This window comes from Echiichthys vipera, assembly GCF_963691815.1.
Source record: "Echiichthys vipera genome assembly, chromosome: 6".
Taxonomy (NCBI): domain Eukaryota; kingdom Metazoa; phylum Chordata; class Actinopteri; order Perciformes; family Trachinidae; genus Echiichthys; species Echiichthys vipera.
The window spans coordinates 29,141,076-29,285,254 of NC_139831.1; positions in this window are offsets into that span (position 1 = coordinate 29,141,076).

Genomic DNA, 144,179 nt, shown 5'->3' on the forward strand with positions numbered 1-144,179 from the left:
AAGCACTTCTATGTAGCACTCTATAGATCGGCTTATTTGAAACTACTGCACTTACTTAATAACTTGCTATTCTGGTTTGACCCTGATTGTTAAATGTACTTATTGGAAGTCACTTTGGAAAAAAGAGTCAGCAAAATGTAATGTAATAATAACCATGTCTGGCTGTTAGTGACTCTACTGGATTTCTTAATTAATAGTTCATACACAATAAAAATGTTTCTATGGCTTCCGATGTGTGCAAGTGTCAAAAAAGACCATGGGATGATTTTACACCGGAATTTCACTTTTAATGATGTGTAAAACACATAATTTGCTCCAAAAGAAAGAGACCTTGTGTGATCTGAACTTCTTTAACAGTGATTTGCCCTGCGCTCTAGCTACTCTTTTGTCTGTGACTCCACCGTGTCTTCTGACCAGTGGTGGTCAGTGCTTGTTTTCTGGCCAGGGACCAGTGGTGATTGCTCTAAGACTGCAAGGGAAGCTCAGCTTCCCCTAAATTGTCACCACAAAAAAAAGAGTGGTGAAATATGTACTGCTGTGTGTACATTTCATTGACTAAATATGCACTAGAAAGCCTTCATCTTTTGTTCAGAATCAGCTACTTATAGGCCAGGCAAGGCAACTTTATTTGTATAGCACTTTTCATACACAAGGCAGACTCAAAGTGCTTCACAGCACAACATGTCATGAATTAAAATGCATTACAGAAAGACAAAGAGAATAAAAACATAGACAATAATAAAAACAGTGCAGACGTTAAAAGTGCAAAGATTTAGCAGAAAGCTAAGGTGAACATAAAAATTTTCAGTCTAGTTTTAAAAGTGGTCAGAGTGGGTGAAAGTCTTACATCTTCAGGAAGTTTATTCCAGCTGTTTGTTGCATAATGACTGAAAGATGCTTTCCCTTGATTTGAGTTTACTCTGCGAACCACTAACAGATTGGCCTCAGAGGATCTTAGTGATCTAGAAGGCTTATGTATTGGGAGCATATCAGTGATATACTTCGGCCCTAGACCATGTAGTGATTTATATGTGAGCAGGAGGATTTTGAATTCAATTCTCTGACGTACAGGAAGCCAGTGTAATGATTTAAGAATTGGTGTAATATGCTCATATTTTTGGTCTTTGTTAGAACTCTAGCAGCAGCGTTCTAAACAAGCTGTAGCTGCCTGACAGTTTTTTTGGGAAGACCGGCAAGGAGACCATTACAGTAGTCTAGCCTACTGGTAATAAAGGCATGGACAAGTTTTTCTAAGTCTTGAGCTGACATGAGTCCTCTAAGTCTTGTTACATTTTTAAGGTGATTGTAGGCCGATTTTGTTACTGATTTGATGTGACTGTCGAAATGTAAATCAGAATCCATAATAACCCCAAGATTTCTGGCTTTATTTGAGGTTTTCAGGGACAGTGATTGAAGGTGTTGGATGACTTTAAACCTTTCTTTCTTAGCACCAAAAACAATTATCTCAGTTTTATCCTCATTTAGTTGAAGGAAATTTTGGCACATCCAGTGTTTGACACTTTCCCCCTTGACCCCATCCCCTCTCACCTTCTCCAATCTATTGCACCTGACCTTCTTTTCTAACCTGTCCAAAAGTATTGAGTGGTTGACAGTGTCAAATGCAGCACTGAGGTCCAATAGCATTAATACTGAAGTTTTGCCAGAGTCTGTGTTAAGACGGATGTCATTTATAACTTTAATAAGGGCCGTCTCAGTGCTATGAAAAGGTTGAAATCCTGACTGGAGGTTGTTGTGGCAGCCAGTAGAAGCCAAGAAGTGATTTAGTTGTTGGAGTACAACTTTCTCAATTATTTTACTTATGAATGGTAGATTTGAAATTGGTCTGTAGTTGTTGATAATGGAGGCATCTAGGCTCCGCTTTTTTAGAAGAGGTTTAATGACTGCAGTTTTGAAGGCCTTTGGGAAATTGCCAGATTGAATTGAAGTTATTAACTATTTGCAATACGTCTGTTGATAGGCAGTCAAAAACATTCTTAAAGAAGTTGGTAGGTAAAGCATCAAGACAGCAGGTGGATGGCTTTAGATCTGTCACTGTTTCCACTAGAGTTTTAGAGTCTATGGCATTAAAGCTTGCCATCATTGCTGTGTTATTTTGGCCTAAACGGGGTGGTGATCCAACTTTTTGGTTTGAGATATTGATGGCACGTCTGATGCCTTCAATTTTATCAGTATAAAATAATGCAAACTCATTGCATTTCTGTGTGGAATGGAGTTCGGCTGGTATTTGTGTTGGGGGGTTGGTCAGTCTGTCGACAGTTGCAAATAGGGTTTTGGCCTTATTCGTGTTGCTGTTTATGATATTGGAGAAGAATGTTTCTCTCACACGTTTTAAGACTAAATTGTAGGCCTGGAGCCTCTCTTTATAGATGTCATGCTGAATATGAAGTTTTGTATTTCGCCAGATTCGTTCAGCCATCCTGCACTCTCTTCTCTGGGCAGTCACAACAGCAGCTTTTCTCCAGGGTGCCTTTTGCTTACCAGAAATCGTTTTAGCTGTAACAGGTGCAATGACATCTATGATATTCACAATTTTGGAATTAAAGTTGTTTACAAGATCATCAGCATGGCATGGGTTAGAGGTGGTAGCGAGGAGATGGCATTTTAAAGAGTACATTATCATGTTCATTGATGTAGCGCTTTTTGACATTCTTTGATTCTGTTTGTGTCTCCGGAATTAAAGAAATATTAAAGAAAACACAGAAGTGATCAGACAATGAAAGATCAGCAGCAAGAACATCAGAAACATTGACACCTTTTGTGATAATCAGGTCCAGGGTGTGTCCTTTACAATGAGTAGCCTCTTTCATATGTTGAGACAGTTCAAATGTATCTAAAATAGTAAAAAGTTCCTTTGCACCCTTGTCATCAAATCGTCAACATGAAAACTAAAGTCACCAGTTATAACTAGGCAGTCAAAGTCAGTGGAGATGCTAGACAATAATTCGGTAAAATCATCGAAAACATTTGCTGAGTATTTAGGTGGCCTGTAAATAATTAACAGGATCATTTTGGGAGAGCATTTCAACACAGCACACAGGTATTCGAATGATGTAAAATCCCCAAGGGACATCTGTTTCACCTGAAATATGTTTTTAAATATAGCAGCAACCCCTTCCCCCTTTTCCCAGATCTGCATAAATCAATAAAATTATAGTTGGGGGGGGGGTGCTGTCTCAATCAGAATGCTTGCACTGTTATTTTGCTCCAGCCATGTTTCAGTTAAAAAAATAAAATCAAGTTTGGAAGTGGTAATAAAATCATTAACTAAAAATGATTTGTTATTCAGAGACCTAACATTGAGCAGACCTATCCCGATGGTGTTATTGACAGGCTTCGATGTTGACTTTGATTTGGAGAGAATAGGAATGAGATTGTTTAGGTTAGCAGGGTGTCTACGTTTCCCCATGTTCACTCTCTTGGTAGTCACAACAGGAATGTAGAAGGTGCCAAGCTTTGACGTAGGCAGCCTTGGGCCCAGCTGATAATGTGGTCTACTGCTGAACCCTTTTTCTGTATCAGTAATATTCAGGACTGCTGTCAGGGCGGGGCGGGGGTGGCCATGAGGGGAAGGAGGAGTGAGCAGCGTCAGAGCTGGAACGAACTACTGAAGGTGGACGTTGAGGGCGTAGAGGGGGTTGACGTGAGAGGAGCGAAGTAGGGCTGAGGGTTTGTGAAGCATGTCTTCGTGGATGGGGGGGAGGTGAGAAGGGTTTATCACAGGTAACCGCCGCAACTTCCTTCTCATTCATCCCTACAGCACCACAGCTCTTTACACAGTCGGACGCTCAGCTTCTATTGACTTAAATGGGAAAGCGTAGAGCGGGTTGTTCCACTGCAGCCAAACTAGACAGTCCTTGGATAAATGCTGGGCTTTGTCCTGCCCATCGGAAGCAGAGCATCTCTGGGGGTCTATGAGGCAGTGGGCTGGCCTGGACGCTCGGCTTCTGCATGATGATTGGATGAGCTGTCTGAGGCGGAATCCTTTTTGATTGACAGCTAAATGAACGAATCAGCGATTTTGAAGAATAAACATACAGCGGAGCATTTTCCAAGTTTATCATTCCGTTGTCCTGAACTGAACCGGAGACTTTACCGATCCCCAGTGACTTTGTCATTGTTAAAAACGACTAGCGTTGTGTTGTCACTCTGCGGTTTCTTTCTCTAAAGAGCAGTGGCAGCCGCGGAGCTTCTCCTCCGTCACTCACACTCACACTCACACTCACACTCACACTCACAGGTGGACACACTTCACAGTAGCCTGGCGCAGCAGCTCCAAGGCCATTTAAGTAGCCTAGCTCTGCTGGCCAGTGAGAGGTCAAGTCCCTGGAAAAGATGCCTAGATTTTAGGACAAGGTCACAGATCATTTTCATACATACATTTGTCCCAACCAACAAGTTGAGCCACCTTTCTCACAAAATCTATAAACTGTAAAATAAAATCCAGAGCTTTTACTCAAGTCAAATGTGGTCAACATTTCTCTCCATGTACGAGGCAGGAAATGTTAAAGAATGGAAGGCAGAAGAAGAAGAAGAAGACTGTGAGGAAGAGGGGAAGTGAGGACGAGTGAGAGAGGAAAAGATGTGGTTAACAGGAATGCCAGAGAAACAACATTATTTTAAATCATAGTCGTCTGTTCTTCAAGTAGATGGAGTGCGTCTCCATAAGCCCCGAGCGCTGCTCAAAAGCACAAGGATGCCTAGAAAGCCTGCTTTGAGTGTGCCTCAGAGAAACGGAAAGCGTAATCTACTTTCCCTCACTCTCCCTCCCCCTGAAGCCTAACAAAGAGCCTGGGAAAAGTGTTTGTGATGCTAATTCTGCAGGAATAAATATGCAACACAATTTTCAGACACTTTAAGAGAGAGGGAAAGACGAAGAAGAGTGGAGATGGAAAAAGAAACTGTGCTTTAGGTGGCTGCCAGAAGGGAGTAGACTAATCCTTTAACATGGCACTCATATCCAGTGTACGGAGGAAACAGTAAATTAGAACATGTTGCTGATGAAATGGGAGAAAAGTTTGAATAGAATGAAGAGCAGCTTATCTCAGGTGTTTAATGCTGGTGACCGGGCAGCCGCTTAGGTCCGCTGACCCTGTGTGAGATGGATGACTCTTGTTTCACTGGAAATGTAAAAATCAACATGATGTTTCTTACGCTCGGAAACACTGCTGCAGTCATCAGTCACCGTGTAACAAGGAAAAGCCATAATGGTAAAGCGCCAAGTTCCTAACATGCCCAGTTGTCTCTGAATAAAACTTGCTATCTATAAATCCTTGGGTGACCCTTTCCTTTATCCTCTTTCCTGCTTTATACTCATCCTTAACCCAAACCCCCAGTACTAGCTACTCTGTAAGCTCATTTGAGGGAAATGTTATTGGAGATTTTATTTAACCGACATTGCAAAATTTGTTAATTCAACTATATTTGTGATTGTTGTAGTATTAAACAAAATATGTTTTTTTTATGTATCAAAGGTTGAATATGTAGAATCTTAATTAAAAGCTATATTTTCTTAAAAAGAATACACCCACTGGGCGTTTTGAGGGGTATATAATGAAAGTATTGCTTTTCCATAAAAAAAAAAAAAAGTCTGTATTATTATTTAAATGTAACGGGTTTGACAGTGACTTTTTTTCACACTCTGTACCAGCCAATAGTGGCCGGGTTGCCAGGGTCGTCTGTTGTTTGGTGCAGCTACTTTAGGCTGGCACTAGGCGAAGCGAAGGGGTCGTTATTTTTCCCAGCAACTGAGTGACCTGAGACGGGCAGAAACCAGAGTCAGTGTAGGCCAAGCATTCACTCGATGGACTGAGATAAAGGAGTTGGAAATGACTACATTTCTCCTTAATCTTTAAGCTTACTTTCATGTTTACTTAGCTGTAACGGCTAACGACAATACTTGTTTTGTTTTTTAAACATAATTGTTTGGGCCGTTTTCAAGCCTTTTACTAGATAGAACAGACAGGAAATGGGGTGAGAGAGAGAAGGGGAGACATGCAGCAAAGACCCGCAGGTCGGAGTTGAACCAACGGCTGCTGCCTTGAGGACCTCCAGCCTCTTTACATGGGGCAACAAACCTAGCAACCCGACTGCTGTAATTATTTTTTGTTGACTACGAACTTGAGACACTAGATGGCGGTGTTCGGCTCATTCTTCATATTCAACCTTTAATGCATGCTGTTGAGGTGCTCCCACTGTTGGCATGGTTTCTTTTCAAAATGTAGGCTATTAATTTGGTATGTATCAAAATTCCACACTAGCAGTATAGCAATTTCCGTAATATTGTTACCTTTTCATAGTTCTAAGATCCCTACTTTTTAATCTGCACTGCAAGAATTGGTGGCTACAATGGTATTGCTGAGAATTCCATTATGAGTGACTTTTTTAGCTACTACACCTGAGAAGGTAGTCTCCCAGCACAAGTGGAACGACTAGCCAGTTGTCTGATAGTTAGCTAGCTCACCAACTAGCCTGCTAGCCTACTAATTCCAACTTATTTTCATGCTACACTGGTTACAGAAAATTAGCCAAACAGCGGACTGTCAGCCAGCGGCAGCACTGCATCGTAACTGTACCACTGACTCGCTCCCTGATGCTAAGTAGACGGCAGCTGGCTAGCTAGCTAACTAGCCACCATCAGAGAAAGACAGGTTGGAAAAAAAGCCCTCGATGTATTATTCTTGGAGGAGCTCCCCATTTCCTCTCAGTGAGTCCCCAGACCAAAAACACCTAATGCTTTATATTGGACTAATGACCCTAATGATGACAGACTTCACACCCCAGAGTCCAGAGTTTTTAAGGTCAAATCTAAAACAATGTGATAATGTAATTGAAAGTTAAAGTGGGAGCTTCTGACAACTCTGTTCACCAGCTGTCTGTCACTTACACTAGATATACCATATATTACCTACCTCTCTGAAATAGAGAGCCAAAAGTCGTGACAATATGTCCTGGCTAGCCTCCGCTAGCTTCTGTAATTTAATACTACGCATTAAATTGAAATATTCATGATATTAAGAAAGAAAAATGACAAATATTGTTTCAGCATACTAAAAACTAACTTTAACTTCCCTGTCCATAATATCCACCTTTTACCCCTGACTTATTCGGCCCTCCACTCATCCATTGATTTGGCTTTTCTGTCAAGCTGGTAACATTTAACCTGCACAGGTCCAGGTCTTATGGGAAATGGTGTTCATTTCAGGCCACTAAATACAGAAAAACTGAATAAACAACCCTAGATTGATAGATTAGATTGTTTCTTTCTCGACCTATGGATGAAAAAGGTTATGTTCCAATCCTATATTTTTTTTTTTCATTGTTACAAATGCCTATATAATACGTATATACACATGCAAATTTGGAGCGATCCCGATTTGGAAGAAAACTATTATAACATTATCAAGACATGTTGGTGTGACTCCGGCTTCTTGCTCTCCGAGGAAAGAAAGGGAAAGGAAAAATAACAAATGGTCTGAACTGGAACCAGCTTCCAGGGATGAGGAAAAAAATTGGATTCAAACCTAATTTGAATTACCCAGATCTAAGATGATGTATACAGCGGAGCGTAGAGAGGTGGTAGACCAATCCGTCAATCCAGGGGGGTGGGGCGGTTAAAGAGGAGGGAATAGGGCAAAAACATGAAAGGAGGAGGGAGAGGGGATAAGGATGAGAGGGGAGGAGAGGCTGTAGAGGTGAGCGGAGAGGATTGTGACGGAAGATGAGAGGAGAGGGATGTGGGTGAAGGAGATAGCGGCTCCACCGGCAAGAAGATTAAAGCCACTTCCGTACTGTGTTGGCCCCATTAATGTTTAACAAAACGCCTGAGCACAGAAAGATCATCTCCCCCTCCTGTGATCCCTTTCAACCCCTCTAAGGCCCACACAAGGCAACGTGGCAAGAAGACACCGCGGATGAAATATTTACAAAAGGCAATCATTTGTTTATATCCCTGACACGAATAATTGTGATTAATGTTTTATTCATGCCGTATTGTTTACAGCCTCCAATCTGAGGAGAATAGGCCGCCTTTCAAATGTCAGCTGAGACAGCCAATTATGGAAGTGTGATCCTTTTGTGCTACAGTATGTTTGAGAGTGAACCTTTTGTGGTTTGTCTTTTCAAAGAAACAAGGAGACCTCATTTCTTCTGCCAGAGGCGGGGTAGCGTCACCGTCTCTCCTAATTGGCTGACGCTGAGTTTTCATGATAGGTAGGGAGAGCTGAGGAAGAGGAGTCGGAAAAGAAGAAAAGGAAGGCATGGAAGCACGGTAGAAAAGCCTAAAGGTATACAGAGAGGTGGTAAAGAGTGTATAATGCATGTTTACTGAGCTGTGGCGAATACAAGTGACATTCAGTTTAACCGCGTTGACATGCAAAAACCCTATACGGCAAGCATGCACACTGACGGAGTCACAGAGTACTAGTTCAGCGGAGTTCTAGCTGAGGCAAACTGCATTTGAAAGATTTGGAGATTCCAAAATCAGCAGTTGAGCTATGTGACAATTAGATACAGATCACCAAATTATCCGTTTAAATGAAACATTGGTTCCTGAACCAACCAAAGTTCTTAAAAATTCACCCAAGTCGAGGAAAAACGACTCCAAAGTTATTATTGTCTATTTTCACTATGTTAAAAAAAAAAAGTGAATTACCAAAAGCTGACCAGATTAGAATGTTCCATGATGCTGACATGAAGTATAGAAAGTATCACAGAGATAAACATAGCTGAAGTACCTTTAACCTGCATTCTTTCTAATGTCCAGCAGAAAACTTAGTAAAACACACAATAATGCAGGGGGTGTATTGGGGCGTGGCTACCTTGTGACAGACAGGTTACTTTGCTAGCAACAGGATAGAGGTTTAATAATACATATCTATGGAACTGTGGACATTAAGATAACTGGGAAATTGTGAGACTTCACCCTCTAACATCCATCCAACTTCAACAGCTTGTCCCTAATGGGGTCGCGGGGGGCTGGACCTGATCCCAGCTGAGATTGGCCGTGATGCAGGGGCACACCCTGGACAGGACGCCAGTCTATCACAAGGCACATAGAGACAAACAGAGACAGACAGTCATTCAAATTCACATCACACAGAGAAGAAGAAGTCAGAGAACCCATAAACTTAGAAGGGCCCCAGCCTAGATTTGAACCAGGAACTCTCTTGCTGTGGGGCAATGGTGCTAACCACTACACCACCATACAAACCAAAGTATTTCATTCAGTGTTCATTATACCCTGCAGACAGAGCTCATACTAACTAGCCAGTGCTAGTATGAGGCACTTAAGCATTTTACTACTGGTTATACCTGTGTAATTGATTATGTGACCAATAAACTTGAATTGAATTGAAATGACTGACTATAAATTTAGTGTGACATGAACACTGTTTAGTTGCAGTGGTGAAAGAGGTTTTCTGCTAATTGGGCTGATTAGACCTCTGGGTCATCACCTGTGTGGGTTTACCAAGGGTGTGCAGGGCCCACGCTATAACAAATACGTGATTACAAATAAAAGTCTTGCACTCAACATTTTACAGAAGTAAAAGATCAGAAGTATTAGAAGCAACCAAATATATCAAATGTAAAAACTTACATATCATGTGAAATATCTGAAAACCACGTGATATATGCATATTTGAAATAATCACATGACAAATTGACATATTGCTGGAAGTGAAATGTCAAGTGTGCTTACTTTCGGTTTGTCATATAAATATAGATAACATAGCTATTCAGGGGGTTTGTTTAAAACTGCTCAGCTTGCGTTGGTTCTTTGCATTCACAGAATACAGGAATCCGCTTGTAATATATTATCATAACTGTTGGCCAAAACAGTGTAAATAAGACCTATGTTCAATGTATTTTTCCCTTAAAAGGACATGCAGAGTGGATGTCTGCTTTGCTTTTTATTATACTAATAAATCCCACCAGATCAAACTTGGATTCATGTACTGCAGGCTCAGACACGGATGCCAGCTGACACCAGTGCACATTTGAATAAGCTTTGATTCACACAGGTACCTCTTCATTCACTTAATAATAAATCTGAAAGCCTTTGAGCATACCTACTGTGCATCATACATATAACATGGTCTTAGAGCTTGTTTGAAGTGAGAACAGCTGCAGAGGCTGCCTCACAACATTAGCACTGGTGACTCTATTAGACTCGAAGGCTTTAAGATGTAGGGAGGAAGTTGCACTTTACTAAAAGCCTTTCCGTTTTTAACTTAAGGGATGATAATGAGAAGATTGTTCCAGTGAAGATTCCAGTGCAGTATATCCTAAACTATGGAATCCTATTTCTGACAACAACAAAACAAAAGAGACATGACAAGATAGCAATGATAAATTGAAAAAAAAAAAATAATAATAATTTTGGAGCGGCCGATGGAACAGTGGTTAGAGCCGTGGGTTCGACTCTGACCTGCGGCCCTTTGCTACATGCCCCCCCCCTCTCGCACCCCATTTCCTGTCTGGCCTAACTGATAAAGGCTTGAAAAACTGCCAAAAACTGGCTCACTTATGTCAATCGTTTGAGATATTATTATAGATACAAAGCAGAGATGCTAGATAATAACATTGTGTGGTACTAGATTTTCAGTTGCTAAGTTAAAAACTATGAGATACTTAAATATGAGACACTAATGGCCTTTTTACACCTAAAAGTCTATTTCTTTATGTTTTTGTAACATTTGATTCCATTAGTTTTGGTTTCACATTTATGCGAGCACACTAAAGGACATGACAAATCTGCGTCCTGTCGTTGTCACCCATTTGAGCTGCGTCTCCTGATAACTGACATTGGTTTGTACAACCCCAAATCCAATGAAGTTGGGACGTTGTGTAAACAGAAAATAAAAACAAAATACAACGGTTTGCAAATCCTTTTCAACCTATATTCAATTGAATACACTACAAAGACAAGATATTTAATGTTCAAATTGATAAACTTTATTGTTTTTTCCTCCAAATATTCATTCATTTTGAATTTGATGCCTGCAACATGTTCCAAAAAAGGTGGGGCAGGGGCATGTTTACCACTGTATTACATCACCTTTCCTTTTAACAACACTCAAGAGTTTGGGAACTGAGGAACCCAAGATCCAATCAAGCAAGATAGAAATATAAGGAGGCAGTGCAATATGATGCAGTGCCTTCTGAGGGATCGAAGATCATTCAATGTCGGTTTTCAGTGTTATCACTTATGTGCAGAGATTTCACCAGATTCTCTGAATCTTTTGTTGATATTTTGGACTGTAGATGATGAAATCCCTAAATTCCTTACAATTGTACATTGACGAAAACATTGTTCTTGAACCTAAACGGATGGACTATTTGCTCACACAGTTGCATCACCATCCTTGCTTGTGAACGACTGAGGCTTTCAGGGATGCTCCTTTTATACCCAATCATGACACTCACCTGTTTTCAATGAACCTGTTCATCTGTGGAAGGTTCCAAAAGGTTTTTTGAGCATTCCTCAACTTTCCCAGTCTTTTGACATTGATACTATCTCATAATTTTGACTTTATCACATAATTTATAACGTTTTTTTTTACCTGGCAGAGATAGACTTCCATACGAAGTTGCTGCCCAGCAGTATACATATCAACTTTTGTCCCATCATTAGCAGGCAGTACTGATTCACTCCTACATTACACCTGACCGCAGTCATTTCAGATTTGCTTTATGACCCTTCATTTGTTCTGTCTCCCGCCTGGTTGGCCTTAATGGCTCTAAAGTTGATTAAGGTCAGTACCTAGGTAATTGTCTACAATGGCCTTACTGTAAGTAAGCCTGATGGTCAAGACTCTTGCTCTGGCTACCTCTTTCCTCAGCTTGAAGCGCTGATGTGCTTAGTATTGATTCCACTTGCAGTAAGTACAGAGGGCATCTGTAAATCAAGCCTTGTATTGCACTGTTAACCAAGTGCTGGCAAATCATGTTTGACACAGTAACACCCTTGTGGGCTGATCATATACACTGATATGTGATTATAAAGCATCAGGCAGACAGTATCTAAGCACATGACAAATGAGCCACTCTGTTGCACCTTTTGGGTCTGCAGGAATCAATCATTTCTGCATGTCTGTCTGAGTCACAAGGTAAGGAGGATGCTTAATATCCAGGCTAAAGCAAAAATGCAATTCAAATTGGCATTTTGGGGTCAGAGGCTCATATAGCACAAGCTGATGACAGTGGTGTGATATCCATCATGTGGCCTTAATCGCCAAAATGAAGATTTTCAGCTATAAGCTGGGCTCATCCGCTTGAAGAGGCTCATTTAGGAGAGAAGATGGCTGCTTTAGAATGAGAGCAAGGGAAATTAAGAGAGGAAAAATTGTGCGCGACAACCTGGGGTTAGCTTTAATCTTAATCCACCATGGAAAGGAATCTGCCATTTTAATCCCAACACAGTGAGGGGAAGTGGGTGTATGATGAACCCACATGATAACAGGACACTAAATTGGAAAAGATATGCAGTGTTGGCACACAGAACGACTCCACATTGCCTCCAACCCAAAAATAAAAAATACTAAAGAGGCTGATCAAAGTAGATTAATTGAAAATAAAATTCACGTCTTCCTGCATCTCTCTTCAAGTCACCACTACCTCCAGATGAATCTTCCCTGGCACTGCAAGATGATAGAGATGTTATATATAGATGTAGAGCAACAGCCTGTTGAAAATGAATGCTTGTATGAAAATGCTCTAAAAAATAATCTCCAAATCATGTTGTTAGCGTGAATAGCTGAATCTTTGAGCATAATGAAAAGATCTTTCTAACCCCTCAGTGACACAACAGGCTGCACATTCTGACACTGACACAGTGACACAATGCTACCGTCAAAAGTCACAAGAAAGATTTGTCTCTACCAATCTTTGTCTTGTAGATTATTGCTTTATTTAATCTTTAGTAATAATATAGGTGCTTACTGTAGGTGCAGTTCAACATTTTCTCCTGCAGATTTCTAACAGAACGTGTGCTCCCAGGAAATGTTATGCTTCAAATGTCCACATCCAAATAAAGCCACTGAGGAGGCATCCTCACCAGGTGCTGAAATTCTAACTTTTCTATATCAAATGTGATACCTCAAAGGTCCAACTGAATGACCAGTAACACATTTTAATTTTAACCAGTGTAGTGTTTTTACTCAAGAAAAACCAGAGTACTTCTTAAGATTTAAGAAATGTATTATATAAACAGCATATGATTTTCTGCTTGGCCAAGGGGTCTCTCTGTAGTCAGAAATCACAGTCATCCTGGGTTTCAGCCAAGCTGTTGCTGCAACCAACTAGCCAGAAAGAATGCAGAGCCCTCCCTTCACAAAGAATTTATACAGCAATAAAGTTAATTGGGTTGTTGTGATTCATTCAGAATGTTGCTGATGCAACCTCTGGTTCAGGCAACATCCTTTAATTATGCCATCTGTGTTAAATTGATAATAATGTGAAAAACATGCTTAATCATTTTTTTATTTAACTTCTATACATGCACAGTGAGTAATAACAAGACTTCAGTTATATTGTGACAAAAATAAACACTTCTTTTTTAAAAAATCCCTCACAGAAGAGTATTTATTTACCTGGATGCAATATGCACCATTTGTTCATGAGGATACCTGCTGTAGTTTGATGTCAAATGGTCAAGCACACATGAAATAGTTGGTTGCAAAATGTGTTGTTTGCTCATGAAGAAAGCTAAAGCAGCTATGCTAAATATGCTGTTTGTTCATCATACTTGCACCAAGTCCCTGGACCCTAGTTTAATCATCCCCACACCAGAATTGTATGCCTCTGAGCTTATCAATTTCTTTCATCAATGCCTGCATGTTTGCATTCATTCTGTTGGAAACTTCCAACAAAAAGGAGTAATGGCTGACGAAAGTAATGGCCCAAAGGCATGCTTAGCAGATTTTTTCTTTTAAAGCCCCCAAAAACCTACATAAAAAAGAAATCTGCAAAAATGATCACACATTTCCTCTACACTGCGTTCAAAAAATTAAAATATTTAATTAAAAAATCTGTGTACACACCACACCAGCAATAGAAAGGACTCAATAAGGGAATCAATAAAGAATCAGACGGATTAGCAGAATCAATAAAGGCATTGATATATATAATGTCTTTAAATCCCCATCACTACTATCATATTCACAGGCACATTGTAAACATGTGTCAAATGTGACTTTTTGTGAGTAAATGTTGATGACCAGCAGCAGAAGATAGATACTTAAGTAATATTTCAATCGTAGGATGTAAACACTACTCCATTACAAGGGAAGTTCTACAGTCAAAATGCACTTAAAGCTGCATTCATCGATTACTTGTGGTCACTTAGAAGCCGTGGAACAAGCTGTAAACACAATGGTGATATATTGTAACATTATAAATATGTTATGGCCAGTGTGCAAACTGTTGCAAATTAACACATCCAGCACAAAGAGAGCAACATTAGCATTCAGTTGGAGTCATATTTTTGGTCTCCAACAAATCCTGAGAAAAAAATAACTTGCTCTTTAGCTGGGTAAGGCTCCCTTATGTTCACCAGCCAATCTCTAACTCTGTCTTTCTGCTGTTTAGTTCTGTTGGTTGCTAATGTACAGTGGGTGTATAGAGCTTTCCACTCAAAACATCTGCTGCTGCTGTAAGACTGAACCAAAACAGTAAAGTTGTGGGCCGTTAAACCAAAACAATTAGCTAAAATAGGCAACAACTCTTCGTAGAGCTAAGTTGAACTGCAGAGTTGGTGACAATTCTCTGTGTTCATCACAGCAAACGACTCCTTTTACATGATAGATAGTCATTAGTTTCATTGTTGATATAAAAATATCTATATGTGCAGCTTTAAAAATTAAAGCAGCATATTCTGAGTAATGCATTCACTGAGGAATAAAGTTCTGCCCAAAAAGACTAGTTCAAAGTATTTTCTAATTTACTTAAAACATTTTGGAGGAGTCCTAGGCTCCAGTAGCTCATATTGCAGAGCAGCTGCCCTAAATACTGAGTCCTCGCCGAAACGGACTGAATGTGACTCCAACCTACAGCCCTTTGCTACATGTCATCCATTTTTTCCCTCCCACATATTCTGTCGATCTTCAAGCTGTACTAAGAAATAAAAGCAAAGACCTGCAGTTATTGGTGAAATTGGCAAACATCAATCCAGTTGACATGGACTTTTGCTGCAGCTGTTAATCTGAATGTACAGTAGTGACACACCCTGATTCTCTGAAGTTAAACGCAAACTCTATTGCTATCACTATCACTATCGTTAGCTAGCTAAACTTTAAACCAAAATGAAGTGAAAACACAGCGTGAGAGCATCAAAGTTCTAAAACAAAAACACGGACAACACCCAAAAACATTTTTGCAGCTCTTTTCATATCCACAGAGGCATGAATATGTGCACTGCAGATCCAAATTAGAGAACTTGATTGATACTGAAATACTGTTTTTTTTTATTGTTCAAATCCTATGTCCGGATTTACAGGACACTGTGTAGCCCGGCCCTGAAGCATGCCCTGCTTTATCATTTATTTTATTCTCAATGGAAACATAATTTACAAGAAGCCTGGAAGACTTGAAACTGGTGATTCCTGGTAAGTCCATAAACCCATGAGGACAATGTTTACTGAGGTAATAAATCAAGTGAGAACTAGGCTCTTTTTCTCATAGACTTCTATACAAACTGAAATTAGAAAGAATGCAGCTTTAAAGCACTTTACCATTGTCTTCACTTTTCAGAACCCTAAAGCTACGTACATTATTTGTTTACAATCTATGAGGTAATCATATAACTGTTGCATTGCCTTTTTTTAAGGTGGTCAAAATAGACAGTCTTTCCCACAATGTGCCTTGGAAAGATAATGGAAATCGATGGTGTGATGTAAAGCCAGAGTGATGCTGGGTTATGGTGAACCCAGTGAAAAAGTCCCCCACAGTCTTCATTTGGTTTAATAAAAGGAGATAGTAAGGGCGGCTGACTTGACAAACTAACATTGTTGTGGTTTTATAATAGCCACAGCCATACCTGCTCCTGTGCTAGATTGCCTCGAACACATATAGTAGACATACACGTGCATGTTCAGACACACACACGCAAATGCTCATGAATGATTCATTAGGAGAGGAATTACCGCTCGACTCTTCTTCTGTTTCTCCATAACCGACCACTCCCTCATGCTCTCTAATACCGTGCCACACACACACACACACACACCCACACACACACACCCACGCACACGCACACACACACACACACACACACACACACACACACACTATTCACTCCTCAAAGCCAACTCTCACAGTTCATTTAATTCCTAGATAGTTAGACAGTGTTGCTTAGTATGTGTGCTGTGTCACCGTGCACGTTACTCCAACACACACTTGTGCTTTTGAATGTTTACCTCCCCTCTTTCCACAACTTGCGACAGCAGGCTGCAGCTGAAAGAGAGCAGAGTTCAGCAGCTCCTCACTTTCCCTTGTTTTACAGCGTTGCATCAGCTCCCTATTATAACACACGCGTCGTGACAACATGACGAAATCTGAGGATGTTAAAGTTCTTTAATAAGGACACTGATCGGCTTTTATTGCGTTAGAGTCGAACACAGATATAACCTCCTCTGCATACTGTATATTTGTCATATGTTGTGCATTATAGGCAAGTTTATGGAGCTGAGCTGCTAATGTGGAAGAAATGATGGGATTGTGGAGGAATCAGTGATGGAGAAAAAATTATGCACCACTGAACTTGATTGTTTGGCTTTTTTGAAGTGGGGTTGTATGAGGAACGTATCCAAAGTCAGTGTATTTCCTACAGTAAATGACAGCATGCTGCCAGTTTGGAGGAGCACACATGTGCCATTTCCTGTGGCATTGCATTTTCTCAACCTAGTCCTTTTCCTAACAGAGGCACAACTGCGCCGTGCACTGTATTATACCGCAGAACAGCTGTTTGAGTCAGACTTTCTGTGTTTTTTTAAATAAACAAATACAATCCAGTCCCAGCCTGGTCAGATGCGTACATGAACTGATGAAGCCTCTTGGATGAGAGGTGAAACGTCTTCCTAGACAAATAACCAAGTCCAGTTGCTTTTGACTGAAAATGCTTTGGGGATAACGATGACCTGGAGAAATGGGAATATTCACAGGCCAATCTTGTCTTTTTCTTCTTATATTTTATCTTGGAGGTAAATGATGGAGGGCAGGGCAGTAAGGGAACAGCTAAGCCTCACATATACAATAACTGAAAAACTAACTGGTGAATAGGAGAAAGAAAAAGCAGTTGAGTTCACAAAAAACATAAACTTTGACATGGTTGAGAAACTGTTATGTAATGTAGCAAGCATGTTAGTAGATGAAATAACGAAAGGGTGTTCGAGATTTTATGATCAATCAATTTTATGCAATGACTGCATTCCCAAAAAAAGAAAGCAGTAAAAATAAAATCTTGTAAAAAAAAAGAAGCATGGTTTTAACATGAATGTAGAGGAAAAAAAGACAAGAATATAGAAATGTTAAAAGTCAAAGAATGCTTAAGAAGAAGAGAAGTGTGGCTAATGCTGTTGTGTTTAAGGGGGGAAAGTCAAGAGTATAGGAGAGTGTTGGATGTAAAGTGGATCACCTCCCAACTAGATTTTAATTTTAAAGGTAGGATCATGGACTCTTTGACTATGGAGTCACAGCTGGTGATTATAGAAGAAGAAGAAGAAGAATTCCTTTATTTGGCGAAATTCAATTTTCACTCTATTTTTTAATTTTACACACACACAGGCCCGAAATACACACACATGCACAGACAGGACCTATATACATGCAACTAATGGAGAGATGTTAGAGCGAGGGGGCTGCCAGTGTCCGGCGCCCCGAGCAGCACCTTGGCAGAGCCCAGGAGATGAACTGGCACCTCTCCAGCCACCAGTCCACGCTCCATTCATGGTCCACACAGGGACTCGAACCGCGACCCTCCGGTTCCCAGCCAAGTCACCTATGGACTGAGCTACTGCCGCCCCATTATAATGTAATGATGTGATTTGACAAACTGTTTTAACTGTTTTTATGTTTGTTTTGTTGTTGTTTTCAAGTGTGTACTTTATGTGGACCTACTGTGCTGCTCTCTTGACCAGGATCCCCTTGCAAAAGAAATTCTGAGTGGTTTATCCCTGGTAAAATAAAAGTAAATATGATTTACCCTGGGTCTTACAGGTAAAGCAATTGCTCAATGATTGTGGATTGTCTTACATCTGGATCACACAAAAGTGCAACAATATTAACTGGTTGAAACTAACTTTTTAAAGAGGTTGAAAAATAAATGAATCCAGAAGTGGCAGAGCGAGCTCACAAACATGACTTGTTGTGACACTTGTGTAGAATTTGAACAAGAGTTTGAATTAGACAAGTATCTGCTGTATGAAAACAAAAAGTACAAACAGGCTTAATAACACATAACAGCTAATTCCTAAGGTCATTGAAAGATATACAAGACTGGGTAAAAGTCAGAGAAAATGTAACCTTTGAGATGACACTTGTTTTGGCAATGAGTATCATGTTCTGTTTGAGTGAAATAATTTAAACGTAAGGTTTTATAGAAAGAAGTACCTGCTGAAATATTATCTTAAAGGTTGAACATGAAGATTCTTTATAAAATGCTATATTTAAAAAAAAAAATGCACCCACAGGGCGTTTTCAGGGGCACAGAATGAAAGCATTGCTTTTATATAAAAAATATATTTAGACTGAATTAATATTTTAAAAGATTTTTTTGGGAGGAGTTTTCCAAGCCTTTTATTACATAAGACAGACAGGAAATGGGGTAAGAGAGAGGGGGAGACATACAGCAAAGGGCCGAAGGTCGGAGTTGAAACCTGCGGCCGCTCCCTCGAGGACCTTCAGCCTCTTTACATGGGGCGACTGCTCTAACCATTCAGCCACCGGCCGCCCCTCAATTAATATTTTAAATTTGACAATGACTTTCTGTCCCGTTCTGTTTCCATTGTAGCAGCCAATAGCGTTGGCTGTTGCTGGTTGCCGGGGTTGTCTGTTGTTGGGTGCAGCTACTGTAGGCTGGCACTGGGTGAAATGGAGTTTACCAATCCTGCAGCTGTTTATTTGTCCCAGCAGCTGAGTGAGCGGAGACGGGCAAAAACCAGAGTCAATATAGGCCAAGCATTCACTCCATGGACTGATATTCAACCTTTAACTTTTCATCTTGTTTAAATTGATAGACCCAAAGTTATTGGTAAAACAGGTGCCTTTCTGAAAAATGTACCATTGTTTAAGTAGTGTTTTTGTTTTGCCCAATGCCGTATACCATTGTTTTGTTCTGTTATTTTTTGAATGTTTTGTGCTCTATACTATGATACTATGGTCAAGAGCAGTAAATGAATGAATGAAAGAAAGAAATGCAGCTGTAGCAAGTATCCCACTACCTCTGTCTGCATTTATATTTTATGATGCTACAAATTACTGTATATCCAGCTTTAAAAAAAAAAAGCCAGAAAAGTCAAAGGTTAGAACAGAAGTACAGAGATGCGTTGCTATGGAGATGATACACCGTCTCCTCTCGTCTTACAGGTGTGAACTGGCAGGTATCAGAATGTTGCAGAACTGCACGTTGCAAGTAGTTGCAAATTTCAACTCATTGTGAATCTTTGGTCTGAACTGGGCTTTAGAGTTGTTTCCGCAGAGCAGACACACTAAAGATGCTTCTTGATGGTTGAACTAATGGAAGAGCCAGCAGAGAAGCAGGGAGGAAGGATTGGACATTTTTTTACATGATAATGATAGAGAACAACAGAATTTTGCCCACAGACCATGAGGAGCTAAGCACCCACTGCACAAGAAACTAACACACAGACAGACACATAGTACACACACACACACACACACACATGAGCTGAACAAACACATAAGCACCCTGGCACGCCCCGCCTCCTTGAGGCTGTTGTCAACAAGGCAAAGAAAGGTCGCTAATGAGACCTGGCTCCCAGCATCCTTTGCACAATGAAACCAACACATTTAGATGCTAGTTGATGACGCTCTCTCTCTCTGTTTGTGTGTGTGTTTATTCTCCTAAACACCCCTGAGGTTTAATGTTGCTCCTGACATTTGGACGGCGCGTAGGCTCCGCTGAGCGGGCGCACAGTTCCAGACACATTCAGACATTTTCCTCCCCTGAGCCACACCATCGACACGCATGCTGCATCTACATCATTATACTCTATGTCGTGACAAACTTGTGTTAGACATACATCACATTCTAATTTTTATAACATGTAAGTGGTAATATGGGGACAATATTAATATAGATGCACACTTTGTCTCAGTGTGTGACCTTTAGAGAACAAATGCAACCTAAAGTTCCTGTGTGTATAATTACACTGGCAATATAGTATATATCATAATCATAATTTACTTTCTGGTAGTTCATTTAGATGATTAAAGCATTTGTTTAGATAATTAACATACAGGCTACACACCCAACAACATTGACAACAAATCCTCAACTAAACGATCAGGTAGGCTCATATATGACCCATATGAGCCTTTTGCTGATCTGGTCTGGGGATGGTCGTGAGTAACAGTTACTCGCCGTTATGAGAGAACTTGAGGGGTTAATGAGGAAAAGACGTAGAGGCGCATTTTTTTTTCTAAAACCGGTTGATTTACGGTGTTGTATGTACGGGAGCATAGTGATCAGTGAATATGATCAAACAAGTTTTTACGACTGTAACTTTAAGAGCACTAACATACAGGGCTGGATGGATTTAACTGTTGTTGGTCAAGAAATTCCAAAATATAACAAACCCCTTAAATCACAAATTGACATTTCATTTTTTTTCTTTTTTTTGGACAGAGCCAGGCTGGCTGTGTCCTCCTGCTTCCAGTCTTCATGTTGAGCCGTCCCTTTCATTTGAAAGGAAGGGCCAGCAGAAACACTGTTAACATGGTTGTGACACTGAAAACATGGACCCACTTTTACAGCAGTATTCGTGATAGTTTATAGTTCTCCACAATACTGCTCATCATTAAGTCTGTTATGGAGTCAGTTCACCCTGCAGCAAGAGGGAGGAGATGTTATGATAAACTGATCTCAGACGTGGAGATCAAACAGGAAGTGTTGCCTTGTTGTGGTGAGCCTGGAGGTGTGCCGGGCCACTCCAAGACTGCTTTCGTTATAAAGCCCGAAGTGAAAATGTGAAGCAGGACACATGAAAAACAACACACATCCATACCCACAAATGTGTGTATCTTTGTGTGTGTGTGTGTGTGTGTGTGTGTGTGTGTGTGTACCAAAGCAGTGGTAACAAACCACTGCGCCCCAGCACTGTGCACACATGTACAGGGATATGTGAGGCCCGTTCCTCCTGTGAAAAATCCTCCTCATTATTGCAACACGGGATGACTCCATTTTTACATAATTTTGCAAATATTATTTCACAACACAAGAGGTGTGCTTTTTCTAATGTATTTTCCACGTTCACACCGCTTAATCAGGGAATGACTTCTGCCAGATTTCTCCTCATTCTTGCACTGACGCACATTAGTTTACAATGGAACAGACAGATAAAGCAGCCAGAAACTTGGCTTTTACCAGATGACTTTCTATTGAATTAAGCCACGTGTGTGTGTGTGTGTGTGTGCGTGCGTGTGTGTGTGTGTGTGTGTGTGTGTGTGTGTGTGTGTGTGTGTGTGTGTGTGTGTGTGTGTGTATGTGCAGGCGAGCCCAGAGCGGTGATGGAAACACATTAGTGTATAAGTGAACAGCATGGATAGAAGTATTTCCACAGTCTGAAAATGGGAAACAGATGAGGTCTTGTCAGAAGTGAATATTTCGAAGGGGAGCTCATTGGCAGTCAATCACTGGACGCACATGATTCGATTTTCCTCTCTTGCAACATGATGACTGTGTGTCTGTGTGTTAGTGTGTGTGCGTGTGTTTGGGGAGATGGTGATGAGTATTCACTTTTTTCTCCGTTTTCATTCCTAATAATTTTGACCAGATCCTCTAATGTTGGTCAAGGCTGAGTTGCAGGGAGTAGAGAAGGCAGGAGGAACAAAGGCCTTTTCTATTAATATGTTTCCATTATTGAAACAGTAATTGCAGAGCAGCTTTACGCACATACTGAGTCTACTACAGGGACAAATACAGTGCTGAGGGCCCTGTTTAATGGTGCTTGGAAGTCAATTCAGAAAATCTCAGATGTACGCTCTGCATATGCATCTTCTGTATGTTTGCCTTTAGATGTACAGGGCTCTCTTCATTTCTTCGTCTTTCTATTTCCTAAATTTAAATGTAGCTTAGGGAAAGTTCAGACAGGAAGACTGTTCCCCCTCATCCTATCTCTCTACCCCTTTAACATGATGTCTCAAAGGAGTCTAATCGCCAAAGACTCTCATTCAATCATATTATTGTCATGCATTGTTAAATAAATTCTTACTTTCACATCTAAAATGGAATCATGATGTCATCCTGATTGAAAAAAAAGTAGGCTACGGGGTTCCAACACATTTTCATGGACAAAATGTCAGTGTTGTTCCAATACCAATCAGATATGCCTGTATATAACGGCAAGTATGAGAGTTTCCAATGCCACATAATTTAATTTAACTAGATTATAAAATAAAGTTCTCAATACACAACCATAGCACGAAGTGTCTGTAGCAAGAAATTTGAATGTTCAGTCTGACGTAACATCGTTTCAAAATACCATGTCCGGGTCCAAACACTCCGTTGAAACAAACAGAAACAGCAGCCGAACGTGTGAACAATTAGGATCACCTCTTTCGTCAGTTAGACACCTTTTTCATCGATAAGAAAGAGGTAAAATGACAGTTATGTTTTTTTTTTAAAACTCAGATCTGTTCAAACTATGGGGAACATTGCACTGCTGCGTTGTAGAAATACAAGGCTCGGAACTTCTTGGACCCGGAAATCATATTTTAAAAAGGGTGTTACGTCACGTCTTGACAGCCGGATAGGCCCTCCTGGCTGACGGGTGCTATGGTACGGTCTATCTTGATGTAATTTAGCCTGTTACTGCTCTGTTAGCTTAACCAAGCATAGATTAGCATTAGCGTAGCTTGTAAACATTGTGAAGTTTCTCAAACTAAATAAACACCACACATATAAACACTTAACTGCTTGCTAGCTATCGTTTTGTAACTAAGATATCTGCTGAAAAAACATTTTTTCTATGGACAGATTTAAGCAACAGAGACCATTTCTACTGCCCATTGATTTCATTGAGAAGTATTTGTACAGCCTGTACGTCAAGTGTGTGTCATACATGATGGGATTGGTTGATTTGGCCTGTATGTTGGTGAGAGACAGATGGTTTATCCAATCAGCTACCAGTATTTTCGCCCCTTTCCAAAAGATCTCTAAACAAAGGTTCCAAGATGGATATGCTGAGCAAATAAGAATTGTGCGAATCAATCCATCTAGGGGAATCACGTTAGCTGCCCAGTAAATTGACATATGATTCCAATGAGTTCCAAAATGGTTGTATGTAATGAGTGGGATTGAGGGGGAGTTTTGTGTTTCTACAAGGTAAGTTAAATGTTATCCTAACAAGGGTTGGGGTTAAAGTATTTAATATCTTAGTAAAAATAGATATGGCTTTCAACATTGCCAGGCTGTGTTGATATAAAACTTATTTATATTGGTCTTATCATATTGGCTGAGAAGGCAGGAAATCTCTGAAATCCTTTACGGTGTTCCCAGCCAGGAGCAAAAGTTTATTCAAGTCACATAAGCATAGGCAATTGCACATTTAATTTGCTTTTTTTAAAAGGACTCAGAACTCAACCTTAATTATAATCAACGGTAAAAAAAAAATAATTCATGACAGTTCTATAATTTGCCGTACTTTTCTATGGGTCACCAACACCTCAATTAAATTTGGCCAAAGAGGGTGAATCATGCATCACGGTAACTGACAGTAATATTCTCCTGTGTTGCAGCCATACGTTCAGATGGTAGCGTCCTGGTTTTCTGATACGGCAGGAAGAGATGAAGGCTGCTGATTAACTAGGACAGTGTGTGAGGTCAGTAGATTTAAAAGTAAGGAAAAAGCAAGGACACTGGAAAATAAAGATAGAAAGGATGAGAGCTGCAGCAGCATAATGTGAAAGAGAACAAAATGTGAAAAGCTGTCTGCAAAGGAAACTGGGACAGCTGAGCATGGAAGGAGTTCAGGGATGGTGGATGTGATATTTTCTTTTCACAAAGCCAGAGAAAGAGATAGAGGGAGGGGGTGAAAAGAAGGGAAAAGGCTATTTCTGTGGAGATTGCAGCTCACTGTGACACTCACTGACCAGAGCGAGGAAGATGGAGAGAGCGAGGGAGGGCAAAGTTTGCAAAATCCTTCACTCCGGGGACTGAAAAGACGGAGAGAGAGGTATGGAGGAGAAGGAAAGCAGAGGACAGAGATTAGTGGCAAGGGCTAACCCAGGGGACAACGGAGTGGCCTGCCAGTGGAAATGCATCATGGGTATTATATTGTGGTTGTGTGTTTTGGCTTGGAAAGTGAGAGACCATTTATAATTCAGGGTGACTAGTACCACCCGAGGCAGACACTCTCAATCTGGCTTAACTCTCTTTCTCTTTCTTCTATTCTTCCGCCTCTTCTCCCTCCTCCTCCTCCTCCTCCTCCTCCTCTTGTTTTTCCTCATTTTTTCTCCCCCAGAAGCGTCTCACTGTCGCTCTATGTCTCATTGTCGCTCTCTGTCTCATTGTTATCTTGTGTTTGTTTCCCTTTTTTTCTCCAGAGCCATTTCTCTAACACTAACTCTGTCCCTTCCCTCTAGTTTTTAGCTGTGTGCAACAAAACAAGGCAAGCAGGGAGATGGGTTAGTTTTTTGGTCACAGTAAAAATATAATGGCTGATAAAACCATCTTAGAACAGAGGAAACAGGACATAATCAAGGTGTAAAATGTAGCTCAATGAGCACCAGTGGGTCCAGAGCTTCGTCATCACTCTTTGGCCTCATGGGCTCAGGTCTCACAAAGAAAATTTCAGTGACTTCTACATTAAAAAAATAACATCATAAATAAATGATAAGCCTTTATCGTTATCTAACTCAACAGAACATTGAAAAAATAACACACTCCTTGCCTGAGACGTCATTTTGGGTGCTGTTATGTGATGTACTTTTCTGCTGCTGCTGCTGATGATGAAGAGGGAACATCAATGAAAAGATGACATTTCAGTATTATAATAAGTGCAAATAATGAAGATATGATTGCAAAAGGGCTCAATGCAGCTTTATTTGTTTGTACCCTTGATCATTTCACTCAACATTTATTGCCAACAGGTTGTTACGTCACTTAAAAATTGCGACCTTCACCGACTTTCTCTGTTGACTGTAACAGCCATAGACTGTATAAAAAAATGGACGTAGCATAGCCGTAGGGGTCCGTTCTCTCGACTTGATCCAATCGCACTCGCCTAAGGGAGTAGCCATCTTGTCAGACTTTGGGCATTGATGGGAGATACGTCCATCTGGATGATGTTTACCTCCGAGGAGAAGTGAGGGCCAGAGGCTAGCTGTCACTCAAGAGGCCACACCCCTAATGCTTGCTAATAAGCGCTCATTAAAACCTAGGCTGTCTGTGGCTGTGTAGCATGTTGCTTTGTGGTGCTGGCTGATGGAGTGATTTGCTATCAGCAAGCTAGTGTTATTGTAAATATGATTATAATTAATTTTTCAGCATTATACCAACATGATGCCGGTCATTTATGTTCAGTCTAATTGTTTTGGCCGGTAGTCACTCGAGTCTATGGAGGGCACTAGTCCTCAAGCAACAGGATACTGACTGTAGTTCAATAACTGCTAGTAGTGTCATTAAAAACAAGGTTTTTCTGAAAGTTTCACAGAGAACCTTTAAGAACATTTTTGAACTCATAAGAAAGCTGATTCATAGTTTTATTCATGGAGGATTTTTACTTTTATCCAAGAGGAAGCGACCGTGTGTTCGATTCCGGCCTGCGGCCTTTTGCTGCATGTCTCACCCTCTCTCACCCTATTTCCTGTCTGTCTTATCTAATAAAGGCTGGAAAAACTGCCAAAAAAGTCCATCCATCCATCTTCAACTGCTTGTTGGGTCACGGGGGGCTGGATCCGATCCCAGCTGACATCGGGCGTGAGGCAGGGTAAGCCCTGGACAGGACGCCAGTCTATTGCAGGGCACATAGAGACACCAGATACAGGGAACCATTCACACTTATATTCACACCTACGGGCAATTTAGATTCATCAATAAACCTAGCACACCAAAATAATTCTTTAAAAAAAGCCCAAAACACTGGACGTTAAGTTACGCAACTATTTTAACCCCATCCACAATCTTTACCTATCCCTAACCACATCGTTTTGCTGCCTAAACCTCACCACGTAGTTAAGCTTGCATTAACAACATTAACCACGTTCCCTTTGTTTAAATCAGTGGCTGTAGTGGAGCGTACGTTCACATACATGTCTGACCAGTGCATTGACAAGTGATGCAAAACGGTCATGACAAAATGGTTTTGTGACAAGCTGAGTGAAACAGTTATTAACATCCATGGCTCTTGGTACTTTAGCCTTTCCGAATAAAGGGGCAAGCAGTATGTTGTCAATGTGACAACGCTGTCATGAGCTGCATGTCATTAACTCAACAGCAACCTGATGTTCATTCAGTGACGCATAAGTGGCTGAAAGCAACAATACCTACTAAACTTAGAAGCCATTTGACACCCGTCCTCGCTTCAGTAACAGCTGATTCACCTCATGCTACTGTGTGGTACAGTATGTTGTGTAAATTCCTCGAAAGCTAAGCAATAATGAAAAAGTCAGCGGAAATTAATATATGTGCTCAGTCGCCTGTGAGACTACATTATTTATAGCTCCCGTACAGAGCTTACAGCATCTTATATAAGGCCACAGGCATGTGTTAGTGGATTCAATGCTAATGTATGCCCGGAGTGGAAAAATTACCTTTAGGCACAGAAAAATAATCTCGGGTTTAGAAGTGATGATTCTAATTATAAGATCTATGAAGAAGGGAGGTGTTGTCTTTAAGGACACATCACAGGGGAAATAAAAGAACAAATGATAAGCAGGTGTGACGGCTTTCCATGATCACCACTGAGATATTGGATATTTCTTAAGTAAATAAAACATTTCCTTTTGTTTCCCAATCTTTTTAGCCAGGATTACATTGGAGGGAGTCAAATGGGCTTTTCTTGAGGGTCACTGTTCTATCCAATGGGACAAATAAACAACACTGTGAAATCTGTACACCCAGAGATATCTTCCACTGGGATACTTAATATTACTTAATAATTTCTCAAAAATAACAATTAAGAATGGGTAGGGGGACTTGCCTTGGCATGCCAATTGGCTGCACACCACATGGGACTGGTGATCGGAAGATAAATCCTCTCCGGTGCGTCAGGGGCTTTTGTGGGATGGAGTGTTTATTTTTGTTACAACTCATTGTGTACATATAGAGGTTTAATAAAAATGATTTAGCATGCTTTTACAGTATTATCAATATAACATAGATGGAAGAATGTTACAGATAAGTTCCAGGTTAAAACTAGGTGCAGTAACATGAGTGGGGGCTCAGTTGATCATTGAAGGAACCGTGTGACCAGGGAGCGGAGGATTCAACTCCTGAACGAATGAGAGCCAGTCTGGGAGTGATGGACATTCCAAAGCCTGAACCAGGAACTGCCTCAGCAACATTCTGAACCAATCACAACAACCCAATGAACTTTATTGCTGTATAAATTATTTGTGAAGGGAGGGCTCATGCTCTTTCTGGCTCAGTGGTTGCAGGATGACTATGATTTCTGACCCCAGGGAGACCCCTTGGCCAAGCAGAATATGCATTTCCAGGCTCATATAGATGGAAATTATTTCTGATGCGGAACTAAAACAGTTGTTGATCATTTTTGTTTTGAAATGCTGTTTTAGAATGGAAAGGTAGTAATGTGGATATAGCCTGAGATGGATCGTACCACCATCTCGTCAGTTCTCCTTTTTTCCCTCCCTCTTGCTTCAAATGCCCTTTTCTTTGTAGCTCAAAGAAATAGGCCCCTTCCCTTCTATTCTGTGCACAAGCACACATTTTGCCATTGCTGCAGTTGCGCCCACAGACATACACAACGCACCATATTTCTCTTTAAAAATTAACTCTACATTCACTTTTTTGAGATTATATGTGAAATCCCTTTATTAGACCATGAACTGATCTGGGTCTCAGTCTGTAGTGTTCGTTGTGTTATAAGTTATTTGCCTTTTCTCAAACAAAATCCAGTAATTCTGTCTTCAAGACTAAAAAATAGAATTGTGAAAAGTATACAACATTGCATTGTACTCCACATCTCCAAAGTATAAAGCAATGCACATAACTAACACATAAAAAATGCTCAAACACTTGACGCTTTGTAAGTAAACACATTGAAGGATTGAGAAAATGTATTGGACATGTTTGTTCAACCTCAAGAATACACAGCCAGTGCTGGAAAGAAACGCTGCATTTAAACAGAAAGTTGCTTGTTTATAAGAAAATAGCAATGTTTGGAGTTCATAAATGATGCTGTGTACATCATCCCTTTAATGGTTTACATCAAGTCAGGTCCCAGTCTGTCTTTTAGACTACAAGAATGTGACCTGCAACATTTTCTACAGTGCTTATTTTGTAAATCAGGAGGTTTCTGAGGGACAGGGGAGGAATAAGTCACAGATTACATGGAAACAACACACTGAGCTGCTGCTGTGCTGAAACAAACAAGAATGACCCAACCAACAATACTATGTGCAGATCACCATCATATTGTTGCATCTTCTACATGATAATGAAGCCTAGTGGACACAATGTGAATTATATATATATATATATATACACACACACACACACACTACATGTAAGGTTCACAGTAATATGCCCAAATATTGGTTTGAAGAAATTCAACAAATTCGATTTTTACCAGTTTCCTTTTTGTTGCTGAAGGTATCCTAATTCAAATCACAGTGAGGTTCACTCACATGCACAACACTCACACACTTAAGGCGTGATTGATGTCTCTTTCTTTAAAAAAAAATAAATAAATAAAAAGATCTGACTTAAAGTCAATTTACAAGTCACTTCAATGGGAAATAAAAGAATGACAGAACAGAAAGCATTTAATATTACACAAAATGTATTTGATTTTTACAATAACAATCTGGGAGGTGTGACAGATGGTGTTCCGGCAGAATTGGGCACAAATTAAGCCTTGATCGTCTTGTTCTTACAAAAGAGTAGGCACATTTTTTGTGTTTTCATACATTTTAAACAGATAAATAAAAACAGATCTCTCGCCTGGGTTCTGTTTCATTCTTCAGACTGTCACAGATGGAAATTCAGGAAATACAGCACTTTGGCCAGGAGTTTTTTTTTTTAATGCAACTTGTAAATAAACTTGATTTGATTTGATGAAGTAATGTTATAGTCTGTACTTGGATAGGTTATTAGTAGTCATTAATATATTACAAACTCTATGGCACAGTGGAATAAATACAGGAGTATTTGGGACCAGTGCTTGTCAGGTTGGGGTGATGATGGGTTTTCATTAATGATGGCCCATTTGCAACAGCGCCACCCATGGAGGATTGCCTAACCAAAAACAACCACACACACGCACACACACACACACACACACACACACACACACACACAGACACACACACACACACACACACACACACACACACACACACTTTCCTGCCTTAACATCTTCAAACACTACTCCCCTGGTGCTGCTTGTGCCAGTCCCACCCCACACACCCAATACCCCAACCCCCCAATACATCCAAGTGTGTCAGAGCAAATTCACTTTCAATGGGCCCATTGTTTGATTACATAGCTCTACAGCCGGGACCAAACAAAAGGCCAAGTTGTCCAAAACCCCTGTCTGCGAATGGGACAAAGGGCCTCCAATGGCACATGCTTAATGTGTTGACAAATGTGTAGGAGGCCGTGTGTCTGTGTCTTTTGTGCCGGGAATCAGTGGTAATATGGTTGAGATAATGCAGCTGGGTGGCAGGCGTGTCAGAGCAGTCGGGTAACAGGCTGGCACAATAAGAAGCCAAATGGGTCTAAAATGATCCTATCAGTAAGCTGATACTGTAACTATTGGAGCAACACATGCTGAAAACAAATCCAACAAATTGTGACCTACTTCTGCTGGGTCTTTAAATATGGGTTGACACAATATAATCGGACATATAATACTTTTTTTTTTAGAACTAATCGATACCACCCTGTATTTATATGTAAATTAGTGGATATAAAAAGTTTAAACACCAGCGGACAGCCACCAAAGATGAAGAAACATATATAAAACATTAATATCAGCCTTCTAAAACCCAAATTGCAGTATCCAAACCATTGTGTTGATGAAAAATGTGTTGTGATTAGCCTGGGCTTCAGGATGACACATTTTGTTAACCCTGGAACAGGCAGCAGCTGCAGCACCCTAACCACTGCTGATGGATGTACCATAGGTGAGAGCTGAGCTGTGTGTTGCGTTGCATTCATTTGCACATTAAAAGATTTAAAAAAAAATGGATGAATATGGAAAAACACAAATGCGGCACAATAATATCCTCATTAGCATATTTCTGCAAGTGGGCCTTTCCCTCAGGATACTGTGACCAAAGAGGAAAGAACAACTTGTAACTGAAGTGAGGAAAGTGTCATTACAGGGAGGAGAGGCAAGTATTTCTGCAGCATCCGTGGGGTAACAGCAGAGAGCACGTCCTGTAGGTGAAGAGCTGCAGGTTTAATCTAGGCCATTTCACACATTTATTCACTCACATCAACATATAAAATGGCCTTGGTTTCTTCAGTAAATCCAAGAACTCATGTCGATTAAACAAGCAGTGTTTCTAACACTCTTTTCCTTATAAATAGCAGCTTATGTGTGGGAAAAGGCATCAGCAATACTCATTTTTGTGCGCACACATGGTTTGTGCACGTGGCCCGTGGAGGAATAAAGTTTTTAAAAAAGAGCTTTATCCTCTTTATGTTGCTAAAGTATCTCTCACTGCCACACTTTAATCCTTCGGACTTTGCAATAGAAACAGTCCTCCAGTGCCTACTAGTGACATCATTTATTGGAGTATCTTCAAATGCTTCATATCCCTCAAATCTGCACAACCTAACCTAAAATATTATGTTAATTAATAATTAACTAAAACTAAACTAAAACCATTTAAATTGTCTCATGAATAAAAATTCCTGGAAATCAGACATGTTTTTTTAATCAAGAACATAACAAACATATTTCTTGTTATTTGAAGTATAATATTTTTTTGTTTTTGAGATGTAAATCTATAAATGTCTTTTGATAGCTTCATCTGCAATTGAAACTGAGGTTTTAATGAGCTTACAATGTCAATCACGAGAGTGACAGAAGCCTTCACTTTCTGCAGTAGAAAGAATGTTCTAACTATTATTCAAGATTCAAGATTCAAGAAGCTTTATTTATCCCGAGGGAAATTATAGTGCAACAGTAGATGGGAAAGGATCAGAGTAACAATAAGCTAACATAAATCAAATCAAAAGAAAGCTAACATAAAATAAATCAAACAATAACTAAGTGTGACAGAGTGCAACAGACATTGAGGTTAAACGTAGGTATATACAATATACAACAATACGCACTGTGCAGTTTAGCAGCATATTGAAATAAAATAAGTACCATCTAAATAAGTGATAACAAGTGTAGCAGCATTTCTTACTGAACTAAGTTACAGTAAAGTACAGTAAAGTGTAGCAGCATTTCTTACTGAAATAAGTTACAGTACAACTAAATAAAGTGATGTAGTGATGATATAAATTGACAAAGTGACATTTTCTCAGGACACAGTGTCTCCACTGTTCCTTACCTGACCGGGGGGAGATGAATTGTAGAGTTTTATGGCCACCTGAAGAAAAGACTTCCTCCGGCGTTCAGTGTTACACCGGGAGGGAATGAGTCTGTGGCTGAAGGTGCTTCTGCTCAAGGTCAGCAGCTGGTGAAGAGGGTGAGTGTTGTTGTCCAGGATGCTGTGCAGTTTAGACAGCATCCTCTTCCAGACACCACCACCAAAGAGTCCATTTGGACCCCCAGGACGGAGCCAGCCTTCCTGATGATCTTACTGATCCTCTTGGTGTCTATTGCCCCAGCACACAACAGCAAAGAAGATGGCACTGGCTACCACCGACTGGTAGAACATCCTCAGCATGGTGTTACATATATTGAATGACCGGAGCCTCCTCAGGAAATAGAGACAACTCTGGCCCTCCTTGTAAACAGCCTCAGTGTACTTGGACCAGTCCAGTTTGTTATCCAGGTATACTCCAAGGTATTTGTAATCCTGCACAACATTAACAGTTACACCGTTGATGGAGATGGGTGTGAGGGCAGATTTACTCCTGCAGAAATCCACCACTAGCTCCTTAGTCTTGGTGGGGTTTAGAATCAGGTGATTAGCTGCACACAAGAGTCCACAACGCCCCTGTACTCCTCCTCCTTCCCCTCACTGACACAGCCAACAATTGCAGAGTCGTCAGCAAACTTCTGCAGGTGGCATGACTCAGAGAGGAGCTGAAAGTCTGAGGTGTACAGACTGAACAGAAAGGGGGAAAGAACAGTTCCCTTTGGAGCCCCAGTGCTGCTGACCACAGTGTGAGACACTCCGTACTGCAGTCTGACATACTGTGGTCGACCCGTCAAGTAATCCATAATCCAGAAAACCAGGGGAGGGTCCACCTGCATCGCCATCAGCTTACTTCCCAGCAGAGCAGGCCGGATGGTATTGAACGCACTGGAGAAGTCCATGAACAAGATTCTCACAGTGGTTCCCGGTCTGTCCAGGTGGCGATAGCATCCTCCACACCTAGTCTCGGCTGGTAGGCAAACTGTAGAGGGTCCAGTGATGAGCTGACCAGGGGCCGAAGAAGTGACAGGACCAGCCTCTCCAGGGACTTCATCAGGTGCGACATCAGCGCCACCGGTCTATAGTCTTCGGAGGTGCTGGGACGCATCTTCTTCGGTACTGGTACCAGGCAGGATGTCTTCCACAGCACAGGGACCTTCTCAAGACTCAGGCTGAGGTTGAAGATGTACTGCAGGACTCCACTCAGCTGGGTCGCACATGCCTTGGGGACCCTTGGGCTGACGCTCCACACGTCCTTCAAGTTGTTCTGCTGGAGTTTGTGCTCCAGCTTCCTGCTGTAGCTGTCTTTGCCCTGTTGAATCCTCTCCTTAAGCTCCCTCTGGACCTGCCTCATCTGCTCTCTGCCCCCATCTCTAAAGGCCCTCTTCTTCTCATTCAACAGGACCTTGATGTCTCTGGTGACCCACGGCTTGTTATTGGGGTAACAGCGTACAGTCACTGTAGGAACAACGCTGTCCACACAGAAATTGATGTACCCTGTTATGCAGTTAGTGAGATCATCAAGGTCCTCTCCATGTGAATCACAGAGGAAATCCCAGTCTGTAAGTTCGAAGCAGCCCTGTAAAGCTTCATCGGTCTCCTGTGACCATCTCCTCACAATCCTGGTGGTCACAGCAAGCCGCTGGACTTGGGGCTTACACAGGGGCTGCAGGTGGATGAGATTGTGGTCCGATCTTCCAAGAGGAGGAAGAGCAGTGGAGCTGTAAGCCTCCTTAACATTGGCATACAGCAGGTCCAGTGTCTTGTTTTCCCTGGCGGGACAGTCCACAAACTGCTTTAAAGTGGGCAGTGTTGCAGCCAGAGTGATGTGGTTGAAGTCCCCAGATATTGCAATGAATGCGTCTGGGTGCCATGTCTGAAGACCGGGGAAGACGGTGTGGATGACGTCACTTGCGCTCGCCGCGTTTGCAGTCGGAGGAATGTAAACAACCAGGACGATAACGTGTGAAAACTCCCTCGGCAGATAGTATGGCCGCAGACTCACGGCAAGCAGCTGCACACACGCTCCTTAACAGTAACGTGACCAGGATGACACCACTTGCTGTTAATAGAAGAATAGCAAGTCCCCCACCTTTCCTCTTGCCACTCTCACGGTGACTCCTGTCCGCCCAAACAGTCTGAAAGCTGCCACCGTTACGTTAGAGTCCGGGATGTCCTCGTGGAGCCACGTCTCCGTGAAATACAGCACACTGCTCACACGATACATCCACTGAGTCCTCACCAGGCCCGCCAGCTCGTCTACCTTATTAGCCAGCGACCTTACGTTCCCCATGGTGATGGAAGGGAGAGATGGTTTATATCTCCTCTTCTTTTCCCGTTGTTTACGTCCAGCCTTACATCCCCATTATACTTTTAATGTTAAGGAACGACAGAGTTGGTCCCAAATGCTGGACACGGTAAAAACTTTTATTACAGAAAAGGGTTCGGTACAAGGTAATCAGTCCAGAAAGGCAACAAATCCAATAAGGGTTAGGCAGAGGCACAGTCGGCTACACTAGGACACAAGGAAATAAACACTGGAACGATAGACGAGACTAAACAAACTAGCACAAAAGGTGAAGGGAACAGACGATTTAAGCACACAGGGGGATGAGACAATGAGACACAGGTGGTACGCATCAGGGCGGGGCAGGTAATCACACAGGAAGGAAGGACACATGAACGGGAGGTGACGGACCAAGAACAGAAACACATTGGGCCTCATTTATCAAACTTGCGTGGAAACGGGTGCAGATCTGAGCGCATAAATGGTCGTAGGAAAGGACCCACGTGTGATGTATGAAACATTCGTATCGGACCAATCTCAGCGTATGAATGAGCAGGCCTTGATAAATGCGGCGGCTGAATTTGATCGTCATCAACATGTTACGCCCCTAAATATTCCTGGTTTCGGAGGCCTCGCCCACTGAGGTCGAACATGGAGAGGAAGAACGCTGGTTAGAAAAGAAACTTTTCGACACACAGATCGGCATCCTGACATCCGAGATGGAGCAAAATAAGGACGTGCTTTTTGGCAGTCTTAAGAGTGGAATAAAAGGGGCCCATAAAAACGCTGTATGGAAAAAAATAATGGAGGGACCCGAGTGCACGTGTGCGCACTGTTGGACAGGTGTGCCGTATTCAGCACCCTTGCCGTGAATTGCACCCCCTCGCATTATAGCTGATATTCAAAAGATCCATTTAATTCATTTTATAATTATGGCTGCAGTTTATTTCCACAGAACATACAAAAAGGTGTTGTTTTGTGTTCGCTATTATCCAAGTTTGTGATTTTAAACTATTTAAAATAGTTTAAAGACTGTAAGTAACCAATGTTCTGACCGTTGTGGGTTACCTGTATATAAACTACTGCCATAGGTGGAAACAACAGCCTTCTGATCCAAAATATCACCTATAATGCGAGGGGTGCATTTCACGGCAGGGTAGCGCCGGTGTTACGATAACACCAGCGCTACCGTTGGGTCATTAGGTATTCCGTAAGAGGATACCTTTGTCATCTAGAAGAACCATACCAAGATGTTAATCATCTGATACCTTGTTTGATTTAATGCAATTTACCGAGGGTAGCCACGAACCGAGGAGATGAATTTGGCTCTGCAGTGCGTCTTGCTGCAGCCGCGCAACAACACATCCATTCATTATTTCATTGTCGGGGTCGGGCGGGCTGGAGCCGAGCTGTTTTGATATTTAAAAGAATTGCGTGTGAGTGCCCCCCGGCTCCGTGGCCACCACGTTTAAAAGCGATAGCTGAGCATCGTACATCACCTGTACATTTATCGAGTGGTAGTTTTTGCGATTGATGAATGCGTAATCATTCACAGATGGTGCCTTCAGACGCACATGAGTACAATAAAACGCTCCAACCACAATTTTTATATTTTTTTTTATCCGTTTTAAGAATCCGTTTTGATCTGTTCTTAATATTTGACTGCTTATGCTTAATGACAGCTGAGGTTTATTAATTATTTTCAGCCAGATTTTGCTGTGCTGCACCGCAAATCCACAGGCTGAAATTTGCGTACACGACCTCAGACCAGACGTGAGATTTGATCGTAGCTCACGCTCACGTCCAAATTGATAAATGCCGACGTTCGCCAGGAAATGGTCGTACGCACGTTTTTCTGCTGTACGTTCGCTTTATAAATGAGGCCCATAGTGAGTAACAAATAAAATACAGAAAGCACAGGACAAAACACTTAGCTCGGGTGATGTGACATTTAATTTTAGATGGTTAAACTGTAGCAACCAAATATGATGCTTTCGGCATCACAATTTTATCTTGTCCTGAAAGGGAAGAGTGCCAAAATGTCAGCCACTACAGCTTGAAAGAAAAAAGATGCCTCAGTGTCTGCTGGCATCCAGAGATGTAGTTTTCTTCCATTCTTAATTCTAATCATTGTGCAACAGATTGTTTTGTGCTAGGCAATGGTTTTAACTTGATACTTACATGGTGGGGTGCTAGATAGTGATGTAGCTTTATAGCTACATTGTAAGCAATTAATTATTATACTTATTTGCAGTATCTTTTCACAGAGATTGTATTAGGCGATCCCCACCAAAGTGAAAGTCATTAATACATTTTTAATGTATTAATGACATTATACACGTCGAAATTTAATATATACATCAACATTTAGATGTTTACACTTTTTCCCGCTAAAACATATATTAATGCACCATGATCTAGTAGAGTGCTGCAGGAATGAGTCTTAAAACCTGGAAATGAGTTAGCATTTTTGCTCCAGGGCTGGTCCAGGTAATACAGAGAGCCTGTGGCCTGTGGTGAAAACTATTGTCCTCCAGTCTCTTTGATAGAGGGACACCACAAACTAAACTAAAACAAATTATCGCGGCTGGCAAAGTTATCAAGCTCATTTAAAGTTGCTATTAATTGGTTGCTTATTGCGACAGGCCTACATGCCACATTGATGCTCTCTGTCCACACTTATTCACTGAATGTCCTGTTTAGCTTCAACAACACATATATTTAGGTTTTGAGTCGAAATGAGAAGGTGACATATAGATTGCTCATTTCAACATTGTGAATCAGCTGTATTGTGGCGCTTTCAATACCCGCGACAGGAATAAATCCAAAAAAAGTTAAGCTCAAAACGTGCGGTCAGTTAGGACATTCCAGTAGAAAACAATGTAATCAAACAGATTTAATCGCTGACGCTCGTGTCAGGACACGGTGTCACATGTTCCCTTTTCATCAAAGATTGCAGTTTTCATTAGCATGGCCAGGCTTTGGTACAGGAAGACTTGATAACTTGTATTCTCACATTAGCTGTAATCAGAGGCAATCCATTGCCCAGTGTGTTGTGTCTGTGATTACTCATTCATTCAACGTGTAGTTTTTGCAGATGGTAACACACTGGTAGTGTATGGTACACCCTAAAACACATTTTTCCCCTGTAAATCTGCACACCAGTGGCATTTTGACATCAGTGTGGGTACGCCAACTTTGTTTTCAACAAGTTTTCCAGTGTCAGTGTGTCTCAAGAAAAGTATAATAACCTTTGGTCCCATGATCCACACACTACAGTACCGAACCAATGTGTTGTTGTATAGCATGGAAGAGACTACAGGGTGGAAACTCGCACCAATCCAACCTCCACAGTTTAAATACTCATTTCTGCTAGTATAGTGTAAACGTGCCCTGTCAGAAAGTGTCTAATCTGGACTGGATCAGTGTATCCCTAGTGCTTCCTACTTTTACCTCTCTCTCTTGTCCTTTCATCTCGTCCTTTTCTTCCTCTCGTCCTTTCCTTCCTCTCGTCCTTTCCTTCTTTCTCCTCTCCCCTTGTTTTACTCCTCCCTTGAACTTTCCTTTACTGCCTTCTCTCTATGCCTTTTTTCTTCTTCTCCTTTTCACCTGTCATTGTCCCTAATTTTTCCTTTCCTTCTTTCCCATTCCCGCCTCTTATCTCCTTTAGTTTAATTTTTTCTCATCACCCTTCCTCCTCTCATCCTCATCATTCCCCTTTCCTCTCTTTTAATCCACCCTTATCTCTTTTCCCTCATTTATCATCTCCTCTCTCTCTCCTCACCTTCCTCTTTTCCATTCCTCTCCTCATCCATCCTCACCTTGCTTTCTTCCCTTCTTTCTCATGTCCTCTCCTTTACTGCTCTCTTTTACTCTCCTCTTCCCTTTTTCTTTTCTCCCTTTCTCCCTTTCTCACTTCTCCTTTTCTGTTCTCTCCTGTCTTTTATTTTCATTCTTTGTCCTCCCCTCCTTTCCTCTTGTCCCTTTTGTCTTTCTTCTTTCAGTTTCTTTACTCCCCTCTCTTGTCGTATCGCTTTTTCCTCTCCTTTCTCCTTTTTACCATTTCTTCTCTCCTCACCTTCCTAAAGTGTCCTCTCTTCTCTTTCACTCCATGCATATTCTCTCCTCTCTTTTTATCTTTTATTTGCTCCTCCTTTGCCTGTCCTGTCCTCTCCCTTTCCTTCTGGGTTCAGCCTCCAGCAGTATTGAAACTCTGGGTTTAGAGTAAAGTGATTTAAGAAGTGATATATCTTGTGTTCAGTTTCAAAGTTGATCCCTGCCATGATATTTTAATATAACACCTTCCTGCCTGGGTTGATATTGAACTGGGTCACCTCTCACATATATCCTGGCCTTGATGGGTTTCCTCTGTGAGTCATTTATTACTGCCTACTTGGTTCTCCTTCTACTCTTCGTCCCTTTGCCTTTGTCTCCTCCTTCGCCCTCCATCAGTCTGTCCACATCCTCTTTGCCCTTTCCTCCCGCGCTCACTTCAATTTCGCTTTATTTCCTCCCTCATTACCCTTCCCTCCCCTCCGCCGCTCCATCCCGTCCCGTCCGCCCTTCATCTGGTCTCCGTCCTCCTCAACCGCTCTGACGCCTTGTCTTATTCCTGCGACTGAAATCATCACAGACAATTAGCGCCTATGTCTTTTCGCGCCAAAGGCCAGAGGAGATGAGTAGAGGTGTGTCTGGGATGCGTGAGACACTGAAACAGTAGGGGTCTCAAAGTGCCCTTCTTACCAAATGCCAACATGCTTATTCAATTTCTCCTTCCGCTCTTTCTTTCTGCCTTTTGTTTTCAGATTTACATCATCATTACTGCAGCTTTGTCTGGCTCCTACAGAGGGAATGAGGTATTCTGCCCATTGTCTTTTCCAGCCTGAGGATCATCTGAGTGCTCAACTAAATGCATCCTTGTCTGAGACAATGCAAGAAAAAAACCCTCAAACAAAGTTTACCAACTGTTGTTCTCCTATCACAAGAAAGAAAAAAAACAATACAGTAAAGCCTTGTGCCCTGCTTTCTCTACTTTCCCCACATCTTAATTCATGGATGTTGGGTCTTACCCGCCTGGCCTTGTCCTCCAGCCACCCAAACACAAAGATGTCTGGGACAAATGTAGGCCAGGGAAATGCACGGCTATGGGGCACAAAAGGCAGCAGAGGTGGATGGATGAATGGGGGGCAAGGAGAGTTTTCTCCTCTTCTGGCTTAAATCACCAACAACCTCCAACCCAACGTTTCCTGCGCCTGTGCATACGTTTACATACTAATTAGGTCAAACGTCTGCATCCTTGGAAGACAGAGCGGGCGACTGTCTGTCCTTTTGTTTCTCCACCCCTCTTTTATTTCCTACTAAAACATGGATGAATAAATGTCCTTCTTGGGTGTAGCCAGGCATGCTTTGCATACGAGAAGAAGAAATAATAGATGACAAACCCCGCTGCTGTTACAGAGAGTTTCCCCTCTTGATTGACTTTCATAGATAAAGTTTAGCATACACTTTTGATTCATTTGTTTTTGTTAATTCTCTTATTGCTTGGGCTATTTCATTTAGTTTTTATACTACTAAATAATTTTTTCAGTAAGGACAGGGAAGATGGAGGTTTTACAGTAAATATTCAAAAAAGTAAAAAAGGTCTCGATGACCTTTGACCTCTCTCCAATGGATGCTGTGAGTGGTTTTGGTTTAACCCATTTAGGCCTAAAACATCTAGAAAAAATACCTATGAAACCGATGGGCAATTTTAAAACAACTCCCTAAAACCTGTATTTTTTCTGTAAATTTAACAGAAGTGTAAACACCTACTAAATAATTGATTGAAATTAAATTCAAAATGTATTTGAAAGCTTATACCTGTGGTTTTCATGAGAAGAACCTTTAATAAAGTCTGTAAAAAATGTCTATATGTCTATATTGAAATTACATTAGACTTTAAGCTACTGTTTAAACTTGTATGTGATGATGGCTCAATAAAAATCCTATGCATAATACTAATACATGCCCGTTAGCAAGGTGTAAACAGGATACACAGTTGGAAGAAATAGACATAGTTCTCATTAGCCTACTGTAGTAATAAAAAACTATATATACTACAAAATTACGTATCCGCTTTTCCGGTTTTAATGGTAGAATAACGTAACAGCGCCAACCATCACATACAGCCATTTTCACAGGACCATTTGGCGTCACTTGTCAATGTGCTAGGTAGCCTTAAGTAGCATACACTTGACGGTCCACTCAAGTCAAACAACAGGGAGCACATGGTTCATATAATAAACGCACACGTGGTTAGGTTTAGGCAACAAATTGCCTTGGTTAGGGTTAGGAAAAAGATCATGGGTCGGGTTAAAATAAGTGTGTTTGTACCATAACTACTGTGACACACAGGAAACAGGACATGAAAGGGATACTAACCGGGTCTAATGTTTGACCCAAGCTCCTCCATACACACCTTAATCCTGGAGTACTTGCTTTCAGCATCAAAAACCGCCACGGATGGGTTTATCCAAAGCATTTCAGCAAGTGGCTTGTGTGTCTGGATGAAACGCAGACAAAGCGGTGGTATTTGCTGTTCATACAGACATACAGCTGATGTCGTCTGTTTATGGTGCTTTTGAATTGCTTTGTGTTAACCTGTTAAAACACACCTCCCCTGGAGAGCGTAAGCCACATAAAAAACACTTTTTTGAGCCAAAGCTTATAACAAAGGAACTGTAGGGTCAAAATGCATGTCTGATGCTTCATTTGAAAATGTGCTGTTCAATATATGGCTAATACACAACCTAAATTACATCACATTGTTCAAGAAAGTTTGGGTCTACCCCTACCCTTTCATGGGTTTCAACAGAAAGGTGTCTTTAATATTTACACTGCCCTAATGGATGGATATGGGGTGGACAAAACAGTGCAAACAAAAACTGAAAATTACAACCTTAATGAAGGTAAGATTTATTTCATGGCTGTTGTGTTCAACTTCATGGAGGTGTACCCAATAATGTGGCAAGTATATCAAGCAACAAATTAATTCTCTTCCACTGTGCCCTGCCCTTTAGGCCTGTGACATTTGGCATTATTTTCCTCCTTTTAAATTGCAGTAGCACGTCGTTGTGGGAAGAGAAATTCATGCTCTCTCTCATCAGCCAGGAAGTTTTTCAACTGACTCGACATCTTGCTCCATGACTTTCCCAGGGATCAAATTAGGGTGGCTGGAGAGATAACAAGCAGAATCCAATTGACATTAAAATACCTCAGCCTCATATGGGAAAACAGAGAGGGAGGGGGAAAAACTTCCTTTTAGCTGCATGTCTTTCAAGGGCCTCTGTTTAATTGCATTATTGTTAACGAAGTGCTGATGCAATTACAAGAAAGAGGCCCTTTTTCTTTTTCATCTCATGATAGTCACGTTAGTTTCAGCCTGGACTGAGGTCATGAAATCACAGAACACTCATTTATACCCCTGCTCTTCTCCTTTCAAACACACTTACCCTCTTTGACGTTTGGCTTTCTATGCGCTGCACGTCACCCTGCATCGCCCTCCATCATGCAACATTGTCAGGAAAGAGCAGCAAAGTCTTCTGAATTTGTGCGTTTGTGTTTGTGCAGGCGAGTTTGAGATGCAGTGATTATTTGTTTATTTCAGTGTCAGAGGAGCGGCCAAGGCACTCTCAGGCTTTTTATCATCCCACTCACTTCCGGGATTAGAGCGGGTATAATCATGCTGAGCATGAATATTCATGGGTTGAGGATCTGAGAGAGAGCGAGAAAGACTGACAGGCAAAAACAGACACACAGACAGAGTCACAAACACCCCTCCACATACTCACACACAGTCAAAGTTACATTGCACACATGCTGATGCTTACAGTAACTCTATTATGTTTTTTTTAATAATTTCCAGGAGACATCAAAGAACATTTATTGCAGGTACAAGTGCATTATATACTTTGAATATTTCATGATAGTTATACAGCAAAGATCTTGACGTTCAGAGTTTATTTGTTTCTGGCAGAGCTCCTAAAAACGTATAGCCTCGTGAGACCATCCTTTTACTCACAGGTCAGTCTGGTAACATGCAGCGGAGAAAATTTATAAAACTTGCCAGGCAAATGTCCAATCAGCGTTGGTTTTGAGGCAGATTTAAGCGACTGTTCAGTGAAAACAACATGGCGGCTTCCATGGATGGAATGAACGCAGCTATCGAGCAAGCTGCTCGCTAACACTTTTCTCTCTTGGATCCCTCTGTTAGTACCGGGCTCCTGAAATTGTGCCTTTTATCCATGATTTGCGTTACACAAATGGAAAATACCCTTTACTGACATGTCCTTTACACTCTAAACTTTGCCTCAATGATGTTAATACGTCATAAACTTCGTTGATCTGATTGGTTGATTTGGCCCATATGGTGGTGAAAGAGAGATGGTTTATCCAATCCCCAATCAGTATTTTCGCCCCTTCTCAAAAGATCTCCAAACAAGAGTTCCCAGATGAGATGCTGAGCAAATGAGAATCATGTGAGTCAATAGATCTGGCAGGGTCAGGTTAAAAAAATGTGGCTTCAGTGTAAGGATTCAGTGTCACAACCTAATTGGTTGAAATGTTGTAATTTCTAGATTCATATAGTTCAGTTCATATAATCGTCTCCTTGAAAAAAATAAATCTATGTGTATAAGTCATACAGTTCCCACTCAAGGACAGCCACTAATCCATAACCACAAGCTGGGATATTATCTTTTACAAGACAACATATGTAAAGCTCCTGACTTCCAGGCAAATCAATCTGCGGCCAGTGATTATTATGGCAGGCCATGTGGCTCAAGATGTGTAGATTCTCAGGCGTGACAACAAGGAATCTTTCTATCTTCACGCAGTCAAGTCGAAGTCAATTCTGGCTTCTTAAAAGAGTCAAACCATGTCATTAGTTAATATTCAATTTCTCAGTGTAGCTTGAGTTCATCCAAGTTCATTGGGGGGATGGTCACACACTGTGTTACTGCTCTCCACTCACTGTAATGGTTCAATCTATTCTTGTTTGAATATACAGTACATTTTCTTCTTACTACCACAACTATCATATTATGATTGTGATTCTAATGTTAAACTGCAGTATGTATGAACATGTATCAGCTGTGGATTTACCAGCCCTGTGGTGAACCCATGGATGTATTGAGAGAAAATATGCATGCTTCCTCGGTCTTCTGTGTTCTGGGCTCATAGGGCATGTGCACTAGAGTCTGTCTCTGACTGAGGGCCAACTTCCTGGTGGTTACAAAACATTAATCACGTAATAAGAATTCTTTTATAGAACTTTTCGAGTCTTCAAGTCCAAATTTTATTGGGTCTATTGGATACATTTTTTATAATACAGAGTCATTGATGCTCAGAAAATGTATTCATGGTTTAACAGCCTTTACTTTTGTAATGATTGTGTTTGGAACGTAATGGACGTAGCTTCCCAATAGGTCTGAAAAGGGAAGCCAATGGTGAAGTGCCCTAAACCTGATTTTCCCCATGGTTGTAAAAACAAGTCAGTAAGCCTGTTTGACCATGTAACAGTGTGTTTTTAAATTCAAGCAATTCTTACCTTTCTGGCATTTTTACACTATTTTTGTAATCTTAAAATGGTCCTAATAAGCGTATGGCGCACTAAAATGTAAAGGAAACTCATCAATAGTCATTTTTCATATATTTCTGATAAAAGTCTGACCAATCATTTCATTTGTTGCTTTTAATCGGTATTCCTGCCTGTCATCCGTCACTCTATTTCACTTGTGCTACTCATGCTGCGTCCAAGTGTCATGGAAAGTCCGAAGTTTCGGACCTCCAACTAGGCAAAGTGCATTGGAATGCCTGTCAAAGTGAACCACTGACGCAAATTTGGGGTAGGTTGATCTTCGCTAATAGGAGGTTCTACTCCACTTAGCGTCGGGGGAGTGTCAGAGGTCAGGCAGGGGGAAGATGGTGGGACTAGAGGGAATCACTGTGAGACATGCAAGAACAGTAAGCATTTAATTTAAGTTAATTGTAAAATTCTGGTTGCCTTAAAATGTCTTGATAGATCAGTGTACAGTTGCTGTGCCTCGCTATCCAAGCTAGCTAGTTAGCGCTGACTTTAGCTGGTAACTGAAAGGAAAATTCTGATTTTGCACTGTGTCACTGCAGTACATGTTGATGAACGGCACTAGTGGCAAGAGTGCCTCAGTCACCTGCTGGCAAAACTCCATGACTCGCATCAGCCAGGTGAAGAAGAACTTTAGTCAGTTGAAACGACTTAGTGCTTCTACCCACTCTGACTCACTTCTGGCTCCAAAATACCAAGATGGTGACGCCCAAATGACAAACTTCTGGCTTCAAAATGATAGACTGAAAACCAATGAGGGGCATCTATTTTTAACAGTCTATAGTATAGACACTACACCAATATGTATTTGATCTACATGGAAAACATGAAGTTGACTACTTATAGAAAACATGGCCACAGCTTCCATGTCGACTGAAACTGATGCTGGCAGGCCAGATATTTGTTGCTAATTATTTATGGCAAAACAAAAACAGTATAATTCAGTCAGATTATGAAGCTACATAGAATGTACTTTCCAAGAAGATAAATCAGTCTGTGTAAATATTCACTCCAAGGAAAGCCACTAACATCAAACGGGTGTGTACTTCCACTCTATCTGACTCCCTGGCGACCAATCTCGCTACCCACCACCCCTTCCAAACAGTTGAAGACATGGTAGAACATTACAACCGTGCCCTCTCTCTCAGCCTGGACTTTGTAGCTCCTCTCACCACACGCTACATGTCTTTCTCTAGCCCCGCCCCCTGGTTCACCCCTGAGCTCCGCAGGATGAAGACCACAGGTCGCAGGCTCGAAAGACAATACTGAAGATCAGGCCTCACTGTCCATCGTGAAGCATTTAAAGAGCACGTCGCGAACTACAAAGAAGCCCTCTCACAGGCAAAAACACAGTATAACTCAACACTAATCAGTAACCAACAAAAACTCCCCAAATTGCTATTCTCCACCATGCTGCTAAACCCTCAGATGCAGCTGATCTCTGCTCCAGGTTCCTGGATTTCTTCCAGCAGAAGGTGGACACCATCCATCGGCAGCTCCAGTCTCCTGGGCTCTCCCTCTGCCCCACACTGTCCCAGCATGACCTTCACCAGTCAGCTGCATGCTCACCTCGGTACTGCCTGTCTGTCTTCTCTCCAGTAGACGCTGACGAAGTAGAAAAACTGGTCACCTCAGCTAAAACATCTACCAGCAGTCTTGACCCAATGCCCACCACCCTGGTCAAGACTTGTCTTCCCATTCTCCGTCATCCAGTGGAAAACATCATAAATGCATCTCTTGCCTCTGGTGTGGTACCATCCAGCTTCAAAATGGCAGCAGTCATCCCCACTCTCAAAAAAACAGGCTCAGATCCTGATGACCCTAACAACTATCGTCCGATCTCCAACCTCCCTTTAATCAGCAAAATCCTGGAAAGAGCAGTGGCTGCCCAGCTTCAACATCACATGTCCCACAATGAGCTATTTGAACCTCTCAAATCTGGTTTCAGAAGCCATCATAGCACTGAGACCGCCCTCATTAAAATCACTAATGACCTCCTGCTTGCTGCCGACAATGGCCTCATTACCATCCTCATCCTCCTTGACCTTTCCGCATCTTTTGATACAGTTTCCCACACCATCCTCCTCCGTCGCCTCTCTGAACTCATCGGCCTCCATAGCACAACATTGTCCTGGTTCCGGTCATACCTCACAGGCATGAGACACTCATCCATGCCTTCAGCACCTCCCGTTTGGACTACTGCAATGGTGTCCTGTCTAGACTGCCCACCAAGGCCCTTAGCAGACTGCAGTATGTTCAGAACTCAGCTGCCAGGGTTTTAACCCACACAAAGCCCTGACAGCATATCACGTCCATTCTCCAACAGCTCCACTGGTTGCCAGTCAAGTCACGCATCGCCTACAAGATCCTCCTGCTCACCTACAAATCTCTCCATGGACTCTCACCAAAATACCTCAAAGATCTCCTCAATCCCTACACTCAGTCACGCTCCCTGTGTGACTCTTTGTCAATGCTCCCACACCCTGAAACAGCCTACAACCCCATGTCCGCTCTGCCCTGTCCCCTGCCTATGTTCAAAAAGCACCTCAAAGTCCTTTGACACAAATTGTTAAGCGACCTTGGGTACCTTGAAAGGGCTTATATAAGTCCAAGCTATTATTATTATTATTATTACTACTAATCTACAACACAAAGTATGTATTATCTTTTACAAGCTGAAATACTGGCAAAGTCGAAGTCATTGACTCCTAAGCTAATGGCTTGTAGGCTAATATGGAAATACTACTATAGTGGTTTCCTCTAAATGCATCAGTTGAACCCTTCAGTATTTCCCTCTCATCAACACCATACTCTTTTCCTCTAGAGGATGACATTTTACAAGGCTCTTTCTTAAATCCTTCTCTTCACAAACATATATATGGTGGTCCCTTTAAATAAAAGCCTTCTCTTTGTGTTTCTCCTGAGAGGAATTGACTTTAAGACACTGTACCTGCAGCTTACTTTGTGACCTCAAAAGTGGCAGCAAATCCACTAAAATGGCTCTTCCTTCCTTTTTTAGAAGTGGATTTCCTCCGGTTTGTTACAGCGTTATCCTCGACTGAGGATCAAAATCATTTAGACATGATGGCTCACATCCCTGTTGATTAGTCCACTGTGTTAGAGTGTCTGATGAGGACTCAGGATGTTTGGAGCTTCTCAAGCTGCACTGAAGATTCCTTATCAGAGCTCACATTTAGTAGATTGGCATGAATAACTTTTTTATTTATAACTTGCTCCACAAAAATCAAACTTGTTTCATGGATGGGCGTCTTAACCCCTAAGCCACAGGGACCACCCCCCAAAAAAACTAAAAACAAAAACAACTCAAGTGCTCAAATTGTAGCTGCAACATTGACAGGAATGCAACTTGACAAAATAATTACCTTCCACACTCATGATCTACGTTCTCATCTGGCATGTTCAATGTAATTTCTGAAACAACAGCCAACAAAATAGACAATATAGATCAATTTTATTCTTGTTTTTATTCAGAATTCTATAATTTCCTGGTAGAAAATGTCCCATGGCCTGATATTGGTTCATAGGAGTAGGTGAAAAGAAATTTGGCAGGTGGAGAAGTCTTAAATTAGGAGTGGGGGGAAAACACTGGGACCTAATCATTCTCAAATTTGACACACCGCTTTGTTTACGTTTCTTTAAATATTTATGAGTTTCTTTTAAAAATCACACGAACCACCTTCACATCCATCGTACAGCACTTGTTTGAAAAATAAAATGTCACTTTAAAAGCCGGTTCGCCAGTTAGCTTTCATTCAAACACAATTATGACTTATGTGTTCACTGCATGCCAAATTTCACAGAGCACACAAGGCCAAATTGCCTCCTAAGTCAACCATATGACCGGTACCTAACAAGCAATGTCACATTTAACAGGGTATTTTTTAAACGGAGTCTGGCGCAGTTCTCACTCGACATAAAACACACCAGGGTAACATTATATCACTTCCAGCAAACTTCGAGGAGAACAGTGAGGTCAAAACAGCATCACTGATCTACTTAACAGAATATTCTGGTCTAGTTCAGCCAAAAACACTGAGTCCTTTAGCTATCAAGCTACCAAGCAGAGTTTGTAGCTGGTAGGTTTCGCCTTTTTAGAATCTTAGATAACAGACACTCAACTGTCCTGCTGTTATTACAGACAACTCTGGTTTGGTTGAAAATAAGCTAGCTAGCTCCAAACACTGTTGTCCTCCCGACATCTCTTTGCTTCCTGCTGAGATGTCCGACTTCATGTTCTTCTGAGGAAAAACATTTAATGAGCTAAATAAAATTATAACAATCACCCCAAAAAAGAAAAACCTGTGATATACTCCATCATCGATGTACTCGGAAGCCCGCCTAACTCTTTTCTATATCATCATATTATGTGACATGCTAGCAAAGACTATGTTCACACTGCAGGTCTTAATTCCGATTTATTGTTTTTCTGTTCATGTTACATCTTTAAATGTGGCCTGTCTATGGATTGCTGTGTTAACAGCTCATGCTCCAGAAGTGACCCACATGCACAGTTGATCATTGATGACATCATGCCACAACGGTGTTTACGGAAGCGAACATGGCAACGGCAACTGGTTTTGAAGGACTTCATGAGTTATTGCTAATAATAATATAGCTTGCACCGAAGTGTCACCCCAAATTCTAATGAGGTCTAAAACGTCCCTCTCCCTCTACTGGCCACCTGCTTCACTGCTTTCCTCCATGCTTGTTTTGATTCTGTTCCTGGCTTTTTCAATCAACTTTATTTGTCATTAATTTACAAAACAGTGCAGCGTGGGTCAGAATGACGTCAAAGTTGCATTAAATGAGACCTGGCTGTTCAGGTTGCGGTCATACTCAAAAAAATCTGATACGTATCCAATTCAGTAGCACATTTAAAAGTGGCTTAATTCTGATAAAGAAATGTCAGATTCAATGTGACTTGTGCTGTTCACACTGTCAAAAGCAAATCAGATATGGGTCACATATGAGCAAAAAGATCGGATTCAGGTCAATTGTAACTGCAGTGTGAATGTAGCCTAAAACATGAAGTCTCAGTGCAACATGCCTGTGAATTACAGTAATGAAAGAGAGATTTTATTCAATAAGATGTCCCCATGTGTTCACAAGACTTGAAGCTTGGGATGTGATGGTGCCCTCAGATAATACAATGATTTGTGAGTGAAATCTGAACTCAAAGAAAACAACAGGTGATGCTCCTACTACTAAACCTTGAGGGACAAACAGATCCTTCTTTATTACCGAGCTCGCCTTCACATAAGCAGCTGCATCATCTCCGTATTACTCCACTCATCTCCATCAGCAAGAAGCCCAATGTGTTAACAGCTGCAAAGTGGAGACCAAGGTCTAAAAGGAGAAATGTGGGACGCCCCCCCCCCCACCCTCACTCTATCTTGGTTTTCTCATTTTCTCTTCTTTTTCTATGCTTTCTGCTCATATGAGGCTCCAGGAAACCCCTTATGATCCATCTCAGTATTCCTAGTTTTATTTACTTTTTTTTTTATTGCACAGCTGTGTGGGACACACACATATACCTTCCACACAAGATAAACACAAGTTCACAGTTCAGGGGGGGAAAGAAAAATGTCTGTCTCTCTCTGTCTCATGGGTTTATACAGAGTCGGGGACGGTTTGCGTGTCAGTGGCAGGGCCCTGTGTGGGTATTTATATACCTCTTCTATGAGTCACAGCAGGGGAATCACATTAGCTATGGTTGTACTGTCACCATGGGACTGCTCTACAGGGTCCTCTCTCTCTCTCTCTCCACTGCTCCTCTATCTCGCTCTCTCTGTCTCTGTATTTAAACTAGCCATCCCCCTTATTTTAATCCGTGAAGGTCCTGGGAGAAGTCATGAAATATTTTCAGCTCCAGATGTCTCTAAATAAGCATTATGACATGGCGGCCGGTTAATGGCGTGTCATATCATGCCAAGGCTAGGCAGCCTGTGTAAGCACTTCAGGGAGTTGTGGGTGGAAGGGGGCTGTTTGGGGACTGGCGGATGATAGCTATGGAAGAGTATTAGCCCACAAGCACTGAGGAATAGCTAAAGTGATGCTGTGGGCTCTGTTGCACTGCTGGTTACTTATAGTGTGGAGCGCACAGAGCTGGCGGACTGTACAACTGGGAAGAGTGATACCAAAAAATATTAAATATACACTCTGCACACACACCCAGCCTTATTTAAATTGATCAGATTCAAAAAGAATGTTAGCTCACTGGCCTTTGTGAAAAGTACAGTGGCCCTAGAGTGCAAATCACAACAGCAAATAGGAAAACATTTCAACAAACCATAAAACACACCGGCAAATCATAAAACACAACGGCAAATAGGAAAACACAACAGCACATATGAAAACACAACGACATTAACTTCGACTGGAAAAGGTATGCCTAGCTATCAGAGGACCCTCCTGATTGGACAGATGGACTATTTGTCTTTTAACAGGAAGGAGAGGTGGAAAAAACACACTTTGAAGTCACGTTTGAGTGAAGCAGGGTTGTACAGAAGAAAAAACTATTCACAACTGGATGAGGTGAGACGTGCCATTCTTACAGAGCTGCGTGGACCAGGGCAGCTATTCTGCTATCATACTACTGTATGTGGCAAGTACCTCAGCAAAGGTATCTAATTTTTTGCCAGTTGCTTGAACACGTTTTGCAAAACTTTGCTCATTGCTCAAAACTCTACACACAAGCAAATAAGACACAACACTGGGAAATAAACCATTCACATCCATGTCAAATTGAAACTCTGCTATGAAAACATAACAATCCTTTGTCAAAAACGAAACTCTGATGACAACATGATACACTTTAACTTTATATAAAACAACGCAGTCTATAATTTTCACTGTTTTTTTTCAGTTCCACAGAAGGCACTTTTTCACAACAACGAAACAATCAAGTACCCAATACAGTACATTTCAGTACTGTACTCCACAGTAAATTTAGTTAAAACAAAAAATAAAACCAAAAATACACTTTACTGTAAACACAGAAAAACACAGCCATCATTTGTAGGTGAGCTTATGGATCCTGTCGTCTGTTGGGGGTCTGGCCACAGGATCTCATCGACATTACAAGCAATGTATTCCACCTTATACTTGTTTTCCAGTCTGAAAGACCTTATCATAAAACACAACCGTTTTCTTGCTGTTCTGCTGTATTAACTGCCATAACTTGTAAGTCATATTCACATTGCTTTAGCTATCACTATAGTCACTGTTACTTTTGTGGTTGCTTGCATTTCTCGAAGTGTGTCTGTCTGTCTTTGTGTCTGTCCTTGTCTCTCTCTGTACATCTGTCTGTCTTTGTGTCTGTCTTTGTCTCTCTCTGTCCATCTGTCCATCTGTCCGTCTTTTCTCTCTTTCTCTCTCCTTTTCTTCCTCCCCAACCGGTCCAGACAGATGTTCGTCCTCTATAGAGCTGGGTCTGTCTGACGTTCCTGCCTGTGATAGGGAAGGTTTTTGTTGCCACCGTACTCAATGGGGGAATTATGTAAATCATAAATAAGTCATAGAGTGTGGTCTATACCTACTCTGTAAAGTGTCCTGAGATAACCTTTGTCATGATTTGGCACTATAAATAAAATTGAATTTAATTGAATTATTATGGATGAAAGTGTGAAACAGCTTGTATTAGGGTGGACTCTCTGTCCAGCTTCCCTCATAGTCAGGCCATGGTTTATGACATGGTCCACCAAAGTTGCTCTCATTTCATCAGACATACATGGCCTCTTCCAACACGTCCTCCTCTTGCTCTTCCTCTACTTCTGCCTCTTGCTCTCCCTGCATCCATGCTTGCAAAGATCTCAAAATGGCTAACTGAAGCTGGCTGATTGGTGGTAAGTGATGTAAATAAGTATTTTCAGGTGTGTAACTTAGTGTTTTCAATGTGTTTTGTATTTTTGAATAGATTTGTCTTCCCAATGGTATGCTGAGATTTCCTTTTTGAACGAAGTGTCTTATGTATGAAATAGTGTGTAGTGTGCAGGAGCAAGTATATTGCAGAATTTCAACTGAAGTGCAAAGCAGCGCTTTTGTTTAAGGTATGGTCACATGTATCTAAGGTAAGGTAGTATAGTAGTAACAAAAACTTAAAGTTGTGTTACAGTTTTTCTCGATTGCTAAGACACATTTCTTGAAAGCTTCTCTCCTTTTCTCTAAACTTTGAACACAAACCCCAATTTTCAAGCTACATTTACAAAACCTCAGACTCTTCTTGCAAAACCAAACTTTCACCTCAGAACAGTTCAATCTGTGCCCAAAACTGAACTTTGTTGTCAAATCTTGCCCCAAGTCAATCAAAATTAAAAAAAACTACTGAGCAGTCACTAAACACTACATAGAAAAATAGAAAACACAATGCTCAGGACATGAAGCTGAATGCATTTTGCAAAAAAAAAATCCTGCGCATTTAGCACTTGTACACACAGAAAAAAACAGAAATCTTGTGCATTTGCACGCAGCACTTGTAAAAAAACAAATAGAAATCGTATGCATTTGCCACTTGTGTACATGTGCCACCTGTCCTCCCACCCCCATGTGGCAGTCTTTCAATTCTACAAAAAGAGAACATGCAGTTACAAAACAGATACATGGAATACTAGGCCTACAGACTGTTTGACTAACCCTCCATTACAATACTACAGTACATTGGCACAGTGATGTACTGAAACATATAATTACTTACAGTATACTGTGGTACAGTATATACTGTAATATGTCATACAGTAATTTGCTCTCAACATGTACATACTGTACTATAATGTCAAAAAAGATTATTACCTGTTCTCTTCTCTAAATCTTCGGATTATGGTGGACACTGAATCTACCGATGTTTGGTTGTACCCTTTGTCTGGCCTTTTTATATATTCCCTCACATCATTAGCCACAAGTGTGATCAATTTTGAGTTGTTGTGTTCAAGTAGTGACAACTGTGCTTTAATTGTGTTTGACTTTTGCCACCTGTGCTCACCATTATGCAGCACAAGTGCATCACAATGAAAATGTGTTGGTAAGTTGTGTCTTAACAGGTGAAAAGTGCTCATGGTTTTGCCAAAAAAGTGATTGATTCAATCAGTGGGTTCAGGCAACAGAGAAATTGGTTCAGACAACAGGGTTTAGTGTTTTAGCAATTGAGAAAAACTGTAATTTGGTCTAAGCATGGGTCTATAGTGTTCAAGCAATGGGCAAAAACTGTAACACGTAGCTAGTGTTTTTGCTGAAGTACTTGCCAAATAGTCCGATATACTCATCCTGATGTTGTGATTGGTTTACAACATATCAAATATCATGTTGTACCGATACCCATCGGAAATAATTCTTAATAAAACCTTACAGTTTTTCTCAATTGCTAAAACACTAAACCCTGTTGTCTGAACCAATTTCTCTGTTGCCTGAACCCACTGATTGAATCAATCACTTTTTTGGCAAAACCATGAGCACTTTTCACCTGTTTAGACACAACTTCCCAACACATTTTCATTGTGATGCACCTGTGCTGCATAATGGTGAGCACAGGTGGCAAAAGTCAAACACAATTACAGCACGGTTGTCACTACTTGAACACAACAACTCAAAATTGATCACACTTGTGGCTAATGATGTGAGGGAATATATAAAGCCAGTTCAGAGAGCACTGATTTGTGAGGCACTACAATGGATAGAAATCTGAGGGGAAGAGTTTGTGTGAGAGGAGGTCAAGCTGGTCAGCGAAGACAAAGAACAGTAATATCTGATGAAATCAGAGGTACTTTGATTGACCATGTTCTTGTCCATGGTATGAGCATGAGGGAGGCCGGACAAAGGGTACAACCAAACATCGGTAGATTCACTGTGTCCACCATAATCTGAAGATTTAGAGAAGATAACAGGTAATTATCTTTTTTTGACATTATAGTACAGTATGTAAATGTTGAGAGCAAATTACTGTATGACATATTACAGTATATACTGTACCAGTATACTGTATGTAAATATATGTTTCAGTACATCACTGTGCCAATGTACTATAGTATTGTAATGGAGGGTTAGTAGTTTTGTAACTTCATGTTCTCTTTTTGTAGAATTGAAAGACTGCCACATGGGGGTGGGAGGACAGGTGGCTCATGTACACAAGTGGCAAATACATACGATATCTGTTTGTTTTGTACAAGTGCTGCGTGTAAATGCACAAGATTTCTGTTTTTTGTCTTTGTGTACAAGTGCTAAATGCACAGGTTTTTTGTTTTGCAACATGCATACAGCTTCATGTCCTGAGCATTGTGTTTTCTATTTTTCTATGTAGTGTTTAGTGACTGCTCAGTAGTGTTTTTAATTTTGATTGACTTGGGGCAAGATTTGACAACAAAGTTCAGTTTTGGGCACAGATTGAACTGTTTTGAGGTGAAAGTTTGGTTTTGCAAGAAGAGTCTGAGGTTATGTGAATGTAGCTTGAAAATTGGGGTTTGTGTTCACAGTTTAGAGAAAAGGAGAGAAGCTTTCAAGAAATGTGTCTTAGCAATCGAGAAAAACTGTAAGTATCTTCAGAAGTACTCAGGTTTTCAAAATCTGCGCTTTTCCGTGTTTTTTACCTCTCCTTCCTGTTAAAGGACAGACAGTCAGTCTGCCAAATCCGGAGGGTCCATCCTTTAATAGATAGGCCTACCTTTGCTAGTAGAATTTAATGTCGTGTTTTATGATTTGTTTAAATGTTTTCATATTGGCTGTTTTATGATATTGTGAAATGTTTTCTTATTTGCTGTTGTGTTTTACGATTTGTTGAAATGTTTTCATATTTGCTGTTGTGTTTTATGATTTGTTGAAATGTTTTCATATTTGCTGTTGTGTTTTATGATTTGTTGAAAGGTTTTTATATGTGCTGTTGTGTTTTGCGACTTTTTGTAGTGTTTTAATATTTGCTGTTTTGTTTTATGATTTGTTGAAGTGTTTTCATATTTGTTGTCTTGTTTTCCTATTTACCATTGTGGTTTATGATTTCCTGTTGCATTTTTCTATTTGCTGTTGTGATTTGCACTTCGGGGCCACCGTTCATATCAGTAAAAAGAGAAAATAAGAGCAATAACACTACCCATTTGAAGGAAATATTCTCATTATTCGTCAAAGAACTACCAAACTATATTCCATGAGAGGTTACAGTGTCTTATTGAAAAGTTGAGTGTCAGTTTTGACGCTGCCATTATCCCATAACGTTTAGCCAAAAAACATTTTTGCCCTGCCTTATGAGAAGTTATCCCAAGTTAACCTTTGCCAGAGACAAAAACAATATTGTCTCTTTCCATTCAAGCATCTCCCCTGATCCCCCCCCCCCCCCCACACACACACACACACACGCACACACACACACACAACCCAAGTGCTAATATCACAGCCTTCTTAGCAGAACATGCACACACACATACAGAAGCATACACACACACACACACTGAGCACGGACGGACCATGCGCGGACATTTAAAACAATGGCGGCGAAAGGTTCACGTTGGTGTGACGTGGAGGTGTGTGTGTTTGCTCCAGATTCGGTCAGATGAAAATATTCAAAAACAGTTGGACAAGACGCACAAAAACTCTGAGGTCTATGGAAAGATTTGTAAACAAAGCGACGCAACACGATGACGTCAATCAATGCGTGTGACGTGTTACGGCGTGATGACGTATAGGCAGCAAGAAGCATTCCACCGAGGCCAATGTAGTGTGAGTACAAACGAGACTGGCCTGCGGAGGGAGAGAAAGGGGGGGACAAGTACCCTAAAGCACGGGGCGCGGTATGGATGGACAGTGTGAGTTGGAATAGTCTGTGTTTGGCGTCAAAAGTCAGCTTCAATCTGTAACGTTAAAAACAACAAAGCCAGAAATCTTGGTGTATCATGGACTCAGACCTGGACTTTAACGACAGAGTTTAGTAGAGTTGACTACTGAGAGGGTGTCACTTCTGCTCCCTGCTTAACACGTATGATGAGAGCCGTTCAGAGCAAAATGTAGACTCAGATTATCTCTAAGGATAATCTCTGTTTTTAATTGGATAATTTAATAACTGTCAGGTAAAGATTTTGAGATCCACTTGTTTTGATTGTCTTCTGCTGATTAGGTACGGGTGTCATTAAATCCTAAATTCAAGACCTGAGGCTATGGACATGCAAGTGCACTTCACACCTCACTTCTCTATTCCACTGGAATATGACTCAATGAGCTCTTGATCTAACAGAACATATTCTCATCAATGAGTTTGAATGATATCTTGCGAAATTATACTAACAATACAATTTGTATGATATCTTCTAAATTAGGTCAAGTCCCCGGTCATATACAAAGAAAACAAAAGGTCCTTTTTTGACCACTTGTCCCAGAAAGGGTCCTGTGTTCCCTGGTCAGTTATTTTTTCCACAATCAGTCCCCGGCAAATAGGCTTATGTGGACTCTAAAACTACCCCCTAACCCTGACCATAACCTCTAGCCCCAACAAAATGCTAAATTAAATCAGTGGAGGCAGAGGCTTATGTGACCGGGGAACATAGAGATTACCCCCCTGTCCACCACCCCGACCCTCTTCCCAATGAGACTTGCTCCAAAACTGCAAGGGAAGCTCAACTTCCCCTAAAATCTCACCAAAAAAAAATGTACTGCTGTGTGTACATTTCATTGACTAAATACACGCTAGAAAGCCTTCATCTTTTGTTCAGAATCAGCTACTTATCACAGGTAACCTTCCTTCTTATTCATCCCCACAGCACTTTACACATTCAGACGCTCAGCTTCTACTGACTTCAATGGGGAAGCGCAGAGCGGGTTTTTCCACTGCAGCGAAACTAGGCGGTCATTGGAAAAATGCTGGGCTTTGTCCCGCCCATAGGACGCTCAGCATCTCTGGGGGTCTATGAGACAGTGGGCTGGCCCGGACGCTCGGCTTCTGCATGATGATTAGATGAGCTGTCTGTCTGAATCCTTTTTGAACTTTTTTTTTTTACTTTTTCAAGCCATGTTTCCAGTCTCTGCGGTTTCCTTCATCAACGAGCAGTGGCAGCTCACGATCACTCACACTTCAAAGTAGCCTGGCGCAGCAGCTCCAGCTGGGCCAAGGCCGTTAAGCAGCCTAGCTCTGCTGCCATTGAGGTCGTAATCACACTGTCCTTCTTGCCGGGGCCAAAACCAGTTTTTCAGCTAAAGCCTAGTACCTTTAAGCAGTGTGAGTGCACCCGCTCCGCGCATAACTGCGGCCAGCGAGCCGTCCACAGCCCGCTTGAAAGAGGTGGGCTTTAGCGGAGCCGTTTGCACATGTACGAGCACGAGCGTGCGCACGTGTACGAGCACGAGCACAAGCCCTACGGCAGTAGCATTATGTCCGCCTGTTCGGACATGTAAATAGAAGGACAGACCATGCACGGACATTTAACAACAACAATGGCGGTGAAAGGTTCACGTTGGTGTGATGCGGAGGTGGAGTGTTTACTGCAGATTTGGTCGGATGAAAATATTCAAAAACAGTCGACAAGACGCACAAAAACTCCGAGGTCTGTGGAAAGATTTGTAAACAAAGCCACACACACGCGATCAATGCATGTGACGTGTTACGGCGTGATGGCGTATGGACAGCAAGAAGCATTGGCCGGCCCTGGCAGTGTGAGTACAAACGGGGCTGGCGCGCGGGGGGGAGAGGGAGGGGGGACAAGTACCCTAAAGCCCGGGTCGCGGTACGGAAGGACAGTGTGAGTATGCCCTGAGAGGACACTGGTCAAGTTCCTGGAAAAGATGCCTAGTAGGTACGACAAGGATCATTTTCGTGAAAAGGAAGGAAGGGTAGAATCTATATATAAATAAACAAACACATTTATGATGTAGGCCGGAAAAATGAGCTTCCCCTCCTTGAAAGACCAGCAGGTCCTCTTATACCACGACATCCTATACTCTAGATGTAATTTCTACTTTTTTGATCATTTGGGGACAGCGGAACAAAAAAACACAGATTGACAAATTATTACTATATATTTATTCACAGTACATTCAACAAACAGTGCCTTTTTACAGTGGTTCTTTCTGTCCACCAGACATAAGCCCAATCTTCTCGCTCTTTAAACTTGTACTCCGTAAGAATTGAGATACGTTCTTTCTAGCAACCTCTGTGCTGGTAAGATGTACTTGCAGGCGACCCTGTTCCATTCAGAGCCTCAATCTTGTCACATTCATGGTCACTATGTGTGTTGACAATTGTATTTTTTTTGGCTCTTTTGTAAACTTAATTGACACACATTCACCTCTGTACTTCCAGTCCGTCCCCTATATGTTACCCTCTTAAATCCATACACACACACGTTACTAATACACTTCTGTCCTTACTACAAACCTGTTTCAGAAGATGTAATTTCCGATTACAAATGAACGCAGCATGACCGTTGGTGACGATCTGGGCTGACAGACCAACTGCTGTCAGCAGCGGCTTATTTACATCTAGCCCACGAATGTCTCCACAGACACAGAAATTAGAAAACTGCTAAAAAAGCAAGAAGTGCTTTCATTAATGGGTCATATGATCAATCACCTTTGTTTTAACTCACTCTTTGATAGATATTAACTTAAAAGGCAATTAAATAGATGGAAATATTACAGAGTACAACTTTAAGATCTGGTTTGATCTCCCATCTACTCCTGAGAAAAATGTCTCTGTAGCTGCTAATGCTCCCCTGTGTTAACCAGCTAGCTGTTTCTTTCTGCTGTTTGCTGCTGAGCAGGAAGAGGGCAGTGAGTTTAAGGAGCTTTTCCCCTGAAAACAGCTGCCTGTTGCCGACTGACTGAACTAAAGAGAAAAGTTGTTAGCTGGAAAACTAAAACAATGAGAAAGATGTTGAGAGTTGGTGATGAGTTGTTTTTTTTTTTTAGTTTTTTACTCCAACCCTTTTTTGCATTACTCATAGTCATTTGACCCATTGATTATGTAATGATGGTACATGATTATTACATTTGAAATGGCGTTTAGACCTTTACTTCACCTGAAGAGTTGAAATGAATGACAACAAAAAAATCCAATAGATTAAACATATTTTGAATACTTTATTCACTGATTAAAAGATTAGAATATTGAATCTCTCCAGCATGCTAACTGTTAATCCTAAACCCTGAGGAGTAAACAAACCCGTGTTCAGCATAGATCAATAAACTCCCCAGAGACACACAGAGACAGAGAGGAGAGAGAAATATTACACACTCAACGCTCTGATATGTTCATAATGTGATGATGTATTCTGTATGATTTTCAGACATTTAAAGAAAACCATGGTGCCAATTGCTGTCATTTAAGTCAATTTAAATCCAACGGGGATTAACTCAGTTATTGCCTCTACATATCTAGATTGTTGACAGGGAGGTTGCATTGCAGTGGAATAGGTCTTTTGCTTATTACTGACATGAATAATGAAGTTACATTTTCATTCCGACTGAGATCATTACAAAATAAATTGAAGAGAAACATGTACACTGAGCAAATGATTATTTGGCCCTTGATTTTGTGATTAAATACTACAAGAATTACTATAAAATGTACTTGGGCAATATCCTGGCAACCTTGTATATACTCGGGGGGGGGGGGGGGGTTGGGTGACGTTAGAGGATAATTTGTGTTTGTTTCCTCTAGAGACTTTTAGTGAATGACGGTTTGGTCGCTTATTTGATGTGAAAATTAATAATGTAGAGCCATTTGATTAATTGTATGTGTTTCTAACAGGAATGTGAGAAAGTTAACAAAGCACATTCTTTGTTACCTTTTTCACATTCCTGTTAGCTTGCTTAACCAGCTAGCTTGTTGTTGTGCTAGCAAATGTAGCTCTGTTTATGCACATGGCACACATCAATACTTTTTGGGGTAAGACCAGGAAATAATTCATTTTAGTGGATTATTTGAAAATTGAGTACAGTCCCTTTAAATCATACATGTTCAGAACTTATTAAACCCTACCCCTTCTCTGCTACTCATAAATTAAGAAAATAAATGTTATCTTTAAGATATATACACATGTACACACATATACCTATACATATGCGACACACACACATATTCATACATATATCACCCTGGGACAATAAACTGAACTTCTGATCTTCTGACAGCTTTTGTTCATTCTTCACTATAAAGGGTGTAAAGATTCACTGATGATAATCAGAAAACAGTTTTAATGTTACACTAAGTAGATGCTGTACAATGTACCATTCATAAGAAGGAAGGAAAACTCTACAAAAGTTTGGCCATTTGTCAGGTCTGAAGAACACCCTTTAAAGTACAGTGGCAGCACGGCAAATGTTAAGACTCACCTGGTGAGACAACATGGGGAAAGCTTTGCGGAGGACGAGTATTATGTGGACGGTACCAACGTTACTGTGAGCACAAGCAAGAACATGCAAGACAAAGACAGATCTTTAAAACTTTTCCGTACACAACTGGGCGAGGTCGAAGGTCATCACAGCATCTATAGCCCGCTTTATTGCCCAGGACTGAAGACCTTAGCCTGGCTATTGCACATCGGTTTGGGAAGGCTGCTGTCATATTCTTCAGCACAAGAGGCAGGCGTAGTTCAAATGACTGCATGCAATTGGACAGTCCTTCAACCAATCAGACTAATGATGCTGATGACATGTTCCATTTATTTGGCCATCAGCTAACTAGAGATACAACTTTTATAGATTAAACCTTTAGGAAAATGAGTTGGCAGTAAAGCAAATACATCCTTTCTTTGGAGGAATTTCTCCAGGGAAAGTTTCTGCTCAGTTTTAAAGGAAACTTGCCACTGAAATTATTTAAAACCCCAGAGACAGCTGCATCAACAGGTAGCAGTTGCTGTGCTTTGGTGGCCGCCATATTGAATGTAAATAGTAAAGACAAAACTGCTTGCGACGCTTCTGTCGTTATCAGGTTTAACCAGCCAATAGCGTGCCAAGTGAAAAAAGCCAGCTTGGTGATAGGATCCAAAATCTGTGTCTATTGCAAAAGTAATAAACACAATAACAAGTTATTCTGATGTGAGACATTTGTCTTCCATTTTCTTCCAGTGCAATGATGTAAAATAACAAAACTGCTGGAATTTTATGAAATATATTGTATTATAAAATTAGTTTATATGGAAGATGAGTTTCTTCATTAAACAAATGTTGAGAACTGTATCAGATTGTATCGTATCAAATCTAACTGAATCATTGTATATTAAATTGTATCTTTCCCTGAGTCGTATCAAAGCTCATGTATCCAGACACCATCTGTTTAATGGCTACTAATGTAATACATTAGGGTTAGTACAGCAGAATGGGGTCACATGTATTTCTTCATGTTGTCATGCTTTGTGTGACTCAGCCCTGTATGTGTGTGTGTGTGTGTGTGTGTGTGTGTGTGTGTGTGTGTGTGTGTGTGTGTGTGTGTGTGTGTGTGTGTGTGTGTGTGTGTGTGTGTGTGTGTGTGAATGTGTGTGTGTGAGTTGAGTCATAGGTCATTAAGATGCTTGGCTGGCTTTCGTGCTGAGGGCCTCATAAATGGATGAGAAGCGCTTGTCCTTCACTATTGCTGCTCTCCATCTTGTAACACACAGCATAACACACACAAACACACACACACACACACACACACAAACTAGACGAACAGACAGTCAGAGAAAGAAGAGACCACCAACCACCACTCTACCTTTGCCAGTTACATCTGACAAAACAGCTTAAAATATAGCGGAGAGGAACATAATCAAATGACACACTGAGTAAACAGTTCAAGAGGGTGGCTATGGGCCTACACAGAGATGAATAGCTTTAATAAGGACACAGGGATGGAGAATAAAGGAGAAGTGTGGAATATAACACAGAATCAGCTAAGTGTACTATTCTCTGCTTCTGGAGTCCCTCTCTAACATGCTCAACCTTAAATGTGTTAGCAAATGCCCAAGTCACTTTTTGGTAAGGTTCATGCACAAAGAATATAAATCTTGTTTTATAAACATTGTGAAGTTGTCAAGGAGATTCTTCTCACATTAGCCAAGTCTTTAAAAAATTGTTTTCATTGATGTTTAGCCATGCAGGCCACATGGTTCAAGCAATGATAGTTGGATAAGTTTTTTGTAACCGGAGTCCAGAGTGACTTTTTTTGGAAAGTCCTGTTTCAGCTGTCATCAGTGGACAGGAAAACTGAGGAAAACCGCAACTTTTTTAGCAACTTATCAGCACTTTGTGTGTGTCGCATACAACTGCTCAACCACAACCATCAACTTCGCTGTCTGTCCTCAAAAAGGAATCTGCCTGGCCTCGATTCATCATTGTTGTTTTTACGGTATGAATTTTTCCAGCCTTGTGATTGGCTAAAATGGCCTTCCTGTTAGTAGTGCTATTGCCACCTACTGCTTTGTCATGTGCATTACATTGTTTGAGGCAGATTTTGCGGTTTCATGTGGACAGAGGTTTTTTTTTTTAAATGGGGACCATAAATGTCCGGTTTCAAAAATGCCTGTGTACATGTGGACTAGGCCTATGAAACAGACCAACTTGATCCCATCAGTCATCGCAGATGAAATTTTACAAAAAACAGTGTTTGTCCAGCACACACAAACATATAAGTTCTCTGACACACTAACACATATTGCAAATGTTATATTGCTCAATGATACTGCCTTATTTCAATTATTGTACTGAAGTGTGGGGTAACACCTATGAAACTAACATAAAGCTATTAATATTATTACAGAAAAGAGCAGTCCAAGTAATACACAAAGCTGCATTTCAAGAGCATACAAATGCACTGTTCTTTAAATCATGATTGTTGAAACTCAAAAACATCATAGAATTGCAGACGTTATTGGTAATGTTTAAAGCCAGAAACAGAATTTTACCAGAGGACATACAAAAGTTTTTTTTTTTTACATCAGAGAATGCAAATCATAGGAGGAAGTTTGACTTTAAACATCAGTGTGCACAAACAACATTAAAACAAATGTGCTCATCTGTTAAAGGTGTAAAACTGTGGAATTCCCAGGAGGATGAATTCAAAAGTTGTCTGAATATTTTTCAATTTAAAATATTTTACTTAACTAAACACATTGAATCATATAAACTTGAGGATTAGCTTGATGCACGTATTGTATAAACTGTTCTATAGGTTTAGTATTTAATTTGGTGATAACTGTGCGAAGGTCGGAGAAATCAGGGGAGGTCATGACATGTTTGTGTTATGTTGAAAAGGGGCAGACAAATATAAGAATTGTATTCTTCTTATCTGCTCCTTTCCATTCATGTAAATGTTTAAATGTATGTAAATGTAATTGTGAATTGAATTTATCATTGTCTGTAAAATGTAATGAACAGGCATTTTCATGAAAGGAACAAATAAATACAAAAAGACAAGTCATTTTCAGCATACGCTCAAAGGATGTAATATGTCCCCCAACATTTAGTCTGGTTTTAGGTCTATGACTGCATAATATTGGCACTGAACAGAGCTCAGACTCTGGGTGTTCACAGACCCACAAGCAAGATTTTGAAATGATGTGGCCCATCATCCAGACCGAAGCTGTGTTCACTGCCTTAGACAAAGCCAGAATCTCACTCTTCAAAAACAATCTAAGGAATCTCACTTGGGCTCAATCATTCTCTTCAGGCAGACCTGAAAATCCAAATAAATTCAGTTCTGTAAATAGTCTTTCAAACTGCCCTGCATTCTTCTCTGCTCCGTTAAATAAACATGATGATTGACGACTGCAGAGAGTGGAATACAGCGGGAGGAGAGTTTGGAGAAAGGACTGGAACCAGATGAGAGACGGAAGCCATGAGAAGAAAAGAAAAGCTAACAGATAAAGGAAAGAAATGAGCAAATTGAGTGATGAATGGCGGGTGTATGGTAGACAGAAAGATAGAAAAACTGACAGAGCAAGACCTACAGAAGAGGCACGACAGAATGACAGGCGAATGAGAGGGGAAGAAAAAGACACAAGTCGGAGAAGAGAGCAGTGAAAACGACTGCAGAGAGAAGAGAAAGAGATGCTTGACTGCTTGCGTCTTTTGTGCCTGGCCCGATGGAGCCTCGGGCGGGCGGCATGATGGGCACATGAATCAGAGGCCGTCTGACTGAGAAATGGCAAAAAAAGGCCTGTCGATTGTCACAAGAGAGAGGAAGAAGAGAGAGTCATACAAAGAAAGACAAGAGGAGAAGAAATGTACAGACGACCCAGATGACAAAATAGAACTGATCAAAATGCATCATCAGAAGTGGAAAGAAATGAAAAGAATGGAAAGGAGAGACGAGCAGGGGGGAGGCAAGTGGAGAAGAGGAGGAAAAGGAGAGAGAGGGAAATGAAAGAGAAGTGAGGAGAAAGGGGGAATTGGAAGAGGAAGCAACAAGAGGAAGACCAGGAGGAAGATGAAATTAAAGAAGAGAAAAGGTAAGGTAACATGGTGAGGAAGACTAGATGAAAGAAGAGGAAGAGGTTGAGTGGGGGAGAGATAAGGGAGACAAGGAGTGGGAAAAGAGAGCAGGAAGCAGTAGATGTCTTTGTCTGGGCATACAGAGTTGACATCTGTGCTGTTCAATGTAATGGAGAGTAATACAAATTGATGGAATGGGAAAAAGAAGGAGGGGAAAAGAAAGGGTAAAGAAAGATGAAGAGAAAGGAGACAACAGGCAGCCGCTATTGCTGTTACATTTCACTCTGTTTCTGGAGTTCCCTGAGTTCTTTTTTTCATTCATTTTCTACTTTAAAGTAATTATTTATGACATTTTCATACGTACAGTTCTACTTTTTTGTCTTACTTGCAGGCATGTGATATATTTGGTCCAAGTCTTTAGCAATTCCCAAGGAATTTGTTCTTGGGCAAGTCAAGTCAGAATATGTCAAGTCCCCCTCGACTCAAAAACATGTTTTTCTTCTGTCTCAATCCTCTAAAATATCCAACATTGACTATGTTGATTTGTATCTGAATACATCTTGTCACTAGAGAGGGGTTTTCACATTCCTCACCTGAAAGAGGAGATGAAATTTAAGATTCAAAATTATCCCAGGCTTTTAATGGTAGCCTATGTTACACTATGAAACACTATTCGACAGAGGAACGACTTCAACACAACACCGCCAATAAACCTGAACCTCCAGCTCAGAGTGGACTGTCAGTACAGAGAGAAAAACACTAGCTTTGTGAGACCATCCTGATCTTGCAAGCTCCATTGTATTTTACTCGCAGATCATTCTGGTAACGTGTGACAGATAAAATTTGGAGCTGCTTGCCAAGCAAACGTTCAATCAGCGTTGGTTTTGAGGCGGATTTAAGTGTGACGCAACGAGTGGCGATTGTTTAATGTAAACGACATGGCGGCTTCTACGGATGAGATGAGTGCAGCTATCGAGCTCAGGTAATGAAAACTGTGACTGTCATCACAGCTGGCAGCCACTGACAGTTACAAGCTAACAAGCTAACAAACAACAGAAACTAATAAAAAATGCTAACTAAACTTACCATTCTGATACGTCTGCTAATGTACCATTTTAGTGAAAACAGACTCCTCATCTGAGTCTGGGTCTGAATAACACCAGGTTCAGGACGTTGAAACTATGAGTTCGCTCGTTAGCTGACGTTAGCTCCATGGACAGGCAGCCATGTCCGTTAGAAAATCTCAATGAGGGAGAAAGAGTAGATGTGCTTCCAGCCCCTTCTCTGATATATACTTTATATTTACTGTCTATGTGGGAAAACCAAATATTAATCAAAGCAGAGTAGTTTTGAAATACTGTAATCCTGTGGGTGTTTTAATTCAAGTCAGTGAAGTTGAGTCCAGTCATTTGTTTTCTGTCAAGTCAAGTTGCAAGTTACCAAAACAGTGACTTGAATCAAGTCCAACTCACAAAATCTCAAGTCCACATCTCTGCTAACTTGGATCCATATAACACAATAGAGCTTTAACTTTCAGGAAGAAGCACCATTTGCTGTTTGAAACACTTTGGTTTTAGATTACCCACATAGACTCACAGTGAAAGAAGGCCCCCACACATGAACTAGTTTCACAGAGGTAAACTTGTGGTAACAGCTAGCAACACATTTAGACTGGCATACACTGGGTGTAGTGATGCTAATGTGCTGCTCACTTCGCATATGTTATTTTCTGTCTAACTGTTTATTGTGGCGATAGAATGTACTGTGTAATTAGACTTTGTAATTACAGTTTAATGGGGGCTGTTTTAGTTTACAGCCCTCATATCCTGGACTTATACTGTTTTAAGGGTGCTTCCTCACACATTTTTTATGCTTTAGAAGAAGAAGTCCCATATTAATCTCCCACTGGGGAAATTCAATTTTTACACTCTGTTGTTGTTATTCATTCCACACATAGGCCCGAAATATACACACAGGCCCTGCATACACACAGACATGCATTTGTGGAGAAACATCAGAGTCAAGGGGCTGTTACATTGTCAGCGCTCCAAGCAGTTGGGGGGGGGGGGGGGGAGGGGGGTAGTCCCTTGCTCAAGGGCATCTCAGCAGCCCAGGAGGTGAACTGGCAAATCTCAAGCTACCAGTCTGTGTGGGAACAAGGAACAGGGGCCACCCTCCAGTTCTCAAGCCAAGTCCCAAAAGACTGAGCCACTTCTGCCCCATTGTTCCGAATAAGCAGCAACCTCTGGGGCTGTTAAATGAAGCCAAGCTCTGGCTCCAAAAGCAAGTCACTCCCCGTAGAGTCCCCATGTTAAAATACCCAACTTTACAGCAGAAATAAACAGTTTTTACAGACTGGCGCAAAAAACAACAGTATTGGTCTCTATAGCTAATTTCTCTATTCATGACAACTGTACAGGGGTGAATTTCTTCACAACTCACCCATTAACGTTATATTAAGGTTTGAAGTTCTGCATAATTAATTCAATTCAATTACATTTTATTTATAGTGTCAAATCATAACAAAAGTTATCTCAGGACACTTTACAGAGTAGATGACTTATTTATGATTTACATAGACCCAACAATTCCTCTGTAGAGTACGGTGGCAACGAAAACCCTCCCTATAACAGGCAGGAACGTCGGACAGACCCAGCTCTGTGGAGGACGGCCATCTGTCTTGACCGGTTGGAGGAGGAAGAAAAGGAGAGAGAAAGAGAGAAAAGACACACAGATGGAAAGAGAGAGACAGACAGACACACTTCCAGAGATGCAAACAACCAAAGCGTAACAGTAACTATAATAATATCTATAGTAATGTGAATATGACGTATATGTTATGGCAGTTAATACAACAGTATAGTAGAAACAAGCACAGCTAAGGTGATAGAATATGACAATGATAATAATTATGGTGGCAAACATGATCAATGATGAGTACTGGCAGTAGCAGCTACGATACAGTGAGACATACCACTGGTGGTGTTTTTATGGCTACAAATTTTATAGTTTATTAAACTAGTGATAGTATATATGAGTAACAGTGATAATAGCAGAAGGAAGCGTCATGTAGGACCACGGCAGCAGGCACCACCACGATCAGCAGAGACCTGCGAGACGACAAAGCACAAACAACTCTGGGGAAGAAGCTGAATTAGTAACATGCATTGATGAGACATGAATGGTACAGACAGAGAGGAGAGAAACTCAGAGTATCAGGAAAAGTATTATCCCCCGGCAGACTAGACCTATAGCAGCATAATTAAGCAGAAGAAAATCTTATCGTAAGTCCTAGCTGTAAGCTTTAACAAAAAGGAAAGTTTTAAGTTTACTCTTAAATATGGGGACAGTGTCTGCCTCCCGAATAACACTTGGGAGTTTGTTCCACAGGAGAGGAGCTTGGTAGATGAAGGCCGTGCCTCAATTTCTACTTTTGGAGACTCTAGGAACGACGAGCAGCCCTGCATTCTCAGAGCGCAGAGATCTAGTCGGGTGATACGGTACTATGAGCTCTTTAAGATACGACGGAGCCTGACCAATAAGAGCTTTGTACGTAAGGAGAAGGTTTTTAAATTCTATTCTAGATTTTACAGGTAGCCAGTGCAAAGAAGCTAAGGCAGGAGATATATGTTCTCTTCTATTTGTTTTAGTTAGTACACAAACTGCAGCATTTTGGACCAACTGGAGACTCTTAACAGACTTATTGGAGCAGCCTGATAATAAGGAGTTGCTGTAGTCCAGCCTAGAAGTAACAAATGCATGGACTAGTTTTGGTGAAAATATGCAGTCCTTGTCGTTAGTTTTATGTGAGAATGGAAGGACATATCCTGGTCAAAAATAATTTCCAGATTCCTTACTGTGGTGCTGGAGGACAACACAACATCATCCAGAGTAACAATGTCTTTAGCTATTGAGTTTCGGAGGCCTTTGGGGCCAAGTACAATAACTTCAGTTTTGTCTGAGTTTGACATCAGGACATGATGGCTTTGAGTAACAGGTGGCTGCTGTTACAGGTGAGCGTAGACTGTAGGCTTAATTCGGCCTGCCTCAGCTCCTCCCACGCTCCACCTATTTTCGCCCATTTTTGGATTAGCCCAGAGCCATTGCAAGGGCCCACATTGAACTTCACTATGGTCCACAACGTAAGGGTGATATCAATGAGACTGAATTCCATATTTTATACAATCTATGGTTCTGTACTGTTACTAAAAAGTAATGACCATTACCTCAGCTGGAATTGCTAATGCATGTTTCTCATAAGAAAGTGGTGAAAACATGGAAAGATTTGTTGGATTTAAGAATAGCTGGCCACATTATTCTTCATTATGTATGTTGTCCAATTTGCTGGCTATAACCCAAACAATGTCTTACAATATATAGTATATGTGTGTATATGTGTGAGTAATATCTACAAGATCACACAGAGACTCACATCGTGTAGTGAGTACCACAGCAATGCTTGGGAAGACATGCAGTACAGCAACAGGCCAACTCATATGACCTGTGATTCACAACCTAAAGAAACAAGACTGGGAATCGTTTGACTATGTGTTACTAAGTTGACCTGCATCATTAGCTACACACCAAAGCATGGCAGGATACGTAACAGAAACTTCTCCATCCTTTTATAATTCAGTCAGAATTGAATTGAATTGAATTGAATTGAATGGTATTGAATTATAACAATCTGAGTCTGTCAGTGGCAGAAACTAATACTTTTAGTTAATGTTCATTGACCGTTGTTGTTACCTATGACATAGCAGCTCTGTTCACAGCGAGGCTGTTCAATACGCTCAATAAGGCACCAGTGTCAAAAAAGTTGTTGCTATTAGTGACTTACAGAGAATACATGGGGGAATAGGATTCCGGTTGAAAAAATACCAACATTCCCCTTTAAATACTCAATCAATGGAGTCCTCTGTTTGTTAAAGGCTGTATGTTGATGCTGTTAACTGACATGGAGTCCTTGTGTTTGCGGGTAAATTCAGTTAAGTAATGAATTCACTGCTGTTAACAAGACTGGACAGACAGTCTTATCAGATGACTCAGACAGGGCAGGAACTGTGGTTTCTAGTTTAAAGGACTGGAGAGCTAGATGACCTAAATGATTCGTACCCCGGGAATATTAAACCATTGTTAGTATCAGAATCACATTTATTGTTAAGTAGCAATTAAATAGATGAAAATCTTATGGAGTAAAACTTTAAACCAATCACAATGGGTGAAGCAACTAAAGTGCTCCAGGCCCCCAGAAAGTGTGCTGGGCTTTAAAGCCAATTTGATTTAGTGGCAAAACGGTGGAAATCTATCAGGTTTGTCAGGTGATGACCTCTGGCCCTAAAATACGTACATGGTGAAGCAGACATCAAAACCTCCATAAAATGACATGGCAGAATTTGGTCCGATAACATTCGAAAAGTCTAAAGCCACATGATTAAATCATTTAATACTCACTCAAATTAGCTAGAGCGCTAAACCAGAATCATCTGGCCTAGCCGGCAGAAGTCCCTCGTGAACCTGCTTTATGGGCCACAAAACGATGAAGCAGAGCTGGTAAGAGAATACTGGCTGAAATAAGCAACGGCAGGCTCTATACAGACAGTCTTCATCCTGTAAATCAGGATTACCCAAGCTGTCTATTGTAAATAGACCTACACTTCAGAGTTTACAAGCCAAATTATTGGTTCAACATTGATCTGTCGTATTGACCATAGTTGGACATGCTCACAGTTTTCCTGTGCAAAGACAGATTATCTGCTGACATTTTGAGTGTGCTAAACTATATACAATCTATCCAACAGGCCTTCCAAAAGGGGTGTATCATTGAAATGCCTTTCAATACAACCCATATTAGTCTTTTCTGATCTGCGACTGATCTTATTTTATCCCTAAATCAAACCCATGGCTCAGAATTTTCCTCCAGCTCATTGAAAGTGTGGTACAACTTATTGACTTTTTGACTGAGAACATTTGTGTATTTTGGGGGCTAAAACTAACTAGATCAAATCTTTTGCAGCTGACATGAAAGTCCCTAATGTTAGAACCTATAAAGCCTTGATATATGGGTCAAAGTGATGAAAAGAGAATACAAATAGAACTTCTTAGAGCATCAAATTGTCACAAAAGTCTGTAGAGATACAACCAGAACCCCTCCCTCCCCTCCTCTCTACAAACACTAACTCTCTGCATGAGCCTTGCATTCTTTTATCTCTCTCTCTTCTCTCTCCCCGTCTCTGTACATTCTCTCGCTCTATTCACGTCAAACTAATGTGGCGCTATGGCCTCGTTCCAGCACTGTCTCTCTGGGACAGCTGGTTTCACTTAGGTCCCCTTTTAGGTCCCTAAGTGCACGTGCACACATACACACACACTCGCACACACCCTCACACACACACTAAAAAAGAGTGGGGCGGTCTGCTTTCTTTGGCTCACCGCTCTGTTGAAGGAGTAATTGAATCATTTGACCAAAATATTGGTGGTGCAGTGAAGCATCCAACACTGGCTTTTGGTCACCGTTCTGTGTCTTTCCATTAGACATTAGTCGCTCAGGCTAATGGAACACTAATCTGCTATAATAATGCAATGTGGATATGGAGTATGAAGCCCTACCAGACTTTGGCTTGTATGGATTTTGAGGGACTGAACCAGTGTATAATAAAATTCTGTGTTTTCTCTGGAATTTCATTTTCATCAGTGTGGAGGAGTCTCTAGTAACAGCATTTAGAGCAAAATGTCATTGTACAGCTCTTTGAAAGGTGCAGGGACACCTATCTAAACTATTTAATACAGCATTATCTGCTACACATAAAGTGCAAGTATTAGAAAACTATGTTTTGAAGATAAGCCAGGTTCCTATATCTTATGAAATCTTATGCACAACAGTTTGTATGATATCTTGTGATATGGTTATTTAACACTGTGAAATGGCAACCGGTAGGAGACCAGGCCAGTTAAATTTACGCTTAGAGCGGACATGGTTTGGCTAAGTTCGGGAACTTGAATGTTGGTAAAAATCTTGTGTTTTGGGACCCATTCACCACCCCAACCCTCCTCTCTATGTGGATTACAGCGCATAGGAAGGAGGTTATAGCTTTGTTGTGGATGTAATTTCTACAGTAAGAAATATGTGAATTGCATACAAATTCCACTTGGTTACTTTGCATTGTCATATGTAGAGACAGTGAATGAGGACGACCTGAGATGTTACGAGATATTTAACATCTTTGGTTGAGTTCAGAGCTAATAACCATGACATCAGATCAGGATACATACTTACTTACTTACTTTCTTTCTTGTAATGCCTACTGCCTACTGACATGTTGGGCAACAACAAAGGATTTACACTCCTGACCCCCAGGTTTGCTTCAAGGCTTTCAGAACTCTCTCCATTATTTGATGCCAGGTTTCCCTAGGTATTCTCTTCCTTCTTTCTGGTGTCCAGTGGACAGCAGTTCTTGGGATGTCCCTCTGTTTGCATGATGTGTCCAATCCTCCTACCCCACCTTCTCATGGTGATGGTGTGTCTATGCTCTGTTGATTGGACCAAGTGAATAGTTGTTGGTTGGAGATGGCGTTGGAGTTTTCTGGGGCTCCTTGTGTTGAATTTTCACAGCTTGGAGAGGACGCACTTTGATATTTTGCCACTTAAAACTGCCACACCTTTATTTATGCATAATTTTAATGTAATATAAATGGGTTATGGGAGTTACATAAAAGTTCAACTATGCATGCTAAGTAGCCATGCACATACAACTTTTTCCCTTCTAACAAAGATTGCAATACGTCAACTTTGTGGACAGTAGGGGGACAAGTAGGGACATGCAACAAAGGTCCCTAGCTAGATGCAAACAGGGGACGTACATGGTTAGCACCTTAACTCCTCAGCTACCAGGGAGCCTCTTGAGTGCTCTCTTTTTTCAACATTTAAGGCCGCTATACAACACTGCATGACATTCTTTGGTATTATTTTTATGTAAGGTAACATGAGTCAAAGAATTTTGCTCTAAAAAGTGACTTGTCGGTCCCCCTTGAGTGAATTATTGTAACTGCTACGCTGGATTTTATAAATACATACGGATTTGACACGTGGTAATGATGACGATTTATCATGTCCGGCTGATACCTTATCTGCTTAATAAGGTAATTATTGGCCCCAAAGCCACCCCTGAACTGGCGGAGGAGATTGGTGCGTCCCTATTTTTTTTTTTTGCCTAACCCTAACAAAGTAGTTTTATTGCCTAAACCTAACCAAACTGTGAAAATAATAAGTCAACAAGTTGCATCCCGGGCTTGATTCAAACCATGGTCTCCTTGGTGAAAGTTCAATACTTAACCCACTCACCAACAGTTCACTACGATAATACCACACTTTGTCGGTATTTGAGGCAGTGAATAAGGGGTCAGGTATAGATAGCCAGATTGTGCAGCAAAGGCTATTTTCACTAAAAAAAAATGTATGTGGGCAAGTTATGGGCAGGAGAAAGAGCGACTAAAAAGAGCCGCAGTGAAACACCTCCAGCAGCTTAGGTTCTGTCTCCATAGAGCCCATTGCAATGTTCTGGCAGAGACTCAACTCTGCTGCTCAAACTTTTTGTGCTTTGTTTTTTTCTATTGTTTCTTGTTGTTTTTGTGTTGTTTTTCTACACCAAAAATGGCGGCATCCTTAAGGGAACCTGCGCCAATGAGCGGCTTTCCATAGGAATGAATGGGCGACCATTTTTGTTGTACACCATCCATTCTTTTTTCTATGTCCATGAATGTAATGCTACAGGTACAGGTCATCATGTGTCTTTAGCAAACATTGATTCATTTGGCCTCTTTTGGCTCTTATTCTGAATCAGATAGCTTAAACTTGAGGGCTAAACTAAGCTGCTATTCCATTGCGACATGTTATGTGTGCGGGTTGTCATGGGAGATGTCAATCAAAAAGAGAGAGCTCTCAATCGAAACTCGATCTGCCACACCCACAAAGTCCCGAGACTGGTCTCAACAGCAAAATCAGCTGTTTTTTAAAACATGTTTTCAATTAGGTATGAATTTTTATTTATATCACTCAGATTTTTGTAGATGCTTAATGAAACACTCAACTTTTTTTTTTTTTTTTTCAAGCCATGTTTCCAGTGGCTTTAAAGATTGCTTTAGTAAAAATTGGTCAAACTCACCCGCTCTCCCTGACCTGTTGATAGGTGGACCTGTTGATATCTTGCAGTGCACCTGTGGTGGTTTTAAGGACGGATGGACCAACCCTCTCCCTGACTGTGCACTGTGCGTGCTGGGCTTGGCATCACACCAACCAACAAAGCAACTTTCAAGGTCATTACCAAACTGTTGTGTTGGGTGTCACAGCGCCAGGTTTGGGCCCTTATATTTCTTCTGACTGAAACATTTGGGCTCCTTTGAAACTTTATCATGGTCTTTGAAACAAATGACAAAAGAAGGTACCTGTCCACCATAAATATCTAACCATGAGACATGTCTACAGTATCTGTATACCATGAGTTATGTTCTATGGAGGGTTTTATATTGTCTCTCCGGAGTCCCTTTTACCTCTCCTGGGCAAAATAAGCCTCTTACTTCACGTCCTTTCCATTTTCTTCTTCTTTCCCCTCTTATACTTATCATAATTTTCCTCCACATCCTCCACAGGTCATTAGGAAGCAGATATCAATATTTTACTCCCTAGCTTTTATTTCTACACGGAAATATCAAACATGTTAGGCCGATGGATGTGCCGCCCTGGGCTACTGCCATTTGAATATTTCAGTAGGTTCATGAAAGAAGCTTTCTGAATTTTAGATGCAGGTTTTCAGACGTGATTCCCCTCCTCATCCTTTCTCATTTTCCTTCTTTCCACCGCTCCAGTTCCCCCGACAGATGTGACACTAATTGATTTCTTTATTTTGCTTTTGTTCTTTCAACTAGTTCTTCCCTCCTCCGTCTATCCTCCCCCTTTGCTTCTCTTTCAGCCATTTCTCAATCTCTGAGCCTTTTTCGTACTCAGTTCTTTCTTTCTACTGCTGTATTTTCTGCAATAGATGTGACAGCAATTGTTTTTTCTTTCTTTTAGCTATTTTTCTTTCACTCTTTCTGTCTTTACTCACTTCTGTCTTTGTTCTTTTCTTGCCTGTAGTGAATGTGCTGATTTCCAGAAGTGGAGGAAGAGAAGAGTGCAGAGTGAATGCAGAATGGCTAATAATTGCACTACACTGATTGCAATTTTACATTCAGTTTTCCGGAACAATCAGATTAGAGAGAATGTGTGTGTGTGTGTGTGTGTGTGTGTGTGTGTATGTTTGTGTGTGTGTGTGTATGTATGTGCCTCTGGGCGAATGTGTGTGCACCAGCCTGAGATAGTGCAGATGTCGGCAGAAAGCTGCAGATCCGCAGCAGCGATCTCATCTCTGTTATCGGTGTAAAAGGATTGTGCGGCAGCTGACTTTGCATAAACAATGAGAGGAGAGAAAAAGATACTTCTCTCTCTCTCGCTCTCTCTCTCTCTCTCTCTCTCTGCTTCCCAAATCAAAATTAGACAGGCAAAAAAAACTTCTGGTATCTAAATTAACCGTTGTCCAAGACAGGCTATTCCTCATTCTGTTAATGTTGAAGACACATGTGGTGGTATGTGAGGTTTGTATATTATAAATCTGCTCAACAGGTGCATGAGAGTACACAGAGGAATAAATCCATGTTGTAAATACATGAGCACATATGTCAGGAGTGATAAATCCTGGATGCTAATGTGATACTAATGTGAACAGCTGCAGTTGAGGAGTGCAAACAGGCTGGCGAAGACAGACTAAATAAAAAATAATTAATATAATCATATATACCAGCAGGGGTTTAACTGATTGTGTAAATTGCTACTGGTGCTATTGTTGGATTGTACTGAAGAACGACCAATCTTGTCTTCAGAAGAGCTGTTTTTTTTTAAAAAAAGGGATCTAATAGAGTGTTGTAAATATTCCTTATACGACAGTCACTTTTCACTCAGTATCTCAGTACTATTTATTATTACTACTATTATTGGGGAAATCAAATTATTGATTGGGGACATTTATAAAAAGTACCGTAAGCTCCGTCCAACAGAGCGCGTACATTAAACTAGTCTAAGTTGTTCTCTGTGCTAATGTTAAATGAATACCATTGACACCAAACAATCTGAGAAGTAATGGGAACCATTTTGACATCCATAGATGGGAATATAGTGGATCATGGTAACACTGCATGATTTACTGGAACTAATTAAACTTATATTAGCTTGAATGAATGAAACAACTGTCGATGTAAAACACATTGTTAGTCTCTGTAAGTTACCTTTAAATGATGCAAATTATTATTTTTTTTTTCTTTCCTGCCTGTTGGTTATACTAAAAAAGTGATTGCTGAGGTCTGGAAACACAGTAACTTGACTTAAGTATGTTGGAGTGAGAAACATTAGCCTTCAGACAATCAGAAAGGTTGTAAACTCAGTTTATTCAGACTTTCTAAAGCACTTCATGTGGAGGTCAAACTGAAAGTGAAGGTGAGCACTCATGAAATATCAGTAATAATGGATGCATAGGAATGCTCTGTGCAGCCTAGCTATGGTAAATACATTAGTTCTGAGTTGAAGCAAGAAGAGGGTCTCTAAACTGTAATGGATATTCACGACACAGTTTGGCTGATGAACAATGTGATTAAAATGTGATTATGAACTGAGGGCCAGCACAACACAAATAAAACCCTTGACTTATTACCCATATGATGGATAGAAATATCACTCAGAACTACAAAACAAAAACTTGAGTTGTATGAAACCTGAATGATCCGTTAGGGACTTTGGTGCATTTTGACCCAGAGACCCAGCCAGAATCCACCTGATGCTATCTGCATGTCCGGCATACGGATAACTGCAAAAACTGCAAGAAGGTGCAAGGGTTCAGAATGTTACATGAAGACATGTGTGCAAGACCTGGAGCAGAGGCGTTTCTGTGGCCTAAATATAAATTAGTTTATATTTCATATGGTGTGATTGGTATGATTTGATTGATTTTTGTTGGATCAAATCAAAGGAAAACATGGAAATCATCATAATGCAATGAGATAAAGAACTACACACAGTGCTAACTGATGACCTATGTATGTGGTGACTTGATCTTGCTGGCTCTTTTCCTTTGTCATCACTATTTTATTTATAATTTATTTAACATTACAACACTATGGATTGTGGGTTATTCCCTGGAGCAAATTCAGCAGGTGGTATTTATTTTAGGCCACTTAGGCGATATGCTTGCCGGCCACGGCCCGTTTGGGAGAGGTGGACTTTTGTAAAGCATGTTTGCACATGTACGAGCACGAGTGTGCGCACGTGTACGAGCGCAAGGCCTACGGTGGTTCTGACGTCATTTTATGTGCGCCTGTTCGGACATAGAAAAAAGAAGGACGGACCATGCGCAGACATTTAAAACAATGGCGGCGAAAGGTTCACGTTGGTGTGATGCGGAGGTGGAATGTTTACTGAAGATTTGGTCAGATGAAAATATTCAAAAACTGTTGGACAAGATGCACAAATACTCCGACGTCTATGGAAAGATTTGTAAACAAAGCAACGCATCGCGATGACGTCAATCAATGCGTGTGACGTGTTATGGCGTGATGCCGAGGCCCAGGTAGTGTGAGTAAAAATGGACCTTCGCCGCGGGGGGAGAGGGAGGGGGGGACAAGTACCCTAAAGCACGGGGCATGGTACGGACGGACAGTGTGAGTGCGCCCTAAGTGTAGTAAAACAGAAATCCTCTGGAAACATACAGTAACTGAAATATGGCTTAAATACAGTACTCATTTGTACTTTGTTACTTTCCACCGCTGCTCTTTAAAGCATTCATTATCTATCTAGAGTTTTACCTCTCCGTAAAGGAGCAAGGTATTACAAACACTCTAATAAAATAAAATGTTACACCACCATTATTTAACCTCAAAGATGTGTAGCCCAGTCGCTCACCTGGTAGAGCAGGTGCCCTATATTCAAAGGCTGAATCTTCAACACAGCGGCAAATGTTTGAATCTGACCTGCGTCATTAAAAATAAAAAATGCATAAAAAGCCGAAAAATAAGAAAAAAACTAAAACTCAAAGAGAGAACTGTGTAAATTCCTATTTTCCTGTCTTTTATTAGAGCACGGTCACTTCGTCAGTACATCATCTTTCACACACACATATGCATCATATTAGAGGTAGACAGCTTTAAACAGATCAGTTCCATATTTCACAACAACCAAAACTGCTGTCATGATGTACAATAAGAGAGCAAATGGAGAGCAATAACACATGTAAAGGGTTCCTGTATGCACAGGATTAAAGCCAGACGTCTTTCTGTCTCTCTCTCCTCCACTATTGCTCAACCACACACAAACAAGCGTGCGCACACACACATCCACACACATACACACACAAACACACACAAACACACAGGATTTTGCAGTGTGATTGTACAGTTTGAAGCCTGAAATTGTTGGAACCAAGCCAAACATAACACAAAGCTGCCCAGGAAACTGGCAGTACAGGGATTATTATTAATTGCACTTAATTAAATGAGTGCACTCTCAGTATCATACAAGCATATATAGCAGTTGTGAAATAACATATTAATTACAACATCTGTATATTTGATCATGTCTAAAAGGAGTGCTCCCCGAAATATGACACAAATGACCCTGAATGTACAGTACTTATTACCCTGAAAGGTTCTTTGTGTGTTCTCTGTGTAACATTGAGAAATTAGCAACACTGGTGGCTGTTAGTGAACTGCAGTGAGCATCCTGTTCAAAGCAAAGAGACTGAACATGATTGACTGGCCTCATGCTGATAGAATGCTGTAATATTATTTACAATCATATTGAAAATATTGTTAGCTTACTGTTTGCACCACGAAGCAGATTCATGCCAAACCACAGCGAGCTGGCTAACTTTAGCTTAGTGAGCATCAAGCTAAGGTTAACCAGCTAGTTGTTATCATATCATATCATATCATCACTGTATAAAAAATGGATGTAACCTCTCCGTCGATGTCTGTTCAGACTTTGACTCCGCCTCATTTCCTCTTACCAAAAAAGGGCATGTATGTGACGTTGGGGGGAGGGAGATATGTCCATCTGGTTGACGTATACCTCAGAGGAGAAGTGAGTTTATTCATAAACTTTAACCTCCAATAAAATAAAAACTAGCCTGGTACAAAAAAATTCACCCCCCTCAGTGTTGTCATGGAGATATGACCTAAAGAGAGAGAGAGATAGAGACTAGAATGTTTTTTTGTACCAGGCCTTAAATAGGTGTAATGATGCTGTGAAAACGGCCTGTTTAACATGGGGGTCAATGAGAAACTGCTCTATTATGAAACTTGTCCCTAGTGGACAATCGGAGAACTGCAGTTTTTGGCACTTCCTTATTGGATCAACCAGGAAGTCACTGTGGTGGGAGCTCAGCTGTTATTTATGAGTGGATGAATTAGCTGCCATTCACTGAAGCCAGTGTTTCACGACATCAGCGAGCTACCAATTAATCTGCATTAGCAAGCAAGCTAACATTAGTTAATATTAGCCAGCTAAAACCAGAATATATTTCACATGTCAGTCTTTCTTCTAGGAGTCCACACATGCTGTGCCTAAGGGACTCAGACTCTGCAGCAGCCCACGGACCTTCTGAATCTGATCCTGGACCGCCCCAAGTCCGACTACCTGCCCGATCAGCAAACTAGTTTCCGCGGTTACACAGAACAGCCGCCAACCACAGATCCATCTCCGGGCCATCACGGCAAAATGTACAATGAGGACATAGCATGTATGGGCTCTGTTGTCAGCTAACGCCGTATCTAACGCCAGCTATGTTGCACACTGTTGGCTGAAGGGGAGCTGAAGAAAGGCAATGAACTTGGAAGTGTGAATGTCACAACCTTTGGGTTTACCTGGAAAATTGGTTCTGAGTCCTTTACATAGATGTCAGTCTTCAGACTGTTGTGGGCCACTGATCAAGGAATATCTGAATTTTTAAGTCAACCCATTCGCCCAATAAAAAAAACAATTACATGTAAAAAGTTAAACATATAACCCTTAAGCAAACTTAAATAGTAATTAAAAAAAGAAAATCACTTACCAGCTTTCTCTGGAGTTTTTTAAGACATCTTATAGTTTTCATCATCTTTAACAAAAGACAACTGCTCTGTTGTCATGGTGATGGCTTACTTGTCATCATGTGACCAAAGCCTGAAAGTCCATTGACCTGATCTTGATCCACTGTAGAACATGAAGTCTGTGGTTGAAAGCCCAGTAAAAAAGGTTCATACTCCAAATAATTTTGTGATTTTAATGAAAACCGCATTTCATGTTTTGTTTTGTTTTGAAGTTTTTTTTAAATGGCAATACAAATATGTTGCACAGCAAATGTGAAATCCTTTATGGACATAATAACACAGAAGTGAATCCTACAGTGAGTGGAACCGGACCAACGTCATAAAATCAGGATGAATTATAACTTTTTATGTACTTTAGTGACCAGGGGCATCATGTACTAAGACTTGCGTGGATTTCTTACTGAAACATGGCGTACGCTAGAATCCAGAAACTGTCGTACGCACAAAAAAAATCAGATGTATCAAAGTGTGCGTACACATGGATCCAATAACTTTTCCTTTGTACATCCCAATCAACGTGGAACTGAGCGCACATGTAGAAGTGCTAAACTCCTCCCTGTCCACGCCCCCATTTAAATATGCAAATCAATTTAAATAGGGTCTGCACCGGGGATTCCCTCTCTGCACCATCAGATTTAAACGATGAGTAAAGGTAAGAAGCGCAACTTCAACGAGTCTGAGCTCGAAATTTTATTAAATGAAGTGGAGACCCGAAGAGCTTTTTTATTTGGTAGCCTCTCTTCAGGGATAAGCACAAAGAAAAAGACATTTGAGTGGGAGTGTGTGTGTGAGGCAGTGAACGCTGTGGGGTCGGAGAAGCGCACACCCACTGGAATTAAAATAAAAGGTCCGACGTGAAGGTGGAGGTGAAGTAGGTGAAGTATCACCGCAACGGGCGGGGGGACAGGGGGGGAGGAACTGACCCCCTTTGATCAGAGAGTGGCGGCTATTGTGGGGGAAGGTAAATGTGTTAAACTCAGAAATGTCATTATACTGGTTGCACAATAGGCTGCTCACATTACACATGCTCGTGCGTTAAGTTGCCAGGATATAAACTCATTGACTCATGTTTAATCACTTCATTTTTTTAAAGTGGCACCTTGCATCCTGGCGTCTCCACTGGCTCCTCCAGCACCACGCGACCCGGCGACTCCACGCCAGCTGCTGACGTCCGCCCGACTGGCCGTGTCCTTTCACAAGCTGTGCTGGAATCACAGGAGGAAATAGTGAGAGCAATCCGTCACGTCAGTGATCGTCTAGATCAAATTGCACTGGGAGATATTTGTCACGCAATAAATGCACTTAAAAGTAAATTGTGTCCTTGCCTCTTTACATCGTTGAAATCAGATGCTGCCGGGCCCGTATCGCTTCGCTGGGTGGGTCAAGGTTGACGGGTCCAGCATCGGGTTCCTCTGGTGGGGGGGTGTGCTCTGGCAGTGGTATGCCATGGCGGTGTGCCAAGTTGTGCAGGACACCACAGGCCAGCAACTTCTCAGGTGTGTACAGCAGCAACCCATCCGACCTGTCTAGACAGCGCCAGCGCCCCTTCAATAGGCCGATTGCCCTCTCCACCACTGCCCGTTCGGGAATGGCGGTCATTTTACCTCCCCTCTTCGTCGGTGCCGGGGTTAGTGAGAGGGGTCAACAGCCACGTTCTCAGGGGGTAACCATATATATATACAGTATATATATATATAATCACACTACTGTTCGTGGGAAAACAAACAGGACAAAACAACTTCATTACAAGGATTGACAAGACTGATCACACTTATATTAATGACTGCAGGGTGCGCCGTGGCTACTGCAGTGTGACATTTCCAACTTTATGCACGCGTTCATTGAGACAAATACTGAACACAAGGAGACAAAAAAGGCTTACTAGATAGCTCTGCCACTCTATTTTCACCAGGGGAAAAAACAAATACACATATTTGAATGCAAGTGCCCAAGCGGGCATTGTGCTGTTTTAAATTCGGGGCGCAATTAAACGGATAAATTATTCACTGACCGAGAAGCCACCCATCGCGCACCGTGCCAGCCTCCAACCTGTTACCAACCATGCTATTGGTAAGAATGAACGAGTCATGCGTTGAACCAGGCCACCTTGCCACGATGTTGGTGAGCTGCATTTGCGCATCACATATTATTTAAACATTTATTGACAACCCCTGGCTCCTGGCTGTGTGTCGTTCTAGGGCTGGCAGCAGCTCTGTGCACAGCTCCAGTAACACTGGCCTCGGCAACCTGAAACGACCCATGACGCCAGTTGTCCTCATTTGCCAACATCTTCCCGTTCTCTAAACACCCTCTCACATCTGATATAACCATTTGCGATGTCTTCTAACAAGGCCAAGGCTGCCATTGTTAATGCGATTTTTTCATCACTTTGCGCATGCTTTTATATCCATCCATATGATTGCAAACACGTGTGTGTTAATTGTCCATTAATGTGTCTCAGATGTGCACATTACACTGAGGATGAATTGTTTTCACATAATTAACAGTTTCCCAGCATCACCTCTAAGTGTCGCCAAAGAAACAATAGCTGTAGAAACGTGCGTACGCCAGCAATGAAGCTTGCATGGCGCACCGCACATTTCCATGGTCATTTCACTTGGAAAATGGCGTACGCCACGTTTTTGTGCGTACGCAACATTGATACATGAGGCCCCAGATCATCCCAATTTTTCTTCTCTCCTTTCTCTCTCCTCGTGGTTTTCCCTCTCCCTCCTTCCTAAACAGATGAACTTTGGAAATGAAGCGGAATGTGAGGCATGTGAGCAGGGCCGTGTCTATTGATGCTGCATGCATCTGTTTCATTTTTCAGTTGGAGATGAAGATTTTGTCGGCGTGGTCTAAAATCCTCCCAGCAACCATAAGTCTCATATGAACAGACAGAGCATGTGAGCTTGGATGGAGGCCTGTGGAGGAGGTCTGGGTCAGTAAAGCAGCCAGAGGGGAGCCCCGGCACCACCAGGGAGAATGAAGGAGGTTCACTGAGGGCGCAATCACACTGTCCATTGGTACCGTGCCCAAGCACGCTTCGGGGCTAAAGTCTAGTTGGTTTGACTAGTGTTAGTACAACTGTTCTGCGTCCAGGCATGGCATGCTTGCCGGCCATTGCCCAGTTGAGAGAGGTGTGCTTTTGTAAAGCATGGATGCATGCGTACGAGCACGATTGCGAGCATTGACAGCGGTCCTGAGTATATTTACTGCATATGCATCTGTTCCCCGCAACTGACATTTAAAAAGATGCAGCCGGACGGTTTGGTCTGATGCGGACATTGAGTGTTTACTGCAGATTTGGTCAAAATATTAAAAAACTGTCAGACAAAACTAAATCTCTGAGGTGTGATAATGTATAATCAAGAAACTTTTGAGCGTAATCCCCTGATTGCAAGAGGTTTCGTGGCCTCGTTAGCGCAGTAGGCAGTGCGTCAGTCTCATAAAAGGTTGTGAGTTCAAGCCTCACACGGGGCAGGTGTTTTCAAATCCACAGGTAAAACACATGAATAAATACTGTTCAATTCAATTCAATTTTATTTATAGTGTCGAATCATAACAAAGGTTATCTCAGGACACTTTACAGAGTAGGTAAAGACCACACTCAATGACTTATTTATGATTTACATAGACCCAACAATTCCTCTGTAGTGTACAGTGGCAACGAAACCCTTCCCTATAACAGGCAGGAACGTCAGACAGACCCAGCTCTGTGGAGGACGGCCATCTGTCTTGACCGGTTGGGGAGGAAGAAAAGGAGAGAGAAAGAGAGAAAAGACACACAGATGGACAGAGAGAGACAGACAGACACACTTCCAGAGATGCAAGCAAAGCCTAACAGTAACTATAATATTTATAGTAATGTGAATATAACGTATATGTTAAGGCAGTTAATACAACAGAATAGTAGAAACAAGCACAGCTAAGGTGACAGAATATGAAAATGATAATAATTATGGTGGCAAACATGGTCAATGATGAGTAGTGGCAATAGCAGCTACGATACAGCTACACATTTTATAGTTTATTAAACTAGTGATAGTATATATGAGTAACAGTGACAATAGCAGCAGGAAGCGTCATGTAGGACCACGGCAGCAAGCACCACCACGATCAGCAGAGACCTGCGAGACGACAAAGCACAAACAGCTCCGGGGAAGAAGCTGAATCAGTAACATGCAATGATGGGACATGAATGATTCAGACAGAGAGGAGAGAAGCTCAGAGTATCAGGAAAAGTATTATCCCCCGGCAGACTAGGCCTATAGCAGCATAATTAAGCAGAATAAAGTCTCATCGTAAGCCCTAGCTGTAAGCTTTATCAAAAAGGAAAGTTTTAAGTTTACTTTTAAATAAGGGGACAGTGCCTGCCTCCCGAATAACATTTGGGAGTTTGTTCCACAGGAGAGGAGCTTGGTAGCTGAAGGCTCTGCCTCCCATTCCACTTTTGGAGACTCTAGGAACGACGAGTAGCCCTGCATTCTCAGAGCGCAGAGATCTAGTTGGGTGATACGGTACTATGAGCTCTTTAAGATACGACGGAGCCTGACCAATAAGAGCTTTGTACGTAAGGAGAAGGATTTTAAATTCTATTCTAGATTTTACAGGTAGCCAGTGCAAAGAAGCTAATACAGGAGAAATATGTTCTCTTCTATTTGTTTTAGTTAGTACACGAGCTGCAGCATTTTGGACCAACTGGAGACTCTTAACAGACTTATTGGAGCAGCCTGATAATAAGGAATTGCAATAGTCCAGCCTAGAAGTAACAAATGCATGAACCAGTTTCTCTGCATCTTTCTGAGACACAATGTTCCTAATTTTTGCAATATTACGCAGGTGAAAATATGCAGTCCTTGTTGTTAGTTTTATGTGAGAATCGAAGGACATATCCTGATCAAAAATAACACCCAGATTCCTTACTGTGGTGCTGGAGGACAACACAACATCATCCAGAGTAACAATGTCTTTAGCTATTGAGTTTCGGAGGCCTTTGGGGCCAAGTACAATAACTTCAGTTTTGTCTGAGTTTAACATCAGGAAATTGCAGGTCATCCAGCTTTTTATTTCCTTAATGCACATTTGAAGTTTATCTAACTGATGGGTTTCTTCTGGTTTGATCGACAAATATAATTGTGTATCATCAGCATAACAATGAAAATTTATGGAGTGCTTCCTTATAATATTTCCTAAGGGAAGCATATATAAGGTGAAAAGAATCGGTCCAAGGACAGAACCCTGTGGGACTCCGTGACTAACTTTAGTGTGCATGGAGGATTTGTCATTAACATGTACAAACTGAGATCTATCTGATAAATATGACTTAAACCAGCTCAGTGCGATTCCTTTAATGCCAATTAGATGCTCCAGTCTCTGTAGCAGGATGTGATGGTCAATAGTGTCGAAGGCAGCACTAAGATCTAGTAAGACAAGTACAGAGACATGTCCTTTGTCTGAAGCTATTAGAAGGTCGTTAGTAATTTTCACCAGTGCTGTCTCAGTGCTATGATTTGCTCTAAATCCTGACTGGAAATCCTCAAATAACTCATTATTATGTAAAAAGTCACACAACTGATTGGCAACTAATTTCTCGAGGATCTTAGAGAGAAAAGGAAGGTTAGATATAGGTCTATAGTTGGCTAGTACCTCAGGATCAAGACTGGGCTTTTTAAGAAGAGGTTTAATTACAGCTACTTTAAAAGACTGTGGTACATAACCTGCTGATAAAGACATGTTAATCATATCTAATACATGAGTGCTAATTAAAGGTAACACTTCTTTAAGTAACCTAGTTGGAATAGAGTCTAGGAGAGTTTGTAAGGTTCCTGGGTTTGATGAAAAAATAGTGCCAAGCGAGTTGATTTTGTCTCTAATAGTTATAATTTTGTCATTAAAGAAGGTCATGAGGTCGTTACTACTGAGGGTTATAGGAATACATGGCTCAATAGAGCTGTGGCTCTCTGTCAGCCTGGCTACAGTGCTGAAAATAAATCTAGGATTGTTCTTATTCTCCTCTATTAAAGATGAGTAATATGCTGCTCTGGCATTACGGAGGTCCTTCCTATAGGTTTTAAGACTTTCTTGCCAAACTAAGTGAGATTCCTCCAGTTTAGTGGAGCGCCATTTACTTTCCAACTTTCGCGATATTTGTTTTAATTCACGGGTTTGTGAGTTATACCACGGAGCTAACTTCCTCTGTTTTATTATCTTCTTTTTTAAAGGAGCAACAGAGTCAAGTGTTGTTCTTAGAGAGCCTGCAACACTTTCAACAAGGTGATCAATTTCAGAGAAACTAACGTTAGTGCAGGAGTCTTGAATATTAGGATGAGGCATTAAAGTAAATGCAGATGGAATCGCTTCCTTAAATTTAGTTATAGCACTATCAGATAAACATCTAGTTAGACACTTTTGCCCAGAGGTGAGTAGTCCTGTATTGTGAATTCAAAAGTTATTAAAAAATGGTCTGATAAAATAGGATTCTGTGGAAAGACTATTAAGTCATTAATTTCCACACCATAAACCAAAACAAGGTCGAGGGTGTGATTAAAACAGTGAGTAGGTTTATGTATACTCTGACTAAAACCAATCGAATCTAATAGAGAGATAAACGCGATACTGAGACTATTATTATCGCTGTCCACATGAATATTAAAATCACCTACAATGATTACTTTGTCGGATTTAAGGACTAAATTTGACAGAAACTCTGAGAATTCAGACAGAAATTCAGAGTACGGACCAGGAGCACGGTACACTATAACAAATATAATTGGCTGCACAGTTTTCCAGGTTGAATGTGAAAGACTAAGAACAAGACTTTCAAATGAATTATAAATTCATTCAAATGAATTGTTAAAAGTAGAGTTCAGAGGATTTGCACAATAAAAAACACACCTGTAAAATTCTAGCAGGTGGTTGAACTGACAAGCAAATAAGTATAATCTATGATAAGAGTAGTTTTTCTGAGGTCGAGAATGAACTATAAAGTTGGCAGAATGGACTAGGGCTTCGGGCCTGGGCCACGGGGAAGAGGGAGGGGGGAAAATCATACTAAAGCATGGCTCAAATGCCCTTAGATTGCACTCACACAGTCCTCCTCCGCATCAGACCACCGCAAACCATTTAGCGGCATTTCTTTAAACAGTCGAATATAAACAGACATCAGGACTGCCATCAGTGCTTGTACATGTGCGCATGTTCGTGTTCATACTTGTGCAACTGTGCTTTACCAAAACCAACCTCTCTCAACCGGGCCACAGCCATGAAGTGTGCTGTGCTTAAGCATGTAACAGTTGTACTCATACTGGTCAAACAAACCAGACTTTAACCTAGAAGCGTGCTTGGGCACAGTACAGATGGACAGTTTGAGTGCGCACTCAGTGACCTTTTTACATTCTTCCTGGTGGTGCCGGGGCTCCCCTCTGGCTTCCTGTTGCTTTACTGACCCAGACCTCCTCCACAGGCCTCCGTCCCAGGTCACATGCTTTGTTCGTTCGTATGGGTGACTGTGTCTATATGCGTGTGTTGAGGGTGAAGGCGTCTAAACCTTTGGTTAGTGGGAGGATTTTAGACTATGCAGACAAGATCTTGACCTCCAACTGAAAAATGACACAGACGCGTGCAGCCCTGCTCACATGCTTCACATTCTGCTCGTTTCCAAAGTTCATCTGTTTAGGAAGAAGGGAGAGGGAAAACCAGGAGGAGAGAGAAAAGAGAGAACAAATATTGGGATGATCTGCGGGGGAACAATCGTATATTAACAGACATCCGGACCACCGTCAATGCTAATGCTCATGTTGAAACATGTGCAATCGGGCTTTAATAAAGCCCACCGCTCTCAACCAGGCCGCAGCCAGTAAGTGTGTCATGCTTAAGCATGGAACAGTTATACTCACACTGGTCAAATGAACTAGATTTTGGCTGTGAATTGTGGATGGATAGTGTGAGTAGACCCTAAATCTGTTTTCACACATGAACTCAGGATTGTCAAGAGAACAGGGTAAGGACATTGTCTGGAGTTTCCCCTTTCATACATGTGGCACACAAAAGGAGATTGTCCGTGTCAAACACATTCTTACATACTTGAAAGCTACTGTTTGCCAGGTTCTTAATAGCAGCCATAGCAATAGCAGCCAACGTTGCAATGTAAGTACAGGAATTTCTGTGGTAATATTCACATATTCATTAATTCAGGCAACCTACATTTTATGAAACTGAAAATAAGTCTATTGTCTGGCACCTCTGGACCTCCTGGTTCCTTCACTGCCACCTTTTGAATGACATCAGCGGCACATGGAGCTCCTTTTTTGATGTTTAATAATACAAAATTGGTCAATTGAGCCAGTACCTTGTGGTAGAAAAATGCCATATGGTTATACCTTAACTGAAATAGTCTTTTACATGCTTTTAAATTATGACAACTTGATCTAAGAACAATATGATAATGAAACAGCCAGTAGTGAGTAATATTTACATTTGAAAGATAATGTAATTAACATTTTTTCAGAGTTTAAGCCACTTACGTTGTAAGTTAGCTTGCATGTGCTAAACATGACTTGGGGGTGTTTTCATAGTGTTTCCTTAACATTACAGTCTATCAAAATACTCTCATCCATACACTGACAACTTAACATTAATATGATGCTGAACATAACTTTTTCACCCTTTCGCTGTGGATTTCCAGCAGATGCAGGTTTCTTTGCGAAACAGCAGCGGTCAGCTGCAGTCACAAGGATCCACTAGATCTCAGAAATTCATGTATTATTGCGTTATATAACAGGATGTACAGTAGTTTCTATAAACACAACCAAAAAACCCTTTGGGGAAACAACTGACATCCCTTTTTGTGTAGATTATTGTGATTATACTATAAAGTAAAGTAAACTATTATGAGCACGGTGTATTTTACTTTGAAATGAACCAGATTTTTTATTTTGTTTCTGTGCTCAACTCCCTGTCTTGCGGGATCTGCTCTGTGGTGATTGTTGCGGCGTTCTCCGGCATCCGGTAAAAACAGTAGCTTTGCGTATCTGCTTCGGAGGGTTCCGGATCACCAGAGCTGCAAAGGAGCTGGAACGCAGTGCAGCCAGAGTTGGTGGAAACACAAACATTGACTTTAAATAAATCGGTTCTGCCGCAGTTCCGAAACAGAGGCGGACCGGATCAGGACCGAATTCGCATCTGGTGGAAATTAGCAGTTAAATGGAAGTGTTATCAGTTCTGAAGAGCTCTGATAGATAGCCTAGTAGTTCATTCAAATCTAAATAACTCCATTTAACAGCACATAACACATGTTGGATGGGGAAAGCTTGAAGCCATGAAACCCTTCTCTTGATCTTTTTTTAGGCCATGGCAGGGGAACAAAAGGAAGATCAGCAACTGGATTTATTGTTGGTACAACCAACTCCACGGCAGCTATTTGGCATAGGCTTATTTAATTCATTTGATTCATTAAAAAGTAAAGTATAAGTTAGGAGATGTCTATGCTGTTGCTGTCTATGAGGGATGCAGGATTGTTTTCCCTCAGAAAGGGGTGTGGTGATGACAACCTATGGTTTGGTCAGCACCAGAGTTTGACTGACAGCTTTCACAATATGGAGTAAGACAGCTGCCAAAAAGAAGTGTCCATGTTTAAAAGATTCGTCCGTGATTCTAACCATTTGTATTCGTAAATTAAAAAGTTGTACATAAAATTCCGCTGTCATACACAATTCTGAGAAATTGTTGGGGTTAGGATTGTTTTTATGTCAGTAAGAATCAAAAAGCTGTGAGTACAACTCAATTTCTACGACTACGAAGTCTCCCCTGTGAACACAAATTCAGTTTGTGGGTACGAATAGAAAAGGTGTTGAAATGACGTAACATAGGCAACAGGCAGGTCACAGGGGAAAGTAATCGAACCCCGAATGATGCGCCAAAGCCGAGGATGGCTGACAACTGTGTACCCACTGACACCGCCGGTAACTCACGGGAAGCATCATCACAGCTAAAGTTAATAACACATCCAACATTTTTTTTTCTTACTTAGTTCGTTATTTATTTCATAAAATTGTATATTATAATTATAATAAACAGTTTGTCATGAACGGTGCAGGGAATAACTCCGAGGAGCGGGACCCAAATGCAGACAAGGACACCGAGAAAGGCTTAAACAAAAACCAGGGAATGGGAAAACAGGTACAGGTTCCGGGTGAAGACGAGGGGGAACCAACGCGGGGGATCAGGAGACAAAACACGAACGGGTGGTGGAAAACAGGAACTCAGGAAACTATAACAAAAGAAACAAAGAAACAATTAACAAAGAGCAACGCAACACGGATAGAGAACACGATCATAAGTATAGGTAGCCAACTAAGAGAGAGACACGAACCACGCAAATAGCAACAACGGTCTGGCGCCGAATGTGAGCCACATCCGGCTATTTATCCAGTAGGTTCGGATTGAGGGGATGAGCCACAGCTGAGCGGAACCACACCTACCAGCTCCGACAGACAAACACAAGGAAAAGACACAAGCAGGGAGAAACAGAAAAAGGGAGACAAACTCACACAAAAGGAAAAGGAAAGAGCCTGACAGGACAGAGATCCTGACACAGTTTATGGATGTAAAGACATACTGTTTTAGCTTACAAGCTGACAACAGGCCGGCCGGTGATGCTCAGTTAGTGCTTGCATTAACTACTAGCAATAGAAGTTGGCTTAAGTTAGCTAATTAGCACTGATGAAAAAAAAAACTAATTTGAGATATAATGTGGACCAAAATACGGCTTTTAGTGATTTATAAATTGTGTCAATTGGTGTATAAATCTGTCCATTGTATAAGTCCGGTCATGTGCAGTTGTTTACAACGAAGCATAAACATTACCACGTGTATATATGTGTATTGTCATCTGTCATAAACAAGAGATTAGGCATTACGGTGCGTGTTGCTGCAGAGACGAGAGCTGGGTTTGAGGCTCCATTCTCCATGTAATTAGCCAATTATTTAACCAGCCCTATTACTCTGAAGCGGTTTAATCAAGGTAAAAAAAAAAGAACCATAAGGAAAATATCTTGCATAGTTCCTCTGTAGCCTCCTTGATCAGAGCTGCGTCCCCAGCATTGGTCTGATAAACAGAAATAACAGACCAACATTGAAAGCACTCAATAAAGCCCTATAAGAGTTATTATTATTAGCCTGCAGTCATTTGCTTGAGATTAGGCGCTCAAGTGTGGTTTGCATGGGTCCAGCCTGTAGTAATAGTAATAGTAACAATAATAATAATAATAATAATAATAATAATAATAATAATAAAAATTGTCGTATTAACTTGCATGCTAATGATTGGCATAGACAGCTGTGGAAAAAAATGAGACCACTCCCAAAATGAGTTTCTCTGGTTTTACTATTTATAGGTATGTGTTTGAGTAAAATTAAATACCATACATAATAATAATCCATAATACATTTTTTTTTCATTCTATCAATTAACGACAACATTTCTCCCAAAATTGAAAAACTATTCCAAATAACAAAAATATTAAGTCTTTTCAGAACTTGATTAATAATACCCCCAAAGCAGTTTCAGTCAAAAGCAACTGGACTTGGTTATTTGTCTATGAAGACGTTTCACCTGTCATCCAAGAGGCTTCATCAGTTCATGCCTCTCAGGTGTTCTTCCCCTTGGGCCTGTGAGCTGGTGGGGTGAGTTATCAGCTCTGTGTTGCAGGGTTCTGATAACCATTATTTAAAACAGTACAATTTTATGAATTAAATAACTAACTAAGTAAAAAAAAAAGTTTGGATGTGTTATTGACTTTAGCTGTGATGATGCTTCCCCTGAGTTACCGGCGGTGTCAGTGGGTGCACTGCTGTCAGCCATCCTCGGCTTTGGCGCATCATTCGGGGTTCGATTACTTTCCCCTGTGACCTGCCGGGGGAAAGTATTCAGCCCCTCACCAGCAGGGGGAGGGGCTGAATGGGTGAGGAGAGCGGAAGGAGGGTGGGGGGGGGATGCCAGATGGTGGAGAGCTTTGAAGGTGAGGAGGAGTATTTTGAAGTCGATGCGTTGTTTGATCGGGAGCCAGTGGAGGGTGTAGAGAATGGGGGTGATGTCTTCACGGGAGCGGGTGTGAGTGAGGAGGCGAGCAGCAGAGTTCTGGACCATTTGGAGTCTATGGAGGGAATGGGAGGTGATGCCAGTGAGGAGGGAATTGCAGTAGTCGAGACGTGAGGAGATGAAGGCGTGGATGAGGGATTCAGCGGCAGGGGGGGAGAGGCAGTGTCTGATTTTGGCGATGCGGCGGAGGTGGAAGTAGGAGGTCTTGACGATGGAGCGGACGTGGTGATCAAAGGAGAGCGTGGGGTCCAGGATAACACCAAGGTTGCGTGCAAGGGGGGAGGGAGAAATGATTGAGCTGTCAATGGTAAGTGAGATGGGTCCGGTTTTGTTTAAAGTGGATTTGGTGCCAATGAGGAGGAGTTCTGTTTTGTCACTGTTGAGTTTGAGGAAGTTCTGGGACAGCCATGTTTTTATTGCAGAAATGCAGGTTTCAATGTGGTTGAGTGGAAGATTTTGGGTGGGTTTGGTGCGGATGTAGATCTGGGTGTCGTCAGCATAGCAGTGGAAATCGAGGTTGAGTGAGCGGATGAGGTGACCAAGGGGGAATAGGTAGCAGATGAAGAGAAGGGGGCCAAGGACTGAGCCTTGAGGGACCCCCTGCGAAACAGGAGAGAGGGTGGATGTGTGGCCGGAGAGGCAAAACTGTTGCCTGTTGGTGAGGTAGGAGGTGAGCCAGTCGAGGGCAGTGCCCTCAACACCCTGCTGGCGCAGCCTTTCGAGGAGGATGGAATGATTGATAGTATCGAAGGCTGCGCTGAGGTCGAGTAGTAGCAGGATGTTGAGGGCACCGGAGTCTGCAGAGGTGAGGAGGTCATTGACAACTTTGACAAGGGCAGTTTCGGTGCTGTGAAGTGGGCGGAAACCGGATTGGAGGGGTTCATAGAGGTTGTTTGACTGGAGGTGGGAGTGAAGTTGGGCGGCGACAATGCGTTCCAGAGTTTTGGAGAAGAACGGCAGGTTGGAGATAGGACGGTAGTTGGAGAGGTTAGCTGGATCAAGGGTGGGCTTTTTAAGGATGGGGGTGATGGAGGCAAGTTTGTAGGTGGAGGGAACGAGACCGAGGGACAGAGACTGGTTGAAGAGGGTGGTGAGGTGGGGGATGAGGACGGGGAGGCAGGCCTTGGTTAGAGCTGTTGGTAGGGGGTCGAGGGAGCAGGTGGTTGTTTTGGACGCAGAGATGATGTCCAAGATGTAGGAGGGGTCGATGGGGGAGAAGGCAGTGAGAGAAGGGGGGGGCGGGTGGTCAGGGAGGGGGGAGGGGACTGGGATGGTGTTGGTGGAGGAGTTGCCAACAGTGGCAGTCAGGAAGCTGTTGATTTGGGAGATTTTATTGTTAAAGGCGAGGAGGAAAGAGTTGCAGATGTCGGGTGACGAGGGAGGGTTGTGGTCTGGGGGTTGGAGCAGTTTGTTGACGGTGGAGAACAGGATGCGGGGGTTCCTATTGGTGCTGTTGATGAGGGTGGAGAAGTGGGCGGATTTGGCAGCGTGGAGAGCATCACGGTAGGAGGAGATGTGGTGTTTGTAGGCTTCAGCGTGAACGGTGAGGTGGGTTCGTTTGAGGAGTCGTTCGATTTGTCGGCCGGTCTGTTTCATGGTGCGGAGTTCGGGGGTGTACCAGGGGGCAGAGCGGGTGAATGAGACAGAGGACGTTTTCCAGGGGGCAAGGGAGTCAAGTGAGTCAGAAAGGATGGAGTTGAGCATGGTGGCGTAGTCATCAGGGGAAGAGGGGACAGAGTCGGGGGGGAAGGCAGAGGATATGAGCTGGGAGAGGGAGAGTGGATTGACTGATTTGATGTTACGGTAGGAGATGGCACGCTTTTTGGGATTGTGGGGGGAGGGTAGAGGGGCGGAGAAGATGATGCAAAGGTGATCAGAGAGGGGAAAGGGGAGGGGATGTGGGTTAGAGACGGGGAGGGAGGCAGAGCAGACGATGTCGAGGATGTGGCCTTTGGTGTGGGTGGGGAAGTCAATATGTTGGGTTAGGTGGAAACAGTCAAGAAGAGAGAGGAAGTCAGATGTCAGTGGGGCGTTGGGCTGATCGATGTGGATGTTCAGGTCACCGGTAAGTAGGAGGCGGGGAGAGAGGGAGGACGCAATAGTGAGGAGGTCAGACAGATCAGAGAGAAAAGATGGGTGTGGCTTCGGGGGACGGTAGATTAGAACAGCAGTGATAGAGTTGGGAAGGGAGAAGGCAAGGTGTTCGAAGGATGAGATAGATGGGAGGTTGAGATTGAGTTCAGTGATGGTCAGGGATTGTTTATGGAGAACGGCAACGCCTCCCCCTCTGCCGGAAAGGCGGGGTTTGGCGATGTAGCTGTAGTTGGGAGGAGTGGCTTGGTTGAGAGCGTAGTAATCCAGCGGCTGTTGCCAGGTTTCACAGAGGAGGAGTAGATCGAGGTTATTGTCCAGTAACAGTTCAGATATAACAGGTGATTTGTTGGAGAGGGAGCGACAGTTCAGTAGCGCAAGGGAGATGGATGGAGGAGCGGGGGAGGGGGAGCGGAGGTTGTTGAGGTTGGCAGTTCGGGAAGTGGGAACGGGGGGGGGGGGGGGGGGGGGCGAGAGTTAGTCCAGAATGAGGGGATAGGTGAGCCAGCGGGGAGGTGATGGTTGCGGGGGGGCCAGGGCCTCGGTGGATGAAGCGGCGATTACGGTGGATCCCAGCTTTGCTGGCTGCGGTGGCAGCAGCAGCAGGAAGGCGATGGTTGTTGTTGAGGCGGTGGAGATCGGCAGCAGTGTAGGTGAGAGGGGGAGGAGTTGGTGGAGTGGAGGAAAGGGTCGAGAGAGTGTGAAGTAGCAGAGGTGAAGATCCAGGGTGTAGCTGGGTCAGTAATGGTGAAAGGAGGCGAGGTAGGATGTTGGCAGTTGCTAGCATCTGGGTAGCTAGAAGCTGGTAGGCAGTGAGTTGTGTGGGCGCAGCAGTGAACCAGGGGTTGAAGTCGGTGGAATGGGTGGTGTTGGTTGGCCCGGACCGTTCCCGGGCGGTAGGCAGAGCCCACATTGCCGTGTCAGCAGTTAGCCAGGCGAGCTGATGGAGAATGGGGATTCCCCCCAGGTACGCCTGCTTGGTGGTGGTAAGCTTGGCAGACAGCTAGGCTACCGCTGACGAGCAGGAAGGGAGTGGGGGTTGCCCCCTAAACGCCGGCAAGATAGCTACACAGCTGAGCTAATGTTTTTAGCGGGGCACTCAGCTAGGCTGCGTCGGACGGACTGGCAGGGAGTGTGGCTAATGTTATTAGCAGCAGACGTAGCGGGACGGTCACAGGTTGCCACATTCACCACCACACGCACACGACTTACTCACCCCGGTCCAGAGCAGGCGGTCCACACAGACAGAGAGACACAGGCAGACGAAGTGAAGGCGATACAGATAAATCCAGAGGCGGAGCTAGCTAGCCGGCTAGCACAGCTGATAGTCCGGGAGCGTAGGAGCGGGTGAGGGAAACGAGCGGAGCCAGGTCCAGGGTGAGCGAGCGAGCCGCACACTCGGAGACACGGGGAGATCCAGTGGAGGAGAAGCGGATAGGTCCAGTGGTGGAGGATGTTTAGCCGGCTGGCAGTTAGCTAGCTGGCTAACACAGCTGGTAGTCCGGGAGTGGGGGGAAGCAAGCAGAACTGCGGGGAGGCGAGATGAGGTGAGAGACGCGGGCGGTTTGACAGCTAAACTGACACTGAGACGAGGGGATAAAAATAAAACAAAGAAAGAAGAGACAGATAGACAAACGTTGGACGGAGACAGGGATAGAAGCGGCAGTCAACAAGCCAGACCCCAGCAGTGCTCTAACCCGGACGAAACATCTCGCGAGAATGACTAGTGAACTGTGGAGAGATGGAGGTATTTTGTGTGCTCAGGAACAACCAGGCTGTGGCTGGTTGCTCTCTCTGTGGCTGTGGGGAGGCAGCGCTGATTAGCTCTGACTCTGTTGGGTTCAGAGGAGTGGAGCACAAATTGGAGCAGACCTCTAAAAATAGGACGTATTATTTAGCCCTCCCAACATCCAGGTCTTTGTGTGTGAGTGAGTGCGCCAGTTATTCATGCACATAATAACACACACATATACACACACACACACACACACACACACACACACACACACACACACACACACACACAGATGAAGACAGGAACCATTTCTTGTGAGAAGAGGCCTCAGGGTTGAATGTTGCTCTCTTCTTAGAAACATTTTTCATTTTTCATGCAGAGGCATTTGAGATAGAATTAGTGTTGCTTTTACCTGTGTTTGTGCGTGCGTGCGATGCATCCATGTTGGGAGTGTGAATTTAGTCCACTGGGGCACATCAAGCTAATGCTTCCTCACTAATAATTTCACAGACCACAAGCTAAAAACCTGTGACCCCTGATCATCATATCTGTCCAATCACTTGCCTGCTCACACATACTGCAGGCAAGGTGACCTTTGACCTCTGATTGATGCTTTGACCTCTGGCAGACTGCCTGCATTTGGTGGTGAAAAGAGCATCTGTCATGCTCTCCTCAGCCACCGTCTGTCTCTTTCACAGAAGACCCCCCCTCCTCCCCACACTCACTCACACTCACGCACGTAAGCAAGCATGCGCACACACACTCATACACACACACACACACACACACACACACACACACACACACACACACACGGTGTTTGTGCAGCAGTGGGCGTTTAGGTGCAGGCCCTGACCTCATGTTGAATGTAGGGAGAAGTCTACAGAGTTCTGTGTGGTCACTGGGGGTGGTTTTATTTTTTACTTTTATTTAATTGAGAATGGGCGAAAGAGACAATAAATCTTATGTAGGAACATTCTGTTACATTTCTCTTAATTTTCTGTTAAGAGAAAAAACAAGAGGAATCCACTTGATCCAAATTCTTTATTAGCATATGGTAACTCCCCCTAAATACTAAATAAGGACAGGTGTTGTTCTGTGTGCAAACACTCTGACACATGATCAGGACAGGACTTTGAGGGCGTGATCACACTATCCTTTTGGCCGCGGCCAAAACCGTTTTTTCAGCTAAAGTCTAGTACCTTTAAGTAGTGTGAGCGCACCCGCTCCGCGCTCAACTGGGGCCAGCTGGCCCTCCACGGCCCGCTTGAAATAGGTGGGCTTTAGCGGAGCCGTTTGCACATGTACGAGCACGAGCATGCGCACGTGTACGCGCACGAGCACAAGCCCTACGGCAGTAGCGTTATGTCCGCCTGTTCTGACATGTAAATAGAAGGACGGACCATGCGCGGACATTTAACTACAACAACAATGGTGGTGAAAGGTTCACGTTGGTGTGGTGCGGAGGTGGAGTGTTTACTGCAGATTTGGTCGGATGAAAATATTCAAAAACAGACGACAAGACGCACAAAAACTCCGAGGTCTATGGAAAGATTTGTAAACAAAGCCACACACGCGATCAATGCGTGTGACGTGTTACGGCGTGATGGTGTATGGACAGCAAGAAGCATTGGCCGAGGCCCAGGCAGTGTGAGTACAAACGGGGCTGGGGCGCGGGGGGGAGAGGGAGGGGGGACAAGTACCCTAAAGTCCGGGTCGTGGTCCGGGAGGACAGTGTGATCACGCTGTGACTCTCTCACAGTGTGTTTTTACTTCATCAGAGTTGATTGTAACATTTTGGTTGCCTGAAAACATCTTGATCAGCGCTTAGTTGCACCTTGTCAGCAAAGCTAATGTTAGCCAGCTAGCACTAGTGTTAGCTGGTAACTTAAGTTAAACAGGCGATTCTCAACTACCAGCCACTACTAGTCCATCAGATGACTCGCGTCAACCGGCTGTTTCCCTCTCTAGCATTTAGCTTAGCTTAGATTCATTGAAATGACAGTGAGCTCTGCCTGATGCTGCTTACCACCCCTCCTCAGGCCAGCCCTTTTGTCCAAATACAATCATGTGCTGTTTTAAAAAACCAAGAGGCCCGTCTTGAATCTCCTGGCTTCAAAATGGCAGTCCACAAACCAGTGAGTTATGTCACGATAGCTACGTCCATTACACAGTCTATGTTTTACCCCCATTCAAGTTAGCATAGCATTAAACCAGAAGTTAACCTGCTCGGACCGGCAGTCTCTTGTGATGGTGAGGAAAATTTAAATCTCCCACCCCATGGAAATCAGTAAGAGTGCAGGCAATGTCCGACAGAAGATGAAAACGTAGTGCAACTAGGTGACAATATAAGGCAGGTGGTGGGAGCGTACCTATGTTCCCCAGGTTTTTAATTTTTTCCACAATCAGTGCCGAATTCCACAGCAAATAAGCCTATGTGGACCCTAACACTACCCCCTAACCCTGACCCTAAGTGTGCAAGAAAGAAAAAATAAGTTCAGAGTACCGCCCTGTCTGTGATTGACAGGAGGTCTCTGGGGATATGAATGAATGAATGTTTGAATAATTAAAAAATAATGGTTCTTCTTAAAGACAGGGAATTAAGAAAACGTTCATCAAGTCTTATCCTGTGTCCCTGTGCATAAATTGTTCTCTTTATGTAAAAAGAAACATCATAATGCTGTAGTATTTTTATATCAGAATGCTTCTCTTTAATCTTCTGTGCTGACTGTTTCCACTCTAGTAGAACGACAGTATAGATGATATCTGGGAAAACAAGGCTCTATTTCCAGCCAATATTGCCACTACATGTCTACACTTGCTGTAGTATATAGCACAGGAACATTTTTGGAACACATAAATAAAGCTGCAACTAATGTTACTAGTAGTGTGCTCCAAAAATATATCCCTAAAGGATCCATGCTCCCAAGAGGGACAAGGGACACATTCCTCCACCGTTTTCCTCCCCACATCCCGAGCAGGAATAGCAACTGGAACGAACACTGGGAGTCAACCCACGAATAACAGAGCGTCGCCCACAAGCGTGAATACACACACACACACACAAACACACACACACACACACACACACACACACACACACACACACACACACACACACACACACACACACACACACACATAAAAAGAGGCATGAAAGATGTTTGTAAATACTGTTCTTTCATTTATCCAGGGAAAATCAACTCAGTGCTGCCAGTACAATAAGTCTGGGGGTGCATTGACCTGCTCAGTTCATGTACGCATCTGACCGGACCCAGCCTGGTCAGATGCGTACCTGAACTGATGAAGCCTCTTGGATGAGAGGTGAAACGTCTTCCTGGACAAATAACCAAGTCCAGTTGCTTTTGACTGAAATTGCTTTGGGGATAACGATGACCTGGACAAATGAGAATATTCACAGGCTTATTGTTAAGATGTGATCTTATTGATCTCTGTAATGTATACTGATGCACATTTGGACACAAAGGAACTTCGAGGTGTGCATAAGTTTAAAAATAATTCTTCTTTAATTATTTCCTTTGGTTCTGGAAATACAGAAACACAAGTACATTAGCATTACGTGGCTACATCGTGCTGGCTAGGACTACTGAATGACACGTGCGCCCTCATTGAGCTTTATTCATTGTAACCATAACTTTACCTACTTCAATATTAAAGTTGTTTTTTCAAATGAGCACATATCAAATGACAAAAATAACTTAATAGTACACACTTAATAATATATGAGAATGGAGGGTGCACAGTGTCCATTGCATCCATTAATGATTTTAATCTTACTGTGGGTTCCACAATACAAAGTCAGTCACAAAAAAGAAAATCCTTGCTGACCCATGTCACCCTTTTTTTAGTATTAAAAATGATTTTCTTATGTTTTTGGCAGTTTCCAAGTCTTTTATTATATAAACAGGAAATAGAGTGAGAGAGGGGGAGACATGCAGCAAAGGGCCACAAGTCGGAGTCGAACCTGTGTCTGTTGGATGTGCAACAAATTGCATCTCAAGGACAATTTAGATTACCTTAAACTAATAAACGTTTGCATAAGGCAAGCCTGAAATAAAACTGACTGACGTGATGGGCATTCTTTTTGGAAATATGAATCATCATGTTAATGACCATCTACAGCATTTCCACAATGTACTAATTATTATTAAAGGTTGAATATGTAGAATCTTTATTAAAAGCTATATTTAAAAATAATAATAATACACCCACGGGGCATTGTTAGGGGTACAGAATGAAAGTATTGCTTTTCCATAAAAAACATCAGTCTAAAGTAATATTTAAAAGATATTTTGACAGGTTTGACAATGACTTTCTGTCACGTTCTGTTTCCATTGTACCAGCCAATAGCAATGGGCATTGCGGGTTGCCAGAGTCGTCTGTTGTTGGGTGCAGCTACTGTAGGCTGGCACTGGGTGAAATGGAGTTTGCCAATCCTGCAGCTGCTTATTTGTCCCAGCAGCTGAATGACCGGAGACGGGCAAAAACCAGAGTCAGTATAGGCCAAGCATTCACTCCATGGACTGAGATGAGGGAGTTCAACAGCATTAAAACACACGCCCAAATGGCTACGTTTCTCCTTGATCTGTAAGATCACTTTCATCTTTACTAATCTGTAACTGCGGTAACGGCTAACGCTAACTGTCAGTCAAACTCTTCTGTAATACTTGTTTTTATGGTGCAATTTAGCGGAGGGGATGGGTTCAAACAGGCTCAAAGACTCAACTTCAGAAAGGGAGACTATTGTAAAGCGTAGCTTTGTGTTATCTAAATTATTTTTTATAAAACTAATTGTTTTTTTTTATACATATTTACGCAGCTTTCATGGACCAATGTTCCTGTTGGATAGGACAAAGTTTTTCTAATATGTCCTATTAACTCTGGATACACTGCACCTCTGCAATTTGACCAGAACACTACTGCCAGACAAAGAGGAGAAAACATCCTACCAAAGAGGAGGCATCCTACCAAAGAGGAGAACATATCCTACCAGAGAGGAGAAGACATCCTACCAAAGAGGAGAAGACTTCCTACCAAAGAGGAGAACATATATCCTACCAAAAAGGAGAAAACATCCTACCAAAGAGGAGAAGACATCCTACCAAAGAGGAGAAGACTTCCTACCAAAGAGGAGAAGACTTCCTACCAAAGAGGAGAACATATCCTACCAAGAGGAGAAGACATCCTACCAAAGAGGAGAAGACTTCCTACCAAAGAGGAGAAGACATCCTGTTTTTTTGAAGTATTTTAATTCCAGCATTGTTTACCTCCATGTATAGCAGTCTTCACTGTAGATCCATGGAATAGTGTTTATCTAGTATGCTTACACGGGATAAACAGAACAGAAGAATGCAAACAGCTACATTGCACTACTAGAGGTCAAAATCAGTTTGTTTTTCTGAACACAAAATGTCTATCGCCAAAACCCTCCTGCTGCAAAGGACGTGAAGTATTTCATAGTGTAGGGGATTGGATACATCCCCTTCTGTGCTCTCCTTTTTCTATGGGGAACAAAACAGATGATTGTTTTTTTCTGTACTCAGTGTAAGCAGCCCCAGCAGCAGCGAAGCCTCAGTGTTAGTTAGCTGACTGTTTGGCTTAAACCGTAACATTTCATCAGGAGACTGGACTTTTGGCTTTCAGTTAAACCTGAATGCAAATATTTTGTGGAAACAATGCCTGTTCATGTTTCAATCCTAACTATGTCATACTATTGTGTGTTCGGTTTGTGGCTGTGGCTGCAAGAACCATCCAAAACACACACACACACACACACACACACAGTCTGACATAGTACATACATAAAGATGAATGGCCTGTTTACAAGTAACATTATCAAGCTGTTGAAAGCACCATTTACAGTGAGACTCTTAGTCTTGTATTAAGGTCTATGGCTGTGTAGTATAAGCACTGAACAAAACACTGGTACTTTTAAAGGTAACATTATATATTAAATGCACTTCTTCATGGCTTTTAAACATAAATGTGTTCCTTTTAGAATAGTAGCTTAAGAACCATATGTACCCCATACGGACACCTAAACACAGACAGTACTTTGAAAGCTATCGTCTACATTCTGAAAATGAGTTGAGCCTCTGAGACAGATTTGTCTCAGAGTCTTCCGGGACAGATGGATAGCATTGGCTAATTTCTATGCAGACCTACAGCTGATAGACTGATTGGATATTTTTTTGGCTCTTTTTGCTATTCTTATTGTGGAGATCGGACTACAGGACCATAACCACCGTATAAACATTGTTAATAATAATTACCAATGTTCCAAATCATAGACCATAGCTTTAAACACAAAGCGTGTTTTCTGTTTTTACATTTCCTCCTGCATTGTTCAGACTTACGATGGAAGCCGTACAGTGGCTTGAGAAACAAGCCAGTCAAGGCAGATGTCTGTCCACCATAGAGTCGAGTCTGTTTGATGTTGCTGCCTGTTAAAGGGATGGTTTCCGTTGCTACTGTTGCTGTTACTGTTGCTCATGGGGGAATTGTTGGTTCTCTGTAAATCCTAAATATGTTATAGAGTGTGGTCTAGACCTATTCTATATGTAAAGTGTCTTGAGATAACTTTTAATAGGATTCGGCACTATAAATAAAATTTGAAATAAATATTTTGTTTTAAAAGCTATCTGCAGGAACACAGAATAAGAAAAACATTGCGTTGTTCAAACATCAAAACGTAAACATGTTCTAGTAGAAACCTCAAATAAAAGTATGAAGCTGAAGATGAGCACGATATGTCTTCTTTCTTATTCCACTGCCAGATGAAGGTCAGTGAATCCATCTCACTCTTTAAACAATCAAATGGATTTAATCTCACTTGGACTCGATAATTCTCTTCAGGCAGACCTGAAAATTCATTCTGATTATCACTAAATGATCTATTAAAATTATTAAATGTATCAAATATCTCACCACAAAGCAAAATTTAACTGTTGGACGCTATTGACTATCCACTCAACCCCAACATATTGTCCTCTGTGCTATCCTGAGTTACTGAAAGTTCCCATTAAGTACAGGGCACACAGCAGCTTACACATGCTAGCTTCATTACGTGGCCAGAGACCCAGAAACCAACCAGTCCTCCTGGACTGCTGGAATAACACCACAGCCCAAAGTTTCTTTGGGTTGGCTTGATTAAACACAACTTTATATGGTGCTCATGGTGCATATTCCTAAAATTTACCTCAGATTGGAGATACTGGTCCTGGGGTCCGTTTCATGAAGCAGGTTCAACAAACTCTGAGTCTAACCCTGAACTCTGAGTTGATCTACTCTGAGATCGTAAACTCTGAGTTTTCAGTTCCAGAACAGCAGATTTGCATTTTATCAACTCGGAGTAGTTTGACCTGGAGTTAAGCGCGTGCACCACAAGTATAAAAAGACAGCATCAATGGAGCCCTGATTCGACGATTCACCATGGCAACGGGGAAGAGGAGGGCTACGCTACCACTGGAATTGGAAATATTAATGCGCTCATAAGGTGAGTTTGAGCATGTTTTTCGCCGAAAGTGTAACACCGCTGCTGCAGCAAAAGAGAGGGAGACGGCGCGGGAGAACATTTTCCTCGGGTCAATGCGTAAGTTTAAATGTAGTCCTTTGCAATCACGATAATATAACAGGATACTGCTTGAGTGGTAGCCTATTCATTTATTTCATTTAGGTGCATTCCCACGGGGGAGAAGCGCACTTGGCAGCAGCTTAAGATGAAACATAAAAACATTGTTCAAACAGGTAAAACATCGGCACAATCTCATGGTGATACCTCATTTTGAGCATGTTTTACATTGTAAAGTAAATATTACCGTAAGTGGCTGTTTTATATGTTGTATAAAAAACTCCCTTTTGAAAAAAAACGCAGCTCAACACACAATATCTGCTGGGATGTGAGAGCATGACTTTGGTTGTTAATGTTGGAAATGTAAGGACGGATTAGGTTGTGTATGTAAATGATGGACTGTGACATGAAACGGCACCGCTCAAAAAGACAAAAGCTGGAAATGCATAATAATGATAATCATCTCTCGACGAATATTTAATTCTCTGTGCAGTAATGCTGCACCTTCATCTACAGGATCATTATCAAAAGGATATGCGATGCTAGTGAAAATAGTCACCACCTAATATAACTTCTAATGTCGGCCTACTGACTGATTTTTGCAATGATTTTCTCAGAAATCAGACGGAACTATAGCAGAACTATACTAAGCCAAAACTTGCCTGCTGACTGAATGAATGAGGAAATCAAATACTGTGTGTGGCTGAAAGAGGGCGGAGACAGAGAGAAACTCGAGGTTTGTTGAGGAAAACCTGGTCCCGACCAGGTTAGGTTCAGAGAGCATGTTACCATGGTAACTGACCGAGAGGTTAAGTTACCTCTCTCTGTGAAACAGGCTAGAGTTACCCCTCTTTCTCTGGTTTGAGTTACCTCCCTTTGTGAAACGGAAAACTCAGAGTTTCCCTCATTTCAGGGTTAACAGACTCAGAGTTTTCACTAAACCTGCTTTGTGAAACGGACCCCTGGTCTATATGCCTTACTTTATATTGTACTTTAGTGGTGCAAATTCCCAACAATGTTCCATTTACCATATTTTCGCGACAATAAGGCGCATATAAACGTCTTTTTTTCCTCAAAATGTGCGGCGCGCCCTATAGTGCGGTGCGCCCAATGTGTGTTGTTACTGCAGACGTTGTTGAGACCACCGTGAGAACGTTAAAGGGGGATAGTGGGCGTGGATTGTGTATAAAAGAACAGGTATGTGCTTTATGCAGAACATTGTTGTCTTAACAACCCTGAGAATGGCAAAGAGACACGCCTATGAAGCACAGTTTAAACTGAAGGCTATCAGTTACGCAGAGGAACATGGAAATCGAGCAGCCGCGAGAGAATTCAAGATTAATGAATCGATGGTTCGCAAGTGGAGGAAGATGGAAAACGAACTCCGACAGGTGAAGAAGACGCTGCTGAGTTCCCGCTGTCGTGGAAATTTTCTGCTCTTGATGAAGAATGAAATAACGAATTCTTGCCGGCCGACAAAGTTTATTTTCTTTGCAAAGAAAAGGTCAATCGACATGCGCGCGGTTCGAATGAGGAAAGACAAGTGAGCAAAAGAAACCTTGAACATTTATACCTGACGAAAGCCCACCCCTTGAATGTGTATTACATCCTTTGTCTTACTGTGGGGTTGACCAGCCCAGACATCCTGCCGTATAATTAACAGGTCTGATCAACACAGTTCAGAATACACATGGGTTGAATACATCATGAGACAGTGAGCAGTTGACTGTCTCTGAAACGTGAAATGCAATTACAAGGTCTAGTCTTTAAAATACACAAATGGGTAGAAAAGAAAAAGGGATCTGATATCTTGGGGGTAAAACCTTCTGTTCTGATGTCTGAAAGGCTTCTCAAGGAAGAAGGAATATTCAAATTTACCATTACATTTCCCCCTTTTGATTATTCATTAATCACAACTGAAGAGAATAAAGCATGAACAAGAAATAAAAATAATATTTGCAAAATCAGAATAGATGAAATGAAATAATGATAAAGAAGTAAAACAAAAAATAAAAATAAAATAAAAATGGAATAAAATAAACATAAAATGCAACTTTAAAATTCTACTACAACTTAATAATCCGAACATTAATTCAAGCAGATTTTAAAATGTATCATCATGGCAGTGGTTTAGAAAAGTAAGTTTGAGAATTTAAAATATAAAATATAGGAGTAAAAGGTAAGGGAAAAAACAAAAATATTACAAAAATATTACAAATATTTTAGTTAGACAAGTTGGCTGACCTAGATAAGGGCCGGATGGTGATACTGAACAAACACAAGTCTGTGCATAGATACTTGTCATGATTGGCATAATATGCATGAACTTGTCCTGATCGCCAAATTTCAGTGCATGAATGTTGCATTTTGTCCTTTGTTCAGAGTGACAGTCTTGGTGGGTTTGTAGGTGTAAGCTTCTGTCAGCATCGCTGACCATGAAAGGAACAGGATCAGGTGGTGCATGATGCAGTTGAAAGAAAATGGTTCTGTGCCTCTAATGGGTGTTTGTTGAATTCACGGAGTTATCCCTCATGTTGTCCTCTCGTTGTTCGTTCTTGCGTTGTCCGGGTTGACAACTGAGTCCCTCTGTTGGTTCGGGAACCTTCCTGCAGTGGCTGGTGTGTATCAGGTGTACTTGGAATGGACCTCGCCAGCGTTTGGAATTCCAATGTTTCCTTCTCAGGTCCTTTATCACCACCCAGTCACCAGGCTGGAAGTCATGGAGCGATGTGGAAGCTGGCGGTGGAAGGGCTGACTTCACCTGTGTTATGTGTTGCACAAATCATACATGATGACAAAACTTCTGCACATAAGCTGAAAACCAATAGCGGGTTATGGCATCCAACATTCCCCCTTTTGACACATGGTCCAATCAATGTGTCAACTTTGCAAAGTGAGGAAAGAAATGTTTAGGTAGACATGGTTTGTTATCAGGCCCTTGCCACACTGCGTCTTTCTGTGTGGCACCGCATCGTTTCCAAAGCGTCTTTTCCTATGGTGTGGCAAAGGTCAGTAATGCTTCGAGGGAGCTGGGTATGGAGGCTGGAGTTGAAACAAACAAAGGATTAAGGATAATGGGTTGGAGAGAGAGAGAGAGCTGCAACTTTGTCATGATTGAGAATGGGTTTCTCGTCAGTTTTTTTTTTTTAAGAATTATCTGTGTTTTCACAGAGTGCCGAAATCATGTACAACACCAAATGCATATCTGGAGTCAGTGTAAATAGTTACGGTTTTGTTTCTTGCCAGTTTGCATGCCTGTGTCAATTGGGAAGGGAGTGAGTCTGAGACAAGAGTTTCATGGTTAGTGACAACAGCAAATCCCACTCTGTTGTGACCGCTTTGGAGGTCACGTGAGGCAGATCCATCTACAAAAAGAACCAAATCAGGGTTAGTTAATGGGGTTTCTTGTAGATCTGGTCTTGGAGAGCAGACCTTGGAGGACAGCAACACAATTATGTTCCTGTCCGTCGTCAGGCGTAGGGAGGAGAGTGGCAGGGTTTAAAACATTGCATCTTTTGACAGTGATGTTAGACATTTCTAAAAGCACAGTGTTATATCTGAGCCATCTTGCTGTGGAGAGGTGAGAAGTTTTCTGTTCAAGTAAAATCATGGACACAGCATGTGGGACCAGGAGGGTTACATCAGAGTAACCCACAATGTCCCTGGAGGCCATAACTGCTTTTTCTGCTGCAGCAACAGCTTTGAGACATCTTGGGAGGCCTGCAGCCACAGGATCCAGTTTGGAAGAAAAATAGGCTACGGGACGTAGTTTATTTCCGTGATCCTGTAACAAAACAGAAGTCATGTATCCATTTTTCTCATCTACTGTTTGAGTAAATGACCTGGTGGGGTCAGGTAGTCCCAAAGTTGGAGTGGTCTGTAAGGCAAGTTTTAGTTTGGTGAAAGATTGTTCTGCTTCAGGAGTCCATGTGATCTTACCTTGTGATTGCAAACTATTGCCATGAATGAGGGAGGCGAGTGGAGCCTCAAGAATGGCATAGTTTAGAATGAACTGTCGACAATAAGAGCACGTTCCAAGAAATGACATCATTTGTTTTTTCGTGAGAGGTCTTGGAAGATTCTGAATTGATTCTACTCTTTTTGGTGACAGAGTTTTTCCCTCAGAAGTGATGACATGACCTAAGAAAAGAACTTGTTCCTGGACAAATTGTAATTTTCGACAAGCTGGCTTTGTGACCATGTTTTATGTTTTAAGAGTTTGACTGTGTTGGCTTCGCATTGTTCCTTGGTTTTACTGCAGATCAAAAGGTCGTCAACATACTGTAGTAAAGCACTACCTGGAGAGAGAAGAAGAGATTCAAGACTTTGTTTGAGAGCTTCATTGTAGATGGTGGGACTCTCACAATATCCTTGACACAAGCGAGTGAAAGTGTAGCCTCTTCCATTGAAGTTGAAAGCAAACCAAAATTGACTTTCTGGATGGACTGGAACACTGAAGAAAGCATTAGAAAGATCCACCACTGAAAAGAATTTCGTTTTCGGGGGAACTTGAGACAGGATGGTGTAAGGATTTGGAACATTTGGAGCTCTGGGTCGGACTGCTGCATTAACTGCTTGCAGATCTTGAACAAAACGCCATTCTGTTGGTTGATTTTTATCTCTGATTTTTTTCACAGGGAACAAAGGGGTGCGCACTGGAGAGTCATCACAGGGGATAATTACTCCTGCTGCTTTAAGAGACTCAAAAACTGGCGTTATGCCATCGATGGCTTCTTGTTTGAGTGGATATTGAGGCTTGCAAGGTCTAAAGTCAGATTTTGGAGTTATGACAACAGGTTCACAGTTTTCGATGAGGCCAACATCATACTTATTAATAGCCCACAGTGTCTTAGGGACTTCCTGTAGGGCGGTGATAGTTGCAGCTTATTTTTCAGACAAAAAAGAAAAAGATTTAGAAGTGCTTTCGGGTACCAGCTGGATTGTTTTCGTAGTGTGCACAACAGATGTTAAACCTTTACAATAACACTGCAGTGTTGGTGAAAAAATAAAATAAAATAAAAATAAAAAACAAAAAATAAATAAAAATAAAATAAAAATAAAAAATTTGATCGATCACATGTCTTTTGCCAATCGGCTGCGCGCTGACATGATTTTATGAATGGGCCCAAATCTTCCCAGTTATCTGATGTGTGTTTTGCAAGTGTTATGTGTGGGACAGAATCAGTTATGGTGTACATGTTTGATTGAACTGATGTGAGAGAGATTGATATAGCACATCTGTGTTGTGTCCAATATATGTGTGATAGTTTAAGCTTGTCAAATCTCTCTCTCATCCAGCTTTCCTCAAATGGCTCATCAGGTTCTGGTGACACATGAGATGTACAATGTAGATCCTCCGGTGTCATGAAATCAGTTGCAGCTGTTAACACTGTCTTTTTAGCTTCTGTGACTAGTTCAGAAGAGACTGTTAGTTCCTGTAATTTCCATTGATATGCATAGAGCGAATTTAAATTTGGGTGAACGAAGGAGTGTGAAAGACTTGGTTCCAAATCAGATAGTCTGTGAACTTTCACACCCTCTGGGGTTGAGATTAGGCAAAGGCCTAATCTGCACATTAAATCTCTGCCCATGAGATTAATGGGACAGACTTCAGAGAGTAAAAATGCATGTTTGAAACCTGTATATGTTCCATCCTCACATTTGAGTGGGACAGTAATGTTCTCTCTGATTGTTTGACCTGATGAACCAACAGAGTATACATGTTTTCCACTCAGTCTTGGTTTTGTTGTGAGTTCTATCCTCAAAGCAATTTCAGTCAAAAACAACTGGACTGGTTGTTTGTCTAGGAAGACGTTTCACCTCTCATCCAAGAGGCTTCATCAGTTCATGTACGCATCTGACCAGGCTGGGACTGGTCCAACTAACTGGTGTGGAGATCCAGGTATTTAACCTCTCACAAGGCCGATGATGTCACTGAAACCCTTTGTGCTCCAAGTGCCCACGCCCGTCGTTAGAGTGACAGTCGGTGGTGGGCAGTTGGTTTCGACGTCGTTAGTGCTCTATTGAGTCTGAACGACAGTCGTTGGGGTCACCCGGGCCATGTGTGAACAGTTGTCCTTTGAGGTTAGATTGTTGAATCTCCTGGGAAGGGACGAAAGGGCGGCATTGTAAATTGGAGATAAGTGGTGTCTCAGACCCCCTCCTCTGTTTAGCGATGGTTTCTCCACTTTAACATAGATGGCTTCTTTTACTCCTCTTTCAAACCATCTGTCCTCTCTGTCCAAGATTTGGACATTGCTGTCATCAAAGGAGTGGGCTTTCTCCTTGAGGTGTAAGTGGACAGCCGAGTCCAGGCCTGAGGAGTTAGCTCTCCTGTGTTGGGCCATGCGTTTATGCAGTGGTTGTTTTGTTTCTCCAATGTAAAGATCTTTGCATTCCTCGTTGCATTGGACAGCATAAACCAGGTTGCTTTTGTGGTGGTGTGGTGTTCTGTCCTTCGGATGTACTAGTCTCTGTCTGAGTGTGTTACCGGGTTTGAAATACACAGGGATGCAGTGTTTGTTGAAAATCCTCCTGAGTTTCTCCGATACCCCAGCCACATATGGGATGACTATGTTGTTTCTCCTGTTATCTTTTTCTTTCTCAACCACTTTGGTTTTCTTTCTGGAGGCAGCTGCCGTTTTAACAAAGGTCCAGCTGGGGTAGCCACAAGTTGTGAGGGCGCCTCTCAGGTGCTTGCGTTCTTCCCCTTGAGCCTGTGAGCTAGTGGGTACGTTATCAGCTCTGTGCTGCAGTGTTCTGATAACGCCAAGCTTGTGTTCCAAAGGGTGGTGCGAGTCGAAAAGTAGATATTGATCCGTGTGAGTGGGTTTTCTGTATACCCCTATGTGGAGGCTCCTGTCATTCTCCATATGGACGTCACAGTCCAAGAAGGGCAAGCTGTTGTCTTTAACTTCCTCTCTGGTGAACTTGATGTTTCTGTCCACTGAGTTGATATGTTCAGTAAAAGTTTGCACCTCTTTGGATTTGATCTTAACCCATGTGTCGTCCACATATCTGAACCAATGGCTTGGGGTTACTCCTTTAAAGGAGTTCAACGCCTTGCCCTCTACCTCCTCCATGTACAGATTTGCCACAATCGGGGACACTGGTGAACCCATGGCACAGCCGTGTTTCTGTCTGTAAAAAATGCCATTAAACTGGAAATATGTGGTATTCAGGCACCAATCCAGAAGTTGGCAAATGTGGTCTGGTTTGAGATTTGTTCGGTTTTGTAAGGAAATGTCCTGTGTGAGCCGCTCTCTTACCGTGGCCAAGGCCTCCATGGTTGGAATACAGGTGAACAAGGAAGTCACATCGTAGGACACCATGGTTTCATCTGGATCCATTTTTAGGTCTCGGACTTTGTTCACAAAGTCCATGGAGTTTTGGATGTGGCGTGGGGTGTTTCCCACCAGTGGTGCCAGAATATTGGCAACATGCTTGGCAATGTTATAAGTGACCGAGTTTATGCTGCTGACAATGGGCCTGAGCGGGGCCCCTTCTTTATGGATTTTTGGGAGTCCATATAAGCAGGGGGTTGAGTCCTGGGGGTAAAGCCTGTAATACTGTGGTTTGCTAATGACTCCTTCTTTTTGTAGTTGCTGTAGACATTCTATCACCTTCTTTTTGTAACCGCTGGTAGGGTCTCGTTTCAGAGTTTCATAAGTGTTAGAGTCACTGAGTAATGCAGAGATCTTTGCCTGATAATCAGTTGTATTGAGAACAACTGTGCATCTACCCTTGTCTGCTGGAAGGATAGTGATGCCGTGGTCTTTGCTCAGTGCCGTTACTGCTTTTCTCTCCTCAATGGTGAGGTTGGATGGGGGGACCTTAGCCTGGGACAACGCTGCTGACACTTTCAACCTTAGCTGTTCAGCCTCAGTTCCATTAAGGTTGTTTTTCTTTATAGCTGATTCCGTAGCCGTAATCAACTCCACAACGGGTACCTCTTTTGGTGTCATGGCAAAGTTCAAGCCCTTGGCTAAGACCTCCTTCTCTGGGTGGGAAAGATCTCTGTCCGACAAATTCTTAACCCATCGGTTTTGTGTTTCTTCCTTTGCTGGAAAGTCATTTATTTGCCTCCAAGTGAGTATTTCTGTGTTTTTGCCAGTGTCCCGGGATTGCAAATTGTGAAATTTCTTGGTTTGTCTCTCTTTGCTCTTGTTGTGCTGGGATAGTTGGGCTTTCTGGGTGAAATCCACAACTCTTTCCATGATAGAGACAGGTAGGATTGATGTGAGTTTCTGGAGAGAGAGGTCCGCTTTCTCTTTAAGCCCTTCAATGGTGAAATTGACCTGCCTTATTCGCTCACCGAGGAGTTGGTTTTGAGCCTTTTCTATGATTTTCTCCACTCTATGCCCTCTCATAGTGGAATTCAAACATAGGCTAGTTGGTGTAAGCCTTTGTTGTTTGCATCTCAGACTGAACCGTAGGTGGTTTCTGTAATCTCAAACCAGACCACATTTGCCAACTTCTGGATTTGTGCCTGAATACCACATATTTCCAGTTTAATGGCATTTTTTACAGACAGAAACACGGCTGTGCCATGGGTTCACCAGTGTCCCCGATTGTGGCAAATCTGTACATGGAGGAGGTAGAGGGCAAGGCGTTGAACTCCTTTAAAGGAGTAACCCCAAGCCATTGGTTCAGATATGTGGACGACACATGGGTTAAGATCAAATCCAAAGAGGTGCAAACTTTTACTGAACATATCAACTCAGTGGACAGAAACATCAAGTTCACCAGAGAGGAAGTTAAAGACAACAGCTTGCCCTTCTTGGACTGTGACGTCCATATGGAGAATGACAGGAGCCTCCACATAGGGGTATACAGAAAACCCACTCACACGGATCAATATCTACTTTTCGACTCGCACCACCCTTTGGAACACAAGCTTGGCGTTATCAGAACACTGCAGCACAGAGCTGATAACGTACCCACTAGCTCACAGGCTCAAGGGGAAGAACGCAAGCACCTGAGAGGCGCCCTCACAACTTGTGGCTACCCCAGCTGGACCTTTGTTAAAACGGCAGCTGCCTCCAGAAAGAAAACCAAAGTGGTTGAGAAAGAAAAAGATAACAGGAGAAACAACATAGTCATCCCATATGTGGCTGGGGTATCGGAGAAACTCAGGAGGATTTTCAACAAACACTGCATCCCTGTGTATTTCAAACCCGGTAACACACTCAGACAGAGACTAGTACATCCGAAGGACAGAACACCACACCACCACAAAAGCAACCTGGTTTATGCTGTCCAATGCAACGAGGAATGCAAAGATCTTTACATTGGAGAAACAAAACAACCACTGCATAAACGCATGGCCCAACACAGGAGAGCTAACTCCTCAGGCCTGGACTCGGCTGTCCACTTACACCTCAAGGAGAAAGCCCACTCCTTTGATGACAGCAATGTCCAAATCTTGGACAGAGAGGACAGATGGTTTGAAAGAGGAGTAAAAGAAGCCATCTATGTTAAAGTGGAGAAACCATCGCTAAACAGAGGAGGGGGTCTGAGACACCACTTATCTCCAATTTACAATGCCGCCCTTTCGTCCCTTCCCAGGAGATTCAACAATCTAACCTCAAAGGACAACTGTTCACACATGGCCCGGGTGACCCCAACGACTGTCGTTCAGACTCAATAGAGCACTAACGACGTCGAAACCAACTGCCCACCACCGACTGTCACTCTAACGACGGGCGTGGGCACTTGGAGCACAAAGGGTTTCAGTGACATCATCGGCCTTGTGAGAGGTTAAATACCTGGATCTCCACACCAGTTAGTTGGACCAGTCCCAGCCTGGTCAGATGCGTACATGAACTGATGAAGCCTCTTGGATGAGAGGTGAAACGTCTTCCTAGACAAACAACCAGTCCAGTTGTTTTTGACTGAAATTGCTTTGAGGATAACGATGACCTGGACGAATGAGAACATTCACAGGCTCGTTGTGAGTTCTAGTGCTCTTATCACAGAATGTGTGGCTCCTGAATCAACTAAGAATACAACATCTTGCTCAGCAATAGTCAATGTATGTTTGGGAAACCTTTTGAAATGATCAGATGTGTATTGAACATATGTTAAAGCAATTGTGTCTGAGCTCTCAATAGATTGTGTGTCAACATGTGTGTGTGAGTGTAGTGCAGTACCTCCTTCTGGTTTTACATGTTGGTTGGGCTTGTCAGCAGGAGTCCATCCCTCTCCGACAGCCCCCGACCACCCTCAGTCTTGGTGTGAGACATTCACGTCTCCAATGTCCAGATTGGCCACAGCGGTAACAGATGTCATCAGGACGTCTTCTTGCAGATCTGTTAGCATTGTTTTTCCAGTTGTTGTCTTGGCTGTGTATTCTTTGTCTGTGTTCACGCTGTGGCTGTCTGTAGTCTCGGGCTGTGTTATACATGGTCATTGCTGCCATGTGAAGTTCTTATTGAGATGTTTCTTCTTTTGTTTGTCCGAAGAATCTTTTGTTTGAACAGACGCATCTGGATGGGCTGCTCCCAAACTTGTTTGTTGTGTCATGCTGAAGGGATCTGTTCTTCTTCTCTCGTCAGCTGTTGTAGCGTTGTATGGTGGTGGAGCTGAGGGGTGGTTCGGTGGCTGCAGTAGAGTTATGGGTCCGGCTTCAAAGCCGCCAACTGTGGAAACAAAAAGGAAGAAACCTGCGGGTCTGATGTTCTTTTTGTGTTTAAATCTTGTTTTTCATTTGTTTCACTTATTTCGTTTGAAAAAGGAAGTTGTTTCTGCATTATTCTCCTATGTCTTGCTTTTGCTTCCGCTTTCCAAATCTGTAAACATTCCCTTTGATTTTCCATAGTTTCCAACTTTTTTTTTTTTACAGATAATTTCTTTTACCTTCTCATGTTTAGTTCTTTTTTCTTTAGTTTTTTTCTCTAATAGTAATATAGTTTTTAAACTGAGAGATCCCCCTATTGGGAATCCAAACTCAGCTGTCCAGACATTTAAGTATTTTAGAGTTTTATCCCCATATTTCTTTCTCATTACATCCACAATTGCCCCTCCGGAGGTCCTGCCTCAACAGAGCCTTTACTCCCCATTCCAGCTGCGGAGGTCGTGCACGACAACTTACAATACAGACGTCTCTGCAAGGACCACTTCGTTTTCTTATACCAATATAATAAAATATCTATATAACCCGCACAAGTGATGCAAGCGTAACCCAAATGGGTAGAAAAGAAAAAAGGGATCTGATATCTTGGGGGTAAAACCTTCTGTTCTGCTGTCTGAAAGGCTTCTCAAGGAAGAAGGAATATTCAAATTTACCATTACACCGCGGACATAAGGCGAGGTGGCCCGAGTTGGAGGAAAGACTCGAGCGGTGGATCATCGAGCAAAGAACGAGTGGGGCGAGCGTTTCGACGGTCACTGTTCGACTAAAAGCAGTGACGCTAGCGGAAGAAATGAAAATTGAAAATTTTCAAGGAGGTCCGTCGTGGTGCTTTCGTTTTATGAAACGGTGCCATTTTTCCATCCGGACCAGAACTACAGTAGCGCAGCAACGTCCGGCGGATTATAATGAAAAGCTGGCGAGCTTCCACTCCTACTGCAGCAAACACATCGCCGACAAACGCATCCAGCCAAGCCACATCACCAACATGGACAAGGTGCTCACTTTCGACATCCCGTTGAATCACACGGTGGAGAAGTAGGGGACAAGAACGGTAGCGATACGCAAAACGGGGTATGAAAAAGCTTTGTTTACTGTTGTGCTTGGCTGCCACGCAAATGGACAGAAACTGGTGATTTTTAAGAGAAAGACTTTGCCTCAAGAGACTTTTCCGGCTGGAGTCGTTATTAAGGCAAATGAAAAGGGCTGGATGGATGAGGAGATGATGAAAGAGTGGCTGAGGGAGGTGTATGTAAGGAGACCAGGTGGTTTTTTCCACGCATCACCATCGCTGTTAATCTGTGACTCCATGCGTGCCCATCTCACAGCCGATGTGAAAAACACGGTGAAACAAATGAACGCTGTGCTTGCTGTTATTCCGGGAGGTCTGACAAAGGAACTTCAACCGCTCGACATCGGTGTGAACCGGCCGTTTAATGTAAGGCTGCGAGCGGCGTGGGAGCGATGGATGACCGACGGAGACCACAGTTTCACGAAAAGTGGAAGGCAGGGCCGGGCAAGTTACGCCACAGTTTGCGGATGGATTGTAAATGCTTGGGCTAACGTGTCTGCTGGCACTGTTGTTCGAGCTTTCGCAAAAGCCGGCATCATTTCCGATGAGCCGCACGGCACGGAAAGTGACTCTGACAGCGAAGAAGGGGAAACTGGCATGTCTGATTTAGCGCAGCTGTTTAATTCAGAAACAGAGCATGATGACTTTGATGGCTTTGATTAATACTTTGTAATAAATACATGTAATAAATACATGAAATACATACTCAGTTTTGCTCCCGCTCTATTTTTAAATACGCAGTAGAAGTATTTAAACGTAGTAGAGGATATGTACCGGTATATAAAACCCGCGCCCTATAATTCGGTGCGCCTTATGTGTGTGTTAAATACAGTAATGGCACACATAACTGAGACTGCGCCTTTTAGTACGGTGCGCCTTATGGTCGTGAAAATACGGTAATCTTTTACAAAAGCCCTAGTCACCCACTGTCGTGCAGTGAACCTCTGACTTTTGCCCCTGAAGGTCTGGGGAAGTAAAGCGAATGTGGACACTGTCCAATGTCACAACTGAAGCACACCAGTCTTAATTGTAACAGTGTGAGCAAAGTTTGTAGCACGGCTTAAAAACAGCATGAAACAAATAGTTTTCATGGCAAATCATTAATTTTTCAGTCAAACAACTGCTTTTTTTTTTTTACATTGTTTTCATCCTAAGGGTGTGATCAGATGAAGTATAAAACACAAGGGTATTATTAAAACTTACCAGATGTTCCATTTGGCTCATTCATGTCTTTCCTTGTTGGCGAGTACATTGAATACACCTACATAGTTAGCTTGATTGATGAAAGTTGTAAAAACACTATTCAACCCTAGTCTGATTTATGATCACAAGTTTTATTGACAGTAGGCAGACATACAAGGCCATGTGAAAAAAATGTCAACTTATGGTCTGCAAAATATTACATTTAAGAGAAGGCTACAAAAATACAAGAGCATAAAGACTATTTCATCCAGACATTAAGCTGGACATAGACCCTCTCTTCCTCTTCCTATTTGTTCACGTCCTGGAAACGCAAACAAAGGAGAAAATAAATCATGTTCATGATGTTCAGTACTGCACCAGCCACATACAGACATGATTAGGGCATGGTTGCATTTGTCACAATAGAATTGAAGTTTTGTCATTACTCACTTTGCACGTATATAAGTTAAATAAAAATGGTTAAGCATGCTTTCACATCATTATCAATTTAACACAGATTGCATAATTGAAGGATGTTGCAGATAAGCTCCAGGTTAAAACTAGGTCCAGTAAGATGAGAGGGGATCAGCCCCAGGAAGTGGAAGTTACAAAGTAGGCAGTGTTCTTTCTACAGGAGCTGGTGGTTCATTGGAGGAACCGTGTGACCAGGGGGTGGATGATTCAACTTGTGAGCGAATTAGAGCCTGTCTGGGAGTGATGGACATTCTAAAGGCTGAACCAAGGACTGCCTCAGCAACATTCTGAACCAATCACGACAACCCAGTGAACTTTATTGCTGTATAAATGTGGAGGGAGGGTTGCTGCATTGTTTGCAGCAATAGCTTTGCTTAAAGCCAGGATGACTGCGATTTCTGATCCCAGAGAGACCCCTTGGCCAAGCAGAAAATTCTTGGCTGTTTTTAATATACAACTTTTAAACTGTAAGAAGTAGTCTGGTTTTCCTCTAAAAAGAACACAAAAGTATCAAGAGAAAACGTGTATGTTACAACTGTAAAGCAATACATTTAAGGTGACTCTCCAGTATGTATTTGGCATATGCATACATAGTGAAAAGTTAGAACAAGCACTACAAAGTACCAATTCTATCTTGAAATGAACCTTTAATGGTTAAAAAACAACAACAAAGAGAGTAGAAGAGACTGCAAATTCCTGTTTCCTGCAATATCTCAAGTCCAACAGCTGTCTCTAGTGTTGCGTAGCATAAACTGCATACACATAAAGCGATAAAGAAATTGCTCTTGGCAAAGAGAGACAATAGGAAACTGTTTTTCAGCTCTGGCAACAGATGATGTGTTTGAACACTTCAGTAGGGGAAGGAAGCAACACTACAGACTGGAATGTGCCTTTTCAAAGCCAAAAATCTCAGCAGCTGGCCAAGTAATTGTCGAGTCACCAGCATTCATCAAGACCTGAATCAACCCCCTGCAGATGTATTAAGTTTAAATATTACCAATTCCCCCTTTAAAAAAACATACATTTTCCCCTCAGCCCCAGACAGTCAGGGATCAGCTGGAGTAAGATGAGCTGTCTTCAGGGATCCACAGTCAACACATGCAAGATTTTATTTCCCCCAGCTCCCCGTACCCACACGTGGCAGTGGAAGACAGTGCCTGAAGACGGATTGCCAGTGTAAGTCTCAGACTGTGTCTCCAGAGTTGAGTGCTGGCTGTGGCTCTCCAGAATGCCATGTTCCTTACATCATTCAAAACCAATATTTGACAAGCTGCAGTCCCCAAACTGTGGCACTCTGGTGTTTTTTTTTAAAAGAGAAAGAGAGGCTGCAATTTGAGAGCGTCAGAGGAGCCAGAGCCGTTCCCACTGCAGTCCTCCTCCCTCCTTCCTTTCCTCTTTTCTTCCTCCGTGCTGCTTTTTTTCTTCTTGTATTTTCCAGCAAGTTTCCAGGTCTAGTGTAAGGAGATCCCTCGGGTTTGGAGTGGTTTTCCACTGAATTTGGCAGAAAAATTCATGAACTTTGTAAAGCCCTCTCTCAAACTCTTGCTTTCTTTCTCTCTTTCTGTATTTCTTAGTTTATTTCTTTCTGTGCTCTCTCCCAGCTGAATAAAAGAACAAAAGTGTGGATGGGAGAAGTAGAGAGAAAGATGGAGAGATTAGAGAGGTCGACAAAATGAAAATGAAAGACAGAATGAAAGAGAGAGAGAGAGAAATCTGAAACTAATCAAAGCATGGCCGCTCTCCCAGAATGATTCTGAACACATGCCATGTGCCTTTTTGGCTCTGTTCTGTACGTTGCCAGTCTCAAGTCAGTTCAGAACAAGGTTTGAAAGCATGTGCAAATGCTATGCATATGTTTTCTGCACAGTCTGTTAAAGTCAAGAGTAAGAACAAAATGTGAGTGTGTTTGCTATCATAAAATTTTTGCTGAGAAAAGGCCATTTACACCACAAAGAGCCCATGCTGCTGCCTAATTAGTACTTTTGCTTGATATTTAAAGGAGCTGTCCTCAACATCAGAGCATTGACAAAGCAACAAACAAATATTTCATATGTACAGATATAGTGAAGCAATGGCGTTCTGAGCAGATAATGAAGTCACTGTATTGATAGAAGGTCTGTCTGCATATTAGTCTTAAGGTGGATTCATAACTCTGGAACGAAATTTGTCCGTCTGTTCCAAACGTTGTCTCCGGTGCAACCCTTCATACCTCTGTCCAGTTTCAGCGTTGTTATGGATGTTAAGCAACACATCCTCTGGAGGGGAGTCGACACTTTGCTGCTTGTCTCCCCCTCTCTCTCTCACCCCATTTCCTATCTGTCCTATGTAATAAAAGGTTTGAAAACTGACAAAAAAATCTTCTAATTTTTTTTTTACCGGCATTGACAAATCACAAGAATGGCGTCTTTAGAGGAGATGATTTTGCTGTTTCTCATCCAAAAGCGGCAAAAAAGGTGCAAAAAGTGTACGTGGTGGTGGCATGTGAGACTCTCAATAAAAACTGACACCTTAATGGCGATTCTTTTTTTCTTTGGTTTTGCAGATGAAGGAGCTGGATGACGAAAGGCACTTTAGGATGTCCACCACTACTTCTTCTTTTTCTTCTTCTTTGAGTTTTCTAGCGGCTGTCCGTCGCTATTTTCAAAGATTTGCTTTTTAAATGTTCAGTTACTTATCTCTTTTTAGTCGATTTTCATGAATGGTTGGACTGAGTCTATACTGCCGCCTCGACTTCCGGTGGTATTGCTCCGTTCCGTCCGGAGCACTCCGGATTCGTAGGCTCAGAGACAACAGACCCACTGACGGACGAGACTACCTCTGGGACCAGATGAAAGGGTCCGTATCCGTAGGGTGGGAATGGGCCTTATGTCAGTATTTCAGGTATTGGGGTGAAAGCCATGTGGAGGCAACTCCAAATTCTTGTCAGATAAAAAGAATGTTACATTGCTACATTAACCTCAGACACATTTGCTGAAGTCATGGCTGAGTTCCAGATCACATACCTTTTCTCCTTACCTTTAGTATGTACTGCAGCTGCCCTTACAAGTAGCTGCCCTTGCATGTAGTATACATGCTGTTGGGACACACTACTTCTTCATAACATTTAGACTTGAACTTTGATCCTCTTGCTCATATATGCTGCAAAGGATTGTTGGTCAGAACAGCCGAAAAACATGCTGGCATACATACTGCAAATGGGATACTGCATTTGACATGCTATGTACTAGGAAAAACTAAATCCTTGCCTGGCATGCTAATAGTTTGGTAGAATGGGGCAATGCAGGGCATGTTTCATTTGCTCTGGCAGATGAGTCTGAGCCCTCTCCTTTTCACAACCGTTTATCTCATGTTGGGGGGGTTTAAGACAATGCCAGAGGAGTGTCACAGTTACTTAACATAACCGTCAGAGTAACTTTGCTGTGATTGGTTGTAGGTCACATTTCCATCCAGATGCGTCCAGAAGCATTTTGGTCTACACCGTCGATAACGCCCCTTGGAAATCCAAACTGAACGGAGTCTGGCGATGGCAGGCTGAGTAAAGAATCTAAACATTCCATTTTACTGCACTCAATTTCAACTTTTTATGTGCAAAAAGAAATATTTTTTTGTTCCAAAAGTCAATTTATCTAAGCAGATTTTAGTTGCATGAACAAAAAGTAAGTTAGTTACTCAATGCAACGTCCTGCTTTGGTCTGTCTTTGCGCTTATAGCTGTACTGAGTATCTATTGCTATACAAATAAAGCTGACTTGCCTTTTTGAGATGGCAGCTGGTGTGTGTGTGTGTGTGTGTGTGTGTGTGTGTGTGTGTGTGTGTGTGTGTGTGTGTGTGTGTGTGTGTGTGTGTGTGTGTGTGTGTGTGTGTTTGTGTGTGTGTCTGATTTACATATATATGACTTGTCTGTTGACATATACAAAGTCTGTATTTTTTGAAAAGTAGTCATACAGTTAAAGGCACAGTACATGCACATATGTGTTTATATGAATGTGCATGTTTGCCAGAAGAAGTCTATGGTTTCTAAAGGAAGTGAGGCTTTGTTACTGTTTATGTAGTAGTTTGAGGGGAGGGGTGGAGGTATGGACTGGAGGGGGAGCTGGGGCTACGGCTGGTGTCTAGAGAGACGGACAGAGAGGGAGAGAGTATAAAGGATCTCATTGTTTTGAATTCCCTCAAAGGGAGAAGAGAGAGAGAGCAGGGGGTGGGTCGGAGGGGGTATTATGTTTCAAGTGATGTCTAGTGGTCCATTTTGGTTATGGGACACCAGGAGGATTGGGAAAGGAGGTGGAGGGGGAGGAAAAGAGAGGGAGAAAGAATGAAAGAGAAAGAGAGAAGGACTGTGGTTTTCCAACCTTCAGTTTCCAAAATAAATATTTCCAATCAAAACCTCCTCCTTCTCCCTCCTCTCTCTCTCTTCTCTCTCTCTCTCTCTCTCTCTCTCTCTCTCTCTCTCTCTCTCTCTCTCTCTCTCTCTCTCTCTCTCTCTCTCTCTCTCACACACACACACACCAACACACACACACGCAGGAATTCTGCTGCTTCATCATCCTTAAATCATCTTCCATCTTCCTTTGTTTCTCTGTGCTCAGCTCTGTCGTCCTGTGAGGAAAAGGTTGCTTGCACACACTCTCAGCATTAACATACAAGGATGAGTACACTTAGTACACAAAAGAAAATGCCGTAAAGTGTAGCACAGAATGACTTCTACACTCAAGTTATGATTTATATAGGGAACTGGACTGGAGAGTGTACACATGTGGAACTCATACATTTTATAGTCAGTGTGAACTGGTGAAATTGAAGCCAAATGTCGTAATGGCATTTGTTTTTCTTCACTTTACAGTCAAAACACGTCTTACTGTTTGTTTCAGAAGCTACAGTATGGAACGTCCAGCAGCCTGTGAAGTGTGAGATTCACCAGATTCTTCTACTCGTCCCCTAAACTCTTTTCATTTGTACAAAAACATGCTGCTTTCCTTCACCATAATCACACTTATTAATAGTCCACCATATTTTTTTTCTTCTGGTTTGGCCTTTCATCTCAGCTCTCCAGAAAACCCTGAATGGAAACAGTGGTGCTGAGTATTTCCAGCTTTTAACACTGAGTGTACTGAATCATCAATGTCACTGACTGATTCACTAGCTTAGCATTCAAGTTTCACTCAGTGGTGAGTGACAGCACTACTGTCAGCTCAGACTCCATAACTTTATGGTTTTCTGATGACATAAAATCCACATATTGTTTATGCAAGCACACATGGTTGTGGAGTCATTAACCTCATAAACCGTGCTGTCACATGCAGAACAAGCAGCAAGATACTAACCTTAATACTGAATTGGTAGCTCAGAAGCAGCGCCAAAGTTGCAGCATTTTGAAAGATGAAGACATAGGCCCTGTTTAACCATTTAGATGGTGACTGTGTTTGTGGGGCTTACAGTTTTTCTCAATTGCTAAAACACTAAACCCTGTTGTCTGAACCAATTTCTCTGTTGCCTGAACACACTGATTGAGTCAATCACTCTTTTGGCAAAACCATGAGCACTTTTCACCTTTGAATTGATAACACTTGTGGCTAATGATGTGAGGGAATATATAAAGTCAGTTCAAAAAGCACTGATTTGAGAGGCACTACAATGGATAGAAATCTGAGAGGAAGAGTTTGTGTGAGAGGAGGTCGAGGAGGTCAAGGTGGTCAAGGTGGTCAAGGTGATCAGCGAAGACAAAGAACAGTAATATCTGGTGAAATCAGAGCTACTGTGATTGACCATGTTCTTGTCCATGGTATGAGCATGAGGGAGGCCGGACAAAGTGTACAACCAAACATCGCTAGATTCACTGTGTCCACCATAATCCGAAGATTTAGAGAAGAGAATAGGTAATTATATTTTTTGACATTATAGTAAAGTATGTACATGTTGAGAGCAAATTACTGTATGACATATTACAGTATATACTGTACCACAGTATACTGTAAGTACATATATGTTTCAGTACATCACTGTGTACTGTAGTATTTTAATGGAGGGTTAGTCTAACTGTCTGTAGGCCTAGTATTCCATGTATATTTTTTGTAACTGCATGTTCTCTTTTTGTAGAATTAAAAGACTGTCACATAAGGGTGTGAGGACAGGTATGTTCTCCCCTAATTGTTGATATGGTCCGTGAGGACAATGCCGAACTGTACACAAGTGGCAAATGCATACGGTTTCTGTTTGTTTTGAACAAATAATATGTGTACTGTAAATGCAAAAGATCTTTGTTTGTTGTACTGTACAAGTGCTACATGTAAATGCACAAGATTTCTGTTTTTTGTCTTTGCGTAAAGTGCTATATGCAAGTTTTTTTGTTTTGCAACATGCATTCAGCTTCATGTCCTTAGCATTGTGTTTTCTATTTTTCTATGTAGTGTTTAGTGGCTGCTCAGTAGTGTTTTTAATTTTGATTGACTTGGGCACAGATTGAACTGTTTTGAGGTGAAAGTTTGGTTTTGCAAGAAGAGTCTGAGGTTTTGTGAACGTAGCTTGAAAATTGGGGTTTGTGTTTACAGTTTAGAGAAAGGGAGAGAAGCTTTCAAGAAATGTGTCTTAGCAATCGAGAAAAACTGTAAAAACGCAAAAAAAGTGAAACCACCCTCCAGAATGGAAATCTTAAAACGCTCCAACGTTGTGTTTCTGTTTAAAGGGGTAAAAACACTCAAGTGTGCTCTGGGGCCTGTTTCACAAAGCAGGTTCAAAAAACTCTGAGTCTAACCCGGAACTCTGAGTTGATCTACTCTGAGATAGGAAACTCTGAGTTTTCGGTTCCAGAACAGCAGATTTGCGTTAGGTTGATCAACTCAGAGTAGTTTGACCTGGAGTTAAGCGCGTGCACCACAAGTAAAAAAAGACAGCATCAACGGAGCCCTGATTCGACGAGTCACCATGGCAACGGGGAAGCGAAGGGCTACGCTACAACTGGAATTGGAAATATTAATGCGCTCATACGGAGAGTTTAAGCAGGTTTACACCGCTGCAGCAGCAAAAGAGAGGGAGACGGTGCGGGAGGACATTGCGGCTCGGGTCAGTGCATAAGTTTAAATGTAGTCCAGTTGTAATCACAGTAATATCACAGGGGGAACTGCATGACTGGGAGCCTATTAATTTATTTCATTTAAGTGCAACCCCGCGGGGGAGAAGCGCAGCTTAAGATGAAACATAAAAACATTTTTCAAACAGGTAAAACCTCAGCACAGTCTCATGGTGACGCCTCATTTTGAGCAGGTTTTACATCGTAAAGTACTGTAAATATTACCGTAAGTGGCTGTTTTTTATACAACATATCAATGTTGTATAAAAAACTCCCATTTGCAAAAAACGCAGCGCAACACACAATATCTGCTGTGATATGAGAGCATGACTGGTTGTTAATGTTGGAAATGTAAGGAGGGATGAGATGGACTGTGACATGAAACGGTGTTGTGCGTATTCAGCCCCCTCGCATTATAGGTGATATTCTGGATCAGAAGGCTATATAGGAGTAGTTTATATACCGGTAACCCAACTAAAAGCACACACTTTTGAACCTATGAATTGCAAGAAAAGCTGGAATTATATTTAGAAACGCTGAGTCAAATACATTCAACTTGCTCAAAAGATCCATTTCATTCATTTTGTAATTATGGCTGCAGCATATTAAGGACGTCTATGCGCGGTCTGATAATCCTCTCCCGACGAATATTTAATTCTCTTTGCGAAATGCGTCACCTTCATTCACGGGATCGTTATCAAAATGACACGCCATGGTAGTGTAAATATTCACCACCTAATATAACTTCTAATGTAGGCCTACTGAATGACTTTTATACGTTGTATACAAAAACTCCCGTTTGCAAAAAAACGCAGCGCAACACAGAATATCTGCTGTGATATGAAACGGTACCGCTCAAACAGAGAATTGCCTGGAAATGCAAGAACATCTATAATCAATAGTCTGATAATCATCTCCCGACGAATATATAATTATCTGCGCAGTAATGCTGCACCTTCATCCACGGGATTGTTATCAGACGGACACGCCATGGTAGTGAAATAGTCGCCACCTAATATAACTTCTAATGACTGATATTTGCAGTGATTTTCTGAAAAAACAGACGGAACTATAGCAGAACTATACTTCGCCAAAACTCGCCCGCTGACTGAATGAATGAGGAAATGAAACACCGTGTGTGGCTGAAAGAGGGCGGAGACAGAGAGAAACTCAAGGTTTGCTGAGAAAAACCTGGTCCCGACCAGGTTAGCTTCAGAGAGCATGTTACCATGGTAACTGACCGAGAGTTTAAGTTACCTCCCTTTGTGAAACAGGCTAGAGTTACCCCTCTGTCTCTGGTTTGAGTTACCTCCCTTTGTGAAACGGAAAACTCAGAGTTTCCCTCATTTCAGGGTTAACATACTCAGAGTTTTCACTAAACCTGCTTTGTGAAACAGGCCCATGATCTGCTCATGCTGGCTCACATCGCGTACATTACATAACATCCATGTGCAGAGTACAGGTAAACAACAACAAACATGTCAGACTGTTTCTTTTTTTTTGTTTGTTTTATTAAGTCATAGATAAAATGACATGAGGGACAAATACATCACACCACGTGGATTAAAAATTCAAACAGTGGACATAAAGTACAGATAACAACAGATAACAGAATAAACAATATAAAGTTACAATATGTGAATAGATGGTATACGAGTGTATGTTTGTGTGTGTGTGTGTGTGTGTGTGTGTGTGTGTATGCGTGCATGTGAATGGGAGGCAGGTTGTACAGTATTCATGAACACATATAACATGGCATAGGCCGATGATAGAATACCGATAAAAAGTAAATAAGGTATTGAATGAATAAAAACATTTTATAAAAGAATAAATAACCTAATGTGAACCAATATATCACGATTATGACTATCATAAGAATTATTATTAATTACATATTGCAGTGTCAATATATTGCAATGGGAGGTGTCAGACTGTTTCCATCAGTGGGACAGTCAAGTTTCCTGGGTGGGAGCCGAGGCGGTGGGAGGCTGCAGATCCCTGTCACACTGTACTACATTGAATTTTACACACTTTTGCGTCACCATATGCACGCAGGTTTCCCCCCAAAGACACTCGTCAAAGCTCGGAATAAAAATTGAGAATGCAACGCCACTTCTGCGTTTCTAGATCGTTTTCATCTAAACAAGGCCTTAGATTTGAACCGAATACATCTTTTAAAACTGAGGTAGGCATTTTATTTTTCGCGATGTTGGACGAAACATGCAGAATAATCTTTCACCATACTGTATTTCAGGTGTGCTGAGAGAAAAACTGGACTTGACTGGACTTACAAGTCATCTTGGCAAAAAACTCTCTCTTTCAGAGAGAGAGAGAGAGAGAGAGAGAGAGAGAGAGCATTTCTATTGGCGGTGAGTGGAGTGGGAGAGCTGCAAGAAGAATTCTTCAAAATCTGGCTTTTTTTTGTTTGCTTTTTATTAACTGCAGCTTTAATTTAGCAGCATCAAAAACAACTAACAACAATTTAAACTGTAGTCAGTGCTAACTCAAATGCTTCAGTTCCATCTCATCCACATCCCAACTCGTCACATATGACCATTTTATCAGGACCCTTTGGTGTCACTTGTCAATGCACTGCGCATCCTCCTGCAGTCGCCGTTTTAAACACAGGGAACACGTTAATGCTGTGAATATGTGGTTAGGTTAAGGCAACAAAACTACTTGGTTAGGTTTAGGATAAGGTCATAGCGGGGGTTAAAATAAGTATGTTTGTAACGTCACTACAGCAACACATAGGACCTGAGAGACATGAACGGGACATGAACTGTGTTCTTCTGGGTGAAAGTACCGTGTTTGTTTGACCCATCCACCACCCCAACCTTCCTCCTTACAAAGAGTTTCTGTGTTTCTGAGTCTCTGAGTGTCTGTCTAATATAACAGCAGAGAGGTTTACAGTTGAAAACATGGTATGTTTTGTTCAGTGAAGGGGGCGTTATTTGTCCATGCAGCTGAGTGACCGGAGATGGGAAAAAACCAGAGTCAATATAGGCCAAGCATTCACTCCATGGACTGAGAGAAGGGAGAAAAATGGAATTAAAAAGCACGTCAAACTCCTCTGCAATACGAAGATATGGTGCGATTTGCCGGAGGGGATGGGTTAGCTGTAATGGCGGTAACTGTAACGGCCTTCAGCCTCATTGTCACTTCTGTGGAAGCTGCTGGTCTGCTCAGGCTGATCAGGCTACAGAAACAAGGAATCATTTTGAGTTGAGAGCTAGCTAATAGATTACACACCACTGAAGACTTCCAGTTGAAGACTTGCTAACCTTAAATACTGTTGTAAAATGAATTGATTAGTCCAAATGAGTCATTACCCTGTATGATTCATCACTTGACATGGAGCAGGCTGATCGCTGACACACTCGGAAATGAACCTGGCAACCCGACTGCTGGAATTATTTTTTGTTGTCGCGACTACGATCTTGAGACACTAGATGGCGACTATTTGTTGCAACTGGCTCCTGGACCTATCAGTATGTTCATTTCTTCAGAATCAGAATCAGAATCAGGTTGCCAAGTAATTTGCATTGCAAGGAATTTGCCTTGATCTGATGGTGCTTACATGGAAACAGACATAAAGATAAGCATAAAAATAAACCTAAGCATAATAAACTGCTTGTATTTACACAAGTAGTTCAGGTGGTAGTGTGCAGTTAAAGTGTCCATTCTTTCATATTCACTAATATAGGCCTATTAACATTTTTAGGCAACAGCAAATAAGCCTTTGTCACCTGGAATGGTCCCCAGAAATTAGCCATTAATAAATGACTGTGTGTGCATGTAGTTTATGACTCACTAGCACAGACAGCCATGGGAGAATACATCAGAACATCATGGCACATGTGGTTTGTGTTGTGTGCGTGTGTGTGTGTGTGTGTGTGTGTGTGTGTGTGTGTGCGTGTGTGTGTGTGTGTGTGTGTGTGTGTGTGTGTGTGTGTGTGTGTGTGTGTGTGCATGCACTATGAAAAGAGCCTTGAACCATGTGTCCAGCTGGTAGACACACATCTTCTTTGTGTCACACTACACACACATGCACACAGATTGGAGTCACACCTGTGGTATTTGTGTGGGAATCACATCACCAAGGTCAACTCCTCTACTCTGCTCACACACACACACACACACACACACACACACACACACACACACACACACACACACACACACACACACACACTCACACACACACACACACACACACACACACACCCCTCTGCTGCTCCATGACCCCATGCATTCATAGATCTCATTGTGGCGTAGAAGTGCGCTTGTGGCTCTCTCTCATTGTGTGTGTGTGTGTGTGTGTTTGTGTGTGTGTGTGTGTGTGTGTGTGTGTGTGTGTGTGTGTGTGTGTGTGTGTGTGTGTGTGTGTGTATATGCCTGCGGTGGGGGCGGTGTTAACCTCTGCTCCTTCAAGCGAATGTCCTGCCTCATCATCAACCATATGTCGCTAGGAACACTGGGATACTGCAAATGCAAGAAGGCGCTACACTTAAGGCTGAGCATTTTAATCACAATTAATAATTGATAGATGGAATGCACAGAAAACTCAGTCATGCATTGAAGCATAAGAATCATGAAAATAACGGACATGCATAATTTAAAAAAGCATTCATGACAGTAAGTAATGCCTTTAAAGTGACTGCAGGTACAACAATAGCATAAACAACATAACAAGCAGCATTCCAATCCCATGAGAATTAGTACAAATGTAAGAATCAAAAGCTTTATATCATCTAATAGAATGTGATTATTACACATTACCATCTTAATAAAAGATCACCAACTTTGTCATCCTGTCCTTTTTCCAGTTTCCCTTGTTTCAATATATTTTAGAGGGTAATAAACAGTATTTTTCATTAAAAAAAAATCAATAATGATAATTATAATAAATTACGTTACAAATGAATCCAGTGGTGGAAAGTACACTTACTCAAGTACTGAACACAGGAATAATAGTACTTTACTTATGTAATTCTATGGTATGCTACTTCATACTTCTACTCCACTACATATATCATTTATTTGACTGCTGGAGTCATTGGTTAAGAACTTTTATGCAAAAATATCATGAGATCATAAAACATAATGGATTATTATAGATGAACTACCAAACATACATATAAAGCAGTTATCAGCTGCATTTTGACCACTTGCAACAATAAAATACTGCATATACAGTATGCAGGCTGTTCTCATGCTCTCAATGAAAAGTAATGTGCAGCAATTTGTGCCTAATGCTAACCACCACTTGTTGTAGACTAAAGCCAGTCATGTAATGGTAATCGCCGTCTGACAGTCAACTTTGTGGTCGTCCTCTCGTGGCTGACTTTCTTTTGCCGATTTGTAAGATATCATACAAATTATTGTGCAGAAGTTACTCTATACATACACTAATGCATCAATTATCTACTTTTACAAGTCAAATGTGGTCTACTCACTATATTTTTTACAATTATATTAACAAGTCTGCTGGCTAAGTTTAGTCAACAAATACTACTTAAGGTTAATGGAAAGGTCATTGATAAGGTCATATCAGTTTTTCTAATATGTTGCTGAACCAGTGTTAGTGTTTCCCCTAACCCTTCATTGAATTTTAGCCAATACGGGTGGGGTTTTTCTGTTATGCAAATGTATGATATTCTATTCTAAAAATGTGAACTGTTTTTTCTGTAATTCAAATGTATGATATTCTAGTCTAAAAATGTCAACTGTGTCACTCATGAACAAATAGCAAACCTTTTGGTGCGAACATCACATTAACCCATCAGAATGGCATACCTAAAATGCAATATTTTTGAATGGAGTTGGGTGTTGTGGCTTCAGAAATCCGAATCATTTGATGGCGTTCGTAATACTGAACGCCGGAGGAAGTCTTTTCTTCCGGCTGCCATCAAACTTTATAATTCATCTCCCCCTGGTCAGGTAAGGAACAATGGAGACACTGAGTCCTGAAAATGTCACTTTGTCACTTTATATCATCGCTGCACCACTTCATTCAGTTGTACTGTCACTTACTTAAGTGAGAAATGCTGCTATACTACACTGTCACTTTATACCATCACTACATCAATTATTTTGTGGTACTGTAACTTACTGCTGCTACACTTTACACTGTCTCTTTATATCACCACTACATCACTTTATTTATTTATTAATGGTACTGTAACTATCTGCTGCTACACTTACTGTGCTTTAGGACATGCTGCTACATTTCACTGTGGTTTACTGTAACTTACTGTAACTTACTTCAGTACGAAATGCTGCTACACTCCACTGTGCCATACTGTCACTTAGTTCTGTAGGAAATGCTGCTACATTTTTAACATTTAAACACTTTTAACTTATCGCTCTTTCTCACTTATTTAGTTTGTACTTATTTCATTTCAATCTGCTGCTAAACTGAACAGTGCGTATTGTTGTATATTGTATATACCTACGCTTAACCACGATGTCTGTTGCACTCTGTCACACTTAGTTCATTGCTTGATTTATCTTATGTTAGCCTTATTTTGATTTGATTTATGTTTATGCTTATTGTTACTCTGATCCTTTCCCACCTTTGTATTGAAACTGTTGCAAAATAATTTCCCTCGGGATAAATAAAGCTTCTTGAATCTTGAATCTTGAATCTTGAATGGCGCAGTGATTTGCATGATTCAAAGCAGAGCATGTCTAAATGTTTGTAGTGTCTTTACTCATTGACCACTGCTGTGTGTAATAATGGGAGTGAGAGTGTGCTTATACAGTATGTTTACCAATCACAGTCAATAGTCAGTTGGGGGGGGGGGGGGGGGGGGGGGGTAGAGCTGCAGTGGGAGCTGATTTTGGGGAGGAGAAGAAGGAATAGAGTGGGAGAGACAGAGCTCCAGACTCCAGATGAGACCGATTTCCTCAAGAGGAAGAGCGAGGGAGGTGCTGTGTGTGTGTGTGTGTGTGTGTGTGTGTGTGTGTGTGTGTGTGTGTGTGTGTGTGTGTGTGTGTGTGTGTGTGTGTGTGTGTGTGTGTGTGTGTTTCTGTGACGTGTGTTTCTGTGCTGTGGTACAGAGCTATGCCTGTGATGTGGTGCAGTTTCATCTACAAACATTCATGTGTGTGTGTGTGTGTGTGTGTGTGTGTGTGTGTGTGTGTGTGTGTGTGTGAGAGAGAGAGAGAGAGAGAGAGAGAGAGAGAGATTGGTGGCCGGTGTGTAAACATATGGACATTTAGTTAGCATGTGAATGCCTGTGTATTGGTGGCCTTGCTTTGAAATCACACACAGACACACACATTACAACCGTTCCAAGGTTCTTGCCAAGCCGACAGCCCGCTGGTGGGAGGGGCAGGGTCCGCCACTGAAAAAAAGAAATTAAGGAAGTGGGAAAAAATGAGTGACAAAATGTGAAAAGACAGTTGGGGGGGAGGCGGCTGAGGAGGGAAGCCAAATGGAGTGGAATCAATGCTGCAGAGTACACACACACACACACACACACACACACACACACACACACACACACACACACACACACACACACACACACACACACACACACACACAGGATGATTGCTGGGCTGATTAGCTGAGGTGCTGCTCAGACTGAAAAAGAACAAAGAGTGCACTCTCCAGTTAGCAGGATAAGACAGATACGTGAGCTCCATATTGACCTTTTATTGAAAATCTCTTCCAATCAGTGTTGCCCACATTTACTATGATGAATATGAAACATTTGAATTGATCATATTTTCAGAATAATTGATCTGCACCAAACTGGTTATCTTTTGGAAGCCCTTAAGTTACCAAAAAATTGCAAAATACATACATGTTTTATATATATATATATATATAAAACCATGCCTTTATTACCAGTGCAAGCAAAGGTACTGATACAGTAGCTATACAAGCTGAAAAAAATACTCACAAAAAATGCTTTAAGTTTTGAGTTTCTAAAGATTTGAAGAAGATTTCCATTTTTACTGTTTTAAAAGACCTGCTGCTTTGTTTCTATAACACTTAAATATGCAGTTTGTGATTCTGGAGAACAATTGTTGATATTTGAACTCAGAACTTTAGACTGTATAAAAGAGATGGACAAAGAGAAGCCAATGGTTAAGTGTCTTAAACCTACATTCTTTCTATTGTCCAGCAAGACGCAAATCCCTTGTTTTAAAAAAAAAGTCTGATTGTATAGAAGTCAATGAGAAAATGAGCCTATTTCTCACTTGATTTATTACCTCAGAAAACATTTTCCACATGAGTTTATGGTCTCAGTCACTAGATTCAAGTCTTCTTCATGATGTTCATTTTATAAATGATGGTCCCATTTAGAGAAAAAAAACACGATAAAGCAGGGATGCTTTAGGGCGGGGCTACCTTGTGATCAACAGGTTGCTGTGCGACCAACAGGATTGTGTGTTTTCACTTCATCAGAGCTCATTGTATCATTTTGGTCACCTAAAAATGTCTTGATCAACGTTTGGTTGCACCTTGCTAACAAAGCTAACATTAGCGAGCTAGCTGGTAAATTAGTGGCAAGCGATTTTCAACTGACTGTGTGTGTGTCACTGCAGTGAACAGCACCAGCCACCAGAGCTCCCAGCTCACCCTCTGGCAATAGTCCACCAGATGACTCGCATCAACCGGTTGAAAAATTGGCAGTTGACCTCTTTTGCGTCGAGCTTAGCACAGCACCATTGAAATAAATCTTCAGGATTGAATCGAAGCTGCTCAGTGATCCTCCCCAGCTCTGCCCTGTTGTCCAAATATAATCAAGTTCATTTTAAAAATAACAAGATGGTGACAGCCAATATTCTAATCTCCTGACTTCAAAGTCCACAAACCCATTGGTGACATCACGGTAGCTACGTTAGCATATGCCAGATTTACCATTCCTCTCTCTCTGCCTGCCTTTCTCTTATACATCGTGTTGTTTTGTTTTACCCATTTACACTGTCAGGGCTGGGTACACAAGAACGGACAGCTAGTGGACTGTGAGGAGATACTGAATTTGACAAAAAGTGTATTGGATTAGAACCGCGCGCACCACCTTCAGTCTCTGTCTCATATAGCTCAGAGCTGTGTCTGGTTTGCACAACCACCAGTTGTTACCAAAGTTGGAGAATTTTTTTTGTCACATCCACAAGGGTGGGGGCACTTGTCTTTGCTCTTGTGCCCAGTTTGAAGAAAGCAGGGCCTTTAGTATACCACACTGGGGGTAACAGTCGGTTTTTATAAAGAGTTTGAATTGCACAGCAAGGATTAACAGGGAGATCAATAATCCATTTAGTACCTCCAAACTTTTTTTGTGGCTCTTGTAAAGACATTCAAGGCTACTTTACTCAAGAATGTGTGTTCAGCCCTCACCTCTATCGTGATCTATTCTTGCATGTATTTCTACTGTGTCCCTGTGCTGCACACAACACCTTCATTCAGTTCATAAGACTTCAAACTATATACAAAAGCAGTGCATGCAGTAAAACAAAAGCTGCAAGCACAATAACTTTTCTAATTACGACACTGCATTCCTACAGTCATTTGGAAATCTTCCAGTTCCATTCCTGAATCAATGTATTCAGATGACTGGCCTTTATGATTTAACCTGATTAACTGTTTTTATAACAGAAAACTGGCTTTAAACAAGTTAGGCTTATTACCGTTTGATTTCTGTGACTCTCGCCCTTACTTTGAGTGTAGAAGAGAAGGTAAAAAGGAGGTCAGTATTGTTTTTTTTCCTGGTTTGATGTCGAAAGTAGGGTGATTTCCTAATAGGCTCCACATCAATATTCATCTTGATAAGTCGCCCACTTTCATCTTTTTAACATTTTTGATTCTTGCTCATTTTCAAGAATTTCCAACCCCCTCAGTACTAGTATGTGAGGCGTTCTGTATAATATCTTAAAAATCCAGACGAAGCTGTGGGCCACAGTGGAATACAAACTACTTGAGCTCCCTGTGTATCCTCAAACTGTGAGGTAAAGTAACTTTGCCTCTGGAAAAGAAAGAAAAATTCCAACTCATCGTTCTCTTAAAAAGTTTAAACTACCCTCTGCAGAAACCCCCCTTGATAATGCATGTTATTGACCAAAGTATTGTGTGATCATCTTCCCTATTTATGCTGTTAAAATGGGAAAATACAGTATAATAATACTAAAATGTGTGTGTCTTACAGGCAGACTCGATCCAACGGTAAGGAATACAGGCTCATTTTGGGGAAAGTTATATGAGAGGTATTCTTCGCCGTAAGCTTTAATGGTTCTAGCATTCCTCTCTCTTTTCTTTCTCTGTCTGATGTCTATCTATCCCCGTGTCACTTCTCTTTCTTTTACTCTTAATTAAAGGAGGCTCTCTTAATGTCAGCACACTGCATGCTAATGGCCTGCAGGAGGCTTCACCTCCTACAAAGAGCTCTGAGAAAGATAGACACAGAAAGAGGGAGATGGTTAAATCAGTGTCAGCATACAAGTGTCTTTGTCTGAAAGTGTGCCTGTGGGTGGGTGACGCTGCACACGACTTATGAGAATGTGTGAGTTAGGGTTTAACTATGAGTGTGTCTCCCTGGTGGAGGAAGGGCTAAGGGGTCAGGGGTCACCTATGGCCCTGACAAAAGGGGCCTGAGCCTCCCACAAAAAGTCATGTGCCTGGTAGTGGGGGTTGTAAGGAGCAGGCTTATTACCATCAGCTCTTGCCTGGCCTCTAACAATGACAGATCAGCATCTGTATTTCCCGACACACTGACACTTATCCCTCAGCAGGAGAGAGGCCGCGACTGAAAGCACCATAGAGGGATGGGGGTGGGTGAGTACGGGGGTGGACATCTGTAGATATGAAACAGCATGTCCTGGTGTTGAGCAGTGCCTGCTGTCAAGCATCAGCAGATTGGCTGATTGGGGCTGCCATCCATCTGCATCTCACTGCAGCTATTCATGCATTCCAATTGGAAAAAATAACCTTGTCAGGTAACAAGTGAAGGGCGAGTGCTCTACGTACCAGCAGATGAACAGGTGCAGAGTGCAGAGATTGGCCTTTGTCAGTCTGGACTGCACTTTTGACTGTACACTACAGTGCCTCTACACAGGGCATGATGTCTTGAAATAAGAATGTTGAATAATGCCAGCCCGTCCAACGTCAAGCACAAAAAGCATACATTTGCATAAATCTAGCAGAGCTGACAGAGAGGCAGCTGGGGAGGTCTGCACTTTCTGGAATCATTTGTAACTCCAATAATATATATATCATATAATTTGTGTCAAATTTGGCACCTATGCATATGCAGACCATCAAGGAGTTCCTCAAGGTTCAATCCTTGGACCACTCTTATTTATCAGGTCCATACTTCTATTTGGTCAAATTATGCAAAACAATAAAATCAACATTCATATTTATGCAGACGACAAACAAATTGTCCTTGCCCTGTCAGCAAGCGACTACAGCCCTGAAGATTCTATGTCTACAGGAATATATGTGCAATAAACAAATTCATTCATGGATGCCTTGCCTTGAGTCAACATTAATATATGACCGTAACAGACACTAACGGCTCTCTCTATATTTCTGACTTTTTCACAAAGAATTTCCATTTTTTTTCTTTTACAGCTTAGTCGTTTGCTAATACATGCTGTAAATACATTTAGCGTGAAAATATATAGCTCCATATGCTTTCTTTTGCCCACAACATCTTCTCTCCCCAGTATTGTATCATAGTTCCATCCTCAACATGAACTTTGCTTACAAGTCCCAAAGTCCCTTCAGTTTCAACTTCCAATTACCAAAATTACTTTTAGTTTGGCATCAAAGACCTTTAACAATGTCCCAATGCACACTGTGTTTGACATGAGCACTCAGGGATATTTCACATACAGTAGGGACTTCATCCCTATAGCCTCAATGAAACTGTGTATAATGAATGCGGTGGTCCAAGTGAAGTGCAGCTACTCCCTTAATTGCACCTCGCCCCCTTTCTCACTGAAAACACTGTGGCTTGTTGTGAAAGGAGGGAAAGCGAGGGAGTGAGGAAGAGTAGATTAGAAATGAAAGCAGTAGACGAAGTGGGGGGGGGGGGTGTAGGGGCCGTCCTTTAGGCAAGACTAATGAATAAGGTGTCGTGACTGATGACTGGGGCTTTCTCATGGAAATCAACGCTGGCAAAGTAATTAGGAAGCTCTTTCATTAGCTTAAACACAGCTAGGCAAAGAGATGCTTCTGGTGCATCTCTCTCTCTCGCTCTTTCTCCAGCATAGCCCACCATAGAATTCCTCTTGGGAGTATTGGATTTGTTTGAGCCTTAATTTTTCATTAATAAACCCACTGGGATGCATGGGGAAGAAGAAGAGTGGCGAGGAGAACTGAGGAGAAGGGGGTGCACAATGCACCAAATCAGATCATTAGGGTGTTTTCTAAAAGTTATTTTTATCCTGCGCAAGGCTTTGATTCAAATTAATAGTCAATTTGCATGACTATTAACATGCATGCCAGGATTCGGTCCCGTATGCAAAAGAAGAAGCTCATCAGAAAATTTCTCCTCAGTTGTCTGACATTTCAACTTTTCCTAATGCAAATCGTCTCCTTCTCCTTCCACACTCCATTTCTGGCATTTTTTTTAAATGTACGTATGTTGAGTTGCTTATGAATGATTCAGGAAGGAACATGCCGCTAAGTGTTTGCGGCTCTTAATGTGACTTGGTGGCTGCTTTTAATGTGTCCCTCCTCATCAACACACAGGTGCTGGCCCTCGGCGTAGCGCTGACTCTGGCCGACATTTCAGCCATGTGATTTCACATAAAGTCTGCACACACATACACACTCCGCAGGCCCCCGTCACTGTTCCCTGTGGCCGCCTGTACACTTCCCTGAGTAGCTAGGAGTGGGTCTGTCTGGAGAACATGAGCTCAGTAGATGCCAGGAGACTCTTTAGCTGTCAGAAAATCTTGTTTACTTTTCATTTTTACACCGCGCCATAGCACTACTCTGGGGCTTTCTCATCTCTGCTACACTTCTAAAAACTTGTACCGCTTGCACTTGTGCTTTTCCCCTGTCTATTACTCTTAGCGACTCAAACCAGCTGGTGAGTTTGAGAGCTATCCCGAACAAATATACACTTCCAGTTGTTTCTACAACTCAGTCATGTTTAAGGCAATAAATGGCTTTCTCTGATGTTTGGCTGAGCATGCACCACATGACATTCACTAATGGTGTTTGATCGACAAGATTTATCTGAGGCTAATCCACACAACTTCCTTTTCATCCTAAAATGGTCTTTGAAAAAAAAGATCTCCTTCCATACAAGCATTCAGCTCTGTATCAGAAATAATCTCTGTCCACATTAACATGCCTGAAACGCATATCATGTGACCATTCATGTACACTTGGCACAAACGTGCTGGTGTAACTCGGCAGCAGATTGTCTAACGTTACTCTAATGAATGTATGAACTGAAAATTCAGAATGTATTTTGGAGGAAGAACAGCAATGGTGAAAAGTAAGACCAGAAATGTATTTAATTGGATGTATGGATATGAGGTGGAACTGTTACTGAAAAATACACATGAGTATACGGTGCTTACAGCGGTGGAAAACATAGACTGGGAGTCGTAAAGTAAATACAGTGACATATAAGATGGTTACCAGGAGCATTATCCATCACTGAAGGAAGCCACAGCCATTACTGCCCCTCCAGACTAAGAGCGTGATCACACTATCCTTTTGGCCGCGGCCAAAACCGTTTTTTCAGCTAAAGTCTAGTACCTTTAAGTAGTGTGAGCGCACCCGCTCCGCGCTCAACTGGGGCCAGCTGGGCCGCCACGGCCCGCTTGAAAGAGGTGGGCTTTAGCGGAGCCGTTTGCACATGTACGAGCACGAGTGTGCGCACGTGTACGAGCACGAGCACGAGCCCTACGGCAGTAGCGTTATGTCCGCCTGTTCGGACATGTAAATAGAAGGACGGACCATGCGCGGACATTTAACAACAACAACAATGGTGGTGAAAGGTTCACGTTGTGTTTACTGCAGATTTGGTCGGATGAAAATATTCAAAAACAGTCGACAAGACGCACAAAAACTCCGAGGTCTACGGAAAGATTTGTAAACAAAGCCACACACACGCGATCAATGCGTGTGACGTGTTACGGCTTGAAGGCGTATGGACAGCAAGAAGCATTGGCCGAGGCCCAGGTAGTGTGAGTACAAACGGGGCTGGGGCGCGGGGGGGAGAGGGAGGGGGGACAAGTACCCTAAAGTCCGGGTCGTGGTCCGGGAGGACAGTGTGATCACGCCCTTAGGCTACATTCACACTGCAGTTCCAATTGACCTGAATCTAATTTTTCCCCTCATATGTGACCTATTTCTGATTTGCTTTTGACAGTGTGAACAGCAAAGGTTGCATTGAATCTGACATTTTTAATCAGAATTAGGTCACTTTTAAATGTGCTACTGAATCAGATACATATCGGATTTTTTTTAATGTGACCGCAGTCTAAACAGCCAGGTCACATTTAATGTGACTTTGACGTCATTCTGACCCACGCTGCACTGTTTTGTGAATGAATGAAAGTGTGCCACAGGCGGGAGCCAGGAACAGAATCAAAGCAAACATGGAGGACAGCAGTGAAGCAGACGGCCAGTGGAGGTAGAAGGACGTTTCAGACCTCATTGGTGTTTGGGGTGAATTTCCTTCCTCCTCTTCCTCCTTCGTGATATCACCCGCTCACAAATTTGCCGGCACCACACAGTTTTTAGCATAAAGCCATAAAGTCCTACAATACTGGTTGCCGTTGCCATGTTGGCTACACCATTGTAGCGTGATGTCATCAATGATCAACTGCACATGCAGATCACTTCACACAGCAATCTGTAGACAGGCGCCATTTAAAGACATATGTGAACAGCCAAACAAAAAAACAGATTTGAGCAACAAATCAGAATTGTGCATTAAGACCTGCAGTGTGAACGTAGCCTAAGGGCGTGATCACACTATCCTCCCGGACCGAGACCCGGACTTTAGGGTACTTGTCCCCCCTCCCTCTCCCCCCCGCGCCCCAGCCCCGTTTGTACTCACACTACCAGGGCCTCGGCCAATGTTTCTTGCTGTCCACACGCCATCAAGCCGTAACACGTCACACGCATTGATCGCGTGTGTGTGGCTTTGTTTACAAATCTTTCCATAGACCTCGGAGTTTTTGTGCGTCTTGTCGACTGTTTTTGAATATTTTCATCCGACCAAATCTGCAGTAAACACAACGTGAACCTTTCACCACCATTGTTGTTGTAGTTAAATGTCCGCGCATGGTCCGTCCTTCTATTTACATGTCCGAACAGGCGGACATAACGCTACTGCCGTATGGCTCGTGCGCGTGCGCGTGCACGTGCGCACGCTCGTGCTCGTACATGTGCAAACGGCTCCGCTAAAGCCCACCTCTTTCAAGCGGGCCGTGGCGGCCCAGCTGGCCCCAGTTGAGCGCGGAGCGGGTGCGCTCACACTACTTAAAGGTACTAGACTTTAGCTGAAAAACCGGTTTTGGCCGCGGCCAAAAGGACAGTGTGATCACGCTGTCAAAGACAACCCTGGAGTTTTTTAGGGCGCGCTCACACTATCCTCCCGGACCGAGACCCGGACTTTAGGGTACTTGTCCCCCCTCCCTCTCCCCCCCGCGCCCCAGCCCCGTTTGTACTCACACTACCAGGGCCTCGGCCAATACTTCTTGCTGTCCATACGCCATCACGCCGTAACACGTCACACGCATTGATCGCGTGTGTGGCTTTGTTTACAAATCTTTCCATAGACCTCGGAGTTTTTGTGCGTCTTGTCGACTGTTTTTGAATCTTTTCATCCGACCAAATCTGCAGTAAACACTCCACCTCCGCACCACACCAACGTGAACCTTTCCCCACCATTGTTGTTGTTGTTAAATGTCCGCGCATGGTCCGTCCTTCTATTTACATGTCCGAACAGGCGGACATAACGCTACTGCCGTAGGGCTCGTGCGCGTGCGCGTGCACGTGCGCACGCTCGTGCTCGTACATGTGCAAACGGCTCCGCTAAAGCCCACCTCTTTCAAGCGGGCCGTGGCGGCCCAGCTGGCCCCAGTTGAGCGCGGAGCGGGTGCGCTCACACTACTTAAAGGTACTAGACTTTAGCTGAAAAACCGGTTTTGGCCGCGGCCAAAAGGATAGTGTGATCACGCTCTTAAACTGAAACAGGCTCAACATCTCAGTGTTAGGGGTTCTGAAACGTCAGGGCAGTGTGGAAGTTTAAAACCGGAGTTTCTTTCAAAACCCTGTCTCTACTGGAGGTCAAACAAAGCAGAGGATCATGCTGACATCACTTAAAGACTGAAGCCTTTAAGGTTCACTTAGTAGAGAGCGTACTCACACTGAGGCCCTAGCCCTTTCCTCCCCAGGCCCAACTGGAATGTGTTTAGATAAAGCACATGGGTCTGAGAATCATTAGGACTGGCATGGTTATGGGCCGTGTAATAAGCACAGCCTTTAGTACCCCCGTCCCCTTGGCCAACATGATAAACACAACTGCTGTTTTCACTGTCTGGACCTTTTAATTAAGGTCGTAAAACAAGATCCTGCAGTGATAACTAATAGCATTGGGTTGCCTACAATAGCTAGTTACTGTGAAACCCTATAGAGAATGTGTGTGTGTGTGTGTGTGTGTGTGTGTGTGGGGGGGGGGGGGGGGGGGGGGTACTGTTGAAGGCAATGATTAAAAAAGCTCTGTGGTGCACCCAAGAACTCATCAGGAAATATGTTTGCCTATAAAGTTGGAAATAGCTGATAATGAAAAACAAATCTGATGAGTAGCGACCCACTTTACAGTTGGGTCTTGTTTCTAATTGCAATATAACAGCACTTTTTGAAACAACACTAAAATGGAAAATATGATTGTTATTGCATCAGCGTATTAGTTCTGTTGTAATGAATTAGATGTTTGCTAATTACATTTGTGCATTGAGTAATCTGTTTACAGTTTAATAACCAGTCGATTGCCCCCGCAGAGCTACGCTGATGTAATAACAACAGTGACGGGGAATTGCACACAAAAGAGCAACTCGGTGAAGACATTTTAGATCAAAGATTAAGAATAAGGACAGCAGTGAGGATTTTCCACTTCATGCCGCACTGATTTGCGTTTCCATTACCAGTTTTACCTCACATGGACCTTCTCTGGAGCAGAGCCGAACTGCCTCAAAGCGGGCTGTGGTAACAGCAGACATTGTTAAATAAGAACAGGAACTTCTGTAGTAGGCTAATATCCCCGCTCAGGGAACATAGGCATGACCCCGTAAGAGCTGAACTGTTCGGTCACATAAGCCTTCGCTGATTTAATTAATTTAATTTAATTTTGTTAGGGTTAGGGGTTACAGTTATGGTCAGGGATAAAACTTAGGGTTAGGGTCTTCCTCGGCCTATTTGCTGTAGAATTCAGCACTGATTGTGGAAAAAATAACAGACCGATGAACATAGGACCCTTTCTGTGAAAAGCAGGGAACATAGGGCCCGGGGAATATAGATACGCTCGCATTTTTACGTGATGTGTCCATTTTTCTCTCTCTCTCTGCACGCTACACCTCTCTAAACAGGTAAAAAATACATACAATTATGTAAAAAACTAAAAATGATTCACATACATTCCTCATTGTAGCAGAGGGTAATGTGAGGCAGCACAGCTTCCAAACCCGCAGAACCAACTGTATTAAAACTCGATGGCACACAGTGACTCTGGCAGCAGCCACACATGACTGACGCAGTCTGTGTAGCAGGTAAAAAAAACCTGTAACAAACCCAGTTGTAATGGAGATGCAAATCCCAGTACAAACCTTGCAGACCTCTCAGGTCGGCTGGCTCTGGATTGGTGGTGGTTTCCAGAGTGAAGACTGAACATGCCAAAGCTGCCTTTAGCTCACATGAGGAATTAATTGGCAGAAATGCTTAGACTTGAGACAATGCTGACTACTTTAAAAACCAAGCTACCCTCCGTTTTATCACTGCCTTTAATTCAATTTATTTTGTTTTATTCTGTGTGCATTTGATTCATTATTTGGTTTCATAGATTTATTCCATGTGGTGTTGTTTTTTGTTTACATTTTTGTTACAATGTATTTCTTATTTTACGTTATTTTACTGTATCCTGTAAAGCTCCTTCGGTATGAAATGTGCTATATAAATAATTTTGCCTTTGCCCTGCAGTGCTGGGCCGATGGGCCAATGGGCCTGGCCAAACTGAGCCAAGCCAGCCCATGTGTATGGAAAAACAACCCAGATCTCAGGCCCTTCTTCGGACCACTTAGGTCACGTCAGAGGGAGAGCAGCTAGCCTTCTGTGAAAGCCGATCCAGGTATTTAAAAGAGTTTCAATGAAAATGGCCCCAAATTAAGAACACGTGGTGCTTTGGTGAGAAAGATTCAACCCCCACACCGAAAAGAAAAAGAGAGAAAGGCCAGCGCCTGCCTCACATCTGCCAAGTCAAACAGAAGAGAAGAAGTGGGGGCTGGGGGTAGTAAATCTTCCGTCTAATGAATGAGCACTCCCGAAAATATGTCACCCATTGGCCCCGCACGTGGTAAACATTCAACTGGAGCCACATTGGAGGCTTTTGTTCGCTCCCCTCTCTCCCTCCAACACTGAGGTCAGTACAGAAAAACTCCTTACTTGCTGCTGTCTTCCTCTATTGTCCTGCTAGCATGCATCACCCACAACTCTCAGACAGTCAGAGAAAAAATACGCTTTGTGTGTGTGAGCCTGACTTCACAAAACCTGGTTAACTTTGAGAGTTTTATGATCCACACCAAAGCAAATACTGCTGCTTGATGAGGCACTTTGCCAATGTGTTTGTGCAGAGCAGATGAGCAGAGAGAACCGGTTTGAAATGTAACCGAAATTAGACAAAAAGTGTTTGCTCAGTAGGTCCTGACCAATATGGGTTTTTAAAGAGATATTTTACCCATTCTATTCCATGTTATGACAACGGGGGCATTGTGTTCAGATGAACTGTGTTTGGTAGCAGGAATCCCCTAGAAACAGAGCATCAGAGATGTGCAGAAATCTGCCGAATGTGGTGAAATCCACTGAGTGACAGCATTGATTTAGTATGCCTTTATCGCTACCTTCACACTGCAGTTCCAAGTGACCTGAATCCAATTTTCACTCATGTGATTTACTTTTGACAGTGTGAACAGCACAAGTCACATTGAATCTGACATTTTCAAATCAGAATTAGGTCACTTTTAAATGTGCTACTGAATCAGATACATAACAGATTTTTTTGAATGCGACTGCAATCTAAACAGGTCACATTTAATGCAACTTTGGCGTCACTCTGACCCTCCCTGCACTGTTTTGTAAATGAATGATTAATAAAGTTGATTGAAAAGAAAAGTGTGCCACAGGCGGGAGCCAGGAACCGAAGCAAAACAAACATGGAAGACAGCAGTGAAGCAGGCGGCCAGTGGAGGGAGAGGGAAGTTTTAGACCTCATTAGTATTTGGGGTGACACTTCAGTGCAAGCTAGACTTGAGGGGTCTTGATGTCATCAATAATCAACTGCGCATGCGGACCACTTCAGAAGCGTGAGCGGTTCACACAGCAATCTGTAGACAGGCCACATTTAAAGACGTAATGCCAAACAAAAAAAATCAGATTTTAGCAATAAATTGGAATTTTGCGTTAAGACCCGCAGTGAGAACATAGCCTAAGATGGTGAGTGAATTTTTGAGCTGGAATGTAATTCGACATTTTCTGTGGATTTTGCTCCGGGGTACTCGGAAGGCTGCATTCCTAAACAAATAACTTTATTTCAGAATATTTAACATTATTTTACACAACATCATACATACATTATCAACTCTAGATTCTAGAATTCTAATTCTAGAAATGAACACAGAGAAAATACATAATAAATAAAAACAAAATAAATAGCTAAATATTACTGCATGTTTACAATCAGTCAATTGTTGACCATTTAAACAATAATAATAATAATAATAATAATAATAATAAAAATTAGCTATATGACAGTATGTCTAAATCACTCCAAGCATACCAATAGATAATATATGTGTGTGATAGGTCAGTATTGGTGGGCTGATATATGGGTCTGGCTCTTTCGCTCAGCATCTGGCAGATACTGTTGAGAACTACCCTTTTGAAGATGAAGAGAAAGAGGTAAAATGAAGGGTGGGGTGAGATGAACTGATACAAAAAAAAAGTTGCATTTGAAGGTTTCCAGGATATTGTGACAATAACTGCCTGGACACAAACCTCCCAGTCCCAAGATCTGAAGAGTGGGAGTAGACCAGGAGAAGCTATTGTACAGCTTCAAAAACAAGTGATCCGGTATCAGGGCAGCATATGCCAGACGTGTGTTCGTCGGGGAGGAGGGCTTTGGCTCTGACACAATATGAATGCAGGGAGGACCCGGTGTAGAAGTGCCTGTGATCTTCGTAAACAGCCCTGCACTGTTTGTGCATGAAACGTAAGACTACAGTAAGTCTGTCAGCACTGCTCTAATTTACAGAGCTTGGTCGATGACAGCACGCTACTCGCAGAGTATTGGAGAGATGCTCCTGATGTTTGAAGCTCATAAATATTTCATGTGTGAAACAACTTTAATACAAGCCTAGTTTCAAATCTGTAACTTCTGAGACGAGGCTACAAATGTGTCTTTCTCTGAGTCGCTCTATAGAAATGAAGAGCATTTCAAATCATCCCTTAACATCCAGATACCTCTTTCTTTCTTCTTTACAGTGTGTTTTTATTATGAGAGCTGCTCTTCAAGGTGAAGCAGGACATCTAAAAGCTTCT